This window comes from Oenanthe melanoleuca, chromosome 2 (assembly GCF_029582105.1).
Source record: "Oenanthe melanoleuca isolate GR-GAL-2019-014 chromosome 2, OMel1.0, whole genome shotgun sequence".
Lineage (NCBI taxonomy): Eukaryota > Metazoa > Chordata > Aves > Passeriformes > Muscicapidae > Oenanthe > Oenanthe melanoleuca.
Genome location: NC_079335.1, coordinates 17,961,808 through 18,105,986, shown reverse-complemented (window position 1 = coordinate 18,105,986; position 144,179 = coordinate 17,961,808). Strand labels below are relative to the sequence as shown.

Here is a 144,179-nt window from a genome sequence, read left to right as displayed (position 1 = left end):
ACAGTCTGTCATTATAGTCCACAGAGAAAAATAAGCACATCTAGTGCATCATTTCATCTTGAGACAGGTGTGCCCAAAACAGGTTTCCCTGTCAGCCTACTCTTTAAGGTCTTTATTCCTGAAATGCCTCTGAGAAAAAGTGCATTCAGCAGCAGAGCACAAATATGCTGGAGGCAATGTTCACAAAGGTATTTAGACAACTGCTCTTAATTAGGTACTTAATTTCTTGTGAAATTTGCAGACAGACAGTGTTTTCCTAAGGTTAAGCTGTAAACCATAATCTCCTTGTAATACCTGGCTTTGGCAGTTTGCATGTGGTCACACAGGGAATTTTCGACAGAGCAGGGAAGTGACTTTTGCAAATTTATATCAACACTAAAGCTACCAGGTCATCTGTCCTCTACATTATCTCTCAGCTTTGTCTAGCTAGTGCTCCTTCCTTAATATTTATTTGGCTAGTTCCTATGTCTCCATGTCTCAGTGGACCCACTGCTTATGAGAAAATGCCTTATATATATCTTCAACAAAATCACTTTTACCACAAACAAGTTATTTGAAAAGCAGCATGGATATCCCCAAAGAGGATTAGCAGAGTCTCCTTCCAGCAGGCTGACAGGTTCTCCTTTGTTTCCTAGTCTTTTCTTCCCTGGCACCATAATCCTTGTGAATTCAGACAGTCTGTAAGAATCAACACTCATCAGTATATTAGTGTGTATATATATATATATATATATATATATATATATCAGTATATATCAATTCCACAGCTAAAACCCTGAGACAAGAGACATTCAGGTAAATTTCAAAGTGGTAAAAATCCACAAATTGGGGTGAAAAAAAAGAAAAAAAAAAAAAGTTTGTTCAATTTTCTCAGAGATGCAACTCATAAATACATTGATTATTCCCAAATCTCATACTCATGTGGTATTGCCAGCCTGCTATCTGCTCTGAGGAAAGAGGAGGGAATTGAGGACTAATCAGAGTCCTCAGCTTTCACCCTGTTCCAAGACTGATACAAATGGTGCATCAGAGGAGATAGCTCTGGTATGGAAGATGAACAGATCTGATATTCAACAAACAAATATGTCCATCTTCTCATGAAAGTTTGTTGGCTCCAAGGTGGTGTGATGTCCTGAAACAGCCTGTTTGTGCATGATTTGTCATGATAAAACTTTCCTGCAGTTACCCATACCCACCAATGTCTGTCCATGGGCCAGTCTTCCCTTTGTGGCAGTCCCACTGCTGATGTCCTGCAGAGCTGAAGGGATCTGAAGGCTCAGGTCCAACAGATCCCAAAAATTCAGGGGAAGAGAAGGCCCAGCCATTCTTCCTGGTGCTCACACTGGGATGCACGAAGCCAGTAGCCCACAAGAGAGTCAAAGGATCTATTAAATTGTCTCACATTCCTCAATGTGGACAAGTGAAGCTTAATTTCCCAGGAAGAAATAATTACCAAGATCCAGAGACTCTGTGCCAACTTCAGGCATATCTACACAGCAAAGGTGAGAAAGGTTTGAACCTATCTGAAGCAGAAGCACTTTGCTGTTCAGGTATTGTTTTGGTGATTATTTGTTCATAATTTCTGTCCTAGACATTCAGAGACAGAGATTATATTTCTAAAATATGTCAAGCAGTAGATTAACCTTCAAACCTTGGTAGATGCCTTCCCCATTCTACAAGAATAACTCCTTGAAATTAGTTTTAATGACATTAGAAAAGCATGGAGTGGTTTATAATTAACTGCTAATAGGTAGACACATGATTTGGAAAGGTTTAATAGATTTAATTAAATTACTTAAACATTTACATTGCTCTAAACAAGTGCTACAAAATCAGCATGATACTTGGTTTTATGATTAATTTTAAAAACCCTTTTATTAATATAAACAGACTTTTTGGTTGAAAGTCATACAAACATTAGCAAGTGTAAAAGGTGAATGCCTGCACATCTTTTTCCTTAGGAAATGAATGTGGTTTCCTCAGCAGATGTTTATAATGAATGGAAAAGTTCCTGCCTGGAAAGAATTTTACAGAAACTGTTATTGACAGAGTTAAGCCCTCAGATTTTTATCTTCATTTGACATGCTGCTTGTGTGTTAAGATGAAGGGATGAGGCATGGCTGTTTATTTTCCTGCCTTCTGGCAGGTTGCTGTTGCTGCTTTACTATGTGCAAACAAATAATTTTTTAAGCACAAGTGACAAATAGACTGTTCCAAATATTGGAGGTTTGGGTCAAATTTGATTATCATGAATAAAATTGCTGACTTTCATTTGCATTTCATCTGACCTGGGAGGAGCAGCTGTGGTTTCATGTGGAACTAGAGAGATGAAAAATTTAGTTGCCCCACTAGAAGAAAATCTCATGGCACAAAATCCAAGTAACATGAGGGATAGGTGATTGGAAGAATCATTGGATATTCTTTTGTGAAGAACTGTATGTCTATAAAAGAAAGGCAAGAAGCACCAGTGAGAATGGGACAAAAAGGTATCAGACACCAATGTAATGATATCATGGTCCTGAGAAAGCTTGCTGGGATCTGATTCCTGATCTTATGAGGTTAGCAAAACACCCATTCCCTGTTCTTGCAATCCTGCTGTGTCCAGAACAGAAAAAAAAATCATCAAAGTTATAAAAAAGCACTCAGTATTTTCTCCTCCAAAGTGGCTGGGTCAACACATGATGCTGTGAGCCAGGAATTCAGGCAGACCTCAAGAAGGGTCTTTAAGCATCAACATGGCCAACACAGCCTCTGGCTCAAGAAGTCTCCAGCTGTTGGTTGCCTGAACATATTCAGCTTATCTTTTAGCCCCTTTTCCTTAACCAGTGCAAGCAACTATTAATTGGCACCTATTAAAAATAAGAAAACGGGGAAGATGAACTTCAAGGTTTTGATCTGGAAGTTCCTCAGTTTTATCCACTTTCTCAGTTTATTAAAAAAAAAAAAAAAAAAAAAAAAGATAAAATATAAAAGCATAAAATATAAAATATAAAAGCATGACAAGAAACTCAGCAGTATATTGGAGGAGGCACAGTTTGAAGTTGTGTTTAATGTCTTCATTTCATAACACATTCTGAAGTATTCAACATTTTTTTGAACAATACAAAGAATTACAAAGGTAACAGTGAGGGAGGGATTTTTCCTCATGAGAGGGAAAATCATACACAAATTGGAGTTAAATTGGATTTTGGCCTGTTAAACAAAAAATAAGGTCTTCATTATTGCTTCTTTACTTACATTTTTTGTTAACTCCTTTGAACCACAGCAAACAACAAAACGAACTGTGAAATATGCACACACAAAACTCTTCCCCATATTTAATTTTCTGCATTGCCAAGCTCTGCAGTGAGTCTCAAGGCATTGCTACATTTTAACTGTGTTATATTGCACTTATGTATTTGTATTTTTTTTCTTTAATGTACCACCATAGCTTGTAAAAACAGGGTCAAATTATACCATGTGCTTTTATATAGATAAGCAATAAACCTTCTTTATCCAAAGATTGCTTGGATAGGTAGCAGATCTTCAGTGACATGCTGAAGAATAACTAGGTTCAGAGGCTGGACTGTGACAGAGTAAGGCTTTTGAAGAATAGATTGGGAAAAAAAATAGGTAAAAGCAAAGCTAAAATAAGGACTGAATATTCAGAATTAATCATGTTTCACAGTATTTGTCTTTAGGTAGAACTATGGAGTGTGTGTGGTCTTGGCAGGCTTTAAGGGGTTTACCAAAGGGTCACTGTTAGAGTGAGCATGGATGGAGAGATTTTAAAAACCTGCATGTCAAGTGAAGAGAAAGAAGTCTTTTAAATAAGATAATATAATAAAGTATTTTATATGGATGAACTAAGATGTCCACCTGCAAGCTGCTTTGGAACTGCATTATTTTATATTGACAACGCAAATGTATTTTGTGCTGCAATGCTAAATATAAACCAGGCACCACACAAGTTGCTCTGCAAGCACCTCCATTCAGCTTTGCCAGCAAATGTCAGCACTGACCCCACAACACCCCATTTCTAGGGCCTCTCTTACACAGAGAATGCCAATTGTACTGAACTGTGGGAGCACTTATACTGCAGAGAAGAGGCTAAAATGAGACTCACCAAACTTATTTTCACTTGAGATCAAAGGCAGAATGTGAGTTCCACTCTCCAGACATCAAAGACCAGTGCAAAGCCCACTGTGCCACTTCAACCTGAAATTATGTCCTTATTACATACAGTGGGAAGTTTACAGCTTTTATCTCAAAGTGCAATGCAAGAAATTCAGCCAGCTAAAAATAACTAGTAGTAGTAGTAGTAGTAGTAGTAGTAGTAGTAGTAGTAGTAATCATTATCACCATCATCTGGGCTTGATCCTGATAACTAGTAAGAACAATGCTGATTAAAAGAAATTTTTTTTTTTTCTTCCAAGATTTCAGGTTACATAGACTAGGAAAATGATTGAGAGACTTTATTTACAGACAATGAAACCAATATAAGTGTCTTTCTAATAGAATGAGGTCACACTCTGACTTAAGTGTCACATGGTTTTACTAAGTTTCATACAGAGAGACCTCAGAGCTGACTTCTAATTAAACCTATTTTACTAAATTGAAGATTATAAGCCACTGCAGCTCTGTTTCCACACTCTTTGAAATTATCACAGTTTCAGGCTAGGGGCCAAGTGGAAGATCTTTTCATTGGTGTGGTTAAGGTTTTCTCTTATTCAACATCCACATTTTTCTGATGCCAATGTGAAGACTTCACCAGTGCAACCAAGGCAGGCAAGTCAGACCTGCAGAGTTTTGCTCTCCAGGGAAGAGGTGATTCAGACAGGAACTTTTGTAAATTGGAGGGATGACAACAACACGCATGGGGCCAGATGATGCTCATGCACTCGCCCAACTTTGACACAATTTTGACAATACACAGCAACATGTTGATGTTACTTTGTTATGTGGCAGTAAGAAGAGTGCAGAACACACATTTTTATCTAGCCCAATGTCATTTAGACTTTTTAAAATTTTGTTTGGGACACCATGTGAAAAATTTTCAGTAGAAATATGTAGACTTAACTAGAGAATCATCCTACTGTGAATTTGTTCTAATCAAACCCCTCAGAAGTAAAAAAGCCCATAGAAACCCTGGGACCTAGGAAAAGAAAAGTTAAGCAATGCACTGATCTAATAGATTTTTCTATTCCAAACACATCCCATGAAATACAACCAAGGATTCTGGAATTATCATAAACAGTCAGTCATGCACACAGAATAGACATACTGCATTGGACTATTTTCTGCTGATGAACTCCTATACCATGAATATGAGCCCTTGTGAAGGACTTTCTGAAATTTTTGAAGAATACTGTAGTGAAGGGAGCACCACTGATGCTCCAGTAGGTAGTAAATGTAGACTGTTATCTGTATGTGAACTGTGACTAGATAAAATTACAAAAGGTATGCCTAGATTAGACAACAGGCACACAAGGGTTGTGGATTTCTAAACATCTGTACCAAGGATCTGGACAAAGGAAAATGCATCTTCTTCCAGTAATCAGCCTGAGTTTTCTGCTGCAGAAACAAGGGTGTATGGGGCAGACAAGGTGTACAGCACACACCTGGGCACATCAAGCTTGGTAAATGAAAGGGTTCCAATACTCTGAGGCTGAGGTTCAGTGATGTGACTGCCTCTCATCTGCAGGAGCTTTTCACTTGTTAACTTGCAAGAAAGTGTTGTGAAATGTCAGGCAAAATAAAACTTTTTCAACCCATAGTCCCAATACACAAACAGAAATCTTTAACTCTGGAAGAGCTACAAAACAGAAGGCATAGTAAGCACAAACAAATGTACTAAAAACTTTCTTTTGATCACCATAATATGTGTCACAACATGCCAACTTCTCTTCTGACATTGTAAGCTGATGGTACAAGGGATTTATTTCATGGTTCACTTCCACTCTTGTTGCCTTGAAATGGATTTCTTTACACTGACTACTCACCCCTCTGTCTGCAGCCAGGTTTGACTCAAGCCCATAAATCAATGCTGTTAGCTCAGCTCTTCTTGAAAAATTGGATGCTCAATACACTGTGATAAAGAGTTGCAGTTAATAAAAGGATATATTACAAAATAAGTTGTCCTATGAAATAAAAACTGAATTGAGTCGATAGTAGTCCAGCCTCCCAAGCTGTGAGCAAGGCACATTGTCAAGTAGCAAGCAAAATATTAATGGCCACATTATGCCCACCCACATTGTATCTGGGCCTTGAACATATATAAATACAAAGAAAAAACTATTTGAGCTTTTTAGTACATGAATGTATAAATATAGAAGGAAAAAGTGTTTTTAATAAAACTTAAACTACTAGAATTTCAGAAAGAAGTTATTTTATCCCAGTTTTTGGCATTAGTATGTTACTATTATTGAATTTTATTAAATTTTTATATTGCAATACTCCTAGAAAACTAAATATTTACATGAAGGTGCCAGTGAATTAAGACTACACACAGATTTTCATTAAATTTTTTTGTGTTTTTCGTGTCCTATAAAAATAAATAAGCTTTTCTTCAACTGGCCAAAATGTGATCATTCTGAATAAGGGTTCAATGCATCATCCATCCAAGTCTGTCTTTAACAGTACCCTTTTTCTCTCTGACATAGGGCTACAGTCATTGCTTTTTGAAAATTTGTACTCTTAAATGCTTGTCCTGAAAATACTTTGTTTCTTTCAGAACACATCTTAAAGAATAGTGAAACTTAATTTCAAAGCTAATTTTTAATAATGACAGGGGTACAAATACTAAGCCTGAAACAGAATTTTTTACAGGTGAGGGCATAATTTTGGTGCAACCAGAACTGTGCAGCAGGGGAAGCCCCAGGGTCCAGCTTGGATTGCAGACTGGCTGAGCTCTGTCACCACCAGTTTTGGTTCTCAGGGCTGCAGCCAGAGTAGCCCCCATGGGCATCCAAGGCAAGACAGATGGAGCTGCTGGAGAAAAGGACAGCCTGTCAGATCCCTGTCAGCACTGGGGCTGGGTTAGGAGTAAGGAGCAGAAATTTATTGTGCAAAAAGTTATTGCATAGTGTGGTGCCTTTTTACATCACAGTGGATCGCAACTCAGAGCAGTCACCACTAAGATATATGGCTCAGAAATTGAGAAAAAAACGGTGTAGAAGCCTGTGTAGAAACAAGACCTGCAGGCAAGGCAGACTGAACTCGAGTAAGTTGTGCTAAAGTCAGCCAGACATAGCAGCTAGTGATTTCCCATCAGAAAATTGGTGCCAGCCATACACAATATAGACAAGAGTGCCAGTGCCTCAGCTAGAATAAACAAAGTGGCACAACAACAGATTAGCTGTGGTCAGACCAGCTTTGCTGGTTTACACCAACTCAAAATCCATGATGCATTGTAGCTCTGTGCCAAAAAGCTCTGGAATAGCTCACTTTAAATACAGTTTTAAAGTGGATGGAAAAATTCTTGGTGGTCATAATGACTGCACCTTCAACAAATGAAAGCAAAAAGTTATTTTAATCTCTCATGTTAATCCCTCACTAAGTTTTGCTTTCTTTCTAAGTAATATTGTTTTAATACTTGTGCCAATGGAAGCCTTGCCAATATTTTCACAAAATGTTGATAGGTTTTGCCAATATTATATTAAGAAGGACATCTAAGAAATGCAAACATTTAGTAGACTTTTATGAAAAGTGATGTCTGTCCAGTATCTCATATCACTGGATAAAAAAAGAAAACAAACCAAGAACTAGACCTCTGGAGTACATTCAGATTTCATATGACAAAGAGTCTCACTTTTTGTCCTGTGAAATAATGAATACAAAATATCATTGTTTGCTCTCAGTCACCCAAATATGCTCACATAATCTCTTCATGATGTCCTTACCATGAAGCCCTAGCAGCCTACAAGACAGCACTAAAGAGACATGAATGTACAGAAAAGTAAAAGAAGGATAAAAAAGGGTGATGATACTGAGTTCTGTGAGACTAGCCAGGTCAGGAAACCTATCTAGTGGGTTCATCACTCATTCCTTCCCTTTACAAGATGTTTGTTGCATGACTGTGTACTTAGAACTGGTATGTTCTTAAAAGTTTTTTCTACAGAAACAGAAACTGTTACACAGAAACAGTTATGATGCTCTCAGAAATATGCTGAGAGAGGCAAGGAGAGTCAGCAAAGAACTGAAATGTATGGCAATTCTGATGCAGAGCGAATCCCAGAATTTCAATTTCTCCATGAAGAAAAAAAGGGACTTGGTCTGCAAGCCAAGCTGAATGGAGGAGCTTGGGAGATACAGATCCCTTGAAACTGCAAAGGCTCAACCTCAAAACCAAGGCAAAGAAATGGAAGGGCTTCATCCAACTCTTTCCCACGTTCTACTAACTCCTTGCTCAGGACAGAGCACCTGGGTATAATGACTTGATTTCTATGATTAATCCAATTCTGATGAAAATTGATCATGCTTTGAAAAAAAAAAAAAAGGGGGAAAAACAAGGTTAAAAGTGAAGTTTAAGGTTTAATACCTTCTACTAGGCTTTTATGAGCATTAAGAAACACAAATGGTTCTAAGTGGAGAGTTAACTTCTAATATTTAGAGCACATGGCATAAAAAATTCTTGGCTTAAAAATGTGTAGCAATGAGTAGATGAGGAGAGACACTGGCAGAAAAGACATGAGTTCAGAAGCTTCGCATTATTGAAGAGATATTAAGGAATGCAAAATGTTCCCTGCAATGGAAAACAGGCAGTTTGTCTTTTGTTGCTGGGAAAAATAGGAAACTCTACAATATGAAGGTGTGAAATGTATTAGGGCACAAGTTCTGCACATCAACAGCATCTTAAATGGGTATAAATCAAATGTTTCAAAGCTGTGAGAGTTAAAACTTGAGATTTGTTTTCACATGGATGAAAACAGAAGATTCTTCACAGAAATGGAACCTGAAGCTCTACAAAGAAGTCTGAGGTTCACACAATCTCTGTCTTGCAGGCATCAGGCCCAGGAAGGACAGTGATGATATCATGCAAATGTAACAAAGAAAACTGAAGGGGAATGGTTAAGAATTGTTTTGGGTATTCTGAGCTTGCTCTGGTATTGAGTAGTACTGAGAGTGCTGGAAAAGAGTTTTAATTTAATTCAAATTAAATTTACACTCACTCAGTCCTTTGAGTGAAGGACAAAACCTGTGAGTCATTGGCATCATCTCCTAGCTGGAGTTTTTTGCAAAGAAGATTCACAGGAGGGGAAAATAGAAATAGGGTTAAAGAATGAGCCCTATGAGGAGCTTGGAAGGAAAGCATGCAGGGTCCCAAGGGAAACAATAGCAGCAAATATTCTTTCTACATGTTTAACATGTTTGACAATTCAAAGCTTTCCTTAAGGAAATGAAAGACAGCTGATTATAAATAAGCTATAATACAGTGGTAAGAAGATAATTTCCAATATCTAAAGGATGGCTCTTAAGTAAATTTGCTGCAATATTTATGATCAATATTTATCAGCAACAAAGCAACCACTGCTGTCAAACACTCATGGTATTTAATATTATATAGGTACTTTTCTCTTGGGTTCTTTTTTCATGTCTTCTGGTGTCTCAATGTCTCTAAATTTTGTTCTTACTTCCTCCACTTAATTTAATCTAGTCTAATAACACTTCCAAGTAAGTTTAGACAAAGGTTGTTCAAGTCCCTTAAACTGAGGATGGTATTTCAAGAACTTTAATTAGAAAGAAATACAGAATTTTTACTCAGGTCTGTAGAACTAAACATAGTATTATAAGTCAGTAAATGTTTATTAAATCTGTAATAGCTTTATAGATTACACTGGTTTATTCATTTTTAACTTAAGAATATTTCAGTAAGGTTTTTTGCTTTCCAGGGTGGCATTTCTCCATCTCTTTTACCCAGTTCTTCCACCTAACTGAAAATTTTATTCTGCAAATGACAGACTAGGCTGAGCATGATCATGACTTATTGAGGCCACATAATCAATTGATGTAGAATGAAATGTCAGTTTGCTCTAAAAAATATAACAAATTTGGCATATTCACAATCAATACTGAATACTGTAGTTATTTGACATATATTTAACATACCATTAAGTGGTAACAACTTTTAAACCACTGTATTTTCAGCATCTTAAGCTGTAGGAACAGTTGGAATAGTCATTCTCAGGTTGCCCTCTGCTGTTTAAGGTTGAAAAGACAAAGCAAGTTTTACAGAGCCATAAAAAGCAGTTTGGTGGAGGGAGGTAGATCTGGGACTAGTGCAGGAAAAATTAAACTTGCACAGAGGATTTGTATATTTATAAAGTTCTTCCATTTTCAAAGAAATAGACACCCTCTGAAGGGTCCATGAAGGAGAAAATGCAGAAAGTTAAGAAATGTAACATTATTCCTGTGATTGCAAAATTTTTACTTTTCCTGGAGAAGCATCAGCTATAGGAACAAATCCTGAAGTTGTAAAACTATTTCCCATCAAAGTCAATGCCACAAATCTAATTTTTAGCAGTTTGAACACTCAGATGAAATTCCTGGCTTGAAATATTTGACCTGAGAATGTAGCAAAAACCAGACTTCTCTTCCTTTACATCTATTTTATAGATGTATATAATTTGGTCCAATATCTATCAACTTGTAAAATCCCAGTGCTGCATTACCTAAATAATTGAACTCAAGGGAACCTAGGTGCTTCTTGAGCCTCAGCAAAATCCAGTGATTTATTCAGAGAGGTTTTATACTTGCCCAAAGAATCAACTGATCTTTAACATTGCAGCTAAAATGAAATCAAATTTATTTGGTTGAGAATGAAAAAGAGAGGCTGGATGGGCTCTGCTTAACTGGGACAGAAGGGTAGGAAGGTCCATTGCTTTGCAGTGGCTGCCAGATGTGGGACAGATCCATTTGCTGGCCCAGACAGTGACTGTGGACATTCAGAACATGCTGCAGTATCTTCATTCTGGGCAGAAGAAGGTCCTGAATGAAGGAAGTTTTGTATTCAGTGATGCTCACAGGACAACACACTGCTGGTATTTTTGAGTGCTTTATCTGGACATGCTGATTTGCTGATTATATTGCTTGTTTCTTTCACCCATGAAAATATAAACCTGTCAAAGGTTGTTTTTTATTCGGGAAGAAAATTACAAGAAAAAGGCTTAGTGTTCCTTGGCAATGGAGCACTAGTGGGAAAAACTTTGGATGATTTTGGGTGATTCAGGTCTGTTGGATGAAATAACTAGAGGAAACATGTTTCTTTAAGAGTTTAATTATATTTGGGCTGCTATGAAAAAGTCAAATTACTGCCACATGGCATTACTACAAAAAACAGGGGGGGAAGGAGGAGGCTTGAATGTCTCTCTTGTGCATTTTCTTCATCAGACTCATTTAGGTTTCTTACACAGCTCTTTTTCTTGTATTTGCTCTGCATGCCCTTTGGATATCTTTATTGCTTCAAATTATAGCTACATCTTGTGACCTTTACTTGAGCCTAGCATAGTTTTTGTCTAAGACTGTGTATGTTTAAGGTCACTACCAATTAACTTCAATATAACATTGAATTCACATCATAAATTCAAGAGAATGTAGTATGTAAAAAGCTCTCATTGCCTCTAAGAAAACATTCTGAACCGACCCAGATGTGCAAGAACAATACTTACTGACTGCACAGAACAGGTTCTGGGGTCCTTTGATCTTAGCCTCCCCCTTTCTTTTCTAAACATCTTCAAAAGCTGCCTTTCTGAAATGAGTTCCCCCATCCTTATTTGCTGACAGACTGAGCAGGAAGGGCACATGGAAGCTCTTCTTATTTTATTGTGTGATTTACTTAGAAAGCAAAGGCAGAAGGTCTGACACGTGTAACACTGGGATCTGCAACACACAGCTCAGTTCTGTATCATGGCAAACTCAGAGGAGTAAAGAGCTACAGCTATACACAACAATTATTTAACTATTTAATTGTTTAATTATTTTTTAACTCGCAGTACAAAAGTGAATGTTTTTTTCATTTACAGACTAGTAGTCTAACACAATAAAATTCCAACATGGTTAAATCTTTTCTGAAAAAAAACCAAAAACATGAAATGCAGACAGGTCTTGGAATATAGAGAAGTTCTTATTTATTGGAAGTGGTGTTATCTCTGGGTTTTGTTCAGGCTACAGAAAAATCTGAAGGAAAAAGTATAAGTACCTGACCTCTTTAGTATTATTCATGGACTAGCTGATACAGACCTCTTGAGCAACACTGCAAATATTCCTTAAGTCTATCAAAAAAATTAGAAAACAATTACTTTAGTCAATTTCTGTAAAACCAACAGAGTAGAAATCAGTAGTGAGGCTAAAATATGCTGTAGGATCTGACCCTTCTCAAGCACCCTATGCACTTCTTTATAGCAGTTCAAAGTGGATATGGTCATAGTCTTACATTGTAAGACAGCTCAGAGACTCCTTTATGAATACTTTAAGAGGTATTTATTTCTGCCATACCAGCATCCTTGAAATGTTAGAGTTATTATTTCAACAGATGCTCTGTATTATCAACCATTTTACAAATGAGAAGACAGCCACTTTTCCATTTTCCAAGATGTGGACAGAGGCAATCAGACAATTTCTAAGCATCCTTAGAGATATTAAAAAACAGATTAAACCCATTTAGCAATGTTACTCTTCTGACTCTCAGAAAACAAACCAGACATCCCAATAATGGTAGTTTTCAATATGTTTGTGGAAAATTATGCTTCATAGAAGAGAAATTGGTTTACTACTGCCATTGATCTATGAAGTTTCAAAATATTGGGACTTCTGAAATGCAAGCTCTACACCTAAATACAGACTAAATTTCATGTCCTTACCAACTACAAGAGCTGTGAGACCACACCTGGAGTGCTGTGTCTGGTGGGAGGCTGCTCAGCACAAGGACATTGACACTCAGCAGCAAAATCCAGTGAGGGCATTTAGCCAGTAGGTGACACAACAGGGCCCATGAGCAGAGACTGAGAAACTGAGCCTGCTCAACCTCAAAAGAAAATTAAGGGAAGATCTTACTGTTGCCTGCAAGTTTCTGAGTAAAGGACAGGACTAATGTGAAGACAAACTCTCCCAAATTCACAGTGAAGGTGAGTCAAGAGACACAAGTTAGGAACATGGAAAGATCTGTCTAGATATTAGAAAACTTGTTTTTCTATTAAATATTGGGGAAGTTCATCCAGAAAGATTGTAGAGTCTCCATCTTGGACATGTTCTGAAAACAGCACTGAGAAATCTGATCTAAATGCTTTGAGCAAGGGATCAGACTGGATGAGCTCCAGAGGTCCCTTACACCATAAATTGTGTGATTCAGTGGGTGATCTTCTTCACCCACTATTTTTGTCATAGTCTGAGCACCTGGGTATACTTCTGTGGGTTTGAATCCTAGCAGGCTGGAAAAGGATATTGATTTTAAGAATCCCACATTCCAGCAAGAGCTCCAACTGCTTTAGTATTGCAGTCAGGAAACACAACCTCTACTGTTCTAGATAATAAAGGATTAGTTTATTCTGATGTAAAGCCCAGGAGAGACCCTTGCTTTATGGTAACTAAATGGGCAAAATACCTGTCCACTGTCTTCATAAAAGTGTGCACAAATTCTAAACATCAATGGCTACTCAAAACTCAAGATTTCTTGATTATCCTTTAAATTCTCCAGTGCCTTACAGAAGGATATAGTTTGATTGTGGATTTCATTTACCATTGGGATTGTCCTGAGCAGAGCCTGGATTTGGACTCGATGCCCTTTTGTGTCCCTTCCAACTCAGGATATTCTATGGATGAATTTACCTTCTTTGTTTGAGAGCTGTTATTATGGACCAAACATAAAACTCTTAATTTTTTTATTTACAAAAAATTCTCCTGGCATTTTTTTCCATTCAAAAAAGCACTCTCTCAGGCAACATCTGAGAACTGTTTGAGAATAGCATAGGCTATAGGAAAAGATATATTTAGCTATTTGGATATAAATTGTGGCATGACATGTTCCCTAATGTCCTTTTGAATTGACTCTTAGACTCTTAGTTTGTTTCACGGATAGAGTTTGTTATCATAAAAACTATTTACTCATACAAAAAGGAGGAAAACCTGATTGAAGCTCTATTTATACTTTATCCATGCTTGTCCTTAGGACCTAGAAGAAACAAGTCAATAATTCTGATAATACTACACCAGTGGAAAATGCCACAGCAGACTAGTTACACCATATGAATGTTAGAAAGGTGCCAATGCAGTGCCCACTGCAGCCAACAGAAAGGTTCATACTGACATTGCCAGACACACTGAATTAATTTAAAAAATTGGAAGACACAAACTAACTAAATATAAAAATGAAATTCAAGAAATAAAATGCAGGAATACAGAAAAGACTGATAATACTGAAACCATGGGGCTAGCTAGGGAAGCTGTCAAGGGCACAGGAGTTGAAATTCCACAATAAAACTTTAGTTAAAAGCCAAAGAATGTATATTTATTTCACTCATGATGACAAGTTCGAGGCATCTACATGAAAATGAGTGCTGAAAGATGAACTGAAACAGGCTGTGCATTTCATCTGAGGAGTGTGGATGCTGTTCTTGTAGGAGAGAATCATTCAGAGCACAAATTATTAATATTACAGAGAGAGCAATCACTGCAGAAATGGAATGACATACAGAGACATACAAAAGCTGTTTCCTTTAGGAGGACAATTAAAGGCTTTTTCTGTTTTAGAGCTGATAATAAAATTGTCTATATTGAGGAACAGCTGAGAATCCCCAAGCACATTATTGCTGTGTATTTTATCAGTTCCTTCCCTCTCAAGGAGGGGAATGCTACAAATGGATACAAGCAATACCCACTGCACAAGTTTATTTTCAACACTCAACATTGTCTTCCTCACTGTATATGGCTGGTGACAATCTTTCTGTATTTACAAACTGCATTAGTTAAGTTCACTAGGGGACTGAAGTGTTTGAATTGGAGGCATAGGAAATTCCAGGAATTCTAGATAAAAGTAAGCACTATTATACTCTAAATGTTCATTTATAAGCTGCTGGATGGCCTCAGCATTCCATTTGGTTCTCCAAAACCAGGGCTTGCAATGGGGCATTTGGACACAGAGACTAGAAAAATTAATGTTTTGATGGGAATAGGAAAGAGTTCTTGTCAACAAGAACTTTGTCTTTCAGAAGTTATAAGGAATTATAATTATTAAAGAACCTTCTGGACTGAAACTACTAGAAAGTACAAGGACTTAATGAAGATCTAGTTCTTACAGGCATTGCACTGATTTATTGAAATGGGATGCTAAAAGATGACTTTAGCACTATCATTTTTACTGTGAGAACAGTTTTGCTTTAAAATCAGATTATTCTTAAATTCTAAATTAAACTCATTTCTCATTGAGATAGGCTTTAGTGCAACAACCTCTTAACAAATTTTTAAATTTACATTAGTTCTGTTTTTCTGAAGTAGTCCCATAAAGTATGACTTATTTTACAACTCAACCCTGTCTCCAAGCAATATCTATTTACAAACATTCACTAAAGATTTTGATACCAAAACTACAGATATACAGGGTAAAAAGGCAATCTAAAAAGGAATATTCAACCAATATCTTTCTTCCGGCATATTTGAATACTGAACTACAAAAAAAAGGTATCTTGTTATCTTGAAGAACATTCTAGTCCTTCACTGATGAGACTGGGGATGGATCAAGGGCAAAAGACTTTCAATATTCTGCTCACCAAATCTATGAAATCTTATAATATGTCAGATCTTTAATGTTACTTCATATTTTTCATCTTGTTCACATACTATGGAGGAATATAAGAAATAATTCAGATAGATACACAGGGGAAAAAAAAAAAGACAATATTCCAATGCATTTTATCTGTCTGCTTATTTTATGAACCATCTGAGAGCTTGCCTAGATTTCATCTCTAATCACTAAATTTAAACCCAGAGACAGTCACAAACTCAGCCTATGTTGAATACTGTACACAGAAGCCTATGCTTTAAAGGCCTTTTGTACAGAGGATGTAAAACCAAGCCTAAGTTTAGAGTTTTATATATGATTTTATTGGTTTTTCCCTTCATAATAAAGTCCATTTAGCTGAAAGAACCATAACAGTATCCCACTTCAGGGAAGCATACTCCTGTAATTAGTAGGAGGAAAATCTGGTACTTAAGGGTAACTGGTAAGATGAAGAAGTTCATGTGAAGGGAATCTCTCTTTCTTTGCTACTAACTAGACAGAGTTGCCCATTCTGTTGAGGGTCAATAAATTCATTTTGTGTAAAACAAGAAATGTTTTATTTCATGGTCAGGAACAAGTTGTTAGACTAAGAGAAGAACACACGTGTTAAATTGACCTGGAGAAATGCCATTTGAAAAGTTTGTGCATAGGGGTTGAGACAAAAGTAATGAAATCAGTAACATTTATAGACTTAAATCTCATTTTCTCTACTACCTTAACAACACAACCCCTAAACCTTCTTGTTTTTTAACAAATGAAAGCTGGGGCTCTGAAAACATTCCATGCTGAGCAAAAGAAAGCTGAATTTTTTTTAAATATCATGGATCTTTTAAAAAATTACAAAGACAGAAAGAAAATCTACGCAATATTCATTCATTAACTCCTTAAGCAGCTATTTGCAAAGCACATTTAAACCTTTGGAGGAAATACTGGAAAAATATGTAAAGCATTACTGCTAGAAGATGTTAAAACAGATGTTCCCCAACAATTTGTCACAAAAATTTAAAACATTTTATTAAGTTAATTTATTTTTTTCAACAGTCTTTGAAGTACAGAACAACATTTTTTAAGAGCTGTGATTAATAGGCATACTGTTTTATTTGGATTGTTTTGTAAATCATGTGAGGCTTTTTTCTGTTCCTGTAATGTGACAGCTTAACTCCTCTCTTATGTCAGAACAAACTGAAAAAAACCCCATAAACAAGGAAAACTCTCTCTGGACTTGTAAATCACAAAGAATATGCTGGCATGATGCACATCAGAAAAAAACCTGTAGGTGATTTCACACTTGCTTTCTGTTCCAAAGCCTGGTGACTGGAATTCTCTTACTTCATTGAAAGTAAGGATCTTACACCTAGTTTACACAAAACTTATATTAAATATTGCAATGTGATAATGGTGGACATATCTAACTGAATGTGGCACACATAAAATACATTGTGAATTCATCATCACCTCATCCTGTGTTGGCCACAGGCATTTCCCAAGCAACTAACCAACTTCCAGGGGTTTATTAAGTTTGGGGAGCCATGTCTGAGTCTGAGGGCAGCAGGAGAAGATTTCTGAACCAGCCACTGGTATCTTGCTCCACCATCCACTCTGGACATGTTTATAGTTCCTGTAACAAATGTCTTCCTCTTGATCATTTCCCCTGTTGGTGAATATCAATATGGAATATTGGCTATTCCATAGAACTAGATGACATTTTATTTCATAGATTTCCTGCCAACAAGAAAAATTATTTGTCTCATACAGGAACTGAAGTGAAAATGCTTCAAAAAAGTAATTTATTGTTAATTTTTTAATAAATGCCTTGTTTTTTTTTTTTTTTTTTTTTTTTTTTTTTTACCATCCAAAACAACTTTAACTCTTGAAAAACCCCATGATTTTTTTTTTCCAAAGTTCTGAGTCTTCAAATTAAACTTTCATATCAATTTACAGTCGAATTTATGGTGTCTCAAAATTGTCATATATTGCCCCCAACCATGAGTGTGACATTTATTCAGAGCTCTAGCTAACAAGGAGTTAAACAGATACAATGAATTACATATATCAATTACACTAGTGACCAGTATTAGTTAAACCTGTGGTTAATCTAGTGACTTTTCCATCCCCAGTTCCCTTAATTTGTAATAGAGCAAATATCTCTTTTCATCAGTAACATAAAACAGCTTAGCCATATCTTAACACAATTACTTGAGAGTCCTCCTTACAATACTTTCCCTAAAGTGTCTGAAGAGAACACTGACTCTTCTATTGAGCAGGTCCCTGTGAGAGTGGAGCAGCAAGTTAGGCTGAAAAATTGCCAAAGTATTTGGCATTTATGCTCCTTTTGTCAGCAAAATCCCTGGGTCCTGGAAAGTGATGGTAAGTCAAAATCTTTGTCTGCTACTCTGCAAACAGATGAAGGAGGACAATGCTTTTAATGACCTACTGGTAAGTCAGTTGAGGTCACAATATTAATTAATAAAATTGTTAACATCTGTGAGTGGCTGATTCAATGGCCAGGAATACAGAAAAGCCTGAATATCTTTATTTGCAGAAATATTCATATGGCTGTACACATCTAATTTATTTAGACAGGCACCTATGAAACTGCTAATTATTCAAGAGTTGGAAAGTTGTGAGAGGGGAAAAAGGCCCCAAGTGAATTTCATGCCCATGCACTGTTATGAGTTCAGAATGCACTAATCTGGAAAACATGCCTGAGAACCCAAAGGGGTGGCTGCATCATTCACATGTGTCTGCCTCTCTGTGAAAGTTAATTGACATTATGGGGGAACATAAGATGATCCAGAATGTGCTTTGACACTATATTGTTCAGCATCCAGTGTAAGTTTTAAGGGTGCACCTACTATAAAGTACTTACACTGGGGATGCCAAGCCAACTTCTGACAGATTATACCCTGGAAACCAGGATGCTTAAACAATGACACCATTTCAGTGATTTTTATGAATAATCATACAATTTTTGCTGTGTTTTGTTTCTTTATTTATTTTTACTATTATTACATAAAGAATATTTAAAGAATATACATGTTTGAAAAGGCCCACTAATAGAGATTTTCCCCTGGGTCAATGTAAAATATATTCTACACTGTATTCTTTTTCTTTTGGGGACTAGTTACCTTTAAAATACACTTTTCAAAAATTCTGGAAGTGTTTTAAATGAATATTTGCATTCTCCAGTTTATTCTGTACATCTGGGATCTCTTGAATCAGTCATTTTTTATGAGACCATGTGGAGAAATGATAGTCTTGTTCACACAGCACTGCATTAAAAAGAATGCATATGTTTGCTTCATGAAAGGAATTAAAAGAGCCTAGGGATGCTGGAGTTGACTGCATGATCTGGTTACTTGAGATTTAACAATTCTTGCTATTCACTGCTGTCAGTGTTGCATGTAAGTGTTTTATTCCCCCTTGTTTCCCAACTCTTTGTACTTTTTGTAAGATTATACTGGTTAAAGGATTTTGTAAGACATACAGCTGGTAATCAGTTATCTATGATTAAAGAAGTTTTAAAAGGTACCGGATATCCAAATCCCTTTAATTCTTCATTTGCATAACAATTTGTTTTTGTATTTTCCCTAGGAAGTTTAAAACTGTAATGTAAGAGAAGGAGAAAGTTTCATTTCCTAATTAAAAATTTCTTTATTCACATCAATAGTAAATCTGAGCCTGGAACAAGAATTAGCTGTTGCTTCTGAAACAACTCCAACAACTGTATATTCAAAACATGCTCCAATCTGGAAAAATTTTTTCATAAACCTGAACATGTGCATCACCACCCTATTTCCAAAGATCCCACAGGAAAGGGGAAGATAGAGGGACCTGCATGAGAAGAAGAGAGCAGAGCATAACATAACCTTCAGCATTTTTCTCTTACTGTCAGTGTGAGAGCAAAAGGGAATTAACAGAAATTTCAGCCAGCATTCACCAGTACATTGTTAAATCTCAGCCTGGGATGGATAAAAGCATAGATGAATGAGTGGTGGGATAAATAATTTTTTTTTCCAACAGAAATCTCTAATAGAAACATCAAAAATCTAGTTAAGCTCTAATTCCATGGCAAGCTGAGAAGTGACAACAGCTTTATTTAATTTACTTTGTTGTTCAGCGTGAAATTTTCACAATGAGTTTGAATTGTAGAATAACAAGCTTTGGAACTATGGACTCCTTGCTAGTGTTCCATATTATGTTCAAGAAGAACAATAGTTTTGCTTCTAAAAAAATTATTTTTTTATTCATGTAATGGGGAAGAACATTACATTTTCACATCAAATTCATGTTTTGAATGCTTTAACTGCCAATTTCTTTGGAGTCTGAACCATGTGCCTTTCCCATTTGGGTATTAAGTTGTTCACAGAACTCAGCAAAGAAACCCTTTGTAGCAAAATAATAGCATATTTTTATATTTTCTCCTAAAACTAACAAGAAGAAGGAGGAGGAAAAATTGTGTAACTGTTCCTTTAACCAATGTGCAGAAAGTCAAACGCTTTCCACCTAACATGGTGATATTTCCAGCTTTTTCCACTGTTGAACAAATTACCTAAGAAAAGAAGATTTCCTAAGAGTAAAATCTCATTAAAATGAGATGTTCTTGAAAAGTTCTGCTGGCTTTTACAAATGAGAAAAAAAAATAAAGAAAGAAAGAAAATTACCAGAACTGAAGAAAATCCCAGATCAAAGAGCCAGAACCTATTTGGGTTCTGAAAGTCATCACACCAAAAAGACTCACAAATACCCTCACGTGGAGCAGTCAGAGTACACTGCTGGAAATGGATCTTACAGCACCCATGCAAGATCTCTATTAAATCAACAGCATTTGCACTGAGGCTGGAACACTAGAAATACCACTTTATGCTTTTGTTCATTTGGTTTCCAGTCTAACATCACCAATTCTCTAGTTATATTGCAAAATATTGTTCATGTAAGAATTAGTTTCTCTAAAAAGTATTCTTGTGTAGATTCACAGAACAGTCTGAGTTGGAAGGGATCCACAAGAATCATCAAATCCAACTCTTAAATGAATGACTCATGCAGAGAACAAACCCACAGCCTTGGTATCACTAGCACCATGCTCTAAACAACTGAGGTAATCTCAGGATGTTAGTAGAGTACCACTTAACATGATGAGGGGCTATTGAAGAGCATATTTTGTGTTTCTTCTCATTTACTCCTATAAACACAAAAATTAGAGCCAGCTGCCAGATTAGTTGAAATTAAAAGTATGCATATCACTTTTATGTTACAAATGAAACCAGATTATTTTTTAAAGAAAGAAAGAAGCAGAGAGTTATTCCTTGATTTATTGCAAATGCACAGTCCAAATTCATTTAATGCAACCACAGCTAAGATGCAGTAATTATTGTTTAATTTCTCATATAGCTAATTCTGGCAGATATTAGTTATCCACTCCAAACCTACATGTCTTTAATTATCTCTTTGTCTCTACAGCTGATATGATTTCTGTAATAAAATTCAAACATTTTAAATACATTTCATTATTATTATTATTAGGTACAACACTGTTTTCCTTACTTTGTGTTTAAAATACAATTCTACTATTCTTACAAATTATTCTGATATTTTCTTTCTTATCTAGATTTTTCTATTAAGAAAAGCTCAGCTTGGTAATGTTTTGTGAGACCAGATGCACTTTTTACATGAAAGCAATAAAATGCAAAGCTGACTGTAATCACTGAAGACAAAATTAAACAAAACAAGTGCAGATTGTTTCAGCTGCCTTTGGCTGGGATGCTGTCACCTCTGCATGTAGCTGCCTCATTGAGAAAATATTTGCCAGAATAATCTGCTAATAGCAGCAGAGTACACAGCAGCACTAGCTGTATTCTAGCAGTGAGGTAATTTTTCAAAGCACTTGTCTTCAAGCTGTGATCCAGGCTATGCCTGCAGCAGTGCCTTCCTTCCCTGGCTTTGTGAAAGCTCTCTATAACCATCTGTGCTCTGGAGTTTTCTCACATTCCTGTTTCAACAACTTTAAATAATCCTAGTGTCACTACATGACTTATCTTTCTCCTGGTGCCTTCCAGCAGTGTGTTCTTTTGTCCCTAGCAGGTGTTTGTGCAAGCACAGAAAGACATCACACAGTGCCATGGGGAGCTCTGGCAGAGGAATCCAGCAGGGATGATCCTTGCAGCACCTGCCAGGGCTGTGTGATCATCGGTCTGCAGTGCTCCCTGGGGTGTAAGGGAGGGTGGGACACAATCCCCAATGCTCTACAAACCTGTCCTTGCTTTTATGACCAGTTTGCAAGAGAGAGTTGGCTCACTTGGATCACACCATAATTCTGGTGAGTAACAGGAGCGTCAGATTTTTGATTCTTTTCTCTGATGATCTGGGACAAAAGTCTAGTCCTTTAGTGCAAAGAGTCTGCAGGACACTTTCTCTCCACCTCTACCAGGTACAGTCAGATTGCATTTCCCATGGCTATCCCATGGAGTTTGTCCCTTGTATTCCCAACAGTGTCATAGGAAAAAAGACTCTGATTCCTGCAATGCATGTCTTCCTGCAGGCTCAGTGCTCTGCCTCTCACCTGCCACTAACCAATGGAAAGCTGTTACCTGAGAGTCCACCCTATGCCTCATCTGCCCAGCCACTCTTCCAGCTGAGCTAGGAAGCATTTCTCTTCTCAATGTATAGGAAATTATAAAAAGGCTGAAGAAAGGGTCATAGCTGTGTTGTCTAATGGGGAGATGGGTTAAGGGCTCTTTTCTGACTCAGTCCAGTTCCTCGAGATGATGCTAGCCAGTATATCTATAGATTTTACTTGACATGAGATGTGCAGCAAAATACACAGAAAACAGACCTTCCATCTTTCAGAATGCTTTTTCATGTGATGAAAAGAGGGATAACAAACATCCCTTGATTTTACATCTTGGTGCTATCCATCCTCCAGTTGTTTCTCTCTGGAAGCATTACCATCCATGAACTGTATAGCTGTAGGAATTTCCAAGTTTGAACAGTATCCTCTCACTACATCGCATCTGAGCTTGTCCCTGAAGTAAACAGAACATTTTGAATATTTGATTTATCCTTGCTTAAGTCATAACATGTAAGTTTGTACCCCTGCTCTTGATGCCTGCCAAGGCTTTTCTCTTGCTTAGAACCAGGTTTTCTGTTTCTTCTCTCATTGTTACTGGCCTGCTGCTTCCCATCTCTATTGCTCTTTCACACTTCTGTAGGAAATTTCGATAGCTCTGTAAAACTTCTTGATTTTCTGTGACTCTCTTAACAAATTCCTTGGCAAGCTGCTCTGAGACTCCTGATCTCTCTGGGTTCTGGCTTTTGATTATTTCTGGCATGGGGATGGGAGGAATGACATTGTCTCCTCAGTTTTCCCTAGCATTTTTGAAAGTGAAAATACAAAAGAAGCATCCTTAAACAAAGCTTTTTGCATTGTTTGATACTAGACTTTTTTCCTCCCTGTTGATTTTCATATGTCCCTGACATTGAAAATGAGAGGGGAAAGAAAGGGATTTAACTTTCCTCTGGCTCTTTTCTATTTCCTCAAGTATATTTCCACATGAAAATTTCATTTTTCCTGTTACCTACTGGTGTATCCTTAATGGCACAATTATTGTTCACTACTTAGAACAGTCAATGTCCCTGATCTGATCTCAGCTCAGAGGATGATGTTTTTCTAATACATATGATATGTGTCCCCCTGTGTTACTAGAATGAACAAAATTCAAAGCAAAAGCTAAGAGGACAGAAAACAAGGAAAAGCCATCAGCTTCAGCTTTCTGTAGGCAGTTCTCAGAGTCAGACTGCCAAAAATATATTCATCGCTTTAAGGAGAAAGGCAATCTTTCTTGATTTACATCTGTGTTTAAGTTCTGAGTTTTGAAATGGAATTGAGATTTAAGTAAGAGGGATGTAAAATTATATAAAATATTTTTCCTTCATCCATCACTTACCATGGATGTAATTGTTTTTCTTAATTAAAGGAGTATAGAATTCTCATTAGCTAGTAGTAAGTTAGTTGGATTGTAGATGAATACAATATCTCATGCAGTAACCACTGCACTCTGTTCCAACTATTTTTGTTTCCATAGGAGAAAGATCAAGGGAGAGAGCAGGATTATACAATGTAATATAATATGATCACAACCCCTTGACTATAGGAGAGCAGACTTCAGCCTCTTCAGGGATCTGCTTGGAGAAATACCATGTGATACTGTCCTGCAGAGAAGAGCAGCCCAGGAGAGATGGTTGATTTTTGAGGATCACCTCTTCCAAGCTCAAGGATAGATCATCCTCATGTGCAGGAAATCAAGGAAAGGCAGTTTGCAGGGGTCCTTCATGGATGAGCAAGAACATCCTGACAAAAAGGAAGTATAAAAGGAAGTTGTAGAGGAGGTTAGAAGAAGCAAGGACAGGTAAAAAAAGAGGAATATGAAAACAGTCTGAGCAGAGATGGGCAAGAAAAACACTTCTGGAGCTAAATCTGGTGAGCTATGTCAAGATCAGGGAGAAAGGTTTCTACCAATTTATTGGTAGCAAAATGAAAATATTAGGAGAAACACAGACCTACTTCTGAGTGGAATAGGGGTCTTGGTGACAAAGGGTATGGGATCAAGGTGCCTAACACCTTATTTGACTTGGACTACACTGGCAAGCCCAGGATTCAGGAATCCAGGCCCTTGAGGAATATGGGGAAATCTGGAGCAAGGAAAACTTACCCATGGAGGAGGACCAGGTTCATCAACATTTGATCAAATGGTATATGCAAGTCCATAGGACATGATGGGATGCACCAATAGATGAAACTGGGAGAGGTTCCTGAGGACCAGAAGAAAGTACATGTCACCCCTGGAAGAAAGAACAGTGAGAAGGTATATCTGGGGACTTATAGCTTATTCAGACTTACCTCAATTATTGAGAATGTGATGGAGCAAATAAACCCTATAATACTCCCAAACATTTTAAGGATATAAAGGGAAGAAGTTAACACAGGTTTATAAAGTGTAAATCGTGTTTGACCAGCCTGACACCTTTCCACAATGAGTGGTTCTGTAGGCAAGAGGATATCACTGGATGTTGTTTGTCTTGACTTTATTGGGGTGGTAAACTTGTTGAACATGAGTCAATATCATGCCTTTGCACCAAGATGCCAACAGCATCATGTTCTACCTCAGGAAAAAAAATCAGCAACAGATTGCCAGAGGTGACTGTGCCTCTCCACCCAGCCCTTGTGAGGCATGTTGTGAGCACTGGCCTTCCCTGCAAAGGGAAAAATGAACTTCTAGGTGTGAGTCCATTGAAAGGACACTTATAAAAATATAAATGTGTGATTTTGGGGGTTGTCCTGTGCAGGCCAGGGGTTGGACTTGATATCTTTTTATGTCCCTTCCAATTCAGCCACCATTTAATGGGACTGCTACCAACACCCTGACTGACAGGGTGTCAGGTTGTATTCTGACTCTGTCAGTGTTTTTGGGATTTTTCTGTGTAATACTGTATTTCTATTTTAATTTTCCTAGCAAAGAACTGTTATTCCTAATTCCCATATTTTTGCCTGAGAGCCCCTTAATTTCAAAATTATAATAATTTAGAGGGAGGGGGTTTACATTCTCCATTTCTAAGAGAAGCTCCTGCCTTTATTGGCAGATACCTGTCCTTCAAATCAGGACACAGGAGCAGAGGCAGGAGCGGCAGTAGAACCAGGAGAAGGTGCAGGAGCAGAACAATGAGCAGGTGCAGAAGCAGAAGCAGGGCCAAGAGCAGGAGCAGCAGCAGGAGCAGCACAGGGACAGCAGGAGCAGCAGCAGGAGCAGCAGCATAAGGAGCAGCAGCAGGAGCAGCAGGCACAGCAGCAGGCACAGCTGGAGCAGCAGCAGAAGCAGACGCAGGCTCAGCAGTCACAGCAGGAGCAGCAGGCACAGCAGCAGGCACAGCTGGAGCAGCAGCAGCTGGAGCAGCAGCAGGAGCAGCAGGCACAGCAGCAGGCACAGCAGGAGCAGGCACAACAGGAGCAGGCTCAGCAGCAGGATCAGGCACAGCAGAAGCAGCAGCAGGAGCAGGCACAGCAGGCTCAGGCACAGCAGGCTCAGGCTCAGCAGGCTCAGGCTCAGGCTCAGGCTCAGGCTCAGGCTCGGGGCTGTCCCTCCGCCTCGGGGCGGCACTCGCGCTCCGCCGGGCGCTCCCGGGATTTGTTTTTCCCACCCTGCACGGTCGTTTCCATCAGAAAGTAATCCCGGTTTTAAATCTGTGTTTCTTAAAACTATCCCCGGAAAAACGGATGGAAAATAAAGATCTGCTCAATATCTGTGCAGAAACTCTTATGCTTAGCTCTGGCTGAGATGGAAGTGCCAAGAGGACAGCTTCCCATAGTAACTCAGAATTTCTAGTTCTGCATAGGAATATTAAAATAAACATACATGCACACACAAATATTGCTGTTATGATTTTGTTCAGAGATAAATCTGAAGGGTCACTCTTCTTTTTATTAAAAATACTCTTACTCTAATCCACAAGGATTGGGATGTGGGGTGGGGGAAAATTGGCACATTGTTACATATTTTAGTTTCTTGGAAAAGATTCAAGATAGTTTCCTAGATTTTTTTATTTTTTTTTAACATTTTATATTTGTATATGTACGTATGTATGTTTGTATGTATTCATTCTATTCATGCAAAACCCCCAAATCTGGTAAGATTTCTTTGAGAATTTTTCTGGACTTAACAGATCTGACTCTTTCTTCTGTGTCAGAGTGGTTTTGTAAATGAGACGCTGGTTTTTTACTAAAAGCTGTGACAGCAAAACTCATGTCTATTTAAGATGCAGACAATTTTTCTTCAATCAAATAATACTTGATTTTCCAGGTAATGTTCAACATGAGAGAAGAAGAAATTGTTCTTTACTTTGTGCATAAACTGAATCTGAATTCACAAAAATTCTGAAATCCTAAACACCTTTGACATGTGCAACTTCTGTCTTTACCATACTTTTATAATGTGAGGAACAAGGAAAAAAGTGTCCTTTCCTCATTATTACTTGCAAAGGAAGGGCCTTTTTTAACATGAATTTAGGCAGAATGAAGCATTTCAAATTATTTTTTTAATAGATTTCTAATTAAGAGCCTTGTATGATAGACGAATGCAGCAGTATTTTTTTATAAGACTTGAGACTAAGGAAGAATTCCCAGGCAACCAAACAAACTGAGGATTTTTATTCCTACCTGAACAAAAAGTGGCCATACTGAATGGAAATCTGCTAGTCCAAACTGAAAAATAATAGTAAAATATTGATCTTTTCAAACAACTCTTTCAGAAATAGAATTCTATTGCATTAATAAAAAACTGGTATATTACTCTTGAAACAAAAGTGTGACAATTAAACAAATGATAAAAATTAAAATCAGGAGAACAAGGCCAAAGAAAGGGGTATTCAGGAAATCCTAGGAGGTGATGTGCTTGAAATAGCCCCTATCTCCATCTCCTGAAGGCAAAAAGAGAGTATGTTGTGGAAAATACATTTATTCAAAAGGAGTAATTTCCACACCTCTTAAAGGCAATATTTGACATCTGTAACAGAAGGGGCTCCAACACAGCTCTTAGCTGCTGCTCTATCTTCATCATGCCCCTCTCCAAAAATATGCTCCACAGAAATTCCTAACCAGTCCATGGCCTTCTGCAGGGATGGAGATGAAGCCTGTGTTCCCTTCTCAGCTTTCTTTGAGGACTTGCCAGGCTTCCTCTGGGTAAGAGCTCTCCTCTTCACATGGATTGTAGCTCTGTAGTTTCTAAGGGAAATGATGATAATAAGCTGAAGAACGTGCTGGGCATAGTTTTCATGTTAACAAGGATGAAATGTTTCTGCTCAGAGTTTTGGAATGTTGTTGCCCTCCTTCTCCTCTGGGGTGGCTTTTTTCTTTCACAAGTGTCTTATCCAGAGGGATCTGGACAGTCTAGAAAGAAATGAAGTGCTGCTATTCTCTTGGCAGCACTTGTTACAGCGTGGAGGGCAAACAAGAGTCAGTCAAGCCCTCTGAGATCTGTGTTGTCCTCCAGTTTACATAACAAAGCAAAACATCTCTTTTTTTATTTCTATTCCGTTTTATGATACAGAGAAATCTGCATAAAGTTTAATGCAAATTTTGCCATTTACATTGCAGAAGTCTGTCCAACAAAACACTCCATACTTCCCCAAAGCTTTATACAATTTGAGCCATTTCTGGCTTGATTTAAATATTTACCTCTGGAAGGTTCAGCTTTATTTAATATTACGTTTTTTAATGCATCTTTGAGCTAATACATCTTTCCTATTGTTTTAATTAAAGTCTTGGTATCTTCCACTATTATAAACATTTTTGTTGAGCAATGTCTGAATATTTTCACTTATTTTGTGCAGAGAGCCTGAATTAAAGGACAGGGGTAGAAGAACTTTATGACCAGATAGCAAGTTGGGGAAAATGCAGGAGAGCAAGTACCATGAGCCATGGCTGAAGATTTCATGAAGAAACTGAAGATTTTGAAAATGTCAAATTCTTCAAATTTCACAGCTACTTGAACAGGGAGCAATAATCTCAAATAAAGGCCACAGCTTTTCTAAATATTGCAGCAGACAGCAGATAATCAGAAAAGCACAATTTTGTGTGTCATGCAAAAGTGAAGAGAACAGAGCACTTTCAGGGTGGCCAAAATCCTCCTTCAGCGTGCACAGCAGTGATGCTCAAATGGACCTGGTTGCTTTGGTGAGTCTTGACCTTCCCAGATCCCAGATCTCATGGATGAAAGAGTTAGAGGTACAGTTATGGAAAGTATACTGTCTGGGACACTTCAGTGACCACTCATGTCCTCTTCACAGACATGGACAGAACTCCCATTATTTATTGTTGTCTGGGCAGATGGCAGCATGAGCAGAGCTTTTGGCTTTTTCTCATGAAGGCATTTCTGCCACTGACCCTTTAATTTGTTTTTGCCTTGGGGAAAAATTCCTTTCTCTTTTTAAGTTTATGACAAAAAAAGTGTTATGAAGATATGGCATTCTCTGACAATTCTCCAGCTGGAGCTGAACATGTGTCTCCCCCTCAAAGGCTCAGGATCTCCAGAGCACTTCCAAAAGAAATAGCAGAAAGCAGCAAAATGGCTGCACCACTAGTTATGTGGTGTTACTATTTCTTAGCATCAAGAAGAGAAATCCTCTCTTATCACTGTTTTTTTTTACCAGAATAATCTCATCTCATTAAGTGATGTATACACAGATGTCTAGTGAGCAAGAGAACAGTGCAAACACATTCCCTTGCAGAACACTGTGGAGTCAACACTCACCTGAGTGGCTGATTCTTGAGAGAAGGATTTACACTGCAATACCACACAGATGTGACAAGTTACACAAATTCCTACTCTTTGAGCCAGCAAACCTGCAGCATCCCCCCAGGTCTTCCAGCACTGTGCTGCAGAGTGCAGGAGCCATGGTTTGCACTGGCTCTGCTAAGGCATGTGCCTCAAGAACAGCATGTTCAGCCAAGGCGCCCTTAAAAACAGGCTTATAGTTAAATGGATTTGAATTGAATCTTACCAAAGAGGCAGAAGGGTATCATCAGAGATCCTGTGACATGGGAGCATTTAAAAACTCCAATTTTTTGTGAAATGAAGCATCTGTTTCTGTTCTAAGTTGCCATTAAACTCTGCAAAAAATGTTACTAGCTACCATTTGACACAAATTTTGAGATAGAGAAAAGGAAACACTAAATACGTTCCTTATTAAAATTAGTTTCATTATTTTCTTTTAAAATGCTGGTTTTTTGCTTTTCTAATCAAAGATTGGAACTCACTGGTTTCTGCAACACTCTTGCCAAATGCATCCTTTTAGACAATAAATGACCTGGAAATATTTTCACACAACCTCAGCTAAAATTTCAAGGAAGCAAAGAACCAAAATAAATGTTAAGCTGCCAACAAAACCAGCACAGTTAATTTCCTTTACTACCTCCTTATGAAGGTAGCTTTATGTTTTTTTCCAGAGTGGGAAAAAAAAGTTCTTGTCTAAAGTCCTAATCTGTTCAGGATCTTTTCATTACTTCTCTAATCTGAGTGTTGTCAGCAGTTCCCTCAGCTTGGCACTATTTGTCATGTCAAGCATCTGACAGTATGGAGATTTTTGAAATTAAAACTGCAGCTGTGCTCATTTGAAGTATGACTAAAACAGTCTGCTACTATTCTTTATAGCATCATATGTTAGCTCAACATGCCTTTTTCCTACTGCTACAAACTTTTTGATATATATTTCTGCTTCTTTCATCCTAAGTAAGAGACCATGCACGTCAGGACCAGTCCAGAAAACCCTTCCCAGCTGGCACAACTCCACAAGCCAGAAGTTTATGAATCACTTCTCATCTGATGGATGCTAATTTTTCTTTGTAGGCTGCCTTCAGCATTTCCCATGAGAACTCAACAAATTTGAAAAATAGTTTTCAGGAATATTGCAAAATAAACACATACAGAAAAAAAGAATTTTGCTTGTGAAATTGGGACCTCAGACCTATCAACTCTACCAGCCTACTTCAACCTGCATGGTTATGGGCTAAGTACAGATCTGGGGACTTTTGCTGGAGGGCCAATGCATGCAAATCTCTGCTTACCAAATCTGGGGTTGAGAAAAAGAACACACACACCAAAAAAATCCTTCATAAAACCCCCTACCCCACTGTGTTCCCAGTCTGTATTTTCCCTCCTTCTGCTCTGGATTATATTAAGTCCATCCAGTGAGATGATGAGCCACAGTTCCTCACAGGTACAGTCCCTGCACCAGTCTGAGCTGAAAGGACCCACAATGTCCATACTCCCTTCAGCACAGAACATCTCCTGCTCCAAGAGTGCATCTCTGGTCCCCAGGAGCTGCAGTTATGCTTCTAAAATATTTTTGAATAGCAGCACCTGAGGGCTTCTGGGTTAAACTAAAGTTTTGATCATGGGTGGGTTTTACCACTGTTGACAGCACTTCTTTCAGTCAGCTGGAGAAAGCTGAGAACATCACAGTGTAGTTCATGGGCTCTTCACATGTCACTACATCCTCTGAGACCCAAAACCTGCAAGTTATGTCCACTAACATGCCAACAATAAATTCAGATCAAATTAGTATTAAATTAGCCAAAAAATAAAATGGTAACTTTTGACAAAATATTGTGAAAGGAGGACTGAATTGTTACCAGCTCTGATATTTATGTCATACTCTTATACTTTGCACTGCCAAATATTTATCATCAAAAGAATCCTTTTAACTTGTTATTTATAACACTAGCCATTTACATTTGGAGGGTTTACTTTTGCCAATTAACAAATATCAATCTTACCTCAAGTCAGGTTAGCAATTTGCAATCAGGTGTCTTTGAATCATTAACTGAAATAAAGAACTCAGGGTATAAATAGTATTTTCTTCCTTTTTTTTTTTTTAAACAAAAAAAGCACAAAAATGAAAAACCTGGCAATTTCTTTAAAAAGCTAAGAAACAATTATGAAGCTCTCAACCTTCTAAGCAGCAATTTGCATAATTGGCATAGAAATAACTTTGAATATGTAAGACATTGAGTCCAAGCTGATGGATTCCAATGCTGTTGAGAAGTTCATGTTTGCACACATGCTTTCTATCTCTCTCATGATCCTGAGATCCAGGATTGGTTAAAACAATACTCTTGGAAGAAATGTGGAGATTTTCAGAAAGTCAAGGGCTTATTAAGCTTATACTAGTTTTTGAGTTGTTGTTGTCACCCACTAATGAAAAACCACCCTTACAATTATTCTTTTTCATGAAGTCAGGAAAAAGGACTTATTCTCCAATAAAGCAACAGGTTTGCCTACACACTCCAAATGGGAAGAAATAAAGGAGAGCTCATCTTTAAGGCCAGCTTTTAAAAATAAAATAGTATATTTGTGTTCACATTTACAAAGAAAGTACTGCCCAGATTCATCCAGCTGTCTAATCTTCAGCTAATTATCTAAATGTTTCATACACCTCCCTGTATGGCACATAACTGAGAACAACTCTACAGATACAGCTGGGCATAGTTGTGAGATCTCCTCCCTTCCTCTAAAGATCTGTGTCCTGTGCAGCTGCCATTTCTTAGTTCAATATATACAACATATCACATCTTGTTTTGATTAATTTTCTAGTTAATTGCTTTAAATAATCATAAGTAGTGCAATTATCCACCCTGTCACATTCCAGCATTTAGCCAGGTTTGTGATAAACTGCTATTGTGGGAACACAGTTTAGGAAAATTAATGAAACTCTAAGTTTTACTTATGCAGTTGTAATCAACCTTGATATGCTTCAATGATCTTAGACCTAGAAGGAGGTTAACAAAGCTTTGGGAGAGAGTTATAATGCTAAAACTGGGCACAAGAAATGCAGAATTTATGGACCACAAAGACATTTTCAGAGCCCTGAGATAAAAAAGAAACTAACTAGGACAGTTCAGCAATTGCCTGAAACCCACACTGGACTAATTAGCACGAGAAGTGAGAAATCAATAACCAATAGAAAACATAATACTAATTAATGAAGCAAATTATGTAATTTATAGAGAATGAACACTAATTTCTTTGCTAATAAATAATAAGAAGTTTTGAAAGCATCTGTGTATGTTAGCCCATAAAGAGTGCTGAATAAAATAATGCTGATTTTCTAAGCAATCAAACTGATTGGAGAGTTTATTTCTAAGGATCTAGATATCTTTAAGGTTCCTTCCAACCCAAACCATTTTATGATTCCATGATATTGCACTAAAGAAAATGGGTCTGTTCTATGTTTCAGGTCCTATTCCAGATCTCAAAAAATCAATCCTAGGATTCAAGACTGGTCTTGAATAATGCCTTGCTGGTACAGTAGTCCAGCCTGAAATGCAAATATTTCATTGTTAGCAAAGAGTCCATGAGCCTTAAATGATCTTTATTTGCTCAAGAAACCTTCATCTATATTTTTATCTGTTATTTGTCATTTTAATAGGGCAAAGATAATTTTATGATAAGGTTATTTGTGGCATGAAGTTCTGTTGCAGAGCTGAGTTCTCCATCTTCTCTGTCTACTCAGCACAACAATAGCAGCATTCTGCTTAAAACCACAGAAATATTTTTCAATTCTAGTATGGTAAAAAATCTCTACTTTTCTAAGACGTGGATTTAGAGGCTTCCCAGAGAATATATCTGCTCTTTCTTCTTGCACCACACCTAAAAGAATGAAGTTGACCAGGAAAATAATAAGAATTCATATACTTATCTAGAATGCATGTGCTACCTACTTTCTTTCTCAGAATAACATCTGGATTTTCTTCAGAGTGCCTGGCTGTGTAACTTGGAAATACATGCCAAAATATATCCAAGTCAGCTGCATATTGCAAAGCATCTGCAGCCTAGGACTTGTGGGAATCCCATGAATTATGGCAGGCAGAGCATCAGGGAGCAGGAGGGGAGGGGAAGAAAGAGCAGCCTAAACCCCCAAATCCTTGTGCTGCACTGTTAGCATGAAAGGAAAACAAACAAACAAACAAAAAACAAACAAACAAACAAAATTAGAGTAAAAAGGAAGATATATTGCCTCATTCAATTAATCAGCACTGCAGAACTGCAGTCACATACAGAAGAAACACGTTTTTGTTCATCTCATTACAGGTCTTTAAAATGCTATCCTTCTGCATTCACACATATTTAGTATTACTACAAATAAAATTAAGACTGAAAACTATTTCTTCCACATCTTTCTCCCTGTTGCCAAGTTTCTACAAGCTACCACTTATCATTAAATGTCATGTTTTTAGTTCAAAATCAAATATACCTTTAGGGGATAAGACCTTTTACCTTCCCTGCTAAGATCAATGACTGCCTTTATCAACAGTCCCAGGAGAACTGATTGAAGATTGATCTTACACAATCCCATTGAACTGGGATCAAACTGATTTGAATTTATAAATTCATTATGAACCAAAAAAAAAAGAGCAGAAAACCCATTATCCAAACTATCTTAGTAGAGCAACAAATGCAACATATTTTTCCATGAAAGCCTAAAAGAGAAACTCCAAGACAAACCAATAGTTTAATATTCTGCTTCCAACAGTGGAAATGGACAATACTGTGTAACACCTGAGCCACTATCTGCTGTCCATTCATCTCATACTCCCTCAGCATCTGCAATCACTGGATCAGAGAAGGTCATATAATTACCTATACACTTACCTACTCCTGTATTAGATTATAGCTGTGAGAGGTTACATGCTTGCCTATTCCTCTCATCATCTGTTTATAGACCTTTAGTCCTTGAGATTCTCTTTAACTCTCTCTAGAGAGAAACTATCTGACCACAAAATGAATTACTAGTATCAGCCTTAGAGTTAGAAATCACATGTCCTAGCCAAGGGAATATGCAGACTAGAAGACATTTATGGTAGAAAAACTGTTCACTGCTCCTGCTGAAGCTGGGCTACAGCATGAAGGAACATGAGGCCAAAAGGAGAGCCCCAAACCATGGCAGAAAATCCTGTGGCTGCACTCCATGTCCCTGAGACTTTTCATGTACCACAAGACAATTAAATAAAAGACTAAAATAATTCTGGATGGAGCAATTATCAGGAGCCCCCTTGAAGTTGTGGCCCTTAGCTTCTGTAGATGGCAACCAAGTCCACTTAGATACAGAAAGCAAACATAAAGTCTCACTCCAGTTTCTGACCAAAAAAATTAAAAACAAAAGAGAATTTCAGGGGAAAAAAATTAAAACCAAACAACTCCAAACTAAACGCCCAAAACTCTTATCATTCTCATAAAGCCCCCTTAAAGTCTGAAGGGAAGCTAAGAAACAGTTGCAAGCCAAGACAAATCTTCTAACTGCTATTGTTTGCTTTCATCAGCTGAATTTCTATTTTGAAAAGTCACAGGGGTAGGACAAACCAGCCTCATTTTCAGTGTTTATTCATTTGTGGTCTATGAACTGTTAGTTAGCTTCACCAGTATTGCCCAATTAAAATCAAGTGTTACATGAGTGTCACTGAAGACAATTTGAAAACAAGAGGGCTGGGAGCCTTTTTTCAGCTGGCACGACCACAGATATATTACTGGCCCTTTAAGTAAGTGTACAGCTTCACTGGGCTTGAAGACATATGTTTATTAGACATAAACAGAACTAGTTTGCATAAAAAAAATCAGTTGAAGTCTGGAAGAGTTTGGCAATGGACTAAAGGCTGGGCTCACTTCAGACTCTCCCTCTAGTCACACTTTTCTTAAAGTTTTTCACTTCTGAGAGGAACTGCACTTCAAATACTGGACTGCTCTTCTCCCTGCAGATCAGGCTGCTTTAATACTTCCTAAAGTTAATGTCCTTTCCTCAGCCCTGGACAGAGGCTTCCCATAAAAGAAACGATGCCAGGTTCAGCACAGAGCTTTCGGTAAAGAACTAAACAAAAAGCTGACAGTGGTTTCTGGGTTACACTTTCAGAAGGGTACATTTTGTTCTTCTTGGTGTCAGTCCAAAATAACTTCAGTCTAGAGCTTACTGGAATTCATGCTGGCTTGCACCATTGGACATGGAAGTGAACTGGTGTCAAAAGGCAAATACATTTTGTTGGTGAAGAGAGAAAGTTTGAATTAAAAAAATTCTCATACTCTCTGGTAAGTGGTAGCATCAGCCTTCAGTAACATCACCCACTTAAAAAAGTATGGCATTATTTCCAGAAATATCTGGTTATTTTATTCTATGTTCTATTTCATCTGCATAACGAAGTTGAAACACTGAATTTGATTTTAATCTGTCTGGAAATGATCTGTCTTCTCATTTTATAAGGATTTTAGCAATATTAAACAAAAATATTTTTTTAAGAAAGTTAAGATGGCATTTAATTGATTTTTTTGTTTGTTTTTTAGCTAATATGGATGACAATCCACCTCTTTTTCTGCTCTGCAGTTTTCTGAAACTCATACAGATAAATGGAGATATCATATAAGCTCTATTCACTATTCTTTATCTTATATCTTTATATTGAGCACTCAGGTGTAAGAGAACAATTTCCTTATACTGACATTTGTGTTATGGAAGGTTTGCATTACCATAATGTACAATGTAACATTGTTTTTTCTCCCCCATGAATAAATAAAGAGACATATAACAATTATTTCTCACTATCAAGAGCAGCTGAGATTCAATAAAGACCACTCAGCCACAAAATAATTGCTTTAAAGATGCACCTGGATTTGGTTTTTTTTCCTCCACTTTTTTTTTTTTTATTTTTCTGTTTGATTTTGCTTGGTTTGGTTTTGCTCTGTTTTTATCTAGAGATAGATATTAGGAGGCCAGGATAAGCTAAGGCAAACTGAGAATAGAGAGATCCTAAATACACAGTGGAGTATGCAATTGCCCTTTCTGGGAGTATGTATAGTGTATGCTTTTGAAAAATGAAATGCTTTTTTTCTAGTCCTCATAGCAACATAACAGCTCTTTAAAGCTAATGATTACAGCATATAAAGTTATTTGTCTTCCTAAATTGAATCTTTTGTAGATTAAAATAAATTTCCAATAGTGAATCATTAAACTTGTGAACACAAAAGTTTCACTGCACTGAAATTTTCTGTTTGAGAGAAACAGATTCAAAAAGCAGTAACAGCTATGAAAGGGAGAAAAAATGGCAACTTGTACTTGATCAGTTGTTTACCAGAAAAGAACTAAGATCTTTGTAAATCCACTTCTGATCAAATCTAAAGGAAATAAGAGGCACAATGGGCACAGGCTGTTTTTACACTACCCAGCTTTGAAAACCTGATCTTCTTCACCTTATCAAGAAACAGCATCTGAAGATAACTCCAAGTTAGCCATGTTTCGAGAAAATATTTGTACTATCTGATCTCTCAAGGTCATAGACTCATCAAATCATGGAATGTCTCAAGATGGAAAAGAGCCATAAGGATCACTGAGTCCAATCCCTGCTCCTCATAGGAGTACCTAAAACTAAACCATATTACTAAGAGCATTGTCCAGACACTACTCGAAGTCCTGACAGGTTTGGTGCCATGACCACTTCCCTGAAGAGCCTGGGACCAAACACCCTCTCAGTGCAGAGCCTTTTCCTAATGTCCAAGGAACCATTCTTTCCAACCCCCAGAGTATGATCCTACAAAAAACATAACCCCAGAGCTATGAACACACTGACAGGGTCCACCATGCAAAGGCAGGATGTCTATGAAAACGGAGGAACTACAGAGGGCTACTTAGGGATAATTTTTTTCATTCTACACTCCCAAGAAAACTACATGCAAAGGTGACTGGGACAGGAGAAATCAATGTATATCTAATGCTCAGAGTCTTTTCAAATAAAACAGTTGCATGGAAAACCCTCACATCTTTTACTCCAGTGTAAGAAAATTTGCATCCCCCACCTTATGCAATTTTTCTATGTGCATTAAATTCCAAAAGAATATGCTATTTGAATTAAAAAGGACTGAAAATATTTACTCAGGAGCTTGTGACATCATTTTATTGTATTTTGTAGCATTCTTTCCATGACATGTCTAATACAATATTTGTAACCACTACTGAAAGGCTTGTATGAGGGCATTAACTGCACTTGCAGCCAAATTTGATAATCAGTAAGCAAACAGACAGCTATAGTTCTTATTGTCTTTTTTTTTTTTTTTTTTTTTTTTTAAGTGAGCATTTTATGTCCAAAATAGCATCCCAGGATTAGAACATTCTTATTGTCTGTAACATTATTATGTTCTAGGTAAATATGAACATACAGTGAGAACCTCACAGTTGAGTGGAAGTCCACAGGGAGTTTGATGGAACATTCATATGTGTCTAACTACTGCACATTTTGGTAGTAACACTTGTCATAGCTAAATACAGATATATTGTGCTTACAGATGCTTTATTTCCCTAGTTTATTTGAAAAGCATATAACCCATAAAACTAAAACTGGTATTTGTGGGATTTTTCTAAAGTATGTGTCTAAAAGAGGTCTGTGAAGGTCTGGGGTCTGTTTTGCTGTTTCCTTTCTTTGCGTAGCTCATATGCAAGTTTTAGGCTTAAAAGTGAAATAATTTCTCTTAAGTGACAGCTTAAAAAACAGGCATTTTAGTGTAATTTTCCCTGCCAGGTATCCAAAAACCACTTTGAATGCTAGCCCAATAATGCTAGATTACCAAGTTACATATCCTGTGCCATTTTAATGTCCTACACAGAAAATTGTCTTCACCTCCCCCCCCCAAAAAATATCCCAAAGCAAACAACAGCTGCAGAATAAATTTGTTAAGCTTCTACAAATAATAAGAAGTACTGGGGAACTGGTGTTTTCTATACTTTTAAATGGTTGACTTCACATGACTTTTATTTTGTTTCTCCCTTATTCAGGGAGAAAAATTATTTTTCTTATCTGACTGCATCAGGACTAATTGAAATAGAACACTGCATTACATTGGAAAAAAATAAAACCGAAATCCAAACTACACATACAGTCTTAGATACCAAGAACTTTACAGGTTTTGGCAATTTCTCTCCTGACACTCAAAACTTCTATCATCATCATGCCTCATCTTAGAAAACATTAAACTTCTTTTTCTGAGACAAAATACATGGGGGCTGAGACAGAAGTACTGAATAGCAGAAAGAATTCGTGGATTACTAGTCTGGCAAATATACTTCAGAGCTGACACTCCATTGTGAGGGTCAGTGCAAGGTAGTTCTGCAAATGAGTGTGCTTTGCAAATGAGGAAAAAAAATCCAGTTTGCAACTATTGAGGAACATGAGAAAATGGTTAAAACATAGCAAAAAGTAAACATTTACTGGATTATTTAAAGTATATTACTAGAACCAAGAGGACATACCTTTAAACATGTATAAAGTATTATACATAAAAATGCATAGATGTACAGTAAATATGATCATTTATATGTAGACAGAGTAATATGTACACATGGAGTCTGTTGTGCTTTGGTGAGTCTAAGCAGTGGATCCTGCAGCACGTTGTCTTAAAGCAGTTTTATTGTACAACTGTGTCCAAGTAGCAGGTGTGAGAACAATGCACATTAACACTAAGTGGGTAAGTCATATCCATTTACTCTTGAAATGTACAAATATAGGAAACAAAGGCCATAAATGCAACTGTACCTACACCTCCAAGACTTCCTTCTTTTCTTATTTATTTAAATATGCACAAGTCCACCTACTGGTGCTGAGTAGGTTTCTTTCCTTGTCAACATGTTGACCAGGCACTCAGAACAATATCTCTGATGCACCTCAGGGCCACTTCCACTGATCCAGCTGAGTGCACTCCTGACCTTGAAGTCTTCAGGTCAAAAATGAGAAGAAAAAATAAAATAAAAAAATATATAAATAAAACAAACAAGCTTGTGGGCTTTACTTTCACAAGTTATTTGCCACCAATACTGTCAAAGCAGCTGAACTGTAGTGCATCCATGGGCAGGAGCATATAGCAGCTTTTGTGCACTTTGCAAAAAAATACATTAAGGAAAATCAAGTTTTACTGGCTTGTTTTATCTGTTGCTAAAAAGATGCTGTGCTGCTTCTGAGCCCTTTCCATCAAATTCTTTTTCTTCTTTTTTTTGTCCTTCGTTTTTGCTGGCCTTCTCCCTAAAAAGAAAAAAGAAAGAAAAACAAATAATAGCAATGAGTCAAGTAAAGAATCCAGAAGTGATAAAAAAACCCCAACTAAAACAACTCAGGAATACACAAATTATCAATAGGGACTGCAATGGTAATGTTGGCTAAAGAGCTTCAATTGTCAGTGAAAACATGAGTTTTAGTGTGTTACAAAAGGAAGCAGGATCCCTGACTTTCATCACTTGTCCACAGGCACAATTTTTCTGGTATGAGTAACCATGTTGATGCAGGTTTCATTTTTGGCAGGGTGAGTTCCAGGAGCAGCATTATGCAAGGGCCCAAGGCCCAGAGCCAAGTGAGTGTGCAGGCTCCTTACCCTCTGGGAGCTGGATATGTGCCTTAGACCCTTGTGTAAATTTGCTTGAGTGAGTAATCCTATTTAGGTCACATCCAATACTTCTGTGATTTCAATGAGAAATTTGGCATTACAGCCCAAGAACTTGTTGGATGCCATCCTACTTGCTTTGGCAGAAACAGCACCACCTCTGAGAAGAACTGTGGATATTCTTATTGGTACATTGTGCCTAATTCTCACAGTATGTAACTGTGCAGAAACAAAAAATTAATGACATGCTTCTACTATTGGATGTTTACTGAAAAATAAATGAAATTGGGAAATCAGGATCAATTCAGAAAAAAAGTTTACAAGCTTTTTGAATGAGAAAGTTTTTCCTGCTTAGCTCTAATAATAAATCAGTGCCCTTTGGTTATCTCATCAAAGATAGCATGGACAGAAAAAAATGTCAGATACAAAGGCCCTCATTGAGCAGTGCATTACCTTTTAAGTAAATGCTTAAATCCTATCAAGTCTAGTAGGACTTAAGGAGACGACCAAATGTTGTCAGATGTGAGAATGGTCTGGATTTTCTTGGCAGTATCATATACTATATATGTGATCAATGGTAAAAAAATAAGGTTATTAAACTCTAGAAGCACCAACTTCATAAACTTTCAGGAGCACTTAATGAATTTAAGAAGACAGTAAAAAGGAATTTGATTAGCAGATAACATAAAAATGTGAAAATGCATTTTTCATCTACGTTGTCAGTACATTATTAATTGGGAAAAATATCTGCCAGTCTGCTTTTTTCTTACTTCCATATCGTTTCTTAATTTAAAAGGCCCAAATCAGTGCAGGGAGTTTTTCTCTATTTGATAATAATACTGAACAAATCTGATTATAAAATTATAAAAATTTATTATTCATTAAAGATATATACATACTTCAAGTTACATATTTGTAATACACTTTCTAGGCTACTATTCTCTAAGAATTATTGGAGTACTTGTATATAGGACATGAAGGTAATGAGCACATGAGTTTAGTCCATATTAAAAATCATAAGGGTCCTTGGAGTTTGCTTCTGCTTCTCATTAAAGTCTGGCATTAAAGTTACTATGGCATTTTGCCATTTTTAAATCTAGTTAATCCTACACAATAAATCCTCAGTCCAACCAGGCATTAATCAAAGCAGCTTTTAAGTTAAAACTCTTTAGTAAGTGTATCTAATGATGAGGCACGCCTAATGAGGTCACAGGGAAGGAATACTTGACACAAAGTGGCATTACAATAAAGTGGTTTGAATTAGAGAAATCTCAAGATAAGTTTTTTTTATTAAATGCTACTGGCTGATATATTTTAAGGCATCAGAACTTGCATAAATGTATTGTTCAACACTGTATTCTAACTTGCACTTTCAATATTCTAATTTTTTTTTTACCCAAATCTTTGAAATGCTTATTAAGGAGGAGTAGATGAGGGGAAATAATACGAGAAAAGTAACCAATTCTGCAGTCAATTGATTCTTACAAGACCAGCAGAATCAACAGGAGCTTTACTGGAAATTTTCTACACAGTTTGCTCAGTGATCTTATCTTCAGGGGTTTTTAACTAAACTGACCAAGCAGTAAAAGAAATATAAACTTTAGTCAGTGTCTCATCTAGTTTATCTATGGCCTCCTCCAGAGAGCTAGATTAATTGCTTACTACACGTTTAAGGAAGTGAAAGATGCTATGATTCTTCTTTTAAAAAGCTGTGAGTTGCACTGATGAAATGACATACAACATGGTATCTCTAAGCCTTAGAGAGTAGCTCCTGCAACACAAACAAATCATATTGCCAGTCTTTATATGATATCCTTAAAATAGAAATGAATGGAACTGGAGTTCACTGATTTGATGTCACTGTGCAATAAGCACATTACAACACTTCTGCTGCTCTGCAGAAATTGCCTCCACACCTGCTTTTTTATTCCAAGGGACATCTAAGGCAAGCTACTTTCTTTTATATGTGCTGTGGACTAGCAACACATGCAGGGGCAGCATCCCTGAGCCACTGATAAATGATAGTTTGTTCTTTTGTTAGGAGCACTTTGGCTGCTCACTATATCTCAAATTGCCCTATTGTACAGGTTTCATTATTTTCAAGGCAATATTAAACCTCACAGAGAAAATCCAGATGATTTGATCATGCTGAGTCCCAAATTCCAAATGCCAACCAGAAAACTGAATATAAAAGGTATTTCTTGGGTATCTGGCAGATAGCAATGCACCTTGTTTCTGCTTTCCAGCTTATAGGCCTCCAGATCAGGTCTCATCTTCAATCTTTGTTTCATGCCTGCTGTCTTTATTTTTTAAGACTTTGATGCTAGCAGCAAGGGGAGCAAATACAAATAATTTGTGCAAGGAGGATATCTGAGAACTGTTTAGGTTACTGTATTCTTATGTTTATTTTGACTGTGTATTCCCTTGCATACTAACTAGCTAACTAGCTTTTCTTTGGAAAGTATTTTTTATCTCTGACTGTCTAAAAACAGGGTCCCAAATTTCTGTTATCAAAGTCAACTCTGAACCTGATTTACATAAGTTGTTTAATTCTCTGTAAAGGATATGTATACACTGAAATGTGTAGGAACTAATAAAGATGTGAAATATAGATTAATTCAGTGTTCAACTACCTACCAAAAACGGCCTTGAAAGCCCAATCTATCATTCTGTATCTTGCACTTCTGCACAGGTTATTTTTGCAGAAGTAATATTGGTAAAGCCATTGATTTAAACTCTTTATTCCAATTTTTAAAAATTCACTTTTGCAGTTTGCTTTATAAATTACCAAGAAGTAAGTCTTTATTTTTTAAGTAACTTATCCCAATGGGTGGTGACTTTACAGTGTTAACCATTAAACTTTTGTTTATGCAATTATCAATGAATTCCTGAAAAAACATGATTTATGATAAAATACCCAGCAATTTTCTGTACACCAAGGAGTAACAGCTAGCAAAAAACCCCCCAAAACAACCTTAAGTTGGATCTTGCTGGGTTATTTCTCTTCATTTTATGTTGCTTCTGTACCATTTTATCAGTGTTCCTCCTACAACTTATGCACTTGTGCTCAGTTTTCTGGTTTGTCTCATACCCCAAGCTGAAAGATGCTTGGAAATACTGCATATTCCTTCTGGATGGACCCACCTGGTCAACTGGGGATACACATTACCTGAGTCAGAAGGAGCCTTTATCAGCTTCTGACAGCTGCAAAGGCAGTTTTCTCCAGACAGAATTTGGCCAGCAGATTCCTATCACCCAGGGCAGTCTGAGTTAAAAGACAGCAAATGCTGTCACAGGGACTCCCAGCCACATTTATTGAGATTCTTGACACAGCCAGACAGCTCCAGCTCAGTGTCTGCCCTTCATGTGGTGTACAAACACTGCTGCCCTTACTGCTGTCCTAACAAATCCTGCCCTTTGGGAGCTCCAGCAAAGTGCAGCTACAGCCACATGAGGGCAGCAAATTAAAAACATTCAGTAAAAAGAAAAACAAAATGACCATCTGCAGTATTATTTCACAGTGTATTTTCATTAGTCTTACATACAAATCATCATATTAGAGTTATCAGAATGCTTAATACTCCCTTATTTCAAACATTTTTCTCTTCTGTTGATGATTACTGAGTGATGGGATTTGTATGTGTGTGCCTGTTTCTCTTCTGTGGATTTTCATACACAGAACTTCCACTGGTAGCAGCAAAGGCACAGGGGAGTCCTAAGATAACAGCAGACCCTGCTAAATGCACTTTTTAGTCATTTCTTTCCTTTCACCTGTCCTTTTAGGATCTAAATGCTGCACATTCGTGCATCATGCTCCTACAACCACAGACCTCATGTGACAGCATTTCATCCATGTGGGAAGCCAGAAAAGTTATTGTCAAGTCATGTCACTGAAGGATGGCAACATCAGGGAACTAATGGCAGCAGTGGAAAGCTGATAGATACTCAGTGATTAACCAGTCAATGAGACCAACTCAAGAGAAAGATGGTAGGTCACAGAATCATAGAATAGAATCATGAAGGCTGGAAAGGTCATCTAAGATCACCAAGTCCTACCACCAATAAAGTACCACCACCATGCTTGTCACTAAACCCTGTTACAATCAGAGAATCACAGAACCATTTAGGTTGGAAAAGATCTCTAAGGTTGAGTCCAATCTATCACCAGCTTGTTATTAAGTGCCATGTCCAGTCTTTTATTGAACACTTCCAGGAATGGTGACTCCAACCCCCTCCCTGGTTTAACAACCCCTTCTGTGAATAAATTCTTTCTGATGTCCAGCCTGAACTTTCCCTGACAGCCTGAGGAAATGTCTTCTAATCCCATCGCTTGCTGCCTAGGAGAAGAGCTCAACCCCCACCTGGCTACAGCCTCCTTTCTGCTTGTTGCAGAGAGCAATAAGGTCCTTCCCTTCTCCAGGGGAAACACCCCAGCTGCCTCAGCCATGCCTCAGGTCAGCTCCTGGAGGAGCCCCCCCTGGCAGGACACTGGTCATGCACAGACCCACAAATGCCTCATCACTTACTTTGCATTTGCACCACTCATCAAGCTACAGATAAACACTGACTGCAAAAATCCAAAAACCAAGCAAGGAGTTCAGCCCAGAAATTATTTCCCAGAAATTATTTATTGCCCAGGGCTCTAAGTTAAAAGTTCTGGATATTGAAACTGCCAAAGAAATGCACAAATTGTTAAGAAATCTTATAAACACACACTCAATGGAAAAATAATTCCTCACTGCTACAGAGTCATCCTTCTCCTAAAGTATGATTTACAAACCAACACTGACAATTGGCCCACAAGAAGGGGACATACAAAGCTTTAATAACTTTGCAAACCAAAACCCATGGGCATCTCAAGTCACTCACTGAATTCATGACAGTTTTGTTAAACTAGTTTGCAGTTGTGTATTTTTTTAATGCCATAACTTTTAGGCTGAAATTGGCTGTGATCAATATGTGCTTTAGGAGGAATATGATTTGGAGGAAATCAGCCAAAGCAAAATATCTTCTTGGACAAGGAGTGAAAGGCATTGGTCTTGGATGGTGACACTGGAAAATAAATAAGGTTGAGGAGATGCACAGAAAGGGTCAAGTGTCAGAAAGCACTTCCTCATTTTCCTGGGTGAATTTCTGATGTCATTTAACAAAGTCTTGTGAACACATATTTGCCTCTGAAGACACCAGAAGGGATGGAATGATCACACAGAGTGTATCAGCTGCCCATGATACCATTTCAAATCCCCAAAGACCAGAATGGGTAAAGGTGGGTTAATAAACATTAGCAAAACACTGAAATATGGTAACAGTGGGCATCATGAAAAGTATGGAATTCTTTCATCATTCTTTCTTAATTTGCAAAGGTTAAAGAATGTTCAGCAAATAAGGTTTGAGGATAATTACTGAATAAGAATACAAAAAATCCATACCATAATTATAGTCATCATCACAACAGATAAAAATAAGAAGCAAATGAAGGCACTTCTTTCTTCAGCTTTACAATACCTGAGTTTCCAAGTTTGCTCGTTTTCTTTTGTTCTTTTTGGTCTAATAGTGGTAGCTAATGGTATGAATATATATTCCCAGCCTAATAAAATTAATAATAGACTAAGAAGTGGCATTCACTTATGCAAACACAGAGTTTGATATTTTGCATGCATTCTTGTCTATTTGATGTCAGCTTTCCTGATGAAATCAGAAAAAATTCTGCCTTGAGTAAACCTTGCAATTTCTACACAAACCATTACAAAAGCACTCAGTGCAAAGTTGATCTGAGTGATTTCTTACTCAGTTCCTGACATCCAAAATCCTGAAAGTTTATTTTCAACTTAATAATGTCACAACTTTAGGTAAATTATTATATCTATCCCGACAACCACTTAGTGTTGTATATACTTGGTGTTTGAATACACTAGACATCAGCTACTGAGATGAAAGCTAATTTAAAAGATGTAAAAAGTAATCCTTCAACTAAAAGAAATATCAAAATATCTCAAGTTCCTGCATCTAAATCCTGCTAGGGTTTTATTTTGACATATCCATTATGAAATTAAAGGTATTATTACTTAGGACAAGAATAAGCAAAGCATTCTTTTCCTCCCAAAATACCCACCTATTTTTCATCTGGCCTGAATACAAACTATCTGAGCAATACAATAATCTGATGTTCTTTCTTTTGGACAATGTAGTGTCATCAAACATTGTCATCTGTTTGAGAAATTCCTACACAAAAGAATGGAATTTACATGTCACTGCCTATTGAAAGTTCAGTATTTTTTTCCCAACTTTAGCACAAATTAACTGGAAAAAGAGTCATCACACAGAGCTGAAATGCAATGCATTTCCCAGTGCAGTTTTCCAGCATATACAGTAGGTGGCAGTGAGATATGAACTGAAAACTGTCCTTCCACTTCCAACATTTCCAGGAATATTGTTTTTTATTTGTAGAAGTACATATTAATGAAAGACTATTGAAAGTGAAAGACTAAAAATTAACAAACACACTGAGAGAAGAAAGCAAGGGTAAGCACTCTCAGGGAAGAGAAAACCAGCAAACTCAAGGGAACATGGAAACTCAATAAAACTCCCATAAGATCCCCATGTTAATTGAATATACAGATGCCCAAATGTTGGTTCCACTGTCCTCTCAGTCAACAGTTGTGGGAAAACAGGTGAGTCTCCGCTGCAGCCAAAATGTTTTTCTAATGTAAATTTAGCTCAGAATTCAAACAATACATATATCAGTTTCATGCAGGATACTCACTATTCTTATCACAATCAACAGCATGTCAGATCAGATACTTTGCAAGCTGAGCCAAGCATAATATTTACAATGGAAGGCTTGGGCTTGTTTATTTTCCTTCATTTTACAGAGAAACATACAGCAAATTTTAAATAATAAAAAATAATGATACACTGTCAAGAGTATGCATACACATGTAAATGTATTCTAACTCTACTGGCAACAGTTATAGCCAAAAACTAATTGGCTTGACCCTCTCTAGGTTTGACTGGATACTAATCTGACTCCCTCTTCTCAGTATTTCAAAACTGATTATTTATTTTTCTTCCTGTTTCAAAGTTAATTTAATTAATTTTATTTTTATCACATCATATTGGGAAAAATAAGTAATTCTATTGAAACACCATTTATTTGTGGCCCCAAGGTTTAATTTCATACTGGAAATTGCATTTTATTCAATTAAATGTTTTTTACAGAGAGAAAGATTATATTGAGAAGCTATTTTTTTTTTTAGAGATATATTTTCTTCTGTGGAACACTATTTAGTCATGAAGAGCTGATCTTTTTTTAATTCCCTTCAAGGATTCAGGTCAAGAACTGAAGACACCAGAACTGAAGACTGAAGAACTGAAATTTGTTTCAGGACCTTCTTCTTTTATTTTATTTTCTTCCTTTTTTATAACTGAAACAGCTCAAAAATTATTTTTATTATCTCTAATGCCTCTATTTAAGTATTGCATAGTAAATCCTATAGATGTTCAGGAAGAAAAGAGACTAAATTAAACACCTGACAACAAACCAAAGTGCAGTCCAGCAGGAAGACTCCTAAGTAATAACTGAAAGTGAACATGAATGTGTAATTTCTAATATGATGTAAAATTATTGCCTCATTCTTCTCCTGTAGTGAAGAGTGCACCAGGTGACCTGCTGCCCCTGCACTGCTCACTGACACTCCCTGGATTTTGGGGTCAAGAGAACCTTTAGTGACATCACTTACACAAACATGAGAAATGAAACATTTGTTTCATATGCTGTTGAGGGTCCTGACTTGCTGAAGAAATTTGGCCAATCTAAATGTGAAGACAAGAGGAGATAGACAGTCCAATACTTTGGTAATTGTTCCACCAATTAATTGTTCCACCAGCAGAATTTCTGTCCAATTCCTAATTTGAATTTCATTATGCAGATATTTTTTCTCATTATTCCTTTCTGTCCTAGATCAGACTGTAAATAAATATTTGTTCATCATCTGAGAAGTTAAATATATGTCAGATTTTATGCACTTTTTTTAAAAGTTTACTTTTTAGTCCTCATATAATTCTTTTTTTACTTGCACCTCCAGTTTCCAACTGAACTGTTTAGTTTTCCAAAATCTTCTGTAAAATATAAGTCTCGGTCTGGATGTCAGAATTCTGAAATTGATTTATTTTGCTTCTTCCTTATTACCAAAGTTATACACAAAAGAATTGCATTTGAAATTTTTCTCTATATATTGTAGTGGACTCAAATGATTTCCTTTGAGAAACACTGTTTCTTGGATGCCATTCTTCATCCTGCAAGTATGTTTTCCTAGTTCTATAATTCTTTGATTCTCCAGAACAACTTCACATTTAACTACAAGAATAGTAATTGTGATTGCTTTACAAAGTAACTTACATTTCTCTTTGGGTTTGCTCTACAGTGGGTGTACTGTATAGTATAGTTTATCATTATCCTCAGATAATTTGTTTTCTAAAAGATGTTTATTTAACTGACTGAAATAAGTAAAGCTTACAGATACATCTAGAGGCCATCACCACTTTTCCCTAGACATCCAGCCAGCAAATGCATTAATTTTATTTTGTGGTAAAGAAAATTCAATAGGTCTATTAATGTCCTATGGTAGGTAGGCCTGGACATGACTCTTGTGATGCTTCTGTTAGCTTCATTTCTATGGCTGCAAACATTAATCCAAAAGGAAGAAAAACTTTGCAGAAGCTTTCCATATATCTGTACAGGCTTAGTCTCACAAAAAGAAATTCTACTTTTAAAGTAATCATGTTTGGTTAAACTCTTCTGATGGTATGACAAAACCAGCAAAGAAAAACAAAACAACCTGGGCTGGACTCAACCACATGCCTGTAACACCTTTCACATCAGAAGTTGCAATAAGCAAAATGCAATGTCTCAGGGTGGTGCCACAGAGCCCAAGTCTGTTATTTACCTTCACTATTGAAATGTATGCCTAAGAAAACCATTAGAAACGTAACTTGGGTGTATTTTCAGAATGAAACCAGTATTGCAGCAGTTACAGGGAATGTCCCTTTTCTGAATCCAGCTGCATCTGCAGGAGACATTTTTGTCTGAGCTCTTCCACCAACCCAGCAACTACCACTCACAGCTTTGCAGGCAGAAGAGGCCATAATAAAATTGTCAGCCCATGGAAGCAAAGTGTAGTGCCTGCAGGAAGGCTCAGCTCCACTTGTGCAGCTGGAGGCTGGATGGACAGCTGTGCATGTGTGTGTCCCTTCTCCTGACAGCTGTGCTTGTGTGTCCCTTCCTGGACAGCTGTGCACTCCCATGTCCCTTCTCTGGACAGCTGTGCACTCCCATGTCCCTTCCTGGACAGCTGTGCACTGCCATGTCCCTTCTCTGGGCAGCTGTGCATGTGTGTCCCTTCTCCTGACAGCTGTGCACGTGTGTCCCTTCTCTGGGCAGCTGTGCTTTCCCATGTCCCTTCTCTGGACAGATGTGCACTCCCATGTCCCTTCTTGGACAGCTGTGCACTCCCATGTCCCTTCTCTAGACAGATGTGCACTCCCATGTCCCTTCTCTGGGCAGCTGTGCATTCCCATGTCCCTTCTCTGGACAGATGTGCATTCCCATGCCCCTTCTCTGGGCAGCTGTGCACTCCCATGTCCCTTCTCTGGACAGATGTGCACTCCCATGTCCCTTCTCTAGACAGATGTGCACTCCCATGTCCCTTCTCTGGGCAGCTGTGCATTCCCATGCCCCTTCTCTGGGCAGCTGTGCACTCCCATGTCCCTTCTCTGGACAGCTGTGCACTCCCATGTCCCTTCTCTGGACAGATATGCACTCCCATGTCCCTTCCTGGACAGCTGTGCACTCCCATGTCCCTTCTCTGGACAGCTGTGCACTCCCATGTCCCTTCCCTGGACAGCTGTGCATTCCCATGTCCCTTCTCTGGACAGCTGTGCACTGCTATGTCCCTTCTCTGGACAGATGTGCACTCCCATGCCCCTTCTCTGGACAGCTGTGCACTCCCATGTCCCTTCTCTGGACAGATGTGCACTCCCATGTCCCTTCTCTAGACAGATGTGCATTCCCATGTCCCTTCTCTAGACAGATGTGCGCTCCCATGCCCCTTCTCTAGACAGATGTGCGCTCCCATGTCCCTTCTCTGGCAGAGCTGCAGGAGCACCAACAGCAGGGCAGTGCTGGCCTCATGTACATCAACCACCCAGAACTGAACAAAGGCTTACCTGAACATTTTGTCACTAAACTGAAATAAGCCCATGTCAATAAATTTATCCACAGGAGTTATTCATATGCTTAAATATGTTAAATAACTACTATGTATTTCAACCCTAAGTGCATCAATGTTTAAATACCTACTTAAAAGCATGTATTTTTTACATTCAGCACTGACCTGAAGAACACAACTAAAAAGACTTTTTTTTTTCCTCTCCAGAGGTAAGAGTCTGTTTTGCTAGGGGAATCAATGAATTATCTGCAACATCTGTTACAGCAGCCCAGCACTGTAGATGCTCTCAGCACCACAGCAGGCTGTCTTTCCCCTCAGATTCCCCTCATATACACAACAGCTGGAGACACACTTGGCATCACATGATATAAGAAACAATATAACATAGTGTCCAATAATACATTTGGAGTGGACAAACAGGTTCTTTTAATCTGAGATATATCTGCAAGAAAGACAGTACCATAACCTCTACCATCAGTTTTAACCACATATCAAAACTGAAGTGAAAAATGAAGTTTCCCTTGCATAAAATATTTTAAAGTACATATTCAGTGAAAATTCAACTGAAAGTTGAACAAAAATGTGTGGATACTTTCTTAAGAAGAAAAGGAAAAAGAATACGTGAAATAAACATAGTATACAGCTTATAGACTACTTGCCATAAAAGGCTTTTCCTGACTGGAAGTTACAGTACAGATGTGCTTAAAAAACAGATGTACATCAAAGACTGTTGATTAGAAGCACAGAGAGAAGTAATTATCAGTTTCAGTTTTTAAAAAAAAGAAATTCTTTATTGTAATACCAATAAAACCCGAGTATGTACAGAATGATTCCAAGGGTTTAATTAACCATATGAAAAATATAAATGCATTTGCTATTCCAGCTCCACATCATCAGATTCTTATGGCTACTTTGGGTGAGGTTCTAATGTATGTGAGAACTTGCCTTTATTATTTTGTGACAGTATTAGCTTAAATTTTGAAACTGTTCAAGACTTTTTTTTTTCCTTAGAAATGCCTGATGCTGATAATCCTTTGTGCACCAGAGGTACTGGGCTGACAGTCAGAGACTGGAATACAGTACAGCAGCACAAACCATAATCCTTGCTAATCTTAGCTGTAAGTGCTACACCTTTAAAAAAAAATCAGAAACCTGGTGTGGTGGGTGGCATCCCTGCCCATTGCAGGAGGGTTGGAACTGGAGGGATATTAAGGTCCCTCCTAATCCAAAGCATTTATATGAAAATAAACAGAGCCAGAGCACAGGTTTGAACACTGTCCTGAAACACCAGCAATTTTTACAGATTAGATGCATGAGTGATAAACACCTGGATGGAATACATGGTCCTAAAAATCAGACATGCAAGTTGTGGTTTAACCCAACAGGCAGCTAAACACTGCACAGCCATTTGCTCACTCTTCAGTGGGATGGGGGAGGAGAATTGGAAAAGAGGTAACATCCATGGGTTGTGATAAAAACAATTTCATAGGATGGAAAAAGAAGGGAAAATAACAGTAACAACAACAACACCCATGATGATGATAGAATACAGAGAACAAGTGATGCACAGTGCAATTGCCCAGCCAGTCCCTGAGAAGTAGCTGCTAGCCTCCAGCCAATTCCTCCCAGTTTTGTTGTCAGCACGATGCCATATCCCCTGAAATACCCCTTTGTTCAGATGGGGTCAGCTGTCCTAGCTGTGTCCCCTCCCAGCTTTTGGTTCCCCCTCCAAGTCCTTGCTGGCAGGGCAGCATGAGAAGCTGAGAAGTCCTTGCCTTAGTGTAAGCACTGCTCAGCAACAACCAACACGTAAGTTCTATCAGTAATTCTCATCCTAAATCCGAGCACTCTACCAGCTACTGGGAAGAAAATTAACACAACTTTGGCTACATACTTGGACTAGCTGATATAATTTTAAGTGCTGGAAGGAACTATTAATTTGGACCAAGCTCAGCTAAGTGATTATCAGCTTCTCACATTGAGGTATGACTGATCTCTACCAAATGCTAATTATTTCATCATGTCAGCAAATACTCATTTCTTGGCCAGCACATTCATCACAATCTATTCCATATGTTGACTTAAACTGTCCTGTAAGATTAATACTGGATGACAACTGGATCATTTAGGGTGTGACATACTTATCAAATCTCAATTGTTTATTTTCTCTGCTGAGACAATTAGACCACTATTACAGCCAGTTTCCTTCCCTCGAACTCAGACTGGAAGCATTTTCTTCTTCTCATTTACCAACTTCACAAAAATCCTTTCAAAATCCTGTCTGAATTTATCCTCCTTCCAGCTATGTGCAATACCTCCTAGTTTCCTTCTGTGTAGCCAAATAATTACTTACTCCCCAATTCTAACTAGTTTTTCTTCTTTAAACTTCTTTCCACAAGTACAGGCTTTGAACATGTGATTTCTGTTGTTGTTCATTTCTGTGTAAATAAACTTTGGGTAATAGCTCTTTCCTCAAACCTGATTTCAACAGGAAATGTAAAGCACTAACACACAGTTGAAAAGAAGTGTTTGTACTACAGAATAAGCATTTCTCACTGGTTTGTCTGTCAATTATAAGTAATTTAAATCTGCACAATTATTTGGATTATTAATTAGAAACTTCCAGTTTTAAAGTTTGCCTCTATCAGAACTATGGAAACTTCCTAGGTAAGAGTAACAGTGCAGATTAACTCTCGTATCTACGTGATGAACATTTACAAATAATTAACTAAACCAAAATATCCTGCCACCATATAAGCATGACATCTAGAAAAAAAAATGTTTTAAAATGTAAATTAGGATGTAATATAAACATCATACCTCAAGTTACAGAGTTATTTATATAATTAGATTTTCATTGATACACAGTTAACTTTTCAGAGGAAAATATCTTAGACATTTGAACATTTCTAGAATACTGAAAAAATGTGACCATTTTAAACTACAGATATGGCCAACAGAAAAAATACACAGTAACATTTAAGAGTGATTAGTAAGGTAAGAGCAACAAATCAATTATTCATTGTCAGAAAATGTGTCTATTTAGATTAAGTAATCATAATATAATTTGTTTCCAACAAATACAATTCTCTGATCTTTAAACAATACATTATTTTGAAATACCTCTGATTTTATAAATTAGATCTGATTTTATAAATTAGATGACTGATTTATTTTTGAATATCTGGATAAACATACAAGTGAAATTTTTGTGAATCAAGACTTTCCAAGCCAAGACTCAACTGTGAGGGATTTTTTATGATTAAGTATGAATTCCTGGAAAACATGGTTTATCATCGAAAAATTGGCAAAACTTTCATAGTGTTTGCCCTAACAGGCGCCACTGTAATGGGCTGCAGATCTATGAATAGGCCAAGAACAGAAGCTAAAACTAACACTGAACAATACAATATGTTACTAAGTGGGAAGACTGGGTTTTCTCTTTTTAAATTATAATAGATGGGATTGATTTCATCCATAATTTACATAATGAACAACTCAACTAGCCTGATCTCATCATTTCTCAAAAATATTGTTTTGATAAATGATTCTCTTCTGAAATTTCATCTGGCAATGAAATTTTGGTCATCTTTGAAGAACTGATTTATTCTCTTCTTATGCACAAGAATTACTACTTGGAAGCATAATTGAGCTTTCAAACAACAGACCAGATATAAGTTACTATTGCTAGCAGAATTTTGCTCATTCCATGCTGGCCATAAGTCTTGAACAATCCCTGAAACTCAAATTTCACAAATCCTTAAAAGCTTATGTACATAATGTTATGGGCAGCAAGAGTCAGCTGGTGGCATCAGAATACAAAAACATGAAAGTGGCTGCTCTGGGTCAACCAAGGATCCACCAAAACCACTACTGCAGCAGTAGCCCAAAACTAACATGTCAGTAATAGTATAAAAGTAGGGCAAAGACATGTACTCCCTTTCACAAGAAGCTTCCCCAAGGCCTGGAATGTCCATGGCCATATGGAGGCATTCCCTGCAGAAGGGCTTGGAAACAGGTTTCTGCTGGAGAACATTTGTCCTTGTCAAACCCTTGTAAGTGAAAGCCTCAGCCTGGCCTTCCTCCACTCAGGAACTTCTTTGCACTTCATGATGCTAATCCTGCAAATCAGGCTAGGACCATGTAACTATGACATTCTGACTTTAGAGTTTCTAGCTGATAATAGATCAGGACAAACTTTTTTGCACAAAAGCGACAACTGACTTTATGTGAAACTGAAAAGTGTGAAATTTAGGCTTATTTAAAAGGCACGAGACATGGATTGAACCTGCAAGTCTCACATGTATTGCCTGAGATACGAGAGACCCTAAAAAATGAGGGAAAATATGAAATACTATATGAGATTATACTACAGAGAGTAAAAGAGAGAGTGGAGGTACAGCTCACCATAACAGTTTTCACACTGCAATCAGGATATTTATTATCTTATGCTCTGTATGCCAGGTCCATTTCTGACATGACAGGTCATGAATCTACTTCTTTTGCAATGCCAGCCTATAGCATCATGTAGCCATCAAGATGATGCCTCTTAAAACTAGTAGCTCCATAGTGTCTCATAGGAAAATGTGTGCATCACTCCATCTCTAGTTTAAATGCTTTACAAATCAGGCACATAGTGCCTGCATTTCAGTTATCTGAAGTTTACTATTATAAAAAATAATTGCATTTTTTTGCATATGGCTTTCAAGCACCACAGTTTGGAAAGACTGGCCCAGGATGGTAGTTACAAAGCATGAAAGCATGTGGAGACATTAATTTCTGATAAAATGAATGGTTAAAACTGCTGTTATGACTGCATTACACAACACACAGAAGTGAGACCTCTATCACCTTTGGGAAAGGAAACAGAAAATTATTTTCACTGCAATTAAATGGGGTCAAAAAAGAGAAAGGCATCTGTTAATATTCTGTTCTGAGGCAAGCTTATTCAGCCAACTATTGTGCTAATGCAAATGGTAACAGTTTGTTGCAGATGTGCTGTGGAATATAATGCAGCCAAATCCTCTGGGCTTTTTGAAGTAAGAAACCATACACAGAAGATGTTGGTGCGTTTAATAACCATTATAAAAGAGAATTTTAAGAACAGTGCCCCTTGCCTCAACTGCCAAAACTGCAAATGTTCAATTGTAAATGTTATTTTGAGAAGATCATCTCAGAAATCAAAGTCCAAGTGGCTAAGGGATTTCAGGTTTCTGTATCAACATTTCAAGGCAGATAGAATGTTTTTAGGCTCTAGTCACTTATTATATTGATTTTAATTATTATGGTAACAGAGAGACAAAGTGACTATAAAATCAGGGAATTAATTTAGGATAGTAAGGAAGAGACACAAATGGTGCCAATTTCTCAGAGAACTATATTCTACTTTCAGCTACCTCAAGCAAACTGCAGATATTTTCCTGACATTATATATCTCACATAAGTTCTCACTAATTTTTTTCCATAGTGCTCAGAAATTTTCTCAACAATCATCCTCAATGTTCAGTGAGTTGTACAGCTTCCCATCAGTCATCTAGTCATATAAATTGCCCTTCCTTGGTAAAGCAATAAACTGAAAATCTCAGGTGGACTAAAATGTCAGGTTCTCTAAACTACATAGCACAAAAGCACATGTTACATCACTTCTTTCTTTTTTTTCACTAATAATGGAGAAACATGTAATTAAGAAAAAAAGCCATGAACTTTTTACCCCTAGCAATATACATGCTCTTTAAGATAGCTAGTATAACAATTTTGATTAATTTACCACCACTTCTAATTTGAAATCAAATTATCAGAGCAGAGAATGGTTGAAGTTGAAAGAGATTTACAGCAGCAGCACATTGCTGGCTCAAATACATAAACATGTTGAGATTTCTTATTTAAAGGTTAGATAAATACATTCCATTCACTTAGATTACCTATTAAATACAAAGTGGTATCATCACCAAACATCAAAATTATTGGGCAGACCAATAAAAATTATCATTCTAAATCGATTACATCAATTAATTTATTTTACACAGGTTGAAAGAGCTTGCAAAATTGAAAGAGTGAATTATAGCATTAATGAGTAAAAAGAAAAGACATACATAGTAAATACCCCTGTTTATTGGAGAAAAATAAAATACAAACATAGGAAGCAGAAATAAATCAGGGAAGTGAGGGGGAATGTAGCTTAACAGGGAGAGATGTGTCAAAAACTGAAGGAAGAAAGCAAGCTGGGGTCCAGAATTAGTTTTGAAAAGTTCTAGAAGATTGGTAGTCACTAGACACAACAAATGCCATGACAAAAGGAATGTTGACATGTTGACATTTTGGTGAATTTATGTTAAGTGATGCTTTTTGTAATCATTCACCAAATAAAGAAATTAATAATTTAATATCATGCTTTTAAAGTTTAATATTGTAATTATTTTATGGAGGGCAGAAAAGTCACATCATTATGCATGTCTGCTAAGCTCAGCAACTTCAAAAATGGAGGTTTTGGTGAAGCTAAAAAAAATTTCATGAATACTTGAAATTGTGGTTTTCAACATGCACTGTGCTGGCACCTGTGGAAGAGTGAATCTATCCTTGTACAAGCATCCTGAGTGCAGAGTCATTCCATCAAACAAGAATATCAGATCTTGTCTCAGTACAGGACTGAAAAAATACACATAATTTGAATGGAATATTATGAAATATTATGAATTTTCTTTTTCCTCAAGGATCTTAAGAAAACATATCAAATTTTTTTGTGGTTATGTTAGAGAGCTAAATTTTTTAAAAAATACCCAGAAGTAGAAATGTCCCAACAAAAATGCACAGTGTGAGCAACAGCTATGTCTCCTCTCCAAACTGCATTATTCCATTGAAAATCATTTATTTTAGTAACCAAGACTTGGAGTTCTAGGGTTATTTAGTAGCCACATCTTGACATTCAGAAAAATAGCTGTATATCAAGTATCACAATTATACACAGCACAATAGCAGTATAATCACACAAAACAAAACACAAGCCATTAACCACAATTTGAATATTTTCATATACTTCTGCTACTTTTAGCCAGTACTGGAAGCTCCAAAATCCTGGAAGAAAGTTTGTTCTTATGGCATGATTTTGAGAGATTTTATATTTCTTTTTAATGGTAAGATAAATTAAATAATGATCAAAACTTTTTGCAACTCTATGGAAAGCTAAATATTCTTGAGGTCATGGCTAGGATTCTAGGGCTGTGGATTAATACCCAGACTGTATTCAAAGACATACTGTGCTACCATTATTCCAAACTAATATATAATTCACAGGTAGCTACAACACATAAATATCTATCCTTCTATTCCATCCCTTGATTTAAGCCTTGCAAAAATAGAGTATTAAATACTTGAAAATAAATTGTGATATTTTCACTGATATCAAGCAATTCCAAGAATAGTGCAGCAATATTTTTAGTTCCAAACTCTTTCAAACTCCCATTTCTAAAGCAGTCAGGGAAGGCCCCTTGTGGAGCGTTCAGCACATCTGACCACTAAGATATTTGTCTCGTTTGGGCTAATATGTGTAACTGTAACATAGTCAGAAGTATTTCATAAATTAGGACACTGTTTCTGAGGAAAACAAGAGAACATGATTTTATGAGACTATTTTATAATATTGCATTTTATAAACTTGTATTTTAGTGTGGAGAAGTATAAGACTAGATAAATCTCCCAGCGCACTCTGCAACACTGTTACTCTGGGCACAAAACACAGACTTTATGATGAACATTTTCCCAAGCCCCTGAGGGATTTAGAACAGTGAGTCCATCTAGAAGTCATTAAGGCATTTTTGTAAAAGCTGAAGTAAACTTTGAACACACTCATCCCTCTGAAAGAATACTCTTCAGTAGCAAATGTTCAAAAGTGCTCAGCACTCCGTAGGGCATGATAATAACAAAACTGTTATGGAAAAAATTTTTGAAAGCCTGAACAACAGCAGCTGTGTATTAAAAGAAGCACTAATAGTGAAAGATTAAAATTATTCTAGCTGCAAGTATCTTCTGGAGTTAGGAAATACCAGCAAGCCTGGAACACACAAACACTTTTGGTTCTGTGCATGTACACATACATTTCAGTATTAATGTTATATCTAAACAGATGACTATTGTCCCAAACTTTCTAATATGGGGGTGTTTCTAATATGGGGGTATATCAAATTTAATTAGAAGAAATCTAAGCACACACAAAATCTAAGTTCCTATATCTTAACTGAATGTGTTGAGTGACAGAAAAATAAAATCAGAATAATAAATGTTAGCTCTTGAGGCACAGACACTCACACAAAAACTTTTCTACATTTTTAACATTATATACACAATTAGATACTCAATTTCCTGGTATTTTTCCATCAAACTAAACCTAGACTGTAACAAGGAAGATCTAGATCTGATTTTCATCATCATTAATTTTTTAAATTTGGCAGAAAAACACTTCAAAACTTCCAAACTAGGCAGAGTACCTCCTGCATTTATCTTCAGAAGTGTAAGATCACCATAAGTACAATTTAGCTCCTTTTCAACAGGAAAATATGTTTGCTAGCAAAGATGAGATTATGGAGTTGGTTTAGCATTAACTCCTGCCAAGCATAAACAATGTTTCTCTGAGTTACTACTGACTCATATGGCTAATGGCGGTAACTATTATCACTTCATTTTCTGTAAAATAGCTTAGGCTTGAAACCTCCTATACTTGACCCTTGAGACAACTCATGACTGTTAAACAATCAGCAAGTGCTTGCTTTCCAAATCTCATACCTGAGGTAGCAGGGAGACATCACTACCCTTCAACAGCCCTTTAAAATGAGCTTTTCTGGCTTTAACTTATGCTTAGCTGAACAGCATGTTCATGTGAACGCTGCTGTAATAGGACAACTTCAATCAACTCAGCTTTGAAGACCACAAGTAGCACATTTTAAAAGAAAGCTATGTTTTACTAGCAGAATGTAAATATAACTGAAGGCTGAAGTATTTTTATCTGAAGCAGGAAATTGCTGTGCTTAATACAGGATTTGGAAAGTCTGACTACATCACAACTGGGTTTAGTGCAATCTCCTTTTGGACACACAATTATACCTATTCAAGACAAATGAAACTGCTGACAGGAACCAAGGAAGTAAATTACCAGCTATTCTTTTGCTCAGTCACAATGCATTGCATTAGCTCATTTTTTAGAGCTTAATAGAGAATATGAATTTCTAATCTTCTCAAATTAGCATGCCAGATAGTGCATTGAAGTGTCCCTTCACTAATAACACTTGATTTTTTGCTGCTGACTAGGTTTTATGTAAATATCATGAAAACCAAATGTTTTCACACAGAAATGCGTCAGAGTTTTCACATGAATACCTAAGTGAGACAGTGTGTCAGCAAACACTGAAAACTCTAAACCAGCACCTCTAAACATGTCTCTTTTAGGGTTGGATGTCAAGTAAAAGTCTGACAACTACATTGAGTCAAAAATCAAAAGCCAGTTGCATGTAAAATTTAAAACCACTGGATTTTAATGGAATCATTTATTTCTAGTGCTTTTAATTTAATTTCTAGTGTTGAAACATTCAAAGTGTTCATTTTCTCTAACTTTTGCCTGCAGCTATAAAACTGGAAAAACAGCTAAGACATTAAAAGTGTTATTATGTGGTGGTTCCAGCAGCTGAGCTTTAAGAAATCAGGAAATTGACGACAAAAATTACTCAAGAAAGTAATACAGAGAACTACCATTAGTGTCCTCATCACTACTTTACTCTCTAAATCGTTTTAGGAAGTAATAAGGTAAAACCTTTATATAACAATTCCTGCAAGTGATACATGAGAACTTCCACAGTTCAAAGAGTCCTGCTGAAGCAAGCACCTGAGCTTCCTCACAGTGTCCACAAGGAATAAATATTCACAGATTTCAGGGTATTTGTACCTTTTCTTTGGCAGCTGAAACATTGCCACACTGACAGCATTGGAGTTTCACTCCCAAAAAAAGTGTCTTTCCAAAATCAGTAACTTTTGGTTGAGAGAGAAGAAAAAAGTTTGCACATGACACTGTTCTCAGAAGACCTCGGCTACTATTTTGTCTTGTATTGTCTTAGAACAAGACAATTTTAAAAATTACTGTAAGTGTTACAAAAGGTAAACACACCAATTCCATTGCTATTGAGCTGACATGAAGCCTCTACCAATTCTAGAGAATTTAAACAGTAACTGTTCAACTAAATGAATTTTTGGTTCACATACAAAAATAAAACTCCTTTCAATAGATCCATGTCCTTCCTTAATAGCCCTGAAAGATGATACAAAGATGCTGACTTGACCAACTGTCTGAAAAAGAATAATAATAATTTTTAAGTGGTTGTTTTGAAGCATGTTGCTCTCAGCTTTGAAGTGCATGCACAGTTATAACTCCAAGTGCAGCAACACTATTTAACTCTTATTCTATATTCAGCTGAGGAAAGTGTATCACTTTTGATGAGTTTTTTATTATTTTTTCTAGGACAACTTTGCTGAATCAGAGACAGGTTCTAAAATTGCTCAATGAAGTGAGAAGACTTTAGTTATGTTTTGGCTCCTATTCACTTTTAAGTTCTGAGACCCCATTACTTCATGGAACAAGTGAAAACTACAAAACAGATAGATTTGCTTCTCATTTAAACCAACCAGGCAATTAAACTTTTCTGGCTTTGATGGGACTTCTCAAGAAGTTCACCCTCATCAATGCTAAGGGAGATTAATAACAACTTATCTATAAAACACCACCAACCTATTCCAGATAAGCATCTCACCCAAAGAACTAGGAGGTGAATGCTTTATAAGCTTGAGATATTGTAAATCTATGACACTGAAATAAAGGGGGAGAAAGTTCCCCTCCAAAGAAATTGAATTTCTTTTATTACTCTGAAAAAAAAAAAAAATCAGATGTTTGGAAGAAAACTAAGAGAAAAGTAAAATATCATTATTTCTCAACATACTCCACCCAAAAAAACATTATTCTGGAAAAGACGTATGAATCAACTTTTTTTTTTTTTTTTAAGAGCTTGAAATTTGAAGAACAATTACTTATTTAATTAAAAAACTCCAGTTGAAAGAACTGTTCAGCATGTTATAAGACTTCTCTCAAAACACCATGCTGTTTTTTGGGTCATCTCTATTTCTGAGTTCTGCAGAAATAATAAATCCTCTTCTCTTTTTCCTTGCCACAGCTGCAAGAAAAAAAAATCAGCTTTATCTCCCAGGATTTTTCCATTTATATGTCTTGGGCTCATGATCCACTGGCATCCCCTGTTCTCAAAAGAGGAATTTTTGCAGCCCACGTTCAAGCTGGCACTGGATTGCAGACATGATTAACAAAGTCTGGTGGCAGAATAATCATGTGCTGAGTGCTGGGAATTACAGCTGATAGCATCTATTCATCTCACAGAGAACATATGCAGAATCATATTCAGTGACTATGAAAAACTGATTCTGACCTTACATCAAATGTCAGTAATTTGTATTATCACACTGACACAATCTGTAACGATCTTGAAACAACTTCCTTTTTCTTCACACTCACCTCCTTTTATTTTGCCACAGTACTTTCTTTTAGCTAGAAACCTCCCACCAGTTACTCCAGTTGCCTAACCAGAGCAATGACCTGAAGCTTGACACAGGACTTGCTCAGCAGATATTTTTCATCTGTCAAGTTTTTATGGCCCATAGATTTTTTTCAGCCATCAGTTATCAAGTACAAAGTCTTTTCCTGTTGTAAATACACTCAAAAAGTCCTACTCATATATCACTCTTAGTGCAATATGGCAGAGTTGCAAACTGATTTTTAGTGCCTATCCCCTGCACAATGTTTTGCAATGCTTAACATTATCTTCAATATTTGACCAAATTGTGGTTTTTCTTTGCAAACTCTAACAGAAGTTTTTCTTCTTGTTCAGATGTTATAAGGAACAGATGGTAAATGAGGAGGTAACAAAATAATCTGGTCCATAAATTCAGAGCAAATATAAAAAGCAGGAATTTAACCATCTTTTTGATAGTTTATAACTAACTTTGTTTTAGAAACCCTTTAAACATTTGTCATGTCAAGTAGTAGATAAATGTAGCAACTGTCAGTATTGAAGAAACTATAGTGTTATAGATGTAATCTGGCTTCAGGGCAGCTATGCTAGATGTGATCAAAGTTGCTTGGCACTTGCCTCTAGTCAACAGTTAAGGTTTCATTGTGCAACTTTTTAAAGGCAATGAATTAAAAGAGTTTGACAGTTTTTATAGTATTCTTTCTACAGTGCTGAACTTTTTGTATAAGTACAGTTGGCAACCCATTCAAAATGTCCACATTTGTATCTGACAGAGAAGCAGAATGATTCAAGAGATGGCTGCCATTTTCATCAGCAGTTGCTCCAACAAGTGCCATGGTGTTAATATGGGATACTGATGCCATTGGAAATCCCTGTGGTTTTTATGTTCCATGATAGCTCAAGCAGCTATGTTGGAGCTGCAAGTCATGCCCCTTGTTTAAACTTAAAGTTTTAATAAATCTGACATGAGGTAAAGCACCTGCTTTGGGTTCCTACTGCTGCTCCTCTTTGCAACTAAATACCTCTGATTTGATATCAGGTTTGCAGAAGTCATCACAGTTATGTGTATGATCAGCTAAGAATGCCAAGGAATGCTCACAGGAAACCAATAAAAATAGACAAATATATGAACAGCCAAGCTAATACAGTTGTGTAAGTAGAACAGTCTTAAAATATGATCTAAAATCTTGTTATTGTGTCTGCAATATTTCTACACAGTAAATAGATGGGACAACATACAATTGAAGGTCAAACTTGAAGGTACTGTGTAAGACTGTATGAACTCAGCCTCATTTGAGCCCAAATAGCCTTCTACCTGGTTCAGACTTTATAAACAAACACAAACTGATAGACTCTCACATTAAATGGTAAAGATGGTGTAAGATACTAACTCAGTGGATGACACTTTAAAACAGACTTTTGGGGCCCCTTCAAAATTTAAACAGTGCTAGTTTAGACACACAAAATAAATATGTTTAAGATAGAGGATTTATTGCACAAAAGGGCCCTGCATTGTCCATTATAATTAATACTGCTTCTGTATTTGATCATTTGGTGCAGAATTTTTGTACTGGCAAAGGGAAAGTATTGAGATATCTCCCTGGTATTGCATTGCTCTTTACATGCTACTACTCATTTTAGGCTAATTTATTCTTAAGAGTGTGCTCAGAAAATTATTTAAACCTACTCATTTTTAGTGGGTACAACACCATGCAGAGTGGGGATGCCCTGTCCATCATGAGAAATTCTCGCTTTCTCTCACTCTTTTCCTAGGCTCAGCTTCCCATTCCTTTACCAAACACTAGCTGCAGTAATTTTTTTAGTTCTTCAGAATGAACCAGGAATTCAAAATGTTCAAGAGGAAGTTTTCTGCATTCACCTCTGAGGTGTAAAGCAAAATGTTCTATAGGAATCAGTGGTGCCCAGACTTTCCAATCTGAAATAAAATTATGTCAGATTATCTCAGAAATCTCTAAAAGACAGCAACAACAACAAAAAGACAAAACCAAACAACAATTAAAAAAAAATAGTAGCAGATCTGATCTTCCATTTCCCTTCTGCAATTGACCTGCTGTGCATGAGAGGTAAAGATGCAGACATATCTAGAAGCTTTCTGTGAAGAACTTTCACTGCACAGCCCTAAAAATCAGTGTAGATGAGTGCAGCCCAGCTCTAGCACTGGTGCTCACACAAGTGAGAGCAGCTGAGGAGATTGTTCCTTCACATATTCCTTCTTGGCACTCCCCCTTCACTCCTCTAGCCATCTGCTGCAAGTTAATTTAATTAATTCTGGCCTGCAGCAGAGTACTGGAAGCTGCTGCATTTATGCATCAAGCAGTGTGCCCTTCCAGAGTTATTGTGAGCCTCTCTGTAATAATTAGACAAGAATAAATCCCACAAGGGAAGGAGTTCCCCAAGTTAGCATTCTTGATCTATGCACCCATAGAGGAAATCACAGTTCTTCATCCCAAACACAGAACCTCATAACCTGAAAACATTATATCTGCACAGCACCATGCCAGACCTAATAAATTGTGTGTCTCAGCAGGGACCATTAACTCCTGCACAGCATTATGCTGACACTTTTAAACTCTCTGTTTCTTGAGCTACTTTATGCAGCGTTGGCTTAGGAGTCTCTGAACTACATATCACTGTAGAATTGCACACTCTGATTTTAAAAGGCATGGCAAAGCACTCAGTGAATCAGTGTGTGTCAATAGGCTTTACCTTCTCCCTTTGGCTAACAAAGCCATTGATTAGGAGCCATATGTCTGTACCTCCATGACTTTTTTCTGCCTAAAGAACCAAAGAAGAAACATTAATTCTATTTCTTAGTTGCATTTCTCTCTCCTCTTTACTGGATTCTTTGCTCTCCACATTTGTGTTCTCTGTCTGAACAACTGCTGAATTTAGCCTGAAGCTGGCAGGCTCCTGTTTTTAGGCTACCTTAGGTTGCCACAAGCTGTCAAGCAAGCAGGCCACAGAGCATTCAAAATGATTCTCCAGAATAACAGAGCTATTATCAAGGGTAGAGATGTGACATCACAATCACAATTACAGCAGAGTAATGAGTTTCTATCTTGACAGTCAAGCAGCTGCCATTAGCTTGTGCACACTGCTGGCCTACTGCAAGTGGGAGGGTGATCTATACTAGATAATTTGCATTGATATTGGAAAAGGAGTACTGCACCTGATGGTCACTAACACAAATGATCATTGATATCAGTGACACCAAGGCTGGAGGAAACCTGGGCTGCTGTGATCACTCACTGGTGGAGTTTGTCCTGAGCAATATGGGTCAGGCAAAGGGAAAAGTTGGGACCCTGAATTTTAGGAAACCAGAATTCCATCTGGTCAAAGAAGTGGTCAATAGGACCTCCTGGTCCTATTTCTATTAGTGAATAGAAACCCCTGGTTTCCCCCCAGGAAACTGCCCTCAGGGACAAGGGGATGGAAAGGAGATGGTAGAACTTCAAAGGATGCTTTCCACAGAGCACAAGAGCTCACAATTCCCAGGTGTAAGAAATCAGGAAAGGAAAGCAAGAGAGCAGCATGGCTGAGTTGAGACCTACTGGTCAAAGTAAATGCCAAGAAAGAAATGCACAGGCAATGGAAGCAGGCCAGGAGTTCTGGGAAGAATATTGGCACTCTGCCTGGTTGAGTGGAGATGCAGTCAGGATGGCCAAGGTACAGCTGGACTTAAACTTGGCATGGGATGCAAGAACAACAGGAAGGGCTTCTACAGGTGTGCCAGCCAGAAAAGGAAAGTCAAAGAAAGTGTAAGCCCTGATGAGCACAACTGACAAAGCTGGTAACAACAGATGAGGAGAACACTGAGGTACTCAACAATTTTTTGCCTCAGCCTTCACCAGCAACCTCTCTTCCTACACCACTTGAGTAAATGTGCTGGAAAACAGGGGGAGCAAAATCCATCCAGCTGTAAGAGATCAGGCTCATGACTGCCCAAAGATGTAGCTGGTGAAGTGGCCAAGTCCCCCTCCACAATGTCCAGTCAGGTGAAATACTGGAAAAAGGGACTCACTATACCCACCTTTAAAAAGTGCAGGAGGCAGAGCCCTGGGAAATACAGACCTGTCAGCTTTACCTTTGTGCCTGAGGACACCATGGAACAGTCAGGGTGTGGCCCTTGTACCAATGTGTATACAAATACTATCTGTGTAGTCTAATAGGTTTATTTCTTAAAAAGAGACTTCTGTGCAAAGAAAGCCTTATTGAACCTTTAAAAACTGAGAAAGGCTGATTGCTCTCTAGTCATGCCACACCTGAGGCAGATGGCTCTCCAGACCTGCCATACCCAGGCTCTGGTTTGGCAGAGGATATGCACAGAGCTGTGCCTAACTGATTGATCCTAAGGGAAGAATGTATCACCTCAGGCAGGTGAGCATTTGCTGGTTTCTTTGCTGTGACTGAAATGGCTGACACTATAATGTACAAAAAAGCTCTTTGGTCAAGGATTAGAAATGAGTATATGGCTTTTCCTCCTACAAGTGGATTGTGGTTTCAGAATGAGCAAGAGACAAAAACCAACAGGAGTTACTTCACAAGAGTATGCACAATAAAATCCATCAAGTACCTTTTATGGACAAATTCAATCTGTGCACTTGGATCAGCCACAGCTCTTTTCAGTATTTGTATTTCCTTGTGGATTAGCAGCTGGCGCTCCTTCAGTATTTTTAAACAACCCTGAATTGTATAATTGCCATGGGACCATTCTAACTCTACTCTGGTAATTTACAAGGATTTACACTCTGGTACACTCAGTTATTCATTAAAAACAGATAACTCCCATAGGAGACACTGCATCACTCAATACTCATGCTACTTCTGAAATATGGTGTACTTAAAGAAACACACATGTTAAAAGTGCTTATCTGGTCTAAGATATAATAATGGCAATAAATAAATAAATTGTGCATATTACCTTTTAATGATTGGGAAATCTATGTTAATGTCTTCCCAATAAAATAGTTCCTATTACTTTAATTAAAAAGGAGGACTGAAGGATAATTTATATTCAGAAGGAAGGGAAAAATGCACTTGAGTTGGCTTTTCTGCACTGCTAGTAATTCCCTCGAAAGCATTTAAAAATAAGTTGTTAATATATCCTGCCAATATGATAAAACAAAACAAATTTCCACAGGCTGAATCATCCTGTAAAGTAGGTGGAGTTAAAACCTTGCACTCAGTATATATAGTCCATTACAAGATAACCTTTGGGCAGTGGTACTGAAGAGGAAAACTAAAACAGAAATCAAATTACAACAATGCTTTTCTACAAAAGTGTTTTGCTAATGCCATGAAAGGTACCCTTGACAGGTCACTTTAGACAGATTTAATTTCTAGTTTATGCATTTTTAAATTCTGCTTCATTCAAAGAGACTGAAGTCCCTTAAAAGCTTTAAAATATAATCCATCAGTTAAAAAAGCAAATCAAAACCACGCTTCACTACAACAGCACTCCAAGGAAGTTTAGGTTAGTTATGTCTATCTAAGCAAAGTTACAGGTTTCAATATAAGTAATGCATTATTGCACCACACTCACACAAACCCACAAATTCTAATAATTGCAATTGCAACCCACAGTAATATTTATCCAGACAAAAACAGCAAAAACATTTTGTAGGAGCACAGTGACATAGTAGCAAGCTACCTCAACTCCATCCAAGAACCACCATCCTATTTTCAAGGAAAATACAAACCCAAACACTGAACAGTTACCGCAATTGCCTAAATCTCAGAAGAGTTATTTTCAATGTGTTGATATTTTTTCAGAGCACTTAATTTTTTAACTGCTTACTTTAACTGACCTGAGTCCAAACATGTAGAAAAAGGATCAGTCATCAGATATATCTTGTTCACAGAGTTTTAAGAGCCACCTCAACCTTCAAGCAGTGTGATGTAGTCTAGCAGCAGCAAAGAGGAGGCACCTCTTTAAAATCTGCCAGCTGCTCCTTGATGGATAGTTCTTGGTTTCACAACTGAACATGACTGCTGCTCAAACTGACCTTCAAGTTTATAAAAACTATTTCTAACTACTTTTCAAATATGAGTCCAATTGGATTGCATTTTCTCTTTGGAAAATAACTAAGGAATGGATTGCTCCCAATAATATAAAAGAAGAATAACAGCAATTGTTTTAAAGACACAGTAAGTTTATACTTGAACTAATTTTGATGAATATGAATCAAATGCATGCATAATACAGCTATTTGCTCTCTTAACCCCCCCAAAAATGCACAAGAAACATCCACATAATTTTTTGTTCCTAAGAAGAAAGATTATAGAAACATGATACTTTAATGCAGAAAAGAAAAATCAGAGTTTCTTGCTTAATTTGAGTTATATATAGTATGCTATCACCTGAGAGGTACACTGCCTAAATTTTACCTGCAAATCTAAGAAACACCAAGTATAGAAGTGCTCCAATACAGGCACATGCATGCATCTACATCTAACTGTCAAGGAATACAAATATCATGAAAACATAACTACAAATTTATTTCTATATTTTCCACTTTGAAGCAAATACAAACAACAATTTGTAAATCATCATCTCTGAAATAAGCATACAAAGAGGAACAGAATTAAGACCAAAAAAGGGAGACTATTTAATGTCGGAGGATTGTAAGAGTGATGGCTAATCCTGGTTTTCTCACAATTGACCTGATTTTAGCAGGAGGTTGGACTAAATGATCTTCTGTGCTCCTTTCCAACCTGAAAATACTTATGATTTGATTTTCACTTTGTTTTATTGTTACCAAACAGAGATGAAAACATTTCTTCTCTTCTTAGAAGTTGGTACAAACTTAATTGATTATTGATGATATAACTATAGCTCCTGCCTATGTGCCTTAATTGAAATACATGGTCTAGTTGCAGGCACTCCCACTAATATGAGCACTATTATATGTTTCATTTTCTTCATGGTCTAGATTTCCTCTACAATTAGTTCTCACTCTCTGCAGTCCCTTCTGAATGTAATCAGCTAAAGGGTAGAAAAAGACCCATATTTTAACACTTGCAGCACAACATTCTCTGCACAAAGTAGATGTTGACAATCCAGACCAGCAGAATCTGCAGCTGACAAAGACCTGTTTCCTGAACAAATGTACTAACAAGCATGCCAGGCTCTGATGGCTCAGCCACACTGTAAAACAGTTCTTGTTTCCTGGAAAGCCTCCAGAACACATCACACTATTATTTTGTCCCTTCTTGCTCCTGCTTATTAGATCCTTCACATAATATGCAGAATGCCTATCAACTAAAATACAAAAATATTTCTCATTACTATTGATTTCCCACCTTGTACTGTGCAATTAAGTGTTTTGGTGGAGTTTACTTTTTGTAAACTGGTGCTGAAACAGGTCAAAATGCTCAAAAGAATGGGACTGACTGCCAGATCACAAAGATCATCCACTGAATTCTGGTGTTATATTTATTTTGACTGTTTTTTATTTCACACTTATGAGGAAAAGATTCATTGTAGCTGAAAGGAACCTCATGAAATTCAACAATGTGCAAAGTCCTGCATCTGGGAAGGAAGAACTCCATGACAAAAATATGGGCTGGATATGAACTGTCTGGGGAACAGCTCTCCTGGGAAGGTCCTGAGGAAACTTGAGCTAAATGTATGTCAACTTTATGCCACAGCAGCAGTGTGCTGACCTGATAAAACAGTGTGACAGCAGATTAAAGGAAGTGATCATCTCCCTTTATGGGACGTACATCAGACCATGTCTAGAATACCATGCGCAGCTTTGGGTCCCCCAGTTCAAGAAAAGAAAAATACTGACAGAGTTTGGCACAGCATCACCAACATGGTCAGCAGCTGAAGGGTTTACCCTGTGAAAAGAGACTGAAGGAACTGGGTTTGTTGAGCCTGGAAAACAGAAAGCTAGAAGGACAGAAAGACCTAGAAGGACGTGGGGTGCTGGTGGGTGAGAGGCTGGGCATGGGCCAGCAATGTGCACTTGCAGAAGTACTAGCTTGGCATAGAGTAATATTCAAGTTTCAGAAGAAGAACTGCAGTCTGATGAGCACTAAAATAGCTGCTGTGTTTGCTTATGTAACACTTAATATGACAAATTAAATCAACCTGCAAGTTCCTGGAGTGTACAAACAAAAGAGGAGCAATTACTGAGGTAAACATGAGAAACATACAAATAAGATGTACAAATAAATATTTATAGTAAACACATGGGGAAATATGAAGAGAACAAGATTTATTAGTCTATCATCCATTTCTGACTGCTGATTTCCCCAATTTTTTAAATTCTGATTTTCTTTCTGTTTGAACTACAGAGGAGAAAACTGCTTATCAGGAAGAGACCAGCATGGGTAGAAGGTGGCCTGAACAATCCAAATCTCCTTTGTTTCCTCTCCAAGCCTCCCAAGTCTAATGTTTCAAAGTAGAATTCACATTACTGTCAAGCCACAGGGTAACTTACATAACATTAACAGATACACAAATGTGATATTTCCATACAGTAATAACAATTCAATCAATAACCACTGAAACTAAGAAAATATCTCTAAGCAACAAATATTAAATCAATGTTATTCTTTTGTTGCTGGCTTCATTAGGAAAGAAGTTAAATCATCTTTCACTTGTATTCCAGCTTGTATCTCTACAACTCTGCAGATACTGAAAAAGTGACAAATAATTCATCAAAAACTAGAGCTAGGTAAGAACTTAAAAATATGAAACTGAAATAGTTAGCAGGAAAACAAAAATCAACTCTGCTTCTACTGCAAATATATAAAAATCTGTTTTGGAAGTTTTCCTGTAGTGTGGACCATAAATAGTAACTTCAAAATATACAGAAGTAGAAAGCACATGATAAAAGCACTTTATTTGACCCTATTCTACCAAAAATATCCTTACTTCCTGTGCTCAGCTTAATCCATCACAATCTTCAATCATCTTAGCTGTTTAATCCAATACTTATTCTCCACATTTGTGTGAGTTTATTATGAGAATATTAGGATGAAAGGATTTTTTTACAGCCTCTCAACTGATGTTTACACGGGATTAGGGCTCTTCAGTGTCCCAGAAGTGCTAACCTTACAATTTTTTTCTCTTATTTCCTCAGTTTAAAAGTTCAGTTACAAAATTCCTAACATTAGGAGAAAACCATATTTTTAAAGGCAAAGAATCTCTTCCTTTTCAGCTAGAACCTGTGTCTGTGCCTCCCACTATGCCACAGTGATCAAATAGGCAATAAAACATTTTGAGTGTCTAATGGGGCAACCTGCTAACTAAAAGATGATAAAGGAACAGGGTCTTAGACCAGCCCTGTATGCAGTATAAATTAAAACATACTACATAGCAGCTGTTGTATACAGGCCAGACTGTGGTTTCCTCACCTGCAGCAATAACCAGGTCTGGGGAAGACTTACCCCAGGCACTTAAAATGCTACTAACACTCTCCCAGGAGCTTCTTGGGAGAGAGAAAGGAGTTTATACTCTGGGAGGTGTTTTCTGTGATGGCACAAAAGCAGTGTTAAACACTGTATTCAATGTGGAGAGTTCAAACCTGCATTTTGTACACATTTATTTTATCTCTGAAAAGAGATGCAGGGATTTCCACACCATGGGAGGACTGTAATCTTTAGGATTTACTGGAACCCATGAAAGAGTACTTCACTAAAGTACTACACTATATTTGCATTTGCAGCAACAACTTTCCTGATATATGGTGAAAAAAAAAGCACAAAGATTTGATCAGAGATCTTAATATAGAGACAATATGGACACAAGGCAATAAATATCCTCACTCTTAGGAAAGCCACTGTGCCTTTGAAAAGATAAATTTGAGATGTAAATCTTTAAGCAATGACCTGAATTGCTGGACAAAAAATTTGAAACAATCTAAGAGAATATAATATAAAAAGGTATGAATGTTTGCTAGCTCCAAACTAACATAATTATATGAGCATGATACAGCATTCTTGGATAATGTGGTTCATTAAGTACACTTCTCAAACTATTTACAATAATTTGAATAATTTGTATCCTAACTAAATTATCAAGACTAAACCCACACTTCTCCTTGCTAGTTCTTATAGAAGTTCTTATACTAGTTCTTATACTGCATCCATACAATACCTCCCTTTATACACACTGAGTACATAAATGACTAAATCTGTACCACATGAAGTTGAATTGAAAAAATTCTGCAATTTTCTCAAATTTTCCACTACAAGCCAAACTGCCTGCATTTGAAGGCAAATGAAAAGAAAGAAAGAAAAAAAAACTCTGATTGGAGAGTTAGTGGAACTTGCCATAGGCCCCTTTTATTTCCTTTCATTTCAGCAGTAAAATATTTCCTCAGTTGATCTGATTACTAACCCCATTTGGGCTTCAGAGTCTGTTAGGAGGAACTGGATCACTCAGCAGGCTGCAAGCACTAAATGTATCTACCTTGATGTAGAGGCAGTGACTAACATTCAAAGATACCATGACACATACCATGGCAGCCCAAAGCAGCCTCCATTTTTACCTTTTCTTCTTCTTTCCCATGGAGATTCATTTTGTAGGTTCCATTCTTCAGTGCCTTTGAGAAGTTTATTTAGGTTGCAGATTAACTGTGCTGTACAAGGCACCCCTGTAGCACTGTGACTGTGCCCTAGGTGTGCATCCATGTGTGCATGAATACAGAGAGGGGGACAGGGAAGCAAAGTGCATCACAGACTGTCACCCTGGATAACAGAAAATCAACTTTACATGCTCTCCCAGACTGTCTTGCAGTCCTAGAGACAAAAATGATGCTTACAGAGATTTAACCCATATCCATAAGATAAAACTCTATGTATAACATACATACACACTGGTAGGAAGAATGATCAAGCCAAGACAGACATCTCAACAATCCCAGAATATAAAGCAACTTATTTAAGTACATTTACTAAGGCTGTTTCAGGTTTATCCTATTCATCATGTTAAGGCTTTCCTCAGGATTCTTCAATCCTTTATTTCTTTTTTTATTTGTCTGATTTCACAGTTGACCCAGCTAGCAGTAGGAGGTTGGACTAGAGGTGTCTTGAAGTTCTTTCTTTATTTAACACTGTGATTCCAAAAGGAAGGGCATCTTTATCACCTGCTGATAACCCACCTCTACTACAAATTTTGAAACCTGTTTCAATGGTCAGGATACATATCTGAGAGGCTAAATTTTTCAACTTGAAAGATAACACTCTACCAGTGAAGTGCCAGTTTGGAGCCTAAAAACCAAACCCAAATTTGAAACTCTATTTCCTTCTTCACATCAGCATTGCTGTTTAAGTCTTGCAACACCATGATAAAGAAACTTGATTTTATTTACTTGGGGCAATTGCCATAGGCATTTTCATCCCGAAAATCTTGATATCATTGCTGTTCTACTTGCATCATACTTGTACCACAGTTCAGCCTCAATCTACAATATTCAAAAGAAATAACATGTTCCTGCTAATAGTTACAGCTAACAATGCCATGTGTAATTAACTTCTTTTAATTTAAATACTCATCACACCAACACTGTGTGCCACCTGCAGAGAGGTTTAGAATCATAATCTTTCCTTCCAGGTGCAGAACGAGTTATTCTTCCACCATCAGCATCATTTCCATGCTGAAGCTCAAACTGCAACCTGCTACAGTTCTTCCATGAGGCTCCTCTTTGAAAAACCCTCAGTAGCACACCAGGAAAAACCCAGTTTCACAGATTGATTACTGCCATACTGAGTGTTTCCCTGGAGTCTCACTATACAGACCAGGACTGAGGCAGTATTGCTGCTTTTCAGCCTTGGCTGACAGAACAGACAGAACCTGGCCTTCAGCTCATAAAGATTATTCTGGGCTACACTTACCTCCTGGACAATGCCTCATGGCCATTTTACACCGTCTGGATTCTGCAATGGTTGGACATGGTATTGTGTCTTTTGCTGGCTTCTTCACTATTTGTCTTGTTCTTGTTTCCAGGCCCCACTTAAATCCACATGTTTTGTTATTTCTGCTGCAAGTTCCCCACTCACTCCATTGACCCACTTCACAGCCTTCTGATAAAGCAAAAGAAAACACAAGTGAGCAATTCTTCTGGTTTTTGGGTTTTTTTTCTTTTTTTTTTATTGGAATATACTCTATACTGTTAGAAAACAACACTTGGCAGTTTTACTATTAGCAGGTAAAAGCTAGAAACAAAATTAAAATCTCCTACAGAACCTGAATCTTTTTAGCCAGCATCAAACCAACCAAAAAACACCAGAACATTGAACAGTGTTTGATATGTTATGACAATCCCAAATATTAATAAACTCTCCTAAAATAATTACTTCTTAAATTATTGACTTCTATTCTCTACCTAATATTTAGAACCTATTTGGTTGTCACTTGGGTTTGAAAACTTCAGGTGACAGAAGTTCACATTTTCAAGTCTTCTCCATCATGAAAGGCAAGCAATACTCTTGAAAGGAACAGTTTTTTTCTGACACAAGTCCTGAAATCTTACAAATTCTGAGTAGCAAATCTTCAAACAATCCTGAGTTGCAAATCTTCATACAAGGTTTTACAGTTAAGAGGACAGAACTTTCTGGCATTCCCACTGAAGCAGTATTTTAAAGTTTTGAAAAAATTAGTAGTATTATCAGTAAATAAATCAATAATAATTAATTGCTGAGTATTTCCTGATAAGAAATACTAAGCATCATGGTAAAGTGGTGCCATATTTGAATATGGCCACTGGCAAAAGAGCTACTTCAGCAGTGCTGCTGTGCTAGAACTCACCCACACATTCCATAAGCTCCTCCAAGGCTGCAAAGCCAGCGGGACACCCTCGGAAGCAGCGGCCTCTGTGCGAGTAAAAGCCAGTTTTGCACTTGGTACAAAAGTCTCTGCTGAAGCAGGAGTCACAGTTTTCTATCCTGCACCCTAAAGCAAAAGGATCATAAGGAACAGTGAGACAGCAAAGTTAGGGTAAGACTAAAAATGAAGGGACTTATAAAGCAATAAAATAGCAAAGCCAGAAATGCTATAATGCCATCATCCTGAAATCCATCTGGTACATAGATGAAATTAGAGGTAACTGTGTTTATCACTTTTTCCTCCATGTCCTTCTATTCCTATTTTTTAAAATCAAACTGTAGGTAAAACACCTAGTTTAATTATATTTCAGTTAATGACATCTTTTTGGAGGAAAAATGTTTAGTATAAATTATTTTCATGCATAAGTAATTTCGATGCAACAAATTATTTTGGGAAGTATGAATGTATTATACATATTATCTTCAGTTTATAATTTATCAATGGATACAGGATACATTTATTTTCTACGAGTTGACCCTATAAATAGCTGAGTGGATGCTTTCATGTAGTTTTTCTGATGTCCCTGTCCACACATATGGATGTGCAAAAAGCCTCAACTTTTCTGAATGTAACTCCTCTCTATTATTGAGACACTTAATCCACAAAAATAACTATCCTTAAAAAACTCAGAGACATCTACCATAACCAATAGATTAAAAAAACCAACCAAAACCTGAAAAAAGCCAAACCAAACAGCTATTGCCTTTCTGAAATGTTGTATTTCTCTGAAATTTTAAGAGGAATATGACCTTCAATAGATGACTCAGGTGTAGGCTTTTCAGAAATATCCTATTCTATATTCAAACATGTCAACTTGGAAATGAACTAGTTATTAATGATCATATGTATAACATACATAACTACAAAAAATACCAGAAAAAAATATACCAAAGATTAAAAAGGATAAGCAATATATCTGGAACAGTAATGATCATTTTACAATTAATTTTTAAAAAATCTAATCCTTCAGCTAACAAAATTAAATAAACTGCAGTAACTGTATCCACTGTTCAGCCATCTGAAGCCACAGCAAGAGGCATTTTTTATTCATGTCATGCAACAATATCATAATAATTTTGGTCATTTTGTCACTCATTTGTTCTTCATTCTTTTATAAGGGGGAAAAAAGCACAAACCATAAGGTCACTATTCTGAAATAACAATTAGTAAATATTTCAAATCGACACTTCAAATTTAGCCAATCTTTATGAAACAGATTTTAATGTTTATTCTTGAACTTCATCAGGCCAAAGCAGGGCATCCCACAATACTTAAACAGCGTGTGTGTGAGTGTGTAAAATCCTTTGCTAGCAATTAGGGAAATATGAGGCTTTTTAGATCAGATTTCTCATAGCATTGACAACAAATTAGGCAGCTTGAATGAAAAGAAAAATGTATATTTCAAGTGGTGGTGACCTTTGCTTGGCTAAAAGGAATGTGAGCATCAGTTTGAAGCCTTGCCCTGACAAAGATAACCTCTGCTGGCTCTGTTTAGATACAACCACACATAACCTGAATGCTACCAACTCCTGCATCCAGCACTTTTCAAAGGGGCTCTTAAAACTCGAGTTCATATAAGCAGCACAAGTTGGGCTTCTTGTTCACACTTCATTTTATAGGAAATTCCCTAGAATAATAATTCCTTTTCCACACGGGTTGAACCAGTCCCTAAAGAACAAGATCCTGGTCAATGTCTACACCGTGACCCTGCAAAAACACTTTCCTAGATTAATGAATTGCAAGGCAAAACCATCTAGGTGAGCTGCTCTGGAGATACTTAATTGCTAATCTGGTTTCTTACACTCAAGGTGTACTGCAAGTATTTTATTAAATGCAATGCCTGAGTCAAACATCCTGTGTATTTAAATATTCAGAAAAAACATTTGCCTCTTACCCACCCACCTGAAAAGACATCAAGGTTTTTACAAATCATGTAGTTCCAATGATAAGATGCAGAACAGAACATTAAAGTTAAATTCAGCATCTTGAAACCTCCCTCACATGCAAGTGACACAATACTTTTTAAACATTTTAACTATTGCTTTCAAAAAACATATTGGGAGTAACATGTTAAAAGCTTTTCTGTTTGTGTGGAAGAGGGACTAAAGGAAAAACTTTCAATAGAAGTTACTCTTTGATATGATACAGACACTCTTGGCAGGTGGAAGCCAACCTCACTTTACACTGGGGATTCCCTCCATAAAACTATCTCTACTTAATGTAAGTACCTATGTGAATAACCCATATTTAAACAAAAAATGAACTAATAAATCCTATTTCATACTTCAAAACTCCCATCTAGTTCATATTTTCTGCTTTACCTGCAATGCCAGTTTTCTTTTTTGTCACAGCAGAGTCCCTGAGATAACTATCTTTTAAGAAGCATTGGTAGGTGAAGATTGGGTGGAGTGTAGGTTGGATGAAGGTTGGGTGGAGATTTCCACCAAGACAGTTTATTTTCATTTTTTCCAATGAAAAATAAACTACTCCAAACATGAAAGACGTGTTATTTAATCTGTATCAGATGCAATTTAGGGGAAAATACTGAAAGAGTACTAAGAGTACTGTAAGAATTCTGAAATTAAAATATTAATTCATCAGAGTGACATTCATCATAATGCTTAGGATTAGTGAGTGCTTATCATAATGATAATTAAACTGCAGCTGAAGATAAACTAGGACTTTAACCTGACTCTTCTATAATTTCTCCAATCCCCAGGCTGTCTCCATGACCATGACACCCACTCCTTCCAGCTCCTGCTCCCATCCCTCTGCTGCTCACTAGAACAGCATTGGTGCTACAGATCTAACTTCACACTGCCATCCCAAAGTGTTCACTGGCTCTGCACTGATCTGCCATTGACCAGCAACACCTTCTGTGCTAATTCTCTCCAGAATTTTTTGGTAATTGAACCCACTGACTGCTACAATTGCAATTGCAGCAGTCTCAAAGGGTCATATGCTCTAATATACTACATAAGTATAGTTCAAGTAACAGCATATTAATAAAGTCTTGTTATTTTGTAACACTGTTAAATAATTCATTACCTTTCTTAATGCGTTGAATTAACAAAATGTGATTAATTAATGCTCAAATTGTTTAAAACTTTATCTTGTTTTTACTGTAGGTAAGTGGAAGGGGAAATTACAATGTTAGGCCCAAGTAGGAGAAAGAGGGATAACCTAAACAAATAAGTAGTCAACCAAAGCTGAAGGGAGCTGTAATTTCTAGTCTCAGAGTGGTTTCTCCTCCTAAAATTTTAAAGGTTACTATGGCCACAGACTAAGTTGAAACATTCAAGAAAGGCTTGATCCATTAATCAGTCCAACTAACAAACTGACAGATTTCATCTTATTCTTTAAATTCAGTTCTGTCTTTTCCTCATGAGATTATCTCTTGTTGGAGCAGTTCAGTTCAAAGTCATTAATCACTAAAAATTTATTGGAAAATTAGCAAAGCACAGGTTGTCTCTTGGGCATTCTTCTACAGGAGAGATATGACACTTTCCAAGTTCATGTCCAAAAGGATTGCATTCTCACACTGCAGTGTTCAAGGTGGAAATCATATACAGCAGGAAACTCTACATTGATTTCTAGAGACAAAGAGGTCTCAAATTTCATGATTCACTGTTACTAGAAAAACAGTCTAGAACCATTTGGCAAATTCTAGGCACACATACTGCTTACATGTAGAAAAGAAAATTTGTCTTGAAATCCAACATTTCCATCATTTTAGAGCTGCTGCACTTGGCTGTGGTATTTATTGTGTTATATTTGGCGCTGACCATGTTTGGATTTTAAAATCAAGACATTTTCCATAAAAATATGTTATATAGCTTCTCTAGCAAAAATGGGAAAGTTGTAGAGTAAAAAAATGTTTAAAAGCTTTTGTGCCTATAAAGACATTAATAGGGCAGAAATTATTTCAGTTTATGTAATTCAAGCCTTATAACTCCCATAAGGATTTTAATATTGCCAAAAATTTTATTATTTTTAGCTGAGATAATACTATCTAAGCAATGGAATCTGTAAGCATAATCTAAGAAGAGCAAGTAGGAAGAAACCTGTTCAATTTTTAAGGATGCTTATTTCAACTCTACTTCAATCAACAAAATATCTGTGTGACCACAATGCTTCATATGCACAAACCAAGATACCAAACCAAGAAAAAAAAAAAAAGAGAAGTGATGTATAAATACACCAGTTAGCAGGTACACTAACAGAAAAATATACAATACAAAAATCATCAGAAGGGAACCAGGACTGGTCCATAAATGCAAGTGTATCATTATTCTCACAGGGGGAGACTATCAAAGGCAGGAGGCTGAGATAAACATCAAGTGCCCAACACATGCCAGAATGGGTTAGACACAACTTGCATTTATGCTTTTCAAAATCAACCCTGTAATTCAGGGGGAAAGCCCACTTTACATAAGTGGTAAAAGAAAACATTAAATTCACCCTCCACCTTCTGCAATTAACTTTTCTACTTTTTTCTTTTCAAGAAAGTAAAGAATACTGTCAATACAGACTACTTTGCCTTTCTCACAAGTACAGTACAGGCTAATACAAATAAATTAATCTATTTCCCAAACCTACAAATATACTCAAAACATTTTTACATGGAGAAGTATTTACAGCCCAGCTTTGAAAGGTTTCAAGTAGAGAAGTTGTTGAATTCACAAATGTGTTATAAAAATTAAGGCCAAGATTCTAAATTACTTTACAGAATGGATGCATAAACCATACACTGTCTCATTTAATTTTTTATCAAAACTTAACCACCTGGTACAGATTAGGCAGCACTCTGCAGTATTACACAGCAGTTGGGAATATTATATCCATGGAGCCCACGCAGGGAATGGGGAGAAAGAGGTGGGATAGCTTGGGGCAGGTCCAAGCATGGCCATAAGTGCTCCTCATCCAGGCCAGACTGCCACTGAGTGACCTCATGTGAGTCTCAAGATGATGTGTGATGTGAAAACCAGCACAGCTTTCTCACAGCTCACTGCTCCCAGGGACATGGCACAGCACTAGGGGAAAGGTGCCACACATTTAGCAGACACTTGATTATTGCAGGAAACAAAGAAAAGCTATTTCTCACCTCAGGTTCTTATGTCAGGTGACCTGATTCTGGTTACACTATGACAAAAACATTCTCCCCATAAATAGGAATTAGAAGTAACAGCAATGATTAATAATCCATATGGGTAATACTCCATGTATGTGCATATGGAAAAATCGATACAGATCAGCAGAAATGCCAGACAGAGGTGAAATAATGTGAGATACCAGAGCACTTGTGGATTTTAACAGTTGTGCTTCTAGGCACAAACATGCAAACAGGGAATCTTGTTGCACATTAGCAGGTTGTAAATTTCCAAATAAAATGTTTCACTAAAAGTGGAAGGTTGTTTGTTTGTTTTTAATAGCACATCTGTTTTATTAAATTAGCAACACTTACATACTAAAGCATGTCTGGTGTGAGGTGTCTGGTCACCTGAAATTTGTGTGGGAAGAAAAAATATGACAAGGAGCCCACCCATATATTAGAGTTGGTACCTACATGTTAAATTCATTCTGAATCCTTTTTATTTCCATAGAGTGGGAATTCGTTTCTTAAAACTAGGAGTAACTGCATGAATCATATTTTTTTTTTTCCCTAAATTACCCTTCGAATTAAACTGATAATGATAATGATAATGATAATGATAATGATAATGATAATGATGATGATGATGATGATGATGATGATGATAATAATAATAATAATAATAATAATAATAATAATAATAATAATAATAATAATAATAATAATAATAATAAATAGGTCAATTCATCAATTAGTTAATGTTAAACATCTCAGAATGAGCTGGGACCTTCTTTAGCAAAGAAGTTTCAAGATGATCTTGAGGCACCTGTGAAAATACAGCTCAGTTTCACAACGTACCATCTTAAGAACCGAGCATGAGTTAGAGCCTCCTGCCAAAAAGGAGTGCAGGGCTCAGGGACTCACGTGAGCATCTGTTCATGTCAGGCGTCCGCAGCCCGTAGTAGCCCGCGGGGCAGGAGTGCAGGCACTCCCCGAACTGCCGCATCCCCTCTCTGCGCAGGAAAAAGAACAACTTGTGCTGGCACCTGATGCACCCATTGTCCTTTGAACACGACAAGCAGCCCTTGCAAATTGGATTTGGTCCATAGTTAGCTGCAAAGTAAGAAGATAAATTGCACTTTAAGATCGTTTGAGAAGTATTTTGGCTGGAGGTTCTCTATCCTCTAGAGTGTTACTCATCTTTTGCATGACTACAGAAAGTTTTGAAGGGATCTGTAAGTGCACTGAGTTTCAGACATCTGCGCTGGCACTGAATAAAAAGAAATGCAATCTCTACATTTTTAATTGTATTTCGGGTAGTTTAATGATTTTATCCACATTTAAAACACAGGCACAAGCAAGCAGAGATCAAGCTTTATAAAGTTCACGGTATAAAGTTAAATAAAACTTCAATGCTGGATTCTAGTTTGAAGCTGGGGACATAAGCAGACAACAGCAACAAGATATAAGAACTTCAGCACCCTGATATATGCACATGGAAACTGAGCAACACCACTAATGCAATTTCTGATTTGTGAAGCAAGCAATATTGAGTACAGAAACCTCTGCAGAAGAGGTACAGCACTAGCAATGTGTGCTGTCCCCTTGCTCTCAGGGACCTAGAACAGCTGTCTTCTTGCAGACTCTTCTTCATCTGAGTATCAAGACAATATTTTCAAAAAAAGGGAAGCAGTTTTAAGAGCCATCTTCCACAAATTTTTACCCAAAATGGGCTGAAAACTATATGCCATTACCCAAGGAGCACATTTAATGCAGGTTACTGTTTTAGGTCACCAGCTGCTGTGCATCAAAGTCTACGCTCTGATTTTGCTGGATTATTTTCTTTTTTTTTTTTTAATTACTTGGCTGATAACTGCAACACAAACGTCAGCTACATCACTCTTTACTCTTATGAGTTTGTATTATTCTGCCTTTCTGCAAAGCTGCAGAACACTCCTTTGTCCCCATGGGCAGTCCAGTCCTTCTCAGGTGCTGGGTCAACACAGTAGGTTAGCAGAGAGAGGATGACTCAAGACAGTCCTGAAACCAGCATAACTTTCCAGGTCTGTTTTAAGTATTAAATTGGATACAGGACTTCACAGAAATTTGCCAGTTCAAACCTGGTTTACTGAAGACAAAAGAAAAATATTACACAACAAAGGAAAATGTCTTTGGGGTCTCAAGAGGTTTTTCATAGAGGCCACCCAGGGAGCAGCTCACCAAAAGGGCCTACATTTAATCGTTATATTTTAAAATATTTAAAATTATTCATACCCTTATGAAGTGTTCTGGTACTTTCACCTTGTATTGCTGGATAATTGAGGTTGTTCAACTGATGACTTCACCAGCAGAGTCAAGAACAAAACCAAGGAAAAGCCCACCACCCTCTGGAACCAGTAGCTGATAAGCTTTACTCTCACCTTCACACATCTGCACACCACATTCCAATTCCCTCTCTGCTCCCATTCCCCACACAGGACTCACTAAATTCAGCATGACAGCATTCAACTCCAATCTTGCACAAACAATCCTGGTGGGTGGCAGGCAGGACAGCAAGCAAAGCAATCTGCTGTGAAATGGTCAGTGGGACACTTTCTGAGTGTTGGAGTCCTCTGGTACCAGTCTCACCCAGGTGAGATCCCCTTGATGGGAAAAGAATCCTTACCCTTCATGGTGCATGTATGATTCTTCAGCACCCTCTTGTAATGAGACACCCTAACACACCAACAGCCTTACACTCCTACAACAGCTCCCATCTCCTGTTGCCTAAAAGACTTGAGATGTTTCTTTTCCTACACTTCATCTTGTAATTAATTTCATTCCCAACCCACTTCTTCAAAGACACACAAGAAGACAAACAAACAAATTATGAACTAGGCATGGATACATCCCTCCTCTCACTGTCTGCAGCCACATCAAATGATATGTGACCATGTATGACAAAGAAATTGTTGCTTAACACATGGTGGGCAACCCTGTAGACTTCTGACTTCTCTTTCATTCTCCTTGGATGTCACTCTCAGTAAATCTTTACCTCCAGCTTATTCAAGGTTCCTCAGAGAGGCCTGTATTATAATAAAAGAGTGAAAAGAGTGAGCAGGCTGATGCCACATGCCAAAAGGTGATCCAGGAGGAAAGAAGACTAGCTGAACAGAGAGCTTTTTGGTAGGAACTTGGGAAAAAAAAAAACAGAGTTTATAACCTTTGGAAAAAGGGGCAGACAATTCAGGAAGACTCCAAGGATATCATGAGGTTATTCAGGGAAAAAAATTACAAGGTCCAAAGCCCAATAAGAGCATCATCTGCTACTTCTATAGATAACAGTAATAATATTTCTATAAATACATTAGCAACAGCAGTAGAGCTAAGGAGAATCTCCATTCCTTATTGAAAGTGGGGGAAATGCAGTGACAAAGGATAAGGAAAAGGCTGAGGTGTATAATGTCTTTTTTCCTTCAGTCTGTAACAGTAATAAGGCCAGCCTTTTTCTGCTACCCAGCCCCCTGAGCTGAAAGACAGAGTAGAATGAAGTCTTCATGATCCACAGGGAAATGGTCAGCAACCATTAGACCCATCCAAGTTTACGTGGATGAAATCCACACAAGGTTACTGGGGGAGCTGATGGAGGATCATTCCTGGTCAGCCAGGGAGGTTCCAGCTGACTGGAGGTTGGCCAGTGTGACACCCATCTAGAAGATGAGTCAAAGAGGATAAGGGAACTACAGACCCATCAGTCTGACCTCAGTGCTGGGGAAGGTCATGGAGCAAATCACCTTGAGTGCATCATGCAGCACACACAGGACAAGCATGTTATCAGGCCCAGCCAGCAGGGAATGAAAGGCAGGTCCAGCCTGCCTGACCTCATCTTCCTCCATGACAAGACAATCCACATGATAATGAAGGAAAGGCTGTAGATATTTCTACATGGACTTTAGTAATGCCTTAGACACCATTTCCCACAGCACTGTCCTGGAGAAACTGGCTGCTCACGGCTTGGATGGGTGTGCTCTTCATTCAGTAAAACACCAGGCTGGATGACTGGGCAAGGAGAGTGGTGGCAAACAGAGGTGGGAGCTGGTCACCAGTGGTGCTCTCCAGGGCTGAGTACTGGGGGTACTGAGTACTGGGCCAGTCCTGTTTCATGTCTTTAACTAATGAACTGGATGTGGGGATTGAGGGAACCCTCTGTCAGTTTGCAGATGATGGAGTGGTGATGTGCTGGAGAGTAGGAAGGCTCTGCAGAGGGATCTGGACAGGCTGGATCAATGGACCAAGGCTGTGAGTGTAAGTTTCAGTAAGGTCAAGTGCAATGTAAAGGCTGGGGAAAGAGTGGCTGGAAAGTTGCCCAGTGGCTGAACATGAGCCAGTGGCATCCTGGATCAGCAATAGCGTGGCCAGCAGGACCAGGGCAGGGACTGTCCCTCTGTGCTGGCCACTGTGAGGCCACACCTCAGAACCTGTGTTGGGTTTTAAGCCCTTATTACAAGAAAGACACTGAGGTGCTGGAGCATGTCCAGGGAAGAGCTGGTGGAGGGTCTGGAGCACAAGTCCTGTGAGAAGTTGCTGAGGGAGCTGGGGGTGTTTATAGCAGAGAAAAGGAGGATCAGGGAGCACATCATTCTCTACAAATACCTGAAAGAAAGTTCTAGCAAGGTGGAATTCAGTCTTTTCTCCCAAGTAATAAGCCATACAAGGAGAAAAAACGGCCTTAAGTTGTGCCAGGGAGGTTTAGATTGGATATTAGGAAATCTTTTTCCGTGGAAAGGGTTGCAAAGCCTTGGAAATGGCTCCTCAGGGAAGAGGTTGAATCACCATCCCTGGAGTTATTAAAAAAATGTGTAGATGTGGTGATTAGGAACATGGTTTAGTGGTGGACTTGGCAGTGCTGGGTTAATGGCTTTATTCAAAGATCTTAAAGGTCTTTCCAACTAAAACAATTCTATGATCTCGTGGAGCAAGAATTAGGCTCTGGAGCAGTCACATATCAGCCCTCCATGTAGGTCTCTTTGCCATCTTCTCCTATGGATTTCCATGAAAATTCTGACTTCATGGCCACAAAATGTGTCTCAGTTTGACTCTACTGTCCAACTTTCCTTTATTACTGCCACATGTTACTCTTCCCAAGCACCTTTTCTGTTTATTTCTGGTAAGATGTCTTTATTGATAACCCTTTTTTTCTTCAGAAAAGCTTAATTATGCTGACTCCTCTGGGCTTCAGCTCCACAGAAAAGGAGCTAACAGCATAAAATGATCTTCCATTATCAAATGCTATTGTTTGCTTAGGCACATCTTCCACAGCTTAAGGCCAACTTGAGATATATTAAAGAGTAATATATTAATTCTGTAAATCATATAGGTTTCCCAAACCATGACATCTGGGCACTCCTCCTTCTTCATCTCCTGAGCAGCCTTAAAAAACTGATTTTCTATTTCAATAGTTGTAGTTTTTTACCTTCTTATAAGAATGCTGTGAGATTCAAAACTTGTAAACTGCTCTGAAATCCTCAGATATATTGTATTTATTGTTACTTAAATGAACAATTATTTAACTCACACATTGAATTTGGACAGTGTTCAAAATCATCACTTAATTAATGATCACATATTGATGAATTTCCCTGTTAGTCTCCTAGCTTTTTTCTTTCTTCAGCACATTAAGAAATTAAAAATCACTGAAGAATTATAACGGTAAGGGGAAGATAATATGATTTCTATGTTGCATTACTAAGAGCAAACTTTATGAAAAATCTGAAAACTTCCCATCGTGCTGCTTAGGCATTAAACTGAATAATTTCCAGGTAATTTGCATACAGTAAGTTACTGTAAAGTGTATACCACTGAATCAATCTTCTTCCACATTGTTGTTGCTCGTTTTATTTTCAGAGCTTCATGGGAAGCTCTGAATTCTGCAGCCTTTCCATTATTTCAATTTCTCCCAGAGCCAGGGAAAATTGTGATATGATATACTAACAAATTACTTGGACAAAGAACATATACACTAACAAATCAAATACCATAGCACTGGTTTGGGGGTCACTTAAAGATGCCATCTTGAAACTTCACTGTGCCTCTTTTGACTCTATATACATAGGCCATAATTAAATCCTACCAAATCCTCCCTGCTTTAAATTCTTCCCTTCCCATCTCAGTTTCTTAAGGCAGCAAATTGGATGTATTGTTATCACATACAGCTTTTCTGTACACTTCCCTTTAAATTCCTTCATAACTTATTTTTTCCCCTCTGTATTTGTTTGCAAGAAAAAATAACAAGCTTATAAAACATGGTCTATCACATTCCAGATTACTGACTGCATCACAGGCAATGTAAAACATCATGCTACTCATCCTTATTTCAACCCTGCCTGGAACACCCTCCTCATCTCAGTGTGCCAGGCAGGCAGGTCTCCTCCAGCCAGATCCCTCATGGAGACTTGTTCCTTCCCCAAGGCCCACAAATGTTAACCAGTGTCAGAGTGCTGCTGTCATCACATCACAAAACTGAAAATGCACACATGCTGTAAGTTAGCACCATCCTCTGGCTCTCAAAGCACATGATTGCCCTGGCTCTCCTTTAAGACTGTAAGGTCCTTGCAGCAGGAGTAACATCTTGTACAGCCACATAAGTTCATACAGGTGTGAAACACTGCATATAAACACAAATATACACCTTAATAGGTAATGGATTTTCTATTCCTTCTGCTCTACAGCTATAGTCCAGGGCACCTCTGTAGTTAAAGAAAAAGCATTTACACACTTGATTCCCCAAGTAATGCCTTTATTTTAAATCTGGTATTAAATTTGCCAAGTTTCAAAAGGTTACTTGAGAACACAGATTAGTACCCAAACACTGAATGAAACACTTCTGAACCCTAAGGGTGTTCAAAGTTTCATGGTTTGGATCCATATCAAGTAAAATCAAATGTCAGCTAATTACTTTAACTCTTGTCTAGATCAAATGTATTTAAGCCACATTGCTGAAGCAGTTTTAAGGGAGTTGTTATGACTGTTTGAAATCACAAGAGAATCAGAATGAGTCTAGCCTGTTCCCCACAAGAATACAAGTTGTTCTGTAAGCCAGAGAACTAGATCATTTGATTTTCTGTGATCTTACTGTCCTGCAGCCCATACTACTGCTTCCAATTTGTGTCTCTCTTGCATACCCATTTGTTGGGTGTCACAAAGCTCTTTTGGACCTGGTGCTTCAGCTCACCAGACAAACCTGGTATTTTTATGGTTCTGTAAATACCAGGCTGAAATGGACAAATGAATCCAAAACCAGTTGGAGAAAGAGAAGATCCTGGCGGAAAACCAGCAGTAATGTCATTCCCTAAATAATATTTCCTTAGAGATCCAGGCTAGCATGCTCACTATTGCCCCTAATATCACTTGCTATCTGGTTACTGTGTCTCTCTTTGGCAGTCTTTGGTCTTTTGAGCTCTCTGAAGTCAGAAACTGAGCTTACTGATACAATGGCCAGCCTAATGACACTCACCCTAACTGGGACTGCAGCCACAGGAATGCTGGTAACTGGATTTTAGAACAGATCTAGCAGAAAGTGTCTCCAAGACACTTACCAGTGTAAACACGAGATGTGCAGATGGGACTCAGAGGAGGTGAGGAACTGAAAGACCCTTACGTGCTGCACTTATTGCAAAATGGTAGATTTCATAATCCTGAATTAAATTAATGCTTTGAAGATATCCCACACAAATCTCAATAAAATACACTTGTGCATGTTTTCAGGGGCACCAAGGAATTGAACAAAAAATACAGCCTTACAGATTAACCAATAGTACACAGTATACCAAGGCACTATGACTGTAACACTGCAAGCTCACTACAGTTGAAAAACATCTGTTCTGGCTATGAACAGAAGCTTGCCAAGAAAAATACCTATTTTTCATTAGAACTTTGTAAAAGCAAAAGTTTAAGGCAGAAATCTTCAATTTAAAAAAAAAAAAAATAAATAAAAAAAAAACCAAACCAAAAAAACTAGTTTGTTTCTAGTAATTATCTTTAAGAGAATTTTAAAATTCAAGGTCAAAGGGGATTTTTATGAACAATTAGGCCAATGTCCTGTACAAAGAAGCCACAGAACTTTTGCTTTACTGAAACATATCATTTAAGAAACCATTCAATCTTAATTTTTAAATTGTCAGTGGGAAGGAAACCACCACAACCTTTGTTAAGATATCATAGGGGCTAATCACTCACACTTGAAAATGTGCAGTGGAATTTTGAACTTCAAGGATCAACCACTGGACCTTTTTATATCTTTGCCTGCCGGTTTGTTAACAGTTTTTCTGCATTTTTTTCCCCAGTGCAGACCCTCTGATCAGGTCAAGTCCTAGCTTTCTCATGGGTAAGAAAAACAGAGAAAGATTCCAGAATGTCTCACCACAAAGCAAAGTATCCAGTCCTTTGATCAGTCCTTTACAATTTTATCAACACGCTTATGGATAATCAGAAAAACCCTCAGCATTGGAAAAACAGCTGCACCAATGCAAAATAAAGAAGTGATAAAACTTCTCTACTTTTCCTAGATTTTACTCTCCTGAAACATTCATGTGCTATGTAAATTTTTTTGACCACAAAGATACCATTTCCCATGTACCATGTTGCTCTGGGTAGGAGGCAGCCATTAATTTGGTTTTTTTTAATATACAGGAGTTCCCCCAGTGTTCCTTCTCAGGGTACCAGGCCTTCACCACTCAGGATCATTTTCTCTGAAACTTTCCACAACTGAGAAAACACATGTTCCCCACTCTTCCTCTGAAGACAGATTAACTGTAGGGCGGCATTTCACTTCAATGAGCTTGGTATAAATCTCATCAAAGTTTTCTTGTAAGTGAACAATTTTGTCTGTTTATTTATTATTCCTTCACTTCCTTTGGAGGTCTTAATTATATTTTCAATATTTTCAATATTACAATTATATGCTTAAATTACTCTCACTTAGCTCATTTCATTATCTCACTATTGATATAATGTCTTTCTAGTTATTTTAGTGTAAGCTTCCAAGAAACTTATCTTCATGCTATCTATTTTCAAAAGACAGCAGCATTTTATTCCACTTCCAAATCAAAACATTTTACTGTTGCTATCCAGCTGAATACTTTCAGAATTTTTTGTGTGGAACTCCACACCACCATGACATGGAGAATCACTATGAGGATCAGTTTGATATTATTCTCCTTCAGTACCCTGGGAAGAAATCACCTACATGTTGAGATATTTTCAATAGTGACTCTAGGCATTAGCACCATTGCATACTGACTATCAAGTTCAGAAGTCTACCAATAAAATTACATGCATGTTGGTCTCAGGATGCTTGGCTACTTAGATGTTTTGAGAACATTACTGATTTTCATTCCAGCTGGGAGAACTGCTACTGACAGAGATATCTCTGCCATCTTTCTTTGTTTGACCATCTGGAGCCTTTAAAGGTATCTCTCAGAGTTCACTTTCTGGATACCTATTGTCATCTGGAAACATTTAACTCTTCTTTTCCTCTTCTATTCACTGTTCAGTCTACCAATCTTCACTTGCCTTCACTCTACTGAATGCTGCTTCATTCTTCAACTTGGGATGTGAATTCTCCTCCACAATTTCTCTCTGCTTAGTTCCTAGACATTTCCTCTGCCCCTGAAAATGGAGCAGTCTGGTTGCTCTGACCTCTTGCATTTCCCCAGTGTTTCCCTGCTGATGGTACTTGTCTTTCCAGTATGGAAATCCAGAGCTGTCACCAATCTACATTTTATCCATGGGAAGTTCATTCTGTCTACAGAATGAAAAAAAAAATACAGAACATCTGTTGTAAGTCACAAACACCAGCCCATCACCTGCCTTCCTAAAAAACAACTACAGAAATAGACTGAGAAAGGAAAGTGCCATACTCCCTGTTGCAATGCCCTAGGAAATGTTAGCTTTTATTGATATTTTCTGTTCACAGATTCACCAGTTTAATTTTAGGTCTTCCTGTTGTAACTGAGAGTAATTCAACACACACACCTGAGACCAAAAAAAAAAAAAAACAAAAACAAAAAAAAAAAAAAAAAAAAAAAAAAAAAAAAAAAAAACACCTGTTCCATCATGTTCAAGCAAACAGGAGTCTGTCCAGGAAAGAAAAAAAAACAAACAGCAACAACCAAGTCTTACCAAGCAAGTGGTTCACAAATACCTCTCACAGGTCATTTCTTTTCCTAGTTCCCCACCCATTCCCACCAAGTACTCATTTTGGCATTCAAAAGTCTTACATGATGCACATTCATGTGTATGTTGACAATCCCATTTCTGAGTTTTAATTTATAGGCCAATCCATTTCAGATGCTGTAAGAAATTGCATTACTTTAATCAACTGAAGTTGTTGATTTGTAAAGTGGCTGCTTCAGTTTTCATCAGACTGAGAAGAGTCCTTACAAGATGACCTCTGTTTCATCTCCTTATGAGTTGATAGATTGATGCTTTTTTAGAAACCCTATAGGCCTAATAGTACTGAAACACAGACAATACCTACCAATTGCATACTATTTGCACAGCTCTGGGAAATTTTGTCTGCTCCAAATCTCAAAAGTCTTTTTCTTACCTGGCATCTTCAGTCTGCCCAAAAATACTCATTATATAATCTTTGCATAAACTCCCATTGGGTTTTAGGATACCTTATAAATCCCAGATAATGTGATAGTTTCAGTAGCTTCATCCATAGTAATATTAAGAAATTCTAATTATAAAACTCATGAGGGCTTTTAACATACAGTACATTTGTCTCTCAAATGCTGTTATTTAGATGTTTAATTAATTACACTTCCTTCTTTTTGCATGTCTATAGAGTAAAATGTAGAAATCTCCCTTAAAAAGGAGCTGCTCCTCTTCCTCAAACCCCAGAAATTCAGACAGGGAGGAAGAACACCACAGCCACTGACTTTGGCCACTGCACAGATTATTTATATCTGATGAAGGCTGCACAAATCAAGTGTTGGGACAGAGGCCAGATAGCCAGTCTGCTCTACCCCTCAGATCTACCCCAATGCTCAGCTGTCTATGAAATGCCCTTCATGCAATAATGGGGTTCTTTTGTCTTAAGAGAGGACAGGAGGCAAAATACTTGGAAACTGAGAAGTTACATTCACATCCTGACATAAGTTGTAATGCTATGGAAATTACAGGGCAAAATCCAGCTGCTGCTCCCTGGCTGGAATGCTGCACAATGACTCCCCAGACACATCATCTGCAACCAAGAGGGATGGAAGGGAGGGTGGAGCAGGCTGGAGACAGCACAGGCAGGCTCTATAGAGCCTGTAGAAATCTTTTTCTGTAGAAATCCTCACAGGGAGGGGAATTCAATGGTGCTTGCAGCTGATAAACTACACAGCACCTGTCAGCCAGGGGAGATAGGAGAAGGTGTCCAGCTCTGGGGTCAGCAAGTGTGGTGAAATTGCTCTCCTCAGGTGAGCTCAGTTCCTTATAACATCATTTTAATATTAATGTCCATCCAAAGTTACCAGACTCCAAGATATGACCACCCCTCACTAAACTTGTGCTCTATATCTTTTGGACTGTATTTTTAACAGCAAAGCAAGATAATTTCACACCACTCAGTTACAGACTAAAGCCACTCAAGCCCCATCCACCTAAACATAAAGAAATAGTAAGCTGAGAATGGGGAAACATTAGTAACTGCTGGGACCTGTCAACAGCTGAACCTGTTTTCCCCCCACAGGGACACTTGTTGGGTAAGAGCGATACTCTGTGCACACTGAATACTTTTACTGGGGATTAGCATTATGGCTTTGAATACATTCTTGCAGTCAGATATTATCACTGGTAATCCTCAAATCTGACACAGTTTTATATTAATAAAGAGTGTTATTCTGTAATCTGTTGGTGTGACTCCTCCATGGGCATGAGCAGTCACTGGCAGCAGGTAACACACAAAGTGGGAAGAACCACTGAGGGGTCCCTTTGTGCTGCTGGGGTGTCCCTGCCCAAGTCAGCCAAAGCACCCTCTGACCCAGGACTGTTCACTGTAAGGTGAGCAGTAATGAATGTAATGTCCCCTGTACTGGGACACTGACAGACAAATTAAATACTAAGGGTCAACGAAATCTCCCCACACTAAGGGTTGAGGAAATCTCCTCTTTCCTCAGGGCTGGTTTCAATGAAGGGACAGCTACAGCTCCCTTCCCTCAGGCCACCACAGGGTAAGGTAACTCACCAGTCTCAGCTCTGGAGTGTCTGCTGAAGAACCTGGCTGCTCAGACAGGAAGCCTGCATGGAGCTGACCTTAAACCATCTACAGCAGAAATTGTGGGTTTTCAAAATCATTACTGTGTCCTCCCAAACAGGTTTTTGAAAAATTCCTCAGCTGAGGCTTTATCTCTTTTGCACTTACATCTACTATGTCTTACCCATATCTGGGCACAGCAGCTCCTTCTAAGCTTTGTATGTGGGAAGAGGTATGCAGGGAACACACTACATGAAAACCACCATGTTCCTCAGCTTATTTCAAATGGGTATTTTATTTGCCTTCCATTGAAAATCAATTTCATTGGGAAGCATGAGCAGATGCTCAAACCGAGGCTAGCAGTTACATTTCTAATACAGAAAAATAGTTATGCCTCTTCTGGAAGAAAGAAGAAGTTTAGAAACTAGACTTCTAGACTTACTATACCTTAGACCAACTCTTTATATGTAGTGCTGGTGTGAAAGCTGCAAAAGGAAACAAAACTTAAAACAACAAACACCACTTTATTCTTTTCTCAAAGCACCATGCTGGTGGGGAGGCCCGGCCCCTGGAGTCCACAAGGCAGAGTTTTTTCACCTCTCAGATATTTACAAGTCACTTGGAAACCATTCTCAGACTTTTCCATTTCAGATTCCCATGCTATAGTCATTTGTAGCCTATTCCTTAATTACAAAATTGCACAGAAATGCATTTTCCCCATGTGCATTTTCTGTGCCACTATCTGATAGCACATTCAACGTAAATTTTATCCAGCATTGCTGGTGTGAATCAACATCTGGGACACAAATCCTATTGGAACAAAGTCCCAGGCATTTTAAAAAATTTACTTTTTTTCAAGTGTTTTAATATCTAGAGTATTTCAGCTAGCTGCTCTGAATAAGATTCATCTTAGCATGCAGGTGAATAAACAGAGATTTAATTTTTCTCTTTTGATGGTGGGTTTACTTTGTCTTCCATTGTAAGTTATAACTTTTCCAAGCACTGAAAACTGCAGGGATTCAATGTAGAGGCATTCCAACAAAAACACAGTTCCAAATCCAGATCCACCCAAACCACAGAAGACAAAACATTATTGGCAGCACTGAAGCTATAGATGTGAAGATCCAGAACACTCTGCTTAAGACACAAAGTAAAATTATATACAAGAAGACTTTATGCATGGTAGGTGATATTTCACTTTATCTTTTCATACTTTTACTGAAATATTTTAAAAAAAGGTAGAAAAGACTGAGGAATAGAAAAAAAAATAGTTAGAGAAAGAGTTTAAGCAAAGTCTCTCTTTTCACTTCCTAGAAGATGGAATGAAACATATTTTTAAAGTCATAGATACCAAATCTGGACTCATACAGAAATTCCAGCAGAAATAAACAGAAGCAAAGACTAAGTAATTATTTGCATTGTTATATTAGGAACCAGTAAACTAATGACCACACCTTAGCTATTGATACAGTCACATTTTATTGTTCAACAGAACCAGCATGTAAAGGAAGTGACAAAGGAAACAAATAAATGCTTGATTGCAATTGTAAATCTGTAACAGTGAAGAACATGCCTTAGTTCTCCAGATTATACAGCAGTGTTTCATGAACACTTAGTGTTTCATGAATACTGAACATCTGAAATAGTGAACAGCATGTAATGGAGGTTTTGCTTTTTTTCATTTTTTAAGAGCACTATTAAATGGAAAGGTACAGAAAGTGGCAGCCTCTAAGAATGAAAAAAATCAAGGCTTAGATAGCTGTGAATAGTCTAGAAGATTTAATGTCTTTAGATATGAGCAGCTAAGTAGGGAACCCTAAAATGTATGTAAGGTTATATTCACAGTATCAGAAGTTTTGCAGAAGAGATATTGCACAGCTCTTTACACTGAGCAAAGCTAGCTCCGACCTAAGCTTCAGTGAGGGCCTGTACAAGTGGATCTGACAGATGTCCCAGCCTGATGGAGGGAACCAGGGTTTCAAGCTAGGCATCCATAGGTTGGGAATGATGCTTTGACCACACAGAAGGAAGTTGTTCCTCAGAGCACTGTGGAGGACTAAGCTGGTAGATATGATTTGTCTGAAGAGAAACTGAGCTGGGTACTGTGTAGATGCAGCACTGCATTTCCCCAGTACAGCAGCTGGCAGAGAGTAGAAAATGATTATGTTTGCACTAGAAAACCAACAGCACTTAAATCCCATGTTGTCTTCTTTGGCTGAATCCATTACAAATCAAGTCGATTTTTTGTCAAAATTTTTCTGAAGCACTGGACAGGGAGCAAAGACTGTCTTACCCTTGCCCAGGAAGGAAATTCAAAGCTTCATGGATGCTGTGGTTACTCCGAGAGTTACTCAGCTTGAGTAAGTCCAGGACTCCAAGTGGTGTCACAACACTCCTGAACAGTTCAATGAAGGCACAGACATTTCAAGCCCCAAACAGATAAAACCCAATTAACCTGGCCTGGAATCACACCTGACCCTGCTTCAAGCAGGATATTGCTAAGGGAAATCCAAAATCCTTCCAGAGAGGTCACTTCCAAGGACTCATCCTGTGCTCCTACAACCTGCATGTGAAGTACCAGACTTCAATTCCTGCCTGAAGAAGGAGGCAGCTTGAGCTACATGATGGGAAACACACTTTGATGGAGAAGAAATAGATAACAAAGCAAATGAGGATATGCAAAATTTTCTGGATAGCCAGGTTTGTTCCTTTACTCCTTACAGGAGTTCCCATGCAGAAGACAGGTATCAATGAATGAAATAGAAACAAAGCATTTTAGAAATGTGTTGTAACTGCAAATAAGGTAACAAAAAGGGTATCTTCACAGCTGGAAGTACCCTTTCCCACACAAAGTGAGTCATCTTAAGAGACAAAAATTGCTTCCTAGAGGAAAAGACCTATAGGTACCAATACAGCTCAGCTCAAATGACATGAAATGCAGGAAAAAACAAGACAATATGTAATACTGGCCAATAACCTGCTAACAATTCCCCACAGAGATACCTCTTGAAAAGAAACACATTAGTTTATAAATTGCACATAGTTCATACTTCAGGGCCCAGCCAAAAACCTTGAAAGGTTATCAATTCTAAAACGCAACAGCTCCCCAAGAACAAAGGAAAATTACTTTTCTTCCTCTGGATGACCAGAGACTGGCCATAATGAGGGGAAAATAATATGCTAGATCAAAACTCATGTCTAATTCATATATGTTTCCCACATACTCAGAGTCAAGCTAGTTATCAGATGACATACAGAAAGGAATTTTCTTCCATCAAATCAGCTCAGACTTGCAGCATGTGACATGGGTTACTAGCTAGGACTATCTGGGAAATTTTCATTTCGTTAATTCTCACTTTTCCAAGGACTAGAAGTGGTTTGTGGCTTCTTGGTCACTGCTGTAGTCTGTGAATTGGAGTGCTTTGTGCCAGTTTGAATCTTTAGTCTGCATACATCTGAGTAAAAGGCAATAATACTTGTCAATGTATTTTAGTAACTGTCTTTCCTGGTCATAACAAAACAGATTACTATACGTTAAATAAATAATTTTATTTTTTTATTCCCTTTTATTACAAAGGCTGTACCTCTGAGAGGAGGAATGAAGTAGCTCAGTGAGCCCTCAGTTTAGGATAAGACACCTATGTTCAAGAAATAATTTGGGCATAGCTGTTTTTATGACTTGGGTGAATAACTTTAGCCTTTCTTACTCTTTCCTCTTTCTTAAAATTGAGATAATAGAACTTCACTATCTCTGAATGGAAAGAGGGTCAGCGGCTTAAAGTAAGAAGTTACATTGGGCTTATATTTTATTTTAGAGAGGGAGAGAAGAGTTCAATCTATTAAAAACAGAACAATTTCATTTCAGGAGCATTTCATAAAAGAGAAATTAATTCTCCAAAGTTTTCCTATCAGCTCACAAAACCTTTCATTCTAGAGACCACCAGATGTAAAAATTACAAAAGCCACTGAGAAAAACAGCTATTGAAAAATGTAGAAAAATTTTCCAATGAGGCACTGAAAACTTGGCAGCTAAACAGATATTCAAACAGGATTTTTTTCAAGATTGCTGTACATGAACAGACTCCAATCATTTCAACTAAGACAGTAGCAGACAGGAATGCTAAGTCTCCTGGTACAGTTTTCTGAATGATAAATGTTTGTTGGTAGTTTTCCAGAAAGAAAGGATGGTGTAGTACAACCTTTAACTCAATCTCTTCATTATTACAACTCCCATTACAAGACATTTTGTCTCAAAGTTAGTAACTGGAAAAAAGAAAAATTCTCTTCCCAGGGAAAGCAGATGATGTTCAGTGTCTGCAAAGAAAGGCAAAAACTCTTTCTCAAGAAAATCTGTGGAAAGCCCAAATAAAACACCTGAGTAAAGAAAATCCTAGCCACACTGTTATTTAACAAGAGAAGCCTAAAAATTTATAGCACTAAACATGCTCTCCTATTTAGTTGTCCAAAGTCCCATAAAAAGACAAAAAAAAAGTTCATCCACAAAACTATGTGTATTAAAAAAAGCCATTGTGTGGGTATGTATGGGGTTTAAAAAGTCTAAATGACTGAGAACAAATTTATTTCATTTCATGTGAAATGAAAGCTCGTGTCCTGGGAAGGAAAGTGCACTCAAAGGACCCTTAATAAACCTGTTTTCTTCACAGTTATTTCATAGGAAGAAAGCAATATATGTAAATTCATTTTGAACACTTTACTTAAAATTAAACCTCAAGACACATAATCTCTATAGTATTGGGTTTTTGTTTGTTTGCTTTTATTATTTTTCTGACACTGTGAAGCATACAGAAAACAAGCTATCCCAACCTCAAGAATATTTTTTAAAAATGGAATAAATTATGCGGTTCGAATATTCTTCAAAGTGCGGTTCCTCCCCAAAACATGGCTGCTAAACCAACAACGTGGTGTTCCACAGCTGAGTCTCAGGGACTTGCCAGAATAGTTTGCTCAAGTTATGAGCATGTGTGTACATCTCTGTACATGCACACATACACAGATGCATTTCTGCTCCCTGCCAAAACCAGCCCTACAAAACAACTAATTAAACAATGTCATAAAAAGGGTTTGCATGTCCCTCAAAGGTTTTGTACTCCCTATGCTTTCTTTTAAACTAATTTAAAAACATGGCCTTCATCATTAAAATATGTAAGTACAAGCAGAATATAGGCTGCATTTTTATTTCATTGTTCTTTAAAGAATTTTTTGTCACAATGTTGACTTTGCAAAGCAAATGAGACAAACAACCACTTTTTAACATTGTGGAACTAGAATGACACAGAATGAATGCAATACAGTCCCACAGAAGATCTTATCTTATAAAAGGTTTTTTTATATTTACAAGGTGATATTATCTATTTTTGTATTTTGAAATCATCATGCCTTAACATAGCACTATTCACTGTTATCTGAACACTAATTTTCCACAGATTACAATCATTAACACAGATACATCATAACCATGAACATGAGCTAACTCCTAATTTTCATGTCCTCTTGTGCCTAACAAGTAACATCACTATCTCCTTGTAGTCAGGGTCATGGGACAAGGCTCGAGGGTCCAGCTCACTGAGATCAAACATCTGGTATCTGTCCACAAAGGGACAAGGATGGAAGCACCCAGCCCTGCACAAACAGCGGTGCCAGTGCCTGCACATGGAGCTGGGAGCATCCAGCCCTGCACAAACAGCAGTGCCAGTGCCTGCACATGGAGCTGGGAGCATCCAGCCCTGCACAAAGAGCACTGCCAGTGCCTGCACATGGAGCTGGGAGCACCCAGCCCTGCACAAACAGCACTGCCAGTGCCTGCACATGGAGCTGGGAGCACCCAGCCCTGCACACACAGCAGTGCCAGTGCCTGCACATGGAGCTGGGAGCATCCAGCCCTGCACAAACAGCACTGCCAGTGCCTGCACATGGAACTGGGAGCATCCAGCCCTGCACAAACAGCACTGCCAGTGCTTGCACATGGAGCTGGGAGCACCCAGCCCTGCACAAACAGCAGTGCCAGTGCCTGCACATGGAGGTCTGAGCTCTCCATTTCACACCACTGCCTCCACACTGGGCATTACAGGCAGCCAGTCATGAGAAGTTTGTGATTGCAGCCAACCCTTTACCTGCCTCCAGCTGCTACCTCTTCCACCTGAACAGGAGCATTGGCCCAGAGTTCTGACCCTGAATTTGTGGCAAACCAAACTCCAAGTTAACTTTGGGGCTGTTTTCCTTTTAAAAAAACTTATCTTACATCTGCTTGAACAAAAAATGAAGCATATGTGTCTGATCATGACAAAATTTAGAATTACCATGGCAAATGAAGGAGAGATAATCATGTGTGATTATCAAAGTCAAATATTTCATTGCAGCCAGAGGAGAAAACTGGATCTTGAAAAGAGCTTCCCCTCTCTGCAAGTTTTCTGTAGGGATTGTTTGATGATGCAGTGCAGTCAGGTCAGACTAGGAATCTGGCCAAAACATATCAAATCTCCTGAAAAGAGTGAATGAAAGGGGAAAGGGAAGAGGGAGATATATATATACATATTAATATATATAAATAATGGCACCTTAGTATGTCCATTCTCTCCTTCTCCTCTCCTCATATATACACATCACCATTCCCCATGGAGCTGTTAAACTCAGTGTACAGCCCCTTAAAATTACTGTAACCATCTGATTTTTATAACTTCCCACTCCAGGCTTTCATTAACCCCAGACTCACTTGATGCCAAGTCTTCCTTCCTGGAGCACCAAGGCTATGTGTGGAGTCCAGCTGGCAAGTCAGGGAGATGTTGTAAACTGGAAGAATGTGCTGGAGCTACTTAAAGTTGTGGTGAACCAAAGGAAAAGGACCAATTGCACAAAAGATTTAGGAAATGGATTGAAGGTGTTAAAATATCTATCAAGAACTTTATTTGTAAAATGACATCCAGAGCACAAGAAAACCTAACACTAAGAGAAATCATAATCATCCACCCAGGCATGTTTCTGCACAGTGACCCACAAAAGCAGACCCTGAACAGCCACCATACACCTATCATCATATATTTCCTGACTTCTAGAAATGCAGCACCAACAGAAAACAGCAGATTTCCCAATCTTGTTGATGTGCCTTTTATTTCAAAAGCTGCCAGACTTTAATTGCTTTTCAGCAACAACCTCATATGGCATGCCTTGGCCGGGAACATATTTTTATAGCTAGTTATAGCTCCCTATCTCCAAATGGAAACACTGACAGGTTTCTAATTCCAAAAATATTATCAGGAACCATAACAACATGAGTCTGCTTTAAAACATAACCTGTGACCTGGAAAGTCATTCTTAACACTTTGTGTTTCAATGTTTTGTGTGCTTTTCCAGGGTTGGTTAAATGTAAAAATTGGAAACTGAAAAAGATTCCCAGGTGGCAAAAGAACAGTTTTCACTCACTCTCCACTATGGTCCTCACTGAGCAGCTGCCTTTCATCTCCAAAGCTGGAGAGAAAAACAGAATTGTGGCACATACCTGTACAAAAACATGGTGCTATGCTTAGCTCTGCTTTGCCACAAGCACTGTAAAACACATTCATTTTACTGTAGCTTTTAAAAATTATTCATATATAAAAAAGAGAAAGGATGCATGAACAATTTCACAGAACCATTTGTGTTTGAAGGGATATTCAAAGATCATGTAATTCCAACCCCCTGCAATAAGCAAGGACAAATTCAACAAGAGCAGGTCCCTCAGAGCCCTGTTCAACCTGAATGTTTCCAGGGATGGGGCATCCACAACCTCTCTGGGCAACCTGTTCCAGTATTTCACCATCTCATTGTAAAAAACTTCTTCCTTGCACCTTGTCTGAATCTACCCTCTTTAAGTTTGAAACCATTATCCCTTATCCTATCACAAACATCATTCTTATGTTGGGGCATGCAGCACTCTATGTGGGATCTTAGCAGAGCAGAGTAGAGGGGCAGAAACCCCTTCCTTGCTGGCCACACTGCTTTTGATGCAGCCCAGGACACATTTTGCTTTCTGGGCTGCAAGAGCACACTACTGGGTCATGACCAGTCTCTCATCCACCAGCAGCCTCAAGTCCTCCTGGGCAGGGCTGCTCTCCATCTGTCCACCCCCATCCAGGATTGATACTGGGGGTTGTCCCCATCCAGGTGCAGCAGCAGCACCTGGCCTTCCTGAACCTCTTGGGGCTCCATGGTCCATGTCTCAAGCTTGCCCATGTCCATATGGATGGCAGCCCTTCCCTCAGGCATGTCACCCACACTGCCCAGCTTGGTGTCTTCCACAAACTTGCTGAAAGTGCACTTGATCCCACTGTGTCAATATTGAAGATATTGAACAGTGCTGGGGCCAGTGTGGGCCCCTGAGGGACACCACTTGCCACCACTCTCCATCAGGACATTAACTTGTGGACCAGACATCCTCTTCACAGCACTGCAGCAGTTTATCTATGGACAGCTCTGACTAGATTCTGAAGAAGTTGCCTCAAAACCAAACTATCCCACATGCAAAATCATCTGTTTACACAAACTCACACAAAATGTTCTGGTTACTCTAACTCACTCACAAAATAAACTTTAATGCTGAAGACATGACTCTGCCCCATTAAAATTCAAATAAAATCACCACAAATGCTTGACTCGGCAAACAACAAATAATCTGCCCATTCAACAATTGTTAAATGGAGAATTTATTAGAAAAATAATATAAAGTAGAAGAGAATTTTATGTCACACTATCCTTCTACACCACTATTGTGATGACTTTCTAAACAAAGTTTTCTAAGGTATTCTGTTCCCTAACTGTCTAAGTCTTTAGCTGAATCTACCTAACACTTCAAAATCCTGTGATACAAAAACAGTTATTCTCATTTGTAGGAATGTTGAAAAAATATTATTGCACTTTACAGATATTTCTGTTTCAAAATCAGTCTTCATCCCAGTGCAGGATAACACAGGAATAAATAATTCAAAGGTTAGCTGGCTCTGGTGCTGCCCATCTTCCCAGCATATTTAAGGCTAAGGGGAAGCCCACACAGCTCAGCAGCAGGACACAGCAGTCTGCTCTCCCCACAGTGCCTGGGAAGCCAGAGGAAAAGGCAGCCAGAGTCCTGGCAGGCTGGAACGTGGCGGTAAAGTGAGAGCACAGGAGCAGCCGCCGCCACCACCCCGAGCTCCAGCCTCCACAGCATCTTTCCCCACTAAAACACATTGCCCCAGGGAACCCATCAGACTGAGAGGGATTTATATGCCAGTGGTTTCTGCAGTGATTCCAAGATGGTCTAGACTGGGTTGTGTGTAATGACCTGCTGACTGACAATACTTAAGTACACCCACATTTCTTTGCCGACTTCAATCCCCCGGCTTTGTGCTCAGCAGCAGCAGTGTCTCCCTGACTCTCTGGAAGCAGACAGGCTACAACAGAGCTCAAACACATACACAGTGCATAGTTTAGAACCAGCTTCCTTCTCAACCATACCCATTAAACTTTACTTTTTTCTCCACCTCTCTTTCTCAGTCGACAATAAAAGATCTAGATTTAAGGGATTCTGACTCACAGTCAGAAGAAATTATAACTGTCACTAGATAAATCACCTTAGAGCTGAAACAGCACACAGGGAGACACAAATGAAGTTACTTAGGATACACTTTACTGAGCTTACTGGAGTAAGACTAGAGAACATGTATTTATCAATACACAGTCTACATAGAAGTCCACATATAACGACCATCTCCTTTGAAAAGCTGCCTGAATTTTCCTTAAGATAACAGAACCTTAATTATAACTTCCTTCTACTGTAACACTCTCAGCTCTTAAATCCTTAGTTTTACTGCCAGTAATTAAAAAGTGTATGGTTGCTGTCCATGGAATTGTGATAAAATATAAGGACTTTATCAAGAAAATTAAGTGCTTTAGTATTGTCAAATTACTATTTTTCTCCACCTCCCCTCACTCTATGTTGCTGAACTAATTTTGGAACATAACACCTATCATGATTGGCTTTGTGCCAGACAAATGAACTTGAAATCATAATTTAGCCTTTATGATGCCTTTTCAAAAAATATTTGGCAAGTGAATCCCAATCAGATTCCCTTTCACAAGAGTTTGCTGGAGCAAACATGGCTTTAGACACCAGGAAAACAATTTATACCAAGAATCAGAGTAATATACCAAAATCTTCTGCAAAAGTAAATGCATTTTCTTTATGTAAATGATAAAATACATGACTAAAACTTATGGGCAGTTATTTTGATTGCAGGCTAGAAGCATTATATAGTTAAAAAATCTCGTTAAATAGAGGAGTGGGCACACATATCACAGAAAACACACCATAGCAATCTTCTGTTGATGTTAGTCAACTAAACAACATATGCTTTGCATCCAAAAATGGTTAAAAAAAACATGAAGAGTGCACAGCAGAGCAATACTGGATGAAGTCTACAATGTTATATCACTTATAAAACAAAATCCTTGAACTAGAAATTGCATTACAGCCACTGATACCTCAGGAAGCTGTGGTTTGCTGCTTGGAACACTTCATTCATGTATCATTTTTAAGAATGTAGACATCTAAATAAAATTTTGTAGGGACATAAGGTTATCTAAGGGTGAAACTTAGTTTATCATTTTCAAAAACATGAGAGAAAAGGAATAGAGAACAATAAGTGATACAGGAACAGTGCTTTTGAAGAATCTGGTGATTAGGAGAGAAAGAAAAGTTTGTTATAACTCTCTCAGTCCAAGTTCTGCTTTTAGAAATCTGTACCACCATGAGTTTTAGAAGAAGTTTCAGATAAAGAGATGATCTTTTCAATGCCACTTCTTTTCAAGAATAGATTTCTTCCCCATAAATAGCAGGTGAAGAAGCAAGAAATGCCTTGGCTGGTAATGAGCAAGCTGAAGAGTTTTTCTGGGTTTATTCTGCTGATTCCTTTTCATTTCTACTTAAAAATGAGTGTGATCTTTCTCACAGCTTTGTTCCTGCTGATGGCACAGGTATTGCTAGAGTCTGTTGCAGAGACAAACACCTCTAAAGCCTTCAACTGGCCCATCAGAAACCTCTATGTTTCAGCATCCACTTATACTTTTCCTCATAAAGGAGAGGCTCCAGACAAATTCTGTCTGACCAGGTCCTTCTGCAGCCCCAGGACAACCACCTAGCAAAGCATGGATCTCTGTGGAACAACCTGCATTCTCTAATTTGGTGCACAGAGAGTCAGGAATATCTCAGGAAGCAAGACACTCAGGCATTTACATGACCAAGTACCAGTTGCATGGGTTCTGTGGTAGAGAAACAGGTCACATCAACTTTTTACCCCACAGCTTGGGGTTAAAAGCTTGGCTGGACTAAGGGCACGTGGGAACAGCAAAGGGTATTCAGAAGGAGTTTCAACAAGTCTGTAGGGAGATGGGCATGCAACAATTTTACTAGAGGAAAACACATATGGGGAAGTACAGACAGAAAAAAATTCAAAAATGAAAATTTCTCCATTTCCACCTTAAATATATTGTAAGCAACCTTAATCTAGGCTGGGATGCATTTGACTTGAGATCTTTAATTAGTTCTTTACTGTATAAGATGCATATTAGCAAAGGAGAAGCAGAACTTCAGTAACATGGAAGCCCAGGATACAGTTCAACAAAGAAATTTTGTATGCTGCAGATGGGTTCCCTATCTTTAGTTCTACTTGACAATAAAATGACAATTAAGTTTGTGTACTAAGATGCTTAAAACCATTCCCTTCTTTTATAACCCAATCCCATGGTGTTTATGCTTAGCTCCACAGTCTAATTTTGGTTGATGGAGAGGTGCTATGGGTTATGCATTTAAACTCTGTACTGAACCAGTAGAACATTTACCAGCATTCAGCTGATTTAGTCATTTAAATCATAGGAATTTTACATACTTTGGGGATTGCCTTTCTGCTGTTTGCATTTTAGAAACTGTGCCATTCCCACCCCCATCAATCCTGCTGTGTACAGGAAGTCACACTCCTTTTCTATCAGTGGGATTTTATGCTTGTGTGTGTCTGTGTGCCTGTGTCTGTATCCAATGTTAAACCACTTCCTCAGGCTTCAAGGAAAGGTTCTTGAAGAAAGTGGTGTGCAGAGGAGTGGATGTAGCCCAAAATTCTCATGCAAAGAGTAAGATAAAATAAATGCTAAGGTAAAGCAAGTAAAGGAGTTTGTTAACAGCCTGTTTCACAGTGCTGGTTGACTTCAGGTCCAACCTATCCCAATTCAGATGCACAAGTGACAATGGATTATTGGATGAATACTTTGTACTATGAAAGGCCTCTCAATGCTTTTAGAGGTGTTTCAAATTTTGTCAAAGTATGTTCTCTGACAGTCTGCAGTTCTATGCTTACCTCCTAAATGTCAGCTGCTATTTCTGCATGATGTTGGGACAGACTAGCTAGTAAGATCCAGCTGGAAGTTAACAAGCTGAATTTGGCTCATTGCCTTTTCCCTGGAGGAGGCAAACCAGCCAGCTGCCTCTCACACAGCTGGGCTGGGAGCATCTGCCACCCACACCACCACAGCCTTGCAGAAACCTGAGCACTGCAGTTTTCTCAAGTGGAAGAAGGGAGTCAGCAGAGCTACAGGTTGCTGTTTATCAGAGAGGCAACAAGGAGAGAAGCAGCAGAGCTTGGCCTCCAGCTCAGGTTGCCCTGAGCTTCTGATGCTGCCATCTCCCAACCCAGTTCATATGCTCAGTGGTTAAGACTAGACCACCTTAGGCTAAATAAAAACTTGACTGTGAAAAAGGCTGAAATTATTAACTACTAATGCAAATCCTCAAACCTTCCCTCTTGCTTTGCAGTAGCAAAAGGATAGATGACACTTCACACAGCTCAGAGATACTGTGGATGTTTTTCATTTCTTTGGAGAAGAGTCTCACAGTGGCACTCAGCTGGAAAGGTAGGGAGTTCCCAGGCCCTCTGAGACACAGAAAGTGCTATTGGAGTGCCCCTGGGCAGCTGCAGTATTTCTGCCCATTCATCAGCTTTTCCTCAAAGGCTTCTGCAGCTCAGGCTCCCCCTCTAATGCCCTTTTAGCATAAACTGTTCCACCAGCAGAAATTAACAGGTTGTGGTGAAGTGGGATTTAGAACAGGAAAAAAGAAGTTAGATAACCTGAACACATCTGAAAACATCACTTTTGATAAAGAGGATTGATCAACCACTGATTTATTTTTTTAACCAATCTCCACCTGCTGGTAGTAGGTATTATGTCTTGACACTGCAATACAAGAGAATGCAAGGAAAAGTGCCTGACCTTAGAAACAGGAATTAATACAAATTTCAGAAAACAATGCCCAGAAAGGAAAGCTATACATAGACACACACTCAATCTCTGTGGCTGAACAGGTCCACTATTGTAGCAGAGACATGCTCTTCTAGGAAAAGGAGAGACCATGACTCAGTGTGACTAAACAGAAAAAAAGGCAGATGACAACCCAAACAGGCATTGACTTCTACTGCAATATCCCAAACCACTTCATTCTCAAATAGAGAAGATAATTAAATAAAACCGCATTTAGTGAAACAAGGAGAGAGTTAAATATATTGTTTTTGTTACAAAGTAGTTTGGAGAGTCTAAAAGCAGTTACTATATCAGTTTAGTCTTTGAACTATTTAAATAAAGGATTAGTCTCATCTCCTTTTGGCTGCTGCTCTTGCAGAGCAGCAATCTCAAAATATCATGTATCAAAATAAACAAATAAAAACACATCCAAAAGTGGAAAAGCTGATCCAAATGCATCTAAGTGTCTTTGGCAATATCAGGCACAAACACAAGAGAGAACAGACTGGATTTTGATAAACTGATACATAAACTTCTGACTGTATCCAGAAAGTGCATAAATGGAAGATCCTGGTATACAGCTGGAGGGGAAAAAAAAAATATGAAGAAGAAGTTAATGTTTCTAAACCACAAAATAACATCTGCTTGCATATGTGGTGCAGTTTTAAGTATGTTCCTGTGAGAGCTCCCATCTTTACATAATTATTGTGCAGAGCTTTTGCACAGATTAAGAACAGCAACTTTCTGAAGAAAGCACCAAGATGGAGAGACAAGGCTGAATTCTGCTCAGCTCCACCGGTAGTTGGAGGAATTCACAACCAACTTAATCCACCTCGACAAACAATTTCATAAAAACAGTTCCAACTTGGCCAAGATGGAAAGTGTACTGACACTCCTTACTTCCAGTGGTCTTGAAACCAGTCTTGTTTGACTGGATATTTAAAATCAGTTATGTCTGTACACATTTGAATGTGATTGGAAACATGAGTATGGAAAGTAACTTTCAAAGTTATAGCAGGTTTAGGGAATATATGGTACCAAACAAGCATAACAATAAATCAATTAAGCCACATCCCAGAGATCTATTCTTTCACTTGATATCAAACAGCAAGTACCTGTTCCCTCCTCCACAACTGAAGTGGCACAGCTGAATACCCTAACCCTTCCCTAGCTGCACTGAGTAACATTTACTAACAATTGCTAACAGGAGTAATATGTGTTTGAAAAAGAATTAATTAATTAATTAATTTAATGATGCATAAGAAGTTGCAACATGTGCTACTCTAAAAATCTTACCTTGATGCACAGGTGCACACAAGTCTAATATGTTCACTTGCATGTGGCCAGTAACTTTACCACAGTTACATGGAATCAGATCATAAAATGGCAATGCACAGTTTTCCACTCAAATACCATTGGAAATCCCTATTTTTTGTAGTAAAGAAAAAAAAAAAAATCTAATACTTGAGAAACTAAATTAAAATTCCTCATAGAAATAAAAATTAATTTGCTGAATATATTTTCAATAAATCTTTCAAACCCATGAAACACAAGTCACACCAGCTCTCAAAGAACTTTTAAAAAGGAGTTTACAAACTCCCTTTGATCAACACTGGAGACATAAAACCCACCTACAAGGTCAGCTGTAGAGAACATCATGAAATACAGGGGCCACACAGAAGCACTTTCCTACACAGACAAAACAAATACAACACATATAAGATTTCAACACATTTTCAACTCCTTTTAGAGCTGGCAGAAAAATACGTGTTCCCTTGAGTCTCATTGAAACTATAAACTTTACCCGGGTCTCAGCTTTGAGTCTGTTGAAATAACTGTGTTTTCCATGGTGTATTTTGTGTTGACTACAAATGTTGGAAAAAAATACATATGCTCTTTCCTTTTTTTTTTTCCATTTTTCCTCTCTGCTGTCCAAGTCAGTAGGTGAACATATGGGACTATGCAGAGAACAAACTATCACACACTGTGGAAACTCTAAAACAAACACACCACAATGTAAGTATTAGAGATAAAGAACAGTGACTACAAACAAAATTTTAAAAACTAGGAATTAAACAGAAGGCAGAATCCAATCAGGCACAAGTGCCAAAAGCAAAACAATTTAAGAGCCAATCCATTGCCCCACCCATCTAAAAAAAAATGCCATAGTGGTAACTATGCCAGACAGGAAAAAAATAATCTATTTACACATACAGAATATTATGGAGAGGTTAATACTGCTGTGCAAGTGAACATATTAAGATTAGGAATTTAGCAGAATATCTTTCCAGGCAATCCAGAAATTTAACGTACTATGGCAAGATGCTCCACGAACAATACTGATGAAGAATTTGAAACTTTTAAGTTGCTTTAACAGAATTGGAGATAAGCAGTTTTCTTTATTTGTTTAGGTATTTTCATCAGCTCATTACTTGAGCTGATTAGATAGTTGTAAGAAGAAGGATGTCACTCACAGAAGTGTGTTAGCTTTGTGAACTTGAAGGTTTGCAGGATATATCGATTCCAACTTTTGTGAAGGTAAGGATTGGGAAATACAGGAATGAAGAACAGGACAGGACCTGTGCATGTTGCAAAATGTAAAAGGCATGTTTAGGTTTAATCTTAAAAGTGCTTTTCTATCATAATCCTTTATCATAATGGAACAATACTTCCAAAAAATCACTGAAATTTCAGTCTTTACACTCCATCAAAACTTTCCAGACAAGAGCCCAACCGTGGAGATCCCAAGCCTTGGCAAAGGTATTTATTTTCAGAAATTCACAATTCAAAATTTTGTGTCGATCTATGATATTAAAACAAATGTTCTGCTTTACTAAAGTTTGTAAAGTGATTTAATTTCCAGCACAGAGATCCTGGATCATTCTCAAGTCATAAACAAGTATGCTCTAGTAATGAGCTGGGGATAGAATTCACCTCACCTAACTTCAGCAGTTAAAACCTTAAGGATTCATTCTTAGGCTAGCTCTTTGGGATGACACAAGCTACCCTTGGAGACACTCATCCTGTTCTACTGACTAGAGGGGAACCTAAAGCTAAGGGGGATGAGCATCCCTGCTGAGCTGCCCATTTTTTCTCCCTAATGGCTAAGTCAGATAGAGCCTCACCTTCAGATGGCTACAGTTAAATGAAATGGGTCCCTCTCTAACTTTAATCAAAGCCAGTGTTGTACTTTGCTGTGATGCAAGGGTGCTACACTTCAGGGGCAGGTGGAGACACTTGCCAATAGTCCCTGTTTGAAAGGCAGCAGCTCCAAAAATATCTATTTACATAAATATCTAACAGAAGAAATTGAGAAGCTGAAGTGGACTACTACTACTGCTATTATTATTATTACTATTATTATTTCCCAAGAGGTTTTATAATGTCTTTTGCTGTACATTTGGCTGGGAGCCATGATCACTGATCAGCACATGAGTTCATAACATCTCCCTGAAGTTGCCTCTAAAGACCCCTTTTATTGCAGTTTATTAATCACATTTAAAACTCCTTAACCATGTAAGAAAATTACTTTGGGCTTAAGTTTCAGTACAATTACCTTTCAGTGGTTGAATTTCCAGCTTTGAGATTTAAGGGGATTTTCTGGAGTTTAATGCTTTTTTGTACATATGTGCCCTTAGCATTACAGTACTCTTACACCATAGGAAATGAGGGACTTGTACTTAGAGAACACCAGCTTCTTGTTAAATTCAATCAGCAGACAAACAACTGTGCCTTTGTCACAGAAGCCCAAGTTCAAATGCATAAGGATCAGATAATGAAGAAAAAAATAACCTTGTATGACACAATATGCTTTCACTTTATTTAAGAAGTGAATGCACAAGTATCTAAATCAGATGCTCTGGAACCAAAGCAGTTTAAATGAGTGTATTTTATAGCCTAAAATATGCTTAAGCACTTGCATGTTATAACAGCATATACCACATTAAAATTAAGTTAAAATCAGATTCTTTCTGTAGTCTTAAATATAAAAGAGAAGAAAACAAAACTAAACACAAATAATTGGCCTTAAGCTCCAGAAATGGTTTTAAATTTTAAGGAAGAGGGGTTAAAATAATCAGAATTAATTTTCAGAAACAAATTACCATCTCAACCTCCTTGTCTTTTATGTTCTGAATATATAACAGGAAGTAGGAATTGTCAGAGGTATGTTCAACTATGCCTAAATTATAGCTATAAAGCCAGCTAGCCTAGTTGTTAGAGAACTTCTAGTTAGAACCTACTCAGATTACATGCAGATAATAAAAAGAATTAAGCTAGGAAGCTGAAGGGGTTTTTTGCTCATGTTATTTAAACATGAATCCAATTACTGAAGTTTCATGGAGCAGCTGTCTCACTCCATTCAGTTTTCCCTACAACAAAGATGATATGGCTGTATGGCAATGCTGAACAATCCTGAATTAATGTGGGCAAAAGAAATCTCTCCTACAACATAGTGCTGTGGGAGGGGGTGTGGAAGAATCCCTTTTAACATAATAAAAATGATGATGATATAATGAATAATTATTATGGGATTTTATAGCTGGAAGGCATGGTAGTTATTTCAAAGCCATTTGTAACCAACAGCCTTATAAAAAGCTAGAATGTATTACATATGTGCAGAAGGTAATTGCAAGCATGTATTCAATCCCAACATCTGAAATAACCAATGTATTATGTTTGTTACTACAGTAACTACTGCTTGATGAAAAAAAAAGTGAACTTACAAATAACTACATTAATTAATAATCAGCCCTTTTTGAAAGGAGAAATAATGACTTATAAATAAATTTTCATGAGAAGAGACTTCTCCTTTCCTTCTCTGATAGCTATATCACTCCCTTCCAGCAGCAAACTAACTGTTCTTTTGGTGAAGTGCAGAACCTCTAAAAGTATTGCTAACACTTAAGATATGGGAGAATGGGATCCTAAATCTACAGGTCCTGGATTCCTGTGATAAATAAAAGTGCAAGCAATGACATTTCATTCTTCTTAAAAAAAAAAAAAAAAAAAGGAGAAACAGATGAAGCAAGGTCTAAGTTTCTAAGTTTGCAGTCAGTTTGTATTATATATTGTTCTGAGGAAACGGTCTTACTTCATTATCACAAGGCAACACTGATATCACTCAAGAGTGCCCTTTTCTGTCACTCCAGGAGTTAAAAATGACCCCCACTGCTGTTGCTCCCATGTAGCAGAGGAACATTTAGCTTGGTGAGTGATCTCCCTGTGAGATTCATCATCCTATTCTCCCCACGCTGTTTTGCTGAGGAGGAGTGAGAGTGGCTGGGCACACACCTGGGCTCCAGCCAAGGGCAGCCCACCATGCTCAGACAGGCAGCACCCTGAGATGAAGTGTGAATATCCATGTGGAAGTGGGAGATGCATCTGAACCTGGGGCAGCTGCTTTGAAAAAAGAATGAAATCCTCTGAATATGACTTTGAGAGGGTTAACTACATATAGTAAAATGGTTCGTTTCAAAGCTAGTCTACTTTTTTCTTTAAAGCTTAACATTTCATGGAATTCATAATTAAATATAAAAGATTTTGAATGAAATTATTTTGAATATTTATTAGTTTTTCAAAAAAATCTTGGAAAAGACAATTTTTATATGCTTTTTTTGTAAAATTTTTAATCTTGACACCTCAATGAAATACAGTAAGAACTTCAACAGTATGCAATAACTCCCTTGTATGTGCTCACATACTTATAAACATACACATTTATGTACAGTATTCTGAAAAGCACAAATTTTTATTTAAAAACAGATTATTAGCTTTCTGTCTACACCCTTTTAATAGAGCCATGGCCTTTGTTTTCTACCAAAGCATGCTTGTCCCACAGGTGTAGACCATGTGAATGTCCAGAATTCCTGCAATCAGCTTCCAAGGACAGCTCCTGCCAGCCCCCTAGAAGATGTGTTGGTGGCACTGGGCAGTTTTGACCCACAGAGCAGCAGACCTGGGTAGGTGGGAATGGAGAGCAGAACATCCTGATGTGATGTGGGTGTGCACATTTCTCACCAGGGTGCAAATGAAGGAGGGCAAATTGGTACAGTTTTTAACATGCTCCCCATGGGAATATTGAGCAAGAACCCAGTGATCTGATTTTCAATAGGCCAGGCAGCACACATGTACAGTCACTGGGTTTGGAAATACTCCCAAGTGTAAGCACAATTTTTATTTTTTTTGGGGGGGTGGAGGGGGAGATGCAGGTAATCTAACCATTTAAATAATGTGGCCCTAGGCTAGCTACCCATTAGTACCTCAGCTATTTATAGCTTAGAAGTTACAAATCGAGCTGTTTTATTAAAATGCTTAACCATGAAACACCTTTTAAGAAATAGTTATTAACATTTCCATATCACAAATTATCATTGGTACAGGAAGATTGCATTCTGTGTTCCTAGATACATCTACTATTCTAATCTGTATTCTGAAAGAGCATAAACTAAAGTATGCATTGAAACAATTGTTATAAAATCCAAGTGATATACTTGAAGTGCTGCTGCTTGCTCAAAATTAGTTCTTCCTCATGAGCAAGGATATTGCATTTCAGTTTCCAGGAATTTAAAGGGACAATGCAACCAGCTCTGATGCCTGTTCATTGTAGCAATATAAACTATATTCCTGTTAGTCTGAATCCATTAATGAATTAATCTTTGTCAGAAGAGTGTCTATAAAGGAGGTTCTTAAAAGAGCCCAAGGACATTATAGCACTGATGGCTTACCATTATGTGGTATAACAAAGTTTTACTTAACCAGTTCTAAAAGCAGACATATGGAGTCCATTAAACCCCTCTCTTTTTTGTGGTGTAATTCTGAATGGCTGTATTATACTACTTCTTTAAAATATGGATTGTAACTTCCACCACCAATTAATAAGACTTCTACACAGTGCATGCAATTTATAAGATGCACAAACTTTGTCCATCAGCACTTAAAACTTAAACACTCTTGAGAACTGTTTTTCAGTTAACTGTTAGAAATGGAAGATTAATATGATGAGATTCAAGTAATTTTGACACTAATTAAGTCAGGGACACCCAATTTAGTTGCTGTTAAAGTCAACAAATAGGTGCTTCTCCTGTAAATTCCCTGATATTTTGAGTAGTTTTGGGTTTGGCTTTTTTTTTTTTTTAAATGTATACATTGTTATCCTGTGTCACACATGCATAATCAATCATTCTCCACCTCAATATTTCCAACTAAGGAATTTCCATTTTGCTCTTAAACAAATATTTTAAAAAAAGAATCTCACATATGAAACTAATCAACTCAACTGATTTCCCTTCCACAATAAGAACTCCCTTCTTCACTATTCTTTCCACTTGTGCCCCATTCTGCTCCCTTAATTTAGCATTATCTTTTACCACTTTCATTTCCTTATTTGTACTCTTTAGGACTTCCTGATTAAGGTATTTGGCCCTTGATCTTGCATGTGGTTCCTGAATTCAGTGGAGTTCATCATAGACCTACAAAATACCTTGCATTATACCTTAGTTCAAGATAAGGGCTACAACAAAAAAAAGAATAAAAAACAAACCAAGAGGCAAGGAACAAAGTGCATGCTCAGGATTCAAGGGACCATGTTCCTATAATGCATCCTACCCAAATAATGAACAGCATGGAAGTTTAAGAAACATTTAGAAAAATATAGCTGCACTGCAGCTGTATGCATATATATACACATATATGGACAAAATGTATGTCAGCCAAAATCACAGCAGAGAGTAACTAAAAAAGATAAGCACAGGAAAACTCCCTTATCTATGTTCATCCCTTTATTGTTGGGAAATGTAGTTAGAATGTTAAGATTTAGTAAGCTGCTCAGGTAGATAAGAAGGAATGTATTCAAAGTCCTAAATTGAAATAAAGGAACTAACTCCCCTCTGTTATTGACAACTACAAATTTTCAAGTCCATATGACCACCAAATTCAAATTAACATATGCTGAATACCAACAAGTTTGAGCTTTTGCTACAAGTTCTAAGAGAATCTGAAAGACCACAAACAAAAAATCTCACACAGATGCTGGCCATTAGAGGTAGATACACTGAAGAAAACAGGAGGGAAGAGAAGACCACACCTTCCTGGCACTGGAGCAGGTTGCCCAGAGAAATCATGGATGGCTCAGCCCTGGAAGTATTCAAGGCCAGGGTGGATGGAGCTCTGAGACACTTGGTCTGCTGAAAGGTGTCCCTGCCCATGGCAGGGAGGTTAAATTGGATGAGCTTTGAGGCCCTTTCCAACACAAGCCATTCTATGATTTAAGACTGTTCTCCTCACATGCCAGCCTGCAGCCTGTGAAGTGTTACAAGGCTGCAAAGATGAGAATGTCCAAGGCTCTTTACTGACAGATCCACATCCTACTGAGCCCATCCATCATCTGCTTGGTTCAGACCAAGAGCAGGTGATCATATCCTGGAAGGTGTTGGTGGTTAATACACATCAGCACCTGTTAAACACAGCTAGACTTTGATGAATGGAAGGCTCCCAATTAAATGTTTAAACCATATTATCACCTACAACTTCACAGTGAAACTTTTACAGTTTTTTTTGTCCCTGTTTTGGCCTCATTGTCTTATGCTGAATGGGAAAGATCCTCTCCACTTGAACCCAAGAAAATCCTTTCCTTTGAAAACCAGCTCTCACACTTTATCTCATTTCTCCAGTTATGAAACTGTGGATATTTCACACAGCAATCATATAACCAAGAATTAACAATCAAATGTAACACACAGCAAATATTCTCAGATGAGTCACTGGACTCTACATTTTTGATCTGTTGGTTTCTTTGCTGAGCAATCATCAGCTAATTACTGGGCTAACTATAGAACACCAAAATAGTTACATCTGCTCAGACACAGCCACGAAGGAAATAAATGATTTTTCATTTCATACTTGAGTTAAAATGAACGTGTACATAATGATAGTTTTCAAGAGATCTCATTACAACTTCGCTTCAGCTATTCCCAATTTTTGACACAAGTATGTCCTTTATGTTTTTGAGAGCACTGCACAGCTCCAGTAACTAATGCCATAACCAGGGTACTCTCTCTCTTCAGGGTTCTCTCCCAGGTCTTGTAATACATTTGAGCAGATTCAAGTTCCTCAGTTCAATATCTGGAAAATTCCAATAGATCAGGTAACATTACAAAAACAGAAACAATCCTTCTACAGAACATTGGGCATGACTTCTTTTCATTGCTTTTGCATCCCACACACATAAAGTGAGGAAGGAATAACATCAAATGCTACCATGGCTGTTTGCTGGTCTTTCAGACATGCAAGTCCACCTGATGGACAGGGCAGAGCTGACCACCATACAGCACCCTGGGATTCATGGCAAAGATCTCTACACCCAGGAAAGTTTCTGGAGTGTCCTGCACTGCATCAGCAGGCTGTTAAAATCATCACTGCATCAACACAGAGATGTATCCCTCCCCACTGACAGTCGTTCAAATGGTGAATTTGGCAGGAGTACTTGCCAAAAAGGCAACTGGCTGTTGTTCAAGGAAAACAATGCAACATGGACAACAGGCAGGCAAGTCATGCTGCAAGCCACAACAGCTTTTAAAAGTAGCAGGGAAAAAAAAAAAAAAAAAACAAAAAAAAACAAAAAAAAAAAAAAAAAACAAAAAAAAAAAAAAACTAAACTTTTTCTGAGAGTTCTCAACTTTTTTTTAAGGAACTGTGAGAGGAATATCTGCTACTGTTACAGCTACAGGTAGGGCTGCTGGTGGATATTAAGTTTCCAATTATTTGTTACAACACAGCTGAGAGCAATTAGACAGTTTACACATGGCTGGTGGGAGCCCAGTGCACATTATGTGGACCATCAGGTCCAGCAGCCTAAACACAATCCTTGATTTAATGGATAAATGAATTTTGCTAAACCACTTCAAATAGAGGAATGTTTTCTGAATCTGTGTGCAGGCTGTTAATATGATTCTATGAAGTCTTGTTCCAAAGAGATCACAGCACACTTTGTCAGATCCAATAAGAACTGCACCCCAAAATCCCACACCAATGAATCTGGTACTGTTTTCTGGAGCTGCTTGTAAGCTTCTAGACTGACATCCTGTTTGGCAATTATTTTTCTTTTCACTGAATTATACTTTCTATGATAGTTGTCTGCTTTTCATGAAAAAGGGTTTTTTTCCTATTTCTCTGCCAAACCTTGACCACCAATAGAAAGTACCATTTCATTTTCCTCCACCAAGCACTGGTTTTTCCACATTCTGTGCTGTGGAAACATAGTATTCTTGATCCTAAAGGAGAGGTCTGAGGACTAAGAAAGGGACAAAGTAAGGCTACAGATTCACTGTATCTCTTATGACTCAATTGCCAGTGCCCTGGGACTTGTCTGATTCTTACAAAAGCTGTTTATAAAAACCTGAAATTTCTGCTATGCTGTCTTGTAAGAGAAAGGAAACATATAGCAGCACACTAATGTAATATACTAATTTTGCTGCATTATTAAATCAGTGAGTAATTAACTTATCATTAATTTGGTGATTTCTAAAGAATGTCTCCTTTATTTGTAAAGGGACTGTTCTTTCACTTATGCAAATGTACTAAAAGTCTGTCTAGCTTGGAAGCCAACACACAGAAATATTTCAGGACAAACTCCATGGAGCAGAAAGGGAAACTTGACCAAAAAACCATGATGGCTTTCAGATAGTACACAAATCCCTACAGCTCACAGTAGTTTTGATGTACTCTGGCTGAAAGAACCTATTTCAGGATGACAGGTCATTTATGGACTCCAAAAACTTTTGAAACATCACAAATCACCACTGTCAGCAGCTGTGTGAGTGGGCAGTCTGGTGCTGGGACACCCAGCAGAGAGATGCACATGGGGCCCAGCCAGGAGCTGGAGGCTTCTGCAGTGTTGGAGTGGAGGCAGGGGCTGAGCTGAGCCCTTTCTGCATCCTGTGCCAGAGGAAGGGCTGCCCAGGTGCTGGGGACAGTGTGTCTCCTGAGCAAGACCCAGCTTGATAGAGTGGGGTTTCTGGAGGAGTGAACAGCTCCTGAAAGCAGCTGTGAGGTGTGAGTCCAGCCCCCGCATTTTGTGCGCCATGTGGGAGCTTGAATTGATTTAATCTGGCAAAAAGGATCTAAAAGGGGCACTTGGGACCAAGTGAAAAGTTTGTTAAGATTGGTCAATATTTCCAAGCTCTCCATGGTGAGGCTGTGCTGGATGAGATGGAAAAAGGCTGGGGAGCTGCTGGACAATGCCTTACACAGGGAAATCCAAGCAAGTGCAGAAATGTATTACTGAGTTTAGCAACACAAATGGAAGAACCACTAATTCCAATGATAACTTGCATATTTCTTGTAGCCATGGTAAAGAAGAATTGGTACTGGCTGCCCAGGGAAGAGTTTGAGTCCCCATCCTGCTGCTATTTAGAAAATATGGATGGGGTGTTTAGGGGTATAGTTTAATGGTGGACAGAGCAGTGCTGGGTTAACAGCTTGACTCACTGATCTTAGAGGTGTTTTCCAAGGTGAATGACTTCATGATTCAATTATATAATGAGGACTCCTGATCAATAGTCTGTCTTTCACATTTTTCAAGCAGAAGTGTAATATGTGGACAATCCAAGAGGAAAACAGTGCATGGGAGAATTAAAACTGTATTCAAAAGGCTTTCAAGCTTCCTTTCCATGTGCATGTTCCCCACAGATAAGATACACACATTCCAATGTGCAGACCAGTGTCTGGAGGCTGACTTCCCCCACTGAGCAACTCATTCATTGGCAACTGAGACCACTACCATCACTTCCAAACTCCTCATAGCAGATGCTATGGTACCATTAGGAATTTATTCTTTCTCACCCTTTAAGTGATCTGTGCAACTCTCTGATTAAATCTGGGAAGGAAAACTGGTCCCATATTAAAGGATGATGGTAGAATAGAACAACTTTGATTTACTGCTTCATAGACTAGAATTACTTTTTATTATTATTCCCAATGTAAAAAAATAGCCACTCTCATAACTGAGGAGTCCTCTTCTTCTGTAAGATTTACTGATGAATTCTTCATATATTCTTTAGATTGTCCTGTTTCTTGCTTCAATGAAGAATACTGAGCTGAAGGTTAATAAAGGTACTGGCCCTGTCTATTTAAGTTATGTCCAGCCAGATGCAACAGGCACCACCATATAATGTCAAACAGTTGAAATTTCTTAAGGCCTTTTGCTCTTCACCCCAACACAAACTAATAGCAGATGAGCCTTGTCAACAATTTGCTAGTTGCTTAGTGCACTCCAACTATCATGTTCTAGACTGCACACTACATATCTGGTTGGTATTAAAGTGCATAATGAATAACATATTTGCATCCTGTATTTTTCCAATTTTAATCACTATATTACAGGCTTAACAGGCTTACAGTTCATGTCAGGACCCAAATTGTTCTAATAAAATATGAAGCATTTATCTACTGAGAGGCTGGAAAGAGCAAAGTTTGTTTATTGCCAAGTCTGAAACAATGCTAACTAGAGTGTGTGTTACTTAATCTCATTCATGCCCATAAGATTTTACATGCTAAGATTAAGCTGAGTAAATAAAATTCGGAAACTTGAAGGAAATCCCATTCTCTTATTTTTTATTGAGCATTAGTAACAAGCTTGGCTCTATACTGGAAATAGCCTGTTTTCCAGCTCACTTCAGCTACATCTAAGGCACCTCAGGCTTCATTATAATCTTCACATAAAAGACATAAAAACTACTAGGCAAATAAGCAAAGAAGAACAGTTCTACCAGAATCCAGGAAAAGCACTGGATAAGCAAAACTTCTTCACAAACACATCCAACTGTTACAGCATTTCATCTGGCACTTGTAAACCAATGGTGATATTCTCATTCCACCCAGGTCAGCATGAGATGAGTAATTCATCTCACAGGGCCAGAATTCTCCCTATATCTTTGCCCTATGGAACTTTCAGAGCAGTTTAAGAAAATTGAAATGTTATGCTTTAAAGTCTAAGCATGAGATTGGGATCATTGTGCTGCTTCTAGGAAGAAAACTTCCAAAAACTATGCCAGATAAAGGCACTAAAAAAATAAAATATGTTTTACCAGCGAACAGATCTTCAAGGTTACAAATATGTGACCAAAAGAAAAGAAAAAAAAAAAAAGCATGTAGCAGAATGCAAGCTAATGCAGGCAAAACCAAAATACTAGACAAGAGAATTGAATTTAATTCTCAGATGTGCAGCATCTTCACCATTGTAGAGCTACAAGACTATGCAAGGAGCAAATGTCCCATTTTCCAGGAAAAAAAAAAAAAAAAAAAAAGGTGGATACAGGATGTTTCTGAACAACTTTACCAAGGTCACATACATTGAGAATCAGGAAATGAAAATATACTTCCTGTGCACATGAGAGAGTTCCTGATGACTGCAGTCATTCTGCTGTAAATATTTAGCAAAACTGACCACAATCATTGCAAAACCATAATGCATAAGACTCTTTTAAAAACCTCAAAAAAAAAAACCTTCAAAAATCCCTACAAAGTTATCTTCCAAGACAAAAATGAACCAAAGAAACCACATTCAATAAGGACAGGTTTTTTGGATGCTGGGAGACAAGAAGGTGATATTTCAAATAAATATGGAATTTTCAGCAATATGCTTTAAGAAAATGCTGGATTTGCAGGCAAACAAAAGAGTTTATAGAGACTTGGACAAGCAGTAAAGGAAGAATAAATGCTATTTATGCTGCCATAGCCACACATGGCTGAGAAGAGGAGCAGTAAAACAATTTAACTAGAAAGTAGAAGGTAGAAGGGCAGAATAGGTATCTTTAGATATAGTGGAGAAACACTAGATTGAAAAATTAGAACTTTGAAAATACAAAAGTACCTGAATTAGAAAAAGATAAATTAAAAACTCAAACTGAATGCTTCCAGTCTACATAAACCTACACTTAGCTGCAAGACATCACTCTAATTCAATCCAACATCACTGAGCCTTACATCCTGCTTGTACTTGCCACACTCAAAACATCCACTGAATATTCTGTCATCCTCCCTGTTGTCAACCCCAGGCTTCAGAGTCTGAGACTTCAAAGATGAAGGACCAGACTTAGAAATTTGAACTAGAACAGATGGAGCATATTTGTTTTTCAGATACATATAGCTATCTCCACATTTTGCAGGAATACTATTAAAAATGAAATTAAATGTACTAGCTTCTGTATTTCAGACCCACTTAAATCACAGCAGGCTGGGTGTCATCCTGAAAAATGACACTTAATGACTACAGGGCTTTTCTTAAATTCAAATGAGAATTCCCTCAAAGAAGATAAAAATGTATTCAATTTACCTGTGTACTCTGAGTGTTTGCCATTCAGTACAATTTAAGCAGAAATTAGAATTAGTATTTGGCAAGGGCCTATTGATTTTTATTTTTTTTTCATAATTCTATGGAAATGCAAATACAGTCTTAAAAACAGACAGGTCATATGTATCTAAAAATTAAAAACTACTTGGCTGACATAACAAAGATTATGCTTGCAATGTGAATAATGAGAGACTGGAGAATTAAAGAAAAGACAGTGGAAGCTCTGAAGATGCAAAAAAAAAAAAAAGATACCTCCCTTTCTTGTATTCTTAATACAAGAAATATACATTTTTTAATTTTGAGAACACCTTAAATTTTTAAAAGTATGTTTCCACTTTCAGATAAGGTAAGCATAGTAAGGTGTTCAGCTTCATAACTCCAACTATGTGCCTCTTTAAAACATCTTAATTTCACAGCCCAGTTCTGAGGTGTCTGATAAGTTACCTCAGTTTGGATGGAAATAAAATATAATTTGGGGTTTTTTTTTTGTTTTTTTTTTAATTCTTCATATAACAATTAAGTCAGACTACTGGAAATACCTACCTGCAATTGAAGAGCTCCATCCTCTGTATCTGAAAGTTTAAATGCCGGGATAAAACCCCATTTAAATACTTTCAGACATACCTAGTAATGAAAACAGGCAGTAGCAGTTTCTGCACCCTGCAGGGCAGTAGCAGTTTCTGCACCCTGCAGAGCACTGATGTAGAGTCAAACAGACTTTGCTGTCTCAGTTCTGACAGACATGACAGCACAAAAGACTTCACATCAGGTAGAGCCAGAACTTTCTAAAGCTCCTAAATCACTGCCATGAATGCAATGTTCTCATGGTGATGTGTGCCCAGCCAATAAACTTGGAGGCAGGAAACTTATTTATGTGCTTATTATCCTTCATAATAACCATATAAATGCCTAGAGATTAACACTCTAGGACCTGCTAGCCATGCATATCACTGATATAATTTAAACTGCACTGTGATAAAACACTGCCCTCTACTCCAGGGGTACTGGGGCACAGGAGAGAAAGAGACTTGCAGTGCCTGCTTAAGCTGCTCAATATTTATTTCAGAAAAACAGAGAGGGGAAAAAAACACTTGCAGACACATGCAAAAATCCATTATGGGCTGGTGGGGTAGATGAATCTGGTTTTAAACATACTGACCAGCTCTGTTGGTAAGAGAACCAGGCACCTTGGATTCAAATTTCATGCTCTCACCACTAAACCACAATCCCTGCAGAGCACTTAAGTAAAGCTGTAAAATGGAACATCAAACAGCAAATGCAAAGCTCTAGGATGTACTTGAATATTATCAAGAGCATTCAACTAATCAGATTTCTTCTTAGCTAAACATACATAAACAAAAGAAAAACTATTGCACACAGTAGAATATCATAGGGATCTCCCCATGATTACTACAAGGACAGTTTCTGTTACAAACTAGGAATGAATGACAAAAAGGAGAAACAAACATAATACCAAGTAGTGATAACTATGTTTGTAGCTAAACAAAATGGTTAAATCTTAGTCAGAGTTTCATAATTCAGTGGTGTGAGATGTAAATGCAAAAGAAGGTTAACTCTAAATAGTTCTGGCATTAAATCATTGCAATATAAGTCTCTTGAGAGACATGCTATTCCTCCACAGCACTGCATTTCATTCTGTGCTTTTTCTCATTACATATCCACCAAACTTAACTGTGACTTAAGGTATTTTTAAGATCAAGTCCAGAATGTCACATGCCATGCTGAACCCCAAAAATATAGACTCAAATGCCATTTTATGTAGAAAAATAAACTTTGCAAAAAAAATTTTACATGGAAATTTTTATACTGAGCATAAGCAAGTACTTCAGAGGAAGGTATCAGAAACCTCTGGTTGGTAATGGCAAATTCATCTCCCAATTAAGAGTATTCCCAGTCTGTGATACTCAAGTTTATATCTAAAAGCACAAGACTAAGTAATTCATCTAAAAAACCTTATAATCTTAAGAAAATTTGCATTTTTTATTGCTATGTAAAAGCATTATCTACTTTACCATTCAATAGTCAAACCTCAGATTTAGCAGGAATATAGGTGCCTGCTGTGGTGAACATCTGTCTAGCTGCAGGATGTTGGCACAATCAGTCATTTAATTTTCTTCAAACCCTATCCCAGTTCTGTAGCAGACTTAAGTAAAAAGAGACCATCATTTGTGACTTGTCATTCTCTTCTACTTCATTCTGTAACCCCAGGACTCCATTTCTACAACTACAAGAGACACCCATCACTTCAGAGAAGAGCATGGGAAAGCATCCTCCACACTCTAAAACACCATGAAACAGAAGAACACATGATTTTCAGAGACACAATCACAGTAATCGTGCTATTAAGAATAAGGTCACTGGGTTTGTTAACACCACATAAACAGAAAGCAAATACCATGGTGGATGAAGTACCATTGCTACTAACTACTCCACTGGGTCTTCTCTTGGAATTTGAAGAGTCAGTGCATGTATTTTTTTTTGAAGCTGTCCACATCTATGGATATGAACTACACGTGTAGCTGCTTATCAGCTAGACTGTACACACTGAGCTCCCAGCAAAGATAAAAGCAACAGAATGCAGATGAAAAAAAATGTTGACTTTAGTAATTAGAAAAAGCCAGCTGCAGCTAATAAGGAGAAGGAATGTTAAACTGAGACCTTTTTATTTTTTTTTTAAACTTACTACAGCTGAGACACAGAAGCCAAGTAAATCACTGGACTCTTTCACTCTATGACTGCTGGTAGAGAACTGTGCACAGAAAAACTACTGTAGTTGATCTGGTAGGAATACAAGCCCTAAATGGAGGTCTTCATTCAGGTCAAGCTTTGGCAAAATTTAATCCTTCTCAGGTGACATTACATGTATTCGACCACATCAAGTTGATCTCTTCAAATATTTTCCTTCCTCTCCTTCCTAAGCCTCCCAGAGTGTATTTAAGTAGCACAGACTAATGCTGTTTTACCCAATGAGCCTCATGCCATATCAGGCTCAATATGCAGTAGTTTCACTTAGTGCCTGCTTGGGAAGCTATCAGAGAAAAGCCCTCTTCCAAAGCTGAAATAAACCCCTACATATTGATCTCACTGCTATTTACAATAACTGAAAGAAAAGTTGAAAGCAGCAAGACTTTTTCCAGGATTCCAATGAAAGAGTTAAAGTGATTAAAGAATTCTCAAACATAGCATCAGCAAATTGACAGCAATATCCCACAGCAAACACCATCTCAGGAATACCCACTGTGCCTGAGACAGACTGACATCACCCTCAGATCTACAACAAAATGAGGGAGACCAGAGTTAGGTCTAGTATTATTACATCCACAATGCACTCTTTAGCATCTGTAAATATATGAGAGAAGAAAAATGGAGGAGCAAGGAACTTATGGGATCCAAAATTAGCATGACAGAGAATCTTCTTTTATGACAACCTGTGCTACTGGTGAATACCAAGAAGATTCTCTGGGTTGATTTTAGTAGTCCAACAACATTAAGAGGACTGCAGCTGTGCATGATTCTGTCACTTATCCTAAGGATTCCTAAAGGGAATGGACTGTCTGCTTCCTCTCCACAGCTGGCTATCTCTAAAAAGAAAAGAGCAGTCTCAAGTCAGGTACCCAACACATTTCCAAACCATCTTTCACAGAATAGCTGAAATTGGAAGGAAGTTTCTGGAGGTGAAAAAGGAACCATTTGGTCTGATTATCCTGTTCAAGTAGGGCCAGACAAATGCAGCTGCCCAGGACCACATGTGGATGACTTTCAAGTATCTCAGGGACAGAGACCCCACAACCTCTCTGGACAGCTGATGCCAGTCCTCAGTCACCTGCACTGCAAAGAAGTCTTTCCTGATGTTCAGAGTGTACCTCCCATGCTTCTGTTTGTGCTCATTGCCCCTTGTTCTGTCACTGAGCACCAGGCAAGAGCCTGGTCATGACCTAATTGCATCCTCCCTTTCAGCTACATTGATGAGAACCCCTTTGTGCCTTCCCTGGGCTGAACAGTCCCAGCCCTCCCAACCATTCCTTGCAGGAGAGAGGCCCCAGTCCCTTAATCATCTCTGTGGTCCTCTATTGAAGTTTCTAGTTCTGAGGAGCCCAGAGAAGGACACAGCATCCAGCTGTGCTTCACCATTGCTGACTAAAGGAGAATGATCACCTGCAGTAATTCACTGTGAGCCTTCCTTGAGCATGAGCCAGGAGTTCCTGTGCTGCAGAATTACATCCACCACACCCCCAGGACCATTTCTGCCAAGCTGCTTTCCTGCTGATTGCCCCCAGCTCATTGTGATATCTGGGGCTGTTCTTTCCCAGGTGCAGAGCTCTGCCCTTCTTATTGAACTTTATGGGGTTTCTTTAGATTTCTCCAGCTTGTTGAGATCCCCTGGACTGGGGGTATTTTCCAGAATATTGCTGGCACAAGATGCAAATAACAAGGAATTTTTAGAAATAAACCATTCTGTATTATCCTCTTTTTGTACTCAAAGTTGAGCAAAACTAGATTCCCTTTAACACAATAAACAAGTCTCAATATTGGGTTACAGAGACCATGCAACAGAGATGGATAGAATACTTGAATGCATAACAATTACAGAAAAGTTATCTTTCTTGCTCAAAGAGACACAGATGAGGCTGAACACTAATCTGAAATGGAGGAAATACTTTTTTTCTGCAAGTACATGCCCTCAACACAGAAGGGCTACATAATCTAGTGAATATGGAGAATCAAAACTAGAAATCAGATACCAAATTTTGTCCCAAACCACTAATAAAGAGGATATTCTATGCCTCTTCTTCCTCTCCATGTGTCAATTTTGTTTACTGAACCCTTCAAAAGGAGTGTATATGTATATTTTTACTACTCTGCATCTGTACAGCACTAGAGATAGATGTGTAGAACTACAGCTTCTGTTCACTTAAATATAAAATTTTTGCAGATTTGTTCCTCAGTTTCACACCACACATTTTACATCAAAGCAGGTCAGTTTTCCATTTCTATAAGAATCTATATTAAAAAAAAAAAATCCCCTCAAAAAAACCAGAGTAAACTGGAATCAAAGTAAGCTTTAGAGCAAAAAAGAAAAAGAAATTACTTTAAACACTACAAAAAATATTGGAGATTCCTTTGATTTTAATTCCTAATTACAGCCATGAGCATTTCCTAAAACTGTATTCTAAAACAACTTGGAAGGTCACAGATGAAATTCAGCAAACTCAGACTAATAAAGGAATTATGATAAGCACTTGTAATTATGCAGTTTCATTATAGCTAAAAAGAGAGGTCATGACCCAGTGTCATCTCAGCATCAGCAAAGAGGCTGCACTCCAGCATGTAGCAGTAGTGCTGTAAGAAATAGAGATGGAAGCCAAAGCACCCATCTAGAAGTACCACTTCAACTAGATGATGAAATTATTTACATCCCTTCTGCCATAATATTAACATTTCCCACTGGAAAGCTACTTAGCATTTACAGAAAAGAGGATTTATTTTCTGTTATCATTTTTATTGATGTATATATACGTGAATCACAGGCTTTACAGGTAGAAAGACTAGCAAGGAAAGCAATCCCTCTGACATCCTGAAGGCACCCTCTTACCAGGGAGGCAGAATTCCAACACTGAACCATGTCAGTAAAGCCAAAGATATTATGTATACCAATGATTGTACCCATGTACACTCAATATTTGCTGAACAACTTAAAGACCAGGACAGATGCATGCAGACCAGGCATATTCTGCATGGCCCAGGCAAGGAACTAAAGCTGAAGGACTGTCCTGCCACACACATAGCTACCCTACTCCAAAAGGTGCCCTGCCTCAGATGTCCCTCAGAGTCACTTTTCCTTGTACTCAACAAAGTAAGGGAGCACTGACCATTTTGGAGAAGATAGGAAACCAAATTTAGAGGTAAAACCACCTTCTGAGAATGTTCCTGGTGAAAGTAAAGCAGGTAACCTGATGTCAACAGATAAATAAGCCAACTCTGTGAAATGCTCTTTAGGTTTAGGTTTCTTGCAAGAGTGAAGCATCTCAGATCAGAGGCTAGCTGTAAGTATTTCACAATAATTGCTAAAAGCTTTAATCAAACTAAAGCCAGCAGCTGCTGTGTTGTGCTGTGAACACAACCTAATGCACCTTGTGTGCATCACAGTGATTGTGCCAAGTTACAGTTACCTTTGCTGAGCCAAAAGTGAATCCATGCCCATCACTTTGTGAGTGTGCACTGTGTAAACTGAGATGCAAACCAGGTCTGAACCAGCCTACATGAAGAACATGTCTGCTATAGGAAGGGAATCCAGGACAGATTTCTGATTTCTGCTCTGGTGACCTTAGTTCAGATCCTGTCATCTAAGCAGAGCCAGCACTGCAGGGCCTCACCTCAGCTCATCCATCTCAGTACAGATAAAGCAAAAGATAGTGGAACTTTAGTGCCCATTCAAAAGAGTGCCAGGCACATGCTTGGCAGTGGAAACACTGTGTAAGCTGGAAGGTTTATAATTAAAACACGTGATACCCACCAAAATTTTTTGAGTCATTCCAGAAAGAAGAAAGAGTGAATCAATAATGTCTATCCTTACTAAGCACAATTGCTGTTTCAGTTGTTTCCATCTTGCCCATAAAGTTTTAGTGTGGATGAGATGGGTGTTGTCAGGGCTGCTATACATGTGCAGATTAATCTGTGCATGCACAACAGCCACTTGTCTGATGTGGCTGGTTTGGGGTTTTTGGTATTCCAAAGGTGGCAGCCATACGGCTGAGGGGACCATACATTACTGCAGAGTGTGTGCTGTGTGCAACATATTTCAGCCAGCATTTCAACTCAAAAAAGAAAATAATCTGCTTGGATCAGGAAGTTTATGTTTCATGGCAGCACTGCAATTCTCTAACACTAATACACTTGTCCCTTTGCAGTGTAAAAGGAGGACAAGTATCTTCCAAGATAAAAAAGCACAAACACTTCATTGGTGCACACATTCTACTTCAGAGTTAGTGCTCATGCAACTGTCCAGTGACTAGAAAAACCACCAATCTAAAAGCCAGCACCACAAATATTACTTATCTTCCATGTCCCTTCCTCCATCTCACTACATCTATATTTGGGTCTAGTTTTCATCAAGACAGAAAATTTTGACAATTCTCATAAAAACTACAGATGAAAATTTCTGCAAGATAAATTTGAGACTCAGTCCCTAAATCATATGCTAAACCATATTAATTATTTTTAGATTTAAATCCTAGAGAGAAAAAATATTTTTACAAACAGAATTACAGTAGAATTACTTTCATGATATTTTGGTTCTGTGCTAACTATACATGAGATTTGCCATTATCCTTATCAAATAACACACAATTCCACTGAAAGTGTGTGTGTGGGGGGTGGTGCTTGAAACAAAATTACAGAACTGCACACCTCCTCTAAATTTTCTCTGTGTAACCTGTAATTGCTTACATTTCCCAAGTTAGTCTTATGACCATCCCATGAAATTAACAAAAGAGGAAGGAAAGGAGACAACATTTCCTCATAAAAGGACAAAATCTTAGAGACACATCAAGTACTTGGCTGTATTGAAATTTGTATTTCAAAAATAGATACATAACAGATTAATTACTAAAACAAAGATTTTTGTACTTCTCACCAGATCTTAACAGAAGGGGTCTTAAAAACCACCCACTGATCACATAATCAAGGTACCTCAAACACTAACTGCTTCTCTGCTTTCCCATAAAAATTAATCTCTTCCCCACACTATAGTTGTATTACTTTTTTTATGTCATTTGTATTTCACAGTTTGCACTTTCAAGTCCACAAACAAGGAGAAATTTCAGAAAATTTAACTACCCATCTTTCATATGCTGTCTCCTAAAAAGAAATTTTAAACTAAAACTTAAAATTAAGTAACAAGCGCTTGCATCAAAATAGGAATTAGATTAAAGCAGAGCTATATAAGCTCACTGGAGTGTTTCACTCAAGGATATTTAGGTAGAAACAAGGATGAGACCTCTACACATCCAGAAGATGCTAGCAGCTGCTCCATGGACCACAGTTTGACAGACAAGGGTCAGAGATGTGTGTATGTGTCTGAAATCAAAGAGGTAAGGCATAGAAATCCCAAAGTAAGGGCATACAACTAAAGTCTCAAATGCTTTCAGGCTCAGAGGAAGAAGATCTACAGAGGGAAATATCATTATATTCCATCATTTCACAGGAGTTACACTTGCCACCTCCATTCCATGTTCAGAATATGGGTTTCACACAAAGAAGCATTTCAAAATAATATTATGTATAAATACCAATTTCTTGTAGCTCCTCCATCCCACCCACCCCCTCCACTGCAGAAACTTCATTGGAAAGGTGACAGAGTGTTGGCAAACTTAGGCTTTCACTCTTGCCTCTCCTGTGCTTGACACTGTTGCATCACCATCTGCCTTTTTGGAGCAGAGACCACCACCCTGATCCTTTTCAGCTTCATTTCTCCTCAGAGTTTGGAAAAGTATTAGTGAAATGCACAGAAGCCAAGTATAGAGACAAAGTGACACAGCTAGAATTCAAGTCAGCCTTACAAGTGACCTTACTGCTCACAGATATGCAGAGCTCAACAAGTGTAACACTAAGGTCTGATCAGTAAGTGGTCCTCATGGATGGAGCTGCCTGGACAAAGCCCTTGTGCGGGCAGGAAAGAGCTCTGCATCTGCCCTATGGTGCTCCAAGCAAGATCCAAGTGACACTTTGACACCTCACTTCCTAAGATGTATCAGAATCCAAGTATCAATAAGTGGTACAAAGCCTATTCCATCCTCTACACCAAATATTACTTGGGAACAGGTTTAAACCCATCACTGCTGCCCCAAAAAGTGATAGATTTACTCTTCTTGCACAAAATTACTTTGCAACACCACACTGACACCAAAGCATTACATCTGCTAAACATGTACTGCAAACACAATGAGTATACAAACCATGGCAGCACCTAATTTCAGTGCCTAAAGCAGGCCATGATGAAAGGATCAAGCTGTTACATTTGTGCATTACCAACAGCCAACACATATGAAGTCATGCTTTTCACTAAGAAAAGGATTAGCAAATACTTGGAGCCTAGACAAATACAGAAGGTTCTCCAACTGTGCCTGAACAAAACTTTGAGGTGAAAAGAAAGGGAATGCTTGAATAATTGAATTTACTAAAAAATACCTGAAACTCAATCTCTAATACAGGAGAGATGAGAACTTTCAGGGACTGTATCTGTTAAAGTTAAGAGCTTTAATTAATGTTTAATTTTAATATAGGTGGTGGACCCTTTCCTATTGGGAGCTGATTTCAGTTTAGATCAGGGGCTAACACTGAAGACATGTACAGCTGAAGTACACTTCAATTACAGATAAAGGTAATCAAGTAATATTATATTTATTTAGTTAGAGGTATGCTTTATCTGATCAAAGGCAGGCACCTACCACAGGATGAGTTAAATTGTACCAACAGTTTGATGGACTGCACCAATTAGCACTACATCAATTATAAAACAGAATGTAGACCTTGATGTTCCAGATAGTTACCTGTAGTCACATGAATCCCACTTCAGAATTCAAAATCAAGGATGAATTTTTCGGAAAGGATGTTATGGTGAGCTATAAGCTTTCAAGTTAGGGAAATGTAAGCTGGGCAATGTTTTCAGCCTGTGATGATCTGCAGGTTTGACTAGACAGCCCCTACAGTTAGCTAAAGTTTTTGGTATTAAAAAATAGCTAAATGATCAGAAATGAAATGCATATCTCCATGGGATAGTCAGTCTTGGCAGAAAGAGCAAGAGAGAAAAAAAAAATCCAACAAAGAAACAGCCCATTTTTTTATTTCTTTATTCTTTGAATTTTGATAGCAAGCACCTCTTCCACTTTCTACCTTTTAAATAATTTCATATTTTCCATGGCAGCTTATGTAAACAACACCATGCTAACATACTTTAACAGTAATTATGCTGGCCTGTATATTGTAAATGACACATTGAATTGAGAAACTGCATTCTTGCTGTTATCACCATAATGTCCCTACATTAGTGTAAAAACTTACTTTCAGTATCTGTCATGCATTTTGAGATGCTTTAGTAAGAGTCTTCAACCAAGCCTTAGAAAATGTGCATCCCCTCCATCAACCAAAAGGCAAAAATATACAGTTAAGACAAGTTTATCAAGTATACAAATCTAAGCTCTTCATCATAGTGTAACCCTTACTGCAGGTTTTAACACAAAACCAAGTATACAGATTTTGAGGTCTGATCAGGCACACCAACCTAGCCCAGCATCCTACCCCATGTGGCATATAATGGAACCCAAAGGGATGGATATAGGCAAGGAAAAGCATACACACACCCCAGCACTGTGCCAGAACATGTTCTCCATTTCCAGCTTCCCCTATAACAGGTCTGTGGGACACCCAAAGGTGTCAAATGCACAGGACCTGCCCCAAAGTATCCTGCCCAGTGCCTGGTGCTGAAGAGAGTCACGTACATATCAACCCAGAACTAGATCTTTTAAATACAAGCAGCACTAAAAACCAACTATGGGAAGATGAATCAAACTTAGATGTCTGTTTTGACAGTGAATCCTGCTCTTGGTGTTTTGAGCATCCTCCTGAAAATCTTCAAAACCTGTTTGAGCATTGCTTATCCTCAACAACACTGCATCATTAGCTAGTTCAGTATTCAGTCATTTACACAGAAATGTTGATTTCTAGCAGTTTAAGAAACTTCCTCAGATGTACCAACAATAACTGTAAATAGCCAAAGATTTAAAAGCTTTAACCCTTCCATGGTTGCAGCATTAGGCCATTCTAACTGCTGTAGTAACAATGTATGTATAAAGAATGAATAGTAACTATCCTAAGTACAAGTCTGAGGAACAGAAAATACACTCCAAAGCATTTCTCCGGATCACCAGTGCCTGGAAAATAACCACTTGTGTTAGCACACCTCAGTTTTTTTACAGGTTCTGTTAAAACTTCTTAATGTCACCCCTGAGGAAAAAAAAAATTCTCAAAGCACAGCTTCCACATAGGATTTTAAGTCTTAACTCACAGATAAAAAGTTAACTGTCCTTCAAATAAAACATCTTTCAACCTCAAAGAGAGGAGGATAGAGTAGCTAATAATAGCTAAAATATTTGGGTAATGCTAGACAACTAAAAATCATGTAGTGTAACTTTTTTATATAAATTACTCTTTAGGAGCTACAGTCCTTGTAAAAGCAGATGTGATATTTATTTCAGTCAAGTATTTCCAACATAGTTTCTTTTACCCTAATGTTCAAATCATCTATCTTTCCCAAAGCCTGACCATACAATCCAGCTTGAGGTTCCAAGACTATCCCAGGTAAATAGCTTGTTAGGAAAGCTAAATCACAATCCAAGTGATTTACCAAGCAGGTTTTTCTTCTAGTTGAAAAATCAATGTAACAGCTTCCTATAATAATGGGTTTGTGGTGGAGATTCCCATCTTACACTAAGATGATAAATATTTAATTGGCATAATTTTGAACCCAGTGACTGTGCCCCTCCAAATATGCATATTCTTCAATAAACACTCTGCACAAAGTTATATTGAGGTCTGAGAAACACTTGGGAAATTTCCTGCCTGAGGTATTCCTCCTGTTTCCACCTGAGGATATTTTGCCATCATCACTGTCACCCATTATCCACTCATTGCCACAGGTATTCCACATTTTGTGCCTCTAACACACAGTGTAAGCATCTAGGAGAAAAGTATTCACTTTAGCCCTCATGATACTCCCTGAATAGGAAATAAATGGAAACAAGTATTTTACAGCCACAGGTTTTGAGTTCTTAAGATATAAACAGCTTCTGGTTTAACTGTGGGAATGTGTCCCATTCACATTTTATTATTCCAACGCTGGTCTTACCAACTGTAGAGAGCCTCTCGAGTCTCCCCATCAATGCAAGCACTGCTATCATATTGACTTTTTTCCCTTGGGGAATTTTGTCAGCACCTGTTTTTTGATGGCTGTTTATAATGATCCCTATATTCTCTTCTGTCAAAACTTTTGCAGAATACCATCACACCTCCCAGTAAGCCAGCCTGAGATTCCTCATTTCTATGTACTCCCAGTTTGACTTGTGGTACTCTTGAGAAAAGTTGTTTTCATTATATATATTCACAGAGAAAACCACTGGTCTTTCATGCACCCTGTGAAATTCAGTGAAATGCTAAGACATGAAGTTGTCCATCTTATACTGACTAATAAAGAGAAATCTGAAAAAGAAATAAAAGTTTTCATTGAAGAAAGCTTACAAGAGAAAAAAAAAAATCAAGCTATACAATTCAACAAGGAAAGATTAAGCTAAACCAGCCATGATATTACACCACTGAGCTTTAAGTTGGTGATCCTTAAATAGGTTTTCAAATACCTTCTGTGGGAAAGGCAAAAAGGCCACAATTACCTGCTCAGGGCAGTGACTTCCAGAGTGAGAATTTGGTGGGATGTTTTAACAAAAGTAAGGATCTGTTCTGAGCAACTATGCAAAGCAATATTCTGATAAGCTGGAAAAGTAACTAAGAGCAGCAGTAGAATAAGTAGAGCCTGATGATTATTACATATTTATCAAAAGAATTTTTGTGAAGTGGTACTGACTAATAAAACACAAATCAATGCAAGGTAGGAACAACTTTGTAAACTGTTTTATTATTCTGCTTCTACTGCAATGTGGCAAGCCCTGATTTGGGAAAGGGTTGCAAACAGATGGTGAATGAGGAATTCTGGGAACATCTCCTCAAATTTACTTAAGTCTTCTTTACTGGAGTATTCTACATCAGCAGCAAATCCATGCAAGCACCAATACAGGCACATACACTTCGAGTTTACTGTACATTTAGCTGCTTTAAAAAAATAGTCTACACATTATATTTGCCCATAATTCCAGACTGAATGCAATTGATTCCTACCACACAGGAGACTTCATCTATGCCAAAAATTGTATTTCATTAAGAAAACGATATTATGGAGCATCTGAGATCATGTAACAGACAAAACAGAATGCCAGAGAAATTTTAACTGCCAGTACCCCACAGTGACTGCCTGATTATTTGCAGATGGGATATGGAAAAATTGTGAAATTATTGGAATTTTGAGTCCTGTACGAAAGCATTACTTCAGACTGGATGTGTCATGGCAAATATCTATTATAATTTGAATACATTCTTAGATTGTCCTTTCTGTGCTTAGAAATGGCTATGCTTACTTCTTTGGACTTATTAATTAAAAAAGACTGCATTCTTCAAACAAAACCCTTAGGTGATAGCACAAAACAGTGCCAGTAAGTCAACTGTCAATAGTGATCGTATTTATCCAATAATTAAACTAAAAACTAATTTAAATCAATCTCTTTTGGAAAAGCCAACTGTTCAACAAGCACAACAATTGGTCTAGGATCAATCAGTGAACATGAGATCAATTAAAACCAGCTTAAGTTTTTGTAGGAGGACAATTCACACAACTTGAGTTAGATGTCTATTCATTTCAGTACTCCCACAATGCAGCCCTTAAGCTCTGTTGTAAAGCAGAAATACCACTATCACCCTCCGCTGTCTAGCCAGCACTCTAAGTAGTTCCACATTTAATTAAAGACACAGTATACCCTTTGTTAGCACAGATAGTCTGGTCACTTTAAAGGACTGCTATCGTTTTAGCCACACACACATAAATTAAACTCTGGAAACCATCTGTTGAAAAACCATCAAAACCAAACTGCCTCACAATTTTATTTGTGCCTACTCTGAAGGTGATATATGCATGAAAGTGCGAACTATTTTCTTCTCACGGTTTTATTAATGCTTGTAGCAGCTTAACACTGGAGATGTTAAGTCCCTCCCCTTCCAAATAATACCACTAAAAGTACAATTCTTTCAGAAATACTGATTTCTCAGCAGCTTGAGCCACCTGATTTTCAGCTAACTATAGAAATGAGAGCTGGGGATTCATGGCCGAGAAGATAACAGGAAAAAGGACAGAAAAATAATTCGGAGTATGTGGATAATAAAAGCATTTTATAAGGCGAACCTCCCCACCACTTAAAAAAAAAGTAGGAAAGAAACAGCCTCGGCCAGGCTGCCAGCCGAAAGCGCTGCAGTAACCTCTCCGTCCACACGGGAGCTGTACTGGCACATTGCACCGCTCCGGCATCCCGACACCAGCGTTTGGGGGACCGATGAAGCCCCAGCGCACCGTTTATGTCTTTTCCTCAGAGGGATCGGCACGTTTTCAGCACAGTGACGGCGCCGAATCCGCGGAGCAAGGCGCGGTGCCCAGCCCCGCGGTGCCCGAGGATGAAGGGAGAAGCCGCCTTGCTCCTCGGGAGCATCCACGGAAAGCAGCCTCCGAGTCCGCCCCGCGGACATGCGACTCGTAACACGCGGGCTAACAGCGATCCCCGGCAGCTGAGAGCCGCGGGACGAGGAGCGACGGCGACATCGGCGACATCCCCTGCCCGGCCCGGCCCCTCCGGCGGGGGCAGCGCCCAGCGAGACCCCGGCCGTGCCCCGACCCTCGACACTCGCGTCCCCGGCAGCCCCGGGCTCCGGCCGGTCCCTTCCCTCGGAGCTCACGTCCGCGCCGCTCCTCCTGCTGCCGGCTGGACCTCGGCCGCAGGACGGCGGCGAGCAGCCCCACGGAGCGCTGGCCACGCCGGCACGGCCCCCGCCCCGGGCTCGCCCCGCTGCCGCCCCACGAGCCCGCCCGGTGCCGCGGAGCGCAGCGCGGTCACCTGCCGGACAGCGGCCCGTCCTGCCCGCTGCTCAGCCGGGACACTCACCTCTCTTGCTGCGTCTCCAGCGGCCGGGCTGGCAGTGGCCGTAATCCATGCAGTTCAGGATGATCAGGGCAAAGGAGAAGAGGCGAAACTGCATCCTGGGCCGCTGGGGTGGGCAGCCTCCTCCGGCGGCAGCGAGGGGCGGCGGGGCCGGCGGCGTGCGGGGCGAGGAGGGGCCGGCGGAGGGTCGCGGGGACCGCAGGAGTTTACACGCCTCTGGCCGCCCTTCCCGGGCGCTGCGAGCTCACCGCCGCCTCCAGCATCTCCCCTGTGCTGCAGGGAGAGAGAGGTGAAAAGCTCGGACCCGGGCTCTCCGGGTCCTGCCCTGCTCTGGCTCTCCCCAAGAAACAAACAAACAGAGAAAAACCACAGCCCGGGCGGGGGCAGGAGCGGGGCGGCGGAGCGCAGTCACCGAGAGCCCGCGGCTGTCCCAGAGCGGCGGGCGAGCGCTGCCGCCGGCCCCCGCACGCCCGGGACGGGCTGTCAGCCGGCACAGCGCTATTTATCCCGGCGCGGGGCGCTCCCCGCCCACCGCGCTCAGGTCGCGGCTCAGGGCGAAGCCGGCCCCCACCTCCCGCGGCCGCCCCGTCCCGCCGGGTGCCGAGCGCGGCTCCGGGGCAGCCGCAGGGCTCGGCGGGGCGGGCGGCGGCGGCTCCCGGGCACACGCGGCGGGGTCCGGCCGGGCGCTGCCTTTATGCGGCGGGGCGGGGGCCGTGCGGGCCGGGATGCGCGGGGCCGTGGGTGGTGCCGGCCCCGGCCCCGGCCCCAGCGCCGCCCGCCTCCGCCGGGCCCTATCGCCAGCCGGCCCCAGAGCCGCCGGTGCCTGTGCCTGGAGGCTCTGCCTCGGCGGGCTTCTCCCTCTCCCCGCAAAGCCTCCTCGTCCTTTCTTTTTCTCTGCCCTGCTTACAGCCTGGGGAAACCTAGTCCTCCCCACTTCTCTCACTGTTCTTTCTCTATTTTTTTTCTTTCCCTTTTCGTTTCTTCTTGATAATTATGTCTTTCGACCCTTGATTGATTTATTCCGCCCACCCCTCCCCCCCCACCCCCGGCTTTTCTTCTGGCTTCCTAAAGTCTGATCTCACACGTTTCAAAGTCTCTTCCTTGAAATACCACTTTCATTGTCTTGGCAAGATGTCTCCAGAAGTCCTAAAGTGTGACTTCAGTTAGTGATTTGTACTAGTTTCTAGCCACATCTCTACTTGGCAAAAGTATTGTAAAGCTAGAAAATGGGAATCCCAATGGTATAGATAAGGAAGGCTGAAACAAGGGGGATGCCAAGGGTTTCCAAGTAAATTTAGTTTTGATAAAAGAAAGTCTGTTAATTCCTCATAGCATCCACTACACGGACTCCACAGTGCCATTTCTCTCTCTGCTCCTCACTCAGCCTGTTCCCCAGCACTACAGGTCTGCCCAGACCGTGACTCTTGGCTTGGGGTGCTCATTGGTTGTGCCTGACCTAATGAGCCCCGTCGGACCCGGGACTCTGGAGCAGGTGCAAATCTGGGAGGCTGCGTGGATCTGGTACAGCTGGTGCAAAGCCAGGTCTAATAAACCCAGCTGGATCCAGGATCGAGGCTGGGTCTGTGCTGGGTGTTTCTGCTCCTCCTTCTTGCCTCCTCCCCCCAAACTCTGCGCCAATAATTCTGGTGCTGAAATACCTGAGCTGCCTCGGGATGGAGCCAGCAAGGTTCTCACAAAAGCAGATGTACTCTTTCCACAGCAGAACTGGCCTAAGAAAGCATAACTGCATTCATGTGGCACTGTGCCTGAGCTAATATATCGTGTTAGACCCGAGCTGGCTTTTCATCCATGGCCTGAACAATCTAACCACAGACAAGTGAAGTCTGACTGTGTAGTGTTTGCCATACCATCCTGAGACCTCAGAATTTTTGACTGCATTTATTGTATAATATTGCTCTGGAGCAGAGAAGGATCAGTATCAGTTTCCATACTGAAGACTGCCTTACAAAGAGGGTAAATAACTTGCCTGAAATCAAAAGGGGTGTATGAAACTGTGTCCTGAGCTTTCCAAGCTCTCAGATATTTCTCTAATCCCTGTGCTACCCTTCTTTATATTTTAGTATACAGTAGTAGCATTACACCAGTTTAACCACTAGTATAAAATACAAGCATTTTTTAAAGTCACAGTACAGTAGGGTTTGAGTGCATCCTTACCAAGTTTGCAAAAGACACCAAACTGGGTGATGCAGCTTACACACCTGAAGGATGGGATCCATCCAGAGGGACATGGAAAAGCTCAAGAAATGGGCACATGGGAATCTCATGAGGTTTAACAAGACCAACTGCAAGGTGCTGCACCTGGACTGGGACAATCCCCAGTACCAATACAAGAGCAGCCCTGCCAAGAAGGAATTGGGTTTGCTGGCAGATGAGAGGCTGGACAATGTGGACCTGCAGCCCAGAAAGCCAAACATGTCCTAGGGTGCATCAAAAGCAGGGTGGCCAGCAGGTGGACAGAGGCAATTCTGTCCCTCTGCTCTTGTGAGAACACACCTGGAATGCTGTGGGGTTCCCAGCACAGGGAACACATTGATCTGTTGGAGTGAGTCCCAAGGAGCCCACCAAGATTAGAGGGATGGAGCACTTTTTCAGGAAAGCCTGAGAGAAATGGAATTATTCAGTCTGGAAGAGAGAAGGCTTTGGGGAGACCTAATTGCAGCCTTCCAGTACCTGGAGGGAGCCTACAAGAAAAGAGAAGAGAGAATTTTTACAAGGGGCTGTAGTCACACAAGGGGGGATGTCTCCAAACTGAGACTAGTGCTATATTAGCTTTTAGGAAGAGATTTTTTACTGTGAGGGTGGTGAGACACTGTCACAGATTGTCCAGAGAAGCTGTGGCTGCCCCATCCCTAGAAATGCTCAAGGCCAGGTTGGATGGAAGTCTGAACAACCAGGTCTAGTGAAAAGTGTCCCTGTCATGACAGGAAGGTTAGAACTAAATGTTCCTTAATGTCCCCTCCAATTCAAGCCATTTTATGATTATGTGATATGAGTATTTTCTGATGCAAAATATTTTATTGTAACTGTCATTATGGGGTTACAGTGTGTGAGATTCCATTGTGCTGTGCAAAGCACCAGTACCTTTCAGTGTTATCATAATCTAAGAATTACAAAGATGTTACCTGTCAACTAACTAACACAAATCTAAGAACTCAGTGAGTCAAGGTCAGTCTAGCTCAGTGTCAGTGGTATCCAAGTGGGTTTGGAGTGGATACTAAGCATAAGAGTGCCGAAAAAAGACATGTATATATGTGGTTTATGGTCTTTATTTTCCCCAATCTACTTACACAGTGAAACTTTTCTATAAAACTTGTTGCAACTGAGGCCATAATTTATTTCAGTCAAGTGTGTTTACTGTCAGCTGGAACTCTTCAAGATGTGTAGTTCCTGTATCCATTCTAATTCCATGTGACATGTGTACTCTAGACAGCACTAGCACTATCTTTAGTGCATGTGTTTGTGATTTTCTGATGTAGAAATAAGTGTACCAGCACCCTAGAGATCCTCCCAAGATTTGATGCCAGGGACAGAGATCAAACTACAAGAAGGGGAAATAAAACAAAGGTGTTAGCTACACTTTTGTGAGGACTCCAGGAACTAATCCCCTTTACAGTTTCATGTCTACAAACCCATAATTATGCAGGTTTGACTCTACAGTTATCTAGAGTCTTGCAGTCCTTTTTGCAAGCAGTGATACCAGGACCTCCCCACTAACACAGCTCCACTTCTGGAAGTGTCTGAAATAGAAGTATGAAAGGGCTTCCTGACAGGTGTCCTGCTGGCACTGAAGATGGCTGGCATCTCTCAAAGTGTGCTGTCAGTGGCCTGGAAGCCAAACCAGTCTGTAGAGCCCAGAGCATTTTTACAGTCAGAGGGGAAAAATCAGGGGCTCCAAGAGATTAAAAAGCAGAGAAAGGAAAAGTACTGGGATGAGTTCAGTAGGACATGGTAGAGCTTTGTCTCTGCAGCTTCACTTGAGTTAACAGAGAGGAACTGGCTGTAGGAAAGGCACCTTGTGTGTGCTGTGACTCTAATGAGCACTGCTCTCATCCTAAGGGGGCTTTGGCACACTGAGGAACTGGGAAAATTATCTGAGCATGTTCAATTAACACAGTCATAGAAGGAATGCTCTAGTCTAGGCCCAAGCAGATGATGTGGCAATGATTGAAATACCAGATGATGACAGTCTGGGCAACAGCTTTAGCAATGGGGACAGCTAAGAATGGGTGTATTTCACATAGATTATTCAAAACACTCAGCAGCCAAATTAATGTATTTGAATACTGCTGAGATGATTCATTACACACTGTTCAGAAACCATATTATTTTCTAGAACTAAATTTCAGTTCATAGAAAATGAATTTTTATGTGTTGTGCTCCACAGAGGTTTCACTGACTGTAAAAGATCTTACCTTCTACATTTCAGCTGTATTAAAGCCAAAGTACTGCTGCTTTTGCAATATAAAGTAATTGTAATTGAATCTTTCCATTCTTTATTGGGCTCCATAGGATTTGATCTGTAGGTATCCTAACTTCATCATCTTAAAATGAACAACACTAAGGTTTACTTTAAAAGAAATTTCTCCATATTCTCATAAATGGGCAACTCATTGCTACATGAAAGTCATGATCTTTCTTAAGACAGAATCTCAGCAATAACATGTGAGTCTTAGCAGCATTACATTGCTAGCAAAGATATATCTTTATTTTCAGTGAAAGAAATGAATGAATCTGACAAGCTTTATATCTAACCTCCAAAAAGAAATATATTTATATAAAACATAGCTTCAAACTTATTATTCCTAAGTCAGTTTTTACCTTCTTTAAATTCTTAAAATACACTTAATTCATTAGTTCTTCAAAATGTCATCTGAAATAATAATAATAATAGTAATTAAACATTGCGCCCAGTTTGAGATCTCCCCAAACCAGAGCAAGACTACTGGAGAACCACAATGTTTGGGGGCTGGAGCACTAGTCCTGTGGAGGAAAGCTGAAGAAGCTGGGCTTGTTCATCCTGGAGGAAAGGATTTAAAGGAGAGCCAAACTGTTCCTTTCCACACCTATGAGGAGGTCACTGAGCACCTTATGGAGGAGCTGGGCAGAAGAACAGGAGACAGTGGTCATGTACTGAAACGGGAGATTTGTGCTGAGTATAATAGAAAATAATTTTCCCTCTGAGGATGAATAAGAGCTGGAAGGGTTTTGCCCAGAGAAGCTGTGGACTCTTCTTCCTACAGCAAGGCCTTAAGCAGCCTGGTCTGGCCTCTGCTGATTTTACTTGATTTTAGCAAGGGGTTGCACCCAGGACCTCCAAGGACCCTGCCAACCTTCGTGATCTCAATCCTATAAAACCCATGAGCTCCCAAAACAGGCTGAGAGGACTGCCCTGCACACCTCTGGACAACATCACTTCATTCAAACCCTGGGGAGATCAAGAGATTGTCATCCTTCTGACTCTTCTCCCTCTCTAAGCATGATCCAACTCCTCCCTTTTTACCTCCTTGTGCAAGCTTTGCTCTTGCAGAACTTCCAACAGCATCCATGAGCATTTTGCCTAAAATTTATCAATTCATCAAAGCTGTATGTTTTTTTTAAGGGCTCAGAGAAGAAAATATAGGGGAAAGGGGGTAACATCTCTAAAATAACTTCTGAAGCTCTCAAATGTAATTTTCCGTTCTTTCTGGAAAAAAAAAATAAAGAGAAGAAAGAACACAGAACACAGTAAGAAAAATATGTTCTAAATGGTGTGTATCCTTCTTTCCCAGTTTGGACTGGCACCAGACTACTGGTTCCTGCCTGCCAGCTTTGGACACCAAATCTCTCTTGGAGTGTGCAAGAGCCAGTGTCCTCCTGTGTGGATACTACACTCTGAACATGAGAGCTCAAATTCCATCCTGACAGCTGCAGAAAATCCACTTCTTCTGGAGAATGGTGATTTGAGTTTGCCAGCATATAGATGAGTAAATTACTGAAAAATTAATGCATACCAAAGTTCAGGCTTTCTGTTTTGCAATGCTTTTCATGGCACTATAGTTACAGGGGAAGTTTTCTGCACATATATATGGGTTTAAATTTGCTCTAATATGGCCTCAACAAAACTGCTTCACAAGGACCTGGAATGCAAAGATGAAACGGTGAGCTGGTATTTGTGTTTTTTTTTTTTTTTACAAAGATTTTACATCATGTGCCCTAAGCTTCATGCAATCACTGCTTTATCTGTCATACACATAGAATCCCACCCCTCCCTGCACAAAAAGTCATGGAGTAACTGAATTTGGAAGGGACTATGGAAGATCATCTCTTGCTCAAAGCAGAGCCAATTTCAAAGTTAGGTCAGATTACTGAGAGCCTTATCGAGCTGAGGTTTGAGAAAGTTCAAGGTGGAAGATTCCACAGGTTCTCTGGGTGACTTCTTCCAGTGCTTGTCCATCCTCATAGTGAAAATTTTTGCCATATCTCCAGAGAAAACCTTGTTGTAATCATTGCCCTTTTGCTTTTCTCTGCAAAGCCCATCATCTTATAAGCTCCCATTTATACCTGAAAAGATATATATGTTTGAAAATATATATTTATGTATTGAATTATATATATATATAAATATGTATAAAATTATATATATTCATAATATATTCTGTTTTAAATGTGTGTTTACTTTCTATTTCTACTTTTTCCTCTATTTCCTTATCATCTATGCATCAAACAGAGAAAATGATTAAGATATTTCTTAAAAATGACATCTTTGAGACTAACCCTATCACCTTGCAATGTCTAATTTGCTGTTTCTGTTGGTTGCAAAGGAAAGGGAGTAAAGATGATTGTGTACCTGTAAACACAGAAGTGTTACCACAATGAGGAATGACAATCAAAAGTGGCTCTCAAAATGAGAAAAGTGATATTTTTTATTTTTATTTTTTATTGAAATGTCAGAATTCATGGGTTATTTTATTGTAACAGTAGCATTCTTCAGCATAGACACATGTTGTATTCAACATTCTTTTCTTAGTAACCTTCTAATTTAGTAACTGGCTTTGGATGTGTTTTCCAAGTAGAATTTAGAGATATTTACTATTTAATGTTAATAAAGGCTAAGTGTTAAATGTTGTGATGTTAAGTGTATGTTTTCTCCAGCATATCTATTTAGCAATAAAGGGATTGCAATATTTGTTGGAATATACAAGAAGTATTTCTGCCAAATGATAATAAAGAAGGGAGTTTTAAAAGAATTTTGGACAGTTGAGAATTCTTAGATAAAATCCTGAATTTGTGTAGTTAATCTACACCAAGTTTCAAAAGTAAAATTGTCTCCAGTAATAAAAAAACATATGTTCAAGGCAGTTTTATAATCTGCAGAATATTATACTTTTCCACTGTCACATCATTGCTTACTCCTTGTCTTATATATTGAACAAACAGCTCAGGAAAACAAATTAAAAGAGAACTCAAGAACATTCTCTCTGAAACACTGTCAGCTCCTTTAGCCCAGCTCAGGAGAGAGCCTGGAGCAGTGATCCCACACTGGGGGAGTAAATAGTGACAGGAATAGGAAAGGGGATCTCAGTGCACTTGGGATGCCCATCCCTGACATGACCTTGTACAAAAACCTAAGTACAGAAAGGAAGGGTCTTGGTGAAAGGGCAACAAAAGAGATTACTTTCAATTTGTCAGAGGAATTGTACAGATATAACTGAAGACATATTTTTAAAATGTGAGAGTCACAAAAATACAGCTCTTAATTTTAAAAAAGTGCAATAAACCACAGTAGAATATTGTTTTGTTTGAACTTTACATCCTGCCAGTCATGATGGGAGCTGAATGTCAGCTTTTACTTCATTGTAAGTTTTGGAGAAATGTACCATATCTATCTTCTGGAACCAAAATTAGACTAATTTCTGTCCTTAAAATAAAATAGAGATAAAACATAAAGGGAAAAAAAAAAAAAAGTGAAAATTTAAGGTCATCATTCTTCAGAAACAATTCTTCAAAGTAAAATTAAATTAGAGAACAGGGCAGAGAAGCTGTGATGGCTGCCATTCCAGCAGTGCCCCAGGGGCTGGGAACACTGCTGCAGCCAAAACACGAACCACAGCAGGAAAGTGCTTGCAGCCTGTAGCCATGCCTATCTTCTGATGAGCAGCAAAAAGCCCATAAATCATGCTCCTTAGGGACTGCAAGGCTTAAATAAGTATTAAAGGACTCAGTCATGCACTGGCAGAATAATACATATGATAATCTAGAAGATTTAATTTCTGCTTTATTTTGGACATTTTTTTTCTGTCCACTGAGCCCTTTAAAGGAGAGGAGTATGTGAGGCTATGCCAAATGCAGATATTCCACTTTCTTTTCCCTGAACTCAATACTGAAGTTTTTTATCATCACTTTGAGGGATATTTTCAGATCAGCTGGACCTCTGTGTTGATTTTCATTATTTAGTGTCAACTTCTCTCCTTGGAGAAAATCCTAAGTTTGGATTTTTTTTAACTAGCATGAAAATTAACAAGGGGAATATTACAAACCACACAGTTCAGTCTAAAAAAAGCTACTGATCATCTTCAATACCCTCATGACAGTCCCAAACCTTCCTTTACCCCAGTGCTGGTTTGGCACACAGCTGGCAGATGAATATTTTCTGACTGACAGCTGGCTTGGTGAATACATCTAATAATATCTCTGGGCCCAAGTCCACTCCCTGCTGTTTAGTACTTCTGGGGAACAGCATCTTGCACAGTAAGCAATTGTTGAAGTATCAAAATCCACATTTTATCTGCCCCTCATGAGGGATGCAGAGGGATGCAGAGGGATATGGATGGGACAATTTCAGGCAAGGGATTTTTAAAAGGGAATTTGTGTTGTGTTACTGCTGGCCCCTTACAAAGTGCCACCTTCAAAACTTAAATGCTTTCTAAATATTAAGGAAAGGTAAGGTACCTTGTCTCTTACCCCTTATATATATGGGATAGAAACCAGGGGCTAAATCCCTGAAGAACATATTTGAATATCTGCAACTAAATTTTACCTGAATTGCTGCACCTAAATCCAAAATGGAAATAACAATTTTAGTAATAATTAAAAAAAAAAAAAATCTTTGCTTGCTTCTCAGATGGAGGTTTTGCACTCCATAGCAACATTTAGCTTGATTTCAAAGATCCTGGAGGCTTTGCTTCTACCTCAAACTGGCAAATGTGGAAGGCTGAGACCCTCTCCAGCAAACACATTCTCAAACCTTAATTGCAAAACAGACATGAAATGTGTATCACTATTTACAGTCTATGCCCCTAGCCCTGCCAGTGTGGTTTATCAGATGAATTCTGAGAAAATCCACTTCTTGATCTCTGTCAGGCTGGTGTTGTGACCACTTCCCTGGGGAGCAGTTCCAGTGTCCAGCCACCTTCTGATGTCCCCTTTTTCCAATATCCAAACTAAACCTCCCCTGACACAGTTTCAGGCCATTCCCTGGGTCCTGTCCCTGCTCACCACAGAGCAGGGGTCAGTCCTGCCCCTCCTCTTCCCTCATGAGGAAGCTGTAACTGCAGTGATGTCTCTGCTCAATGTCCTTTTCTCCAGGCTGAACAGACCAAGTGACCTCAGCCTCTCCTCATTGAGCTTCCCCTTGAGACCCTTCAGCATCTTTGTTGCTCTCCCTTGGACATTGTCCAATAGTTTTCTGTCTTGTGTCACCAAAGCCACCCCCAGCACTGGAGGTGAGGCTGCCCCAGCTCAGAGCAGAGCAGGACAATCCCTCCCTTGCCTGGCTGGTGATGCTGTGCCTGATGCCCCCCAGGTCAGGGCTGGCCCTCCTGGCTGCCAGGGCACTGCTGACTTGTATCCAACTTCCATGGACCAGAGCCCCCAGGGCCCTTTCCCTGGCACTGCTCTCCAGCATCTCATTCCCCAGGCTGTACCTACATCCTGGGTTGTATCCCAGGAGCAGAATCCAGCACTGTCCTTTGCTGAACTGTGTGTGGTTGGTGGTTGCCCTGTTCTAAAATTTGTCGAGGTCTCTCTG

At 38.5% G+C, this 144,179-nt stretch overlaps 1 protein-coding gene across 1 annotated transcript; it reads right to left on the bottom strand.

Moving 5' to 3' along the window:
* Positions 1-37,227: 37,227 nt before the first annotated feature.
* Positions 37,228-134,629, bottom strand: RSPO2 (R-spondin 2). The gene is made up of 5 exons (XM_056484204.1): positions 134,156-134,629; positions 80,371-80,559; positions 74,277-74,420; positions 73,364-73,552; positions 37,228-39,341 (listed from the first exon to the last, which is right to left on the bottom strand). Exons 1-5 carry the CDS (start codon positions 134,247-134,249, stop codon positions 39,232-39,234), a joined length of 726 nt encoding a protein of 241 aa, XP_056340179.1. The 5' UTR covers positions 134,250-134,629; the 3' UTR covers positions 37,228-39,231.
* Positions 134,630-144,179: the final 9,550 nt, after the last annotated feature.

What these genes read in the sequence shown, in the direction of transcription:
- RSPO2 (XM_056484204.1), bottom strand. Translation starts at nt 134,249, where the DNA reads ATGCAGTTTCGCCTCTTCTCCTTTGCCCTGATCATCCTGAACTGCATG. An exon ending in CTGGAGACGCAGCAAGAGAG is followed by an intron (nt 80,560 to 134,155) that starts GTGAGTGTCCCG and finishes CTTACTTTGCAG; the next exon opens with CTAACTATGGACCAAATCCA. An exon ending in CATGAGGCATTGTCCAGGAG is followed by an intron (nt 39,342 to 73,363) that starts GTAAGTGTAGCC and finishes TTTTCTTTTTAG; the next exon opens with GGAGAAGGCCAGCAAAAACG.